This window comes from Carex rostrata, chromosome 14, assembly GCF_964058835.1.
Source record: "Carex rostrata chromosome 14, lpCarRost1.2, whole genome shotgun sequence".
Classification (NCBI taxonomy): Eukaryota; Viridiplantae; Streptophyta; class Magnoliopsida; order Poales; family Cyperaceae; genus Carex; species Carex rostrata.
Window position 1 is genome coordinate 1352412 of NC_135931.1, and position 136949 is coordinate 1489360.

The window sequence follows — 136949 nt, forward strand, 5'->3', positions numbered from 1 at the left end:
TCAGACTGGGATAAGTTCAATTTTGCTTGATTCGTTTGCAGCCCAATGCCTAATGGAAAAAAAAAATTAGTTTAAGCCGGATCAAAAGAAATTTGTTGCCTATGTTTTGAGATTTGTGTCAAGAGTCAAATAACACTCTGAATATAATAATTCTATCTTCAGGTAATTTGAAAGAGTTCAAATGCATTGCAGTACCATACCGTGTAAAACTAAAACGAGATTTACATTGTCCGTTAAAACCTGACACAAATCTCAAAGCGGACTCTATAATTCAAGAGGTTGGCTACTCTACTTCCATAAGCATATGAGGACATGCTTATAAGTTATTTTTGCGTTTTTAATGTCCAAATAACCGGTCTGAAGCACTCAACATATTCTCCATACTATAATGTGTTTTGAGACCGAATTTTATATTTTTTGAAACTTTTTTACTATTTTTTCAGAATTTTTCAAAAAAGGTTTTTTCATATTATATATATATATATATATATATATATATAGAGATGGGCTATGGTGCATTGCAATGCATAGGCCATGGTGTGCATTGGACCATAAATCACCGATTCAAAGTCCAAATGACCGATCCAAACCGTTCATCTTGTTCTCCATATTAATATGTGCTTGGAAACCAAATTTTATATTTTTTGGAATTTTTTTACTATTTATTAAGCCACTTTGAAAATCTCTGATCCAACGGTGGCTTCTGATTTTACTGTTCCAAACATTCACCGTTGGATCAGCGATTTTCAAAGTGGCTTAATAAATAGTAAAAAAATTCCAAAAAATATAAAATTTGGTCTCCAAGCACATATTAATATGCAGAACAAGATGAACGGTTTGGATCGGTCATTTGGACTTTGAATCGGTGATTTATGGTCCAATGCACACCATGGCCTATGCATTGCAATGCACCATAGCCCATCTCTCTCTATATATATATATATATATTATGACTGTTTTAATAATTCAGAAAAATAGTAAAAAAGTTTCAAAAAATATAAAATTCGGTCTCCACGCACATTTTAGTATGGAGAATATGTTGAGTGTTTCATATCGACCATTTTGACATTAAAAATGTAAAAACGACTTATAAGTATATAGTCTCATATACTTATGAAAGTAGAGTAGCCAACTTCTATAATTCAAATAGGCACCGAAAAAATGAGATGACAACAAAACCGAATCTCCTGCACCCCTGGGAACAGGAAATTCCTGCCCCTAAAGTCACCGTCGATGGATCCGAGATGGACTCCATATTAAATATTTAAATTTTAAAAATAATTTCGATTTCATCTGACAGTGACTCTGAGAACAATAATTTTTTTGCTCCCGGAGTGCAGGTGATCTCGTTCCAATGACAAGTGCCTTGTGACTAAGCTTTTTTTTTACTTTTTGATTGACGCTTTATTGTGTTGTACGTTAGCTTTATGTCAAAGAGATAGATTCTCATTTCTACCGACTTTTTTGCCTTTTCAGTTTCATGTGCTAGATTCGCCCGTGATGGAAATCTCATGATTGTACTAAAAAATCTCAACATTTTCTCCTTGAACTCAATCATGAGTAAAACTAAGGTGTTATTAAGTTCACCAATTTTTTTGGAAAATTCAAATTTAAAATTTATCGAATCGGCTTCAAATGATGAATTTGAATGTTTAAAATTTTTACACGTAGACGCATCACTTATAAGCTAGACGGGTTTTAACAGTTCGAATTCGTTATTTGAAACCAATTTAATAGATTTTTAGACTTGAATTCACTAAAGAGTTTGGTGAATTTATCGAATTTATCTAATCGGCTTCAAATGACAAATTTGAATGTTTAAAATTTTCACATGTAGACACATCACTTATAAGCTAGACGGGTCTTAACAATACGAATTCGTCATTTAAAACCGATTCGATGGATTTTTAGACTTGAGTTTTACTCCTCAATCATAAAGTTATGTCATTGTGTGGTTTCATTACATAATTCCCAAATACCAAATATTTGTGGTTGAAAGAAGGTAAGGCTCAGGCACCCATGCCCGGTTTCATATCAATCCTTAAATTTATTTGGGATGTTAAAATCTTAAATCTTCTCTAGTTTATATATGTAGCAAGTCAACAAGTCATTGTGTTGATTGATTGATTGAGTGATTGATGTAGAAATGAGGTTAAAAATGGAATTCTGTGCATGTCTGGCAAATGATTGATGTAGAAATGAAATGAGGTTAAAATTTAAAAATGCAATGCAAACTTTGTCACTTGTGTGTGTCCCTTGTTGTTGACATTTGGGGTTTTAGACTTTTTAGTTAGTCAATTATTTGAGAAATCAATCATGCCTAGATTTTTCAATTTCAAACGACTTTACTACTTTAATCATGTTGTAGGGGATGTTTGGCAATGAGGCTTAGAGCCTTGCAGCTTAAGAATTTAAACTGTGCTAAGGAGGAGTTATTCGGCTGATTTTGGCTTAAAGCAATGAAGTTTAAGGGTATAAAGGTGCTAAGGAGGAGCTCTAAGGAAGCACTGTGCCTTAAGCCTGAGTTTTTGTCAGCTTAAAAATTTGCTCTAAAGAAACTTAAAAAAGATGCTCTAAGCCGATCTAAGACACATTTGTTCGGTCATCTTAAATAGCTAAGGAGGCTAAAGCCTGTCTAAGGAGACTAAAACCTTGCAACCGAACACTCAATAACCTTACAACCGAACACTCAATGCACACGGATTGCACACGGATTGAATTTGAGGAACTTTTTCTTTAGTTGTTAAGACACAATTTTGTTTGGTATTTTTTTCGTGGGTAGTGGTAGTAGAGATTAGCGATAGTGGTACTGGTAGAGACTCTTACAACTTAACCAGAGCTTATCATCTCGGCAAATTAAGCAACAGGTGGGGTGAATATATATATATAGAGAGAGAGAGAGAGAAGTGAAAGTGATTCTTTGGCTTGAAACTTGAAAGAGAGGTAAAGGGGCGTCCAGACACACACTGCACAGCCACGTGCTCTCTCTCTCTTTCATAATTGCAAAATTGCATTAGCTGTTTGTTTGTTCAGGTTTGTGAGCACAGATTGTGAATGTTATCTTGATTGACATCACATCACATCACATGTGTTAAAGTACATGTATAGATCATGATGGATTTATTTATATATATGATGGGCTCTATTTCTAATTAAGTGACAACGATAACAAATAAACAACAATACATACATAGTCATTAAGCGCCACCTGCATTGATCTTAGTAAATAAACAATAATTAATACTCTAAGAGGAGACTTTATCACAATAGTCGTTAACATGACAAAAAAAAATCATATTTATGTGTAATATACCAGAATTTTTATTTATACCGTAACCAAAAAAATAAATAAACCAAAACATCCCAATTTTTGAGAAATTCGACAAATATCCAGGCTGCTAAACAGTTTACTGGCCCCAGAGACCGGAGGCTGCCCAATGCCGATGCGGTCCTAGTTTAGGGGCCGCCCAATGCCTCTGCGGCCCCTCTCTGGGGGGCCCCCAGTCTTTGAGGCCACTAAACTGTTTGGCGGCCTGAGTATTTATCGAATTTCTTAGAAATTGGGGTATTTTGGTTTTTTTTTTATTGGGTTATGGTAAAAATAAAAATTTCGGTATAATATACGTTTAGATTTTGGTTACATCGATGCATTTAATACTTCTAAATTAAATATATAGTTTAAATTAAAACTTCAAAGTATATAAGTGTTTTTTAAATAGTTTATATATCAAATTAATTTGATTCATTTAAAATAAGTTTAATTAACTCTTTATCATATAATTTTAGTCTTTAACGGTTTAGATTTGAATATTTTCTAATAGATATCTAAATTTTAAATTTAATATATACATTTTATATTAAAATTAATATCCATCTCTAATATTTTTCTAATTTAAATAATATTTTTAATACACACATTGAAGAGTTACCCTTACAAAAATTTCTTACCTACAAAATTAAGATTGTGCTCCAAAAATTTCATGAGAGAGAAAGAGAGGGAGGAGAGGGGAGAAAAGCAGCGTAAAGAGTTTATCTTCTCTATACTCTGATTTGAGAATTATAAATTTTAGTTTTTGGAGCAAGCAAACATCACATAACCAACTTACCAACACCATGATGTAATGGTTTTAGACATTTTTTTTTGAAGAAATATGTCGACCCTTGGAGGAAGGCATAAGGTTGCATAAAGACATTTGTGATTGAAAATTGTTCGATGTAAACAACAATTTAAAAATTATTCTTATACTTAATTACTACAACCACAACACTAATTTTTTTGGGGGAAATTTCACGTATACCCTAAAAAACTTCAAAATTACGTATTTTCTCATTTAAAGTTTGAAATTATGTATTTCCCCTCTAAACTTCAAAAACTTACAAATTTACCCATTTTATTGTCTTTTATATTAAAACTCATTCTAAAATTTTAAAATATTCATTTTACCCTTTATTAAAACCATATAAAGTCCATCAAATTCAAATTTAAATCTAAAAGGTTCCTCTACCGTTCAATCTGTGTGCATTGCATTAAGCTATGTGCGTAGCGCTTCAATATCAATGTTGATCTAGTGCTGACGAATCTTAAAGCAATACCAATCCGCACATATCGCAATAAGATATGTGCACGTCGCTTCAATATGCATGCGTGTTCGCATCAAGATTTGTGCTGATCTTGCGTGCGCATATCTAAAAGCAGTTTGGACGGTGGAGGAACTGTTCAGATTCAAATTTGGGTTCAATGGGATTTATATGCTTTTAATAAATGATAAAATTAGTATTTTATAAATTTAGAATGAGTTTTAATATAAAAGATAATAAAATAGGTAAATTTGTGAGTATTTGAAGTTTAGAGGGGAAAATATGTAATTTCAAACTTTAGAGGAGAAAATACGTAATTTTGAAGATTTAAAGGGGTATATGTGAAATTCTCCCTTATTTTTTAATAGACAATTAATTTAGTGTCATCGGCAACCTTAAGACTGCAAATGTGGGTATTATTTAGGGTAAATTTCGTTGTAGGTAACTAAACTTTGTTATTTGTCACGAATTGGTCACTCAAGTTTGATTTGTCCCTTTTGAGTCACTTAACTTTGTTATTTGTCCCAATCAAGTCCCTCTATACTTTTCCATCCAAAATTTTAACGGAATATTCCTATTCCGTCCAAAAAATTAACGGAATATACTCATTCCATCCAAAATATTAACGGAATGAGCATATTCCATTCAAAATACTAACGGAATTAACATATTCTGTTAAAATTTTGGATGAAAAAATATAGAGGGACTTGATTGGGACAAATAACAAAGTTGAGTGACTCAAAAGGGACAAATCAAACTTGAGTGACCAATTCGTGACAAATAACAAAGTTTAGTGACCTACAGCGAAATTTACCCTATATTATGAGACACATGTATGAAGCAAATCATGACCTATCTTAATGGCTTTCCTCATGTATACATTTTCTTCATTCTAATTAAGTTTAACAATAAATAATTAACTCACGAACTAACTACTAACTTTTAATACATGCATGCAAAATATTATGCAAGACTTGTCATATAATCAAAGATTTAAATAGTATTTATCGCATTATAGAGAAATGACTATAAAAAAAAGCCATATCCATATTGTGCAATTATAGTACGCTGTAGTGCACTATAATGCCGATGGCACTATAGCTCTATAGCACGCTATTTGAACCTTACCTATAATTTAGAGTAAAGATCTAATTCAAATAAGATGTTTATTTGTTAAATTTATGTGGGATGGCATCGAAAAACAAGGATGTAAATAATTAATGTGTTGCACATAAACAGGGGCGAAGCCAGACTTTCAAATTACAGAGTCAAACACACAATGGGAGTCAATTATACAAAATTTTCCTATGAAGAATGGGATCAATTTTACAATATCATGACATTTTACTCAAAATTATATTGAAAATCATATGTAAATATAAAAATAAATAAATAAATAAGGATGAATTGACCCCATTCCTTTGACCTAGGTCCGCCTCTGCACATAAACAATCAATGTTAATTAAATTGTGTACGTTGTTTAATTCAATAATCTCTCTTTAATGTTATTTTTGTATTTGTTCATTAATATTTATGTATGTTTGTGTTGGTTGTTGGTGTATGATCATTAATTAATATTTATGGCTAATAAATAGTGTGAAGAAAAAAAAAAAAAATTTATGTAAGAGTTCTCACTCAAAATTGTTAGAGCAATATATATGCATATTAAAACAAAACAACATTCTCTTATAATGATTCATTATACTGAACCAAAAGAATGTCACAACACAATTTGAACGGTTCCTCTTATAATTGTTCATTATAGGAAACTGCTAGAAGAGAACATACATCATTTATCAGAAGAAAAAAACAAAAGAAAAACACACTTGTTGGACCATTTGAACAGTAAAAGGGTGTTGTCATATAATAATTGTGTACGTAAAAAAGTCATGATGTGACTGGATAAGTCACAGCACAATACGGTATTTGTTTTTGTTGTGACTATTTGAATGATGTGACAATTTTTTATAAAAAGTGGTACAATACAGAACTGGTATGGTCAAGGAATGACACGAGACGTAGTCACACGTGATCAGAACTATTAGATCTTGGTCGAATAGTAAAAATCTTGAATAAACTAATTTTAATTATGAAAAATAGTTAATGTGACTAAACGTAGCTAATAATATTTTGACACGATACGTGGGATCACGTGTTGTGACCGTCCATCTAAATTTGATCACGGAATAGGACGACATGTAAAAATCTAACTTGATCACGGCGTGATTAACATGTCATAATTGTCCATCTAAATTTGATCACAACACGATATAACATGTAATAAAAAGTCTAACTCAATCACAATATATTACAACACGTGACTCAAATCACGGTATTACACAAATTTATTTTCCCTACCGTTTTCTGAAGCAAAGAGTTAGGACTAAACACAAGTCCAGATTACATGACATGATTGATTTTCTTTTTTTACAACATTGTTTACATAGGTGCGATTTTCTTTTATTTATGGTATAAATTATAATTATTTGCTTCAAGCACAAACTATCTTATTATTTTTTATATAATTTTTACTTTAAATAGGTGTAAAATTTAAATATATATATTTTAAAAATAAATTTAAATTTTTTTCACAACTAATCTTACACTACAACCAACCGAACACTCATTTCAATACATTTTCATAAAAAAATTCATATGTATCGGTACTTTTATGTTCACATTTTTTTTTCAAAAAGAAATTATCATTCCTATCAAATTCCAATCTCGTACAATCCCAATCCCATAACAGAGGAATACACAATTACACTCTGTACATGTGTCAAACAGTCAAACTCTGCTCCGTTGGACCTGGAATTCACATCCTCTCAGGTTACCAAACTGAGTACAATTGAATCAGACAACCCAAATTTGTATGAAAGCACAAATAATACTGTTCCCTATGTCATCCCGAACAAGCACTGACTGAGATTAAATCTGGACCGTCCGTTTCATTTGTGTTGAGTCAGGTACCTGGTCCTTGTACCTGTCCGGCTGTCCGCTCCAGCTGCTACCTCTGAGTCTGACAGAACCGAAAATGTGTTTTTGGCAAATACGTACGTATCTGGTACATATGAATACAGGTCTTTTTTGCGTGTTCCCTGTTCACTTTTCTTTGCTTTTTAATTATCTCCAACAAAAAAGAACGGAAATTCGAGACGCATTTCTCAACTGCGTGCTTGCTTTTGAAACGAGGTAAGTATTTCTCAATTGCAAATTTGACAGACATGTTGTAATTAAGGTTTTTTAAGATACTTTTGTTAATTACATAATATTCTAAACACACACATACTTATAACTTATATATGTTTATTTCGCCTACCCAGTATTTTGTGGAATATATAATTATTTCGCGCGTCATGGAATTAATAATATTTCTACATTATTCGAATTTACCTTATACTTTTTATACTATCAACTATCGAGACATGCTGAGTGGAGGAACACTATTTTTATACTATTCCATAATCTTACGGGCATCTACTACCAAAAAAGAAATTAAAAAAATAAAAATAATAATAGATGTAATCGCGGGGCCTTAGCATTGGAGTATCCAGTTATCGTTGAACCGGAGAGGATGGACTCAATTAGCTAACCTCTTTCTCTTAGGAGAACACACTAACAACCGCTGTCACACTGGTACTCACCTTAAAACAAGCGACTTGATTGAAATAGACATAGACTGATAGACAGAGAGAGAGAGAGAGAGAATAATTGCATAATAAAGTTACAAATACCAGCGAGCATTACTAGCCAGGCTCTTAATCTTCGGATAAGCAAAACTACAAAGTGATCAAATTTTACTCCAATTCCTCATTACAGGGCTTTGATCGATGCATTTCATGTTGTTCTCCGCCTCTTTCTGATCTAAATCTTTCACGCCAGATCGGATCCGAACAGCATTAGACGGATCCAGCAATGGAGAAACGTCGTACTTCTATTAAGCCTAGTATAGAGGTGGAAGAGTTCATAAATCTGCTCCACGGGTCCGATCCAGTTAGAGTCGAGCTAACCCGACTTGAGAATGAGGTCAGAGGTATGCAATGTGCCTCGATCTGAGTCAATTTTGGGTATTTTTAAGTTTTTTTTTTTGCAAAATACGATTGAAGGTTGTATTGCTTCCATTTGCGCTATGTTTTAGATAAGGAGAGGGAATTAACGGAGGCACAAGCAGAGATACGTGCACTCAAGCTGTCAGATCGAGTAAGAGAGAAGGCTTGTGAAGAAGTAAGATTACTATAATTTTAATCATTGTTAAAATTATTTATTTACCATCATCATTATTATAGACTGCATTGGAAAAAGTGATTAGTATTATTAGAATATTTTACTTAAGGGACTTAAAGACTATATACTTAGGTTGTGTATGTTTGGTTGCAAAATAATAATAGCTAGAATAGCCAAATCAAGAATAAGTGGTTTGTCTTATTGGAATAGCCAAATCTCAAATCCATAGGAATAACCTATTCTAATAAGACAAAAAGTTTGGATTCCCTATTCCTAGCTATTCTAACCCAACCAAACAAAGAATAGGCTATTCCGAATAGCCTAACTGGAGCAGATCTTTTGGAAAAACTTAATCTGTCCATACTCCATACTTTATGTATGGGCTTGCCTTACTTTATTTTTATTTTTTAAATTAAGCTTACTGAAGAGTTGGCCAAAGTGGATGAGAAGCTCAAGCTGACTGAATCTCTTCTGGATACCAGGGTAATGATGCTGCTTCTCTTCTCTTGAGATAATTTTTTTACTTCTAAATTCACCTGAAGCACACAATCTCTTGTAAAAAAAGAGATAGATGCCTGGCTATTTTATAACTTTCTAGTATTCTGCGTTGTCCTTGACAAGTTATTGCAATAGAAAGGTTTAAACTATGAAACGAGACAACTGTCCTTGACAACCAAATTTTCTTGACTTGTACATTTCTCTCTTTCTCTCTCTGCTTAAACTGCATTTAGTTTATTAAATTTAAATCATAGAATTTCTACCTCAAATTGGGTGCTATGCGCACTTTAACCAGTCCTGAGACCTAGGCTGGCAAGGTCACACTTTAGCCCAGTAAACATGACCAGTCTCTGTATTAGTCATTATAGGCATATAGCTATAAATCTATGCTAGATATAAGTACAAAAAATTGTGTACATTAGTTTAGATGGCAATTTGTATTTAGTGAACTGTTAAACGTTATTAGACTTTCACTCTATTTTTTCCAAATCATAAGAAGTGGTATTTTGCTTTGTTTCCTGTAAACATATTTGGGAATGGGCATACTCATTGCCAATGGCCCTCAGTTACACCTGAGCCAACAAAACTTCTCAAACGAGGCCTAAATTTACCCCCAATCCGATCAGACTAGACCCATTGACACCTATTTATGGTTTAGGGTTGATATTTTGCATGATACCAGCCTTACTTTAGAGTCATGATAAGTAAAGTACTCAGCGATTAACAATACATCCTTTCATAAGTTTGGTGCTCTATTGCATCTGATACTTCAACCCACCATTTTCCTAATACTTTGTACAACATAGCAAAAGTGAAATTCTGCCTCTTGTCTTTTTTTATTCATGATACACTGCTCAGTCAATGATTCGATATATATGCAGAATTTAGAGATAAAGAAAATAAATGAAGAGAAAAAAGAAGCACTGTCAGCCCAGTTTGCTGCCGAGGCGACACTTCGAAGAGTTCATGCAGCACAGAAGGATGATGACATGCCCCCAATCGAGGCCATTCTCGCACCTTTAGAGGCGGAGCTAAAGCTGGCTCGCTCTGAGGTACTCATCTTCTTCTCTGTCTATCTATTGTTTAGGTAGAATCTTGGAAGATTAATATAAAAAAAAGAACTCTTTTTATCATGTTGCACTAGATTTTTTTTTAATTTGCTTTTGATTACCAGAATAGCCCGTTTCTTTTCACATTTTGCACAAAAAAGGTTCCTATAGTAAGGACTATTCATATAATAGAGCAAACACAGTCAAACTTGACCTCGGCATATTTCAGGAAAGACAGTTTCGTATTCATGTTTTTGAAGGAAAACAGAAAGAAAATTGGGGACGTTTGAAATGGTGGAAAATGAGGGAAAGGAAGAGTATCTCCAGATTCTTTCTTTCCTTGGGTTGTTTGATGTCCAAATTTTCCAAGAAATGTTAATCCTCTAGGGCCATGGTCCCCTTCTGCTGCATCTTTTCATTTTCTCTTATTTTTAACTGGAAAACAAGAGAATCAGAGGAAGATGGAAAGGTGGGACCCATAGATAAAAAAGTTAGGCCTAATTTTAATGTTATATGGACTTGATTGCACATTACACATGTAACGAATCTCATAACCTATGTTATTTCTGACCCATTATCCGGAATAATACACAATCATAAATGAGAATATCATATGCTTTATTTGTTGAACATTGTCAACCAATTCTCTCTATGCTTTCCTTTTTACTTTTCTAACACATCAAAGACCCCAACAAGGATACAAAATATGAGAAACATTAATGAAAGAATGAAGTTCGAGTATGGCTAAATTGCTACCGGTAGCACTTCGACCTAAGTGCTTACGGGGTCATATCTTAGTATTTGATGTTCAAACAACAAATCCAAACCGTTAGATGTTCAATCTATATTAAAATGTGCTTGGAGACCAAATTTTACATTTTTTGGAATTTTACTATTTATTAAGATGGTTTGAAAATCACTGTTTTTATTAAAATTCTGCACCATTAAAAAACAGCAATTTCAAACCATCTTAATAAACAGTAAAGAAATTCCAAAAAATGTAAAATTTGGTCTCCAAGCTTTAATATAGATTGAACATCTAACGGTTTGGATTTGTTGTTTGAACATCAAATACGAAGATATGACTCCGTAAGCACTTAGGTTGAAGTGCTGCCAGTAGCAATTTAGCCATACTCATGAAGTTCTTAAATTTTTTCTTCAAAACCCCATATATTATTTCATAACAAACAGCCCTATATAGAATCAATAATGGAAGGTCTCAGTTGATAGATCTCTCTTTCAAATAGGACTTCTCTCTGAAAATAATGAAAAAAAAAAAAATTTTTTTTGGGGGGGGGGGGGGGGGGGGGTTGTTGTTGTTGTTGTCTGCAATCACTTGATAATCTAAGATTTTGCAAATGTCCTTTATATTTTACCGGAAGTTTGGGCATGTACAGTTGGTGGTATGGCATGATCCATTATGAGTTCATTTTGATTTTATATGAGAGCAGATAATTGTGTTATTTAAAATTGACCAGGTAACATTCACATCAGTTTTCAAACTTTTTTTTGTTCTATTTTCTGCTTGTGGGGGCATATGGGCTAATTCAGGGTTAACTATGTAATAATAATTTAATTTCCTTTCTTAAAAGAGGACTTAAGAGCAACTGTGTTCCTTTGCAGATTGCAAAGTTACAAGATGACAACAGAGCACTTGATCGCCTTACTAAGTCCAAAGAAGCGGCTCTGCTTGAAGCAGAAAGGACTATAGAGATTGCATTAGCAAAGGCCTCTTTAGTTGATGATTTACAAAATAAAAACCAGGAGCTCATAAAACAGATTGAGATCTGTCAGGTAATTGCAATAAACAGTTTTTACCTTGGGTTTAAGTTCTGCTTCAGTCAGGTCCAGTTATGGTGTCACATTTATGATTCAGGGAAACTGAGGATAACCTGGTTCAGGACAATTTAAGCTTAACTGACACTTAATTTCACAATTGAATTCTAAAGATAATGTGTGGCTAAATATGTTAAAACTGACGCTTAGTTGCACACTTGAGAATAGATTTGCTCAAGTAAGAGTATTGATTTTTACAAATTTGTGGGCTTAGTTGGGTTAACTAGAGCTTAGCTGCTCAAATATCTACTCAGTATTGAACAGATCTGATCTGGTACAGTTGCATGATATTGGTCCAGCTAAATTTGAAACTACTGCCTTTGCTTGTACCTTATTTTATAAATTTCTATTGTCATACTTTAGGAGGAGAATAAGATATTGGATAAGATGCATCGACAAAAGGTAGCCGAGGTAGAAAAGCTGACTCAGACCGTGAGAGAACTGGAAGAGGCAGTTCTTGCTGGTGGAGCTGCTGCAAATGCAGTTCGTGATTACCAGAGAAAAGTTCAAGAGATGAATGTAAATGCACATTTCTTTTTTCTATTTTATTTACTTTCAGACAATTGTTTTTTTTTTTTCTTATTACCTTTTAATTTAATTCCCAATCACAAGCATCATGGCCTACTGACAGTTTGTTCTGGTAATGGCCTGTGTCGATCAATACGTTATCTGGAATGGTTGTGACAATTATTAGCTCCACTTTTTTTTTTTTTTGTGCCTTTCTTTGTAAAGGACTGATAAGTATGCATTAATTTATCCAGTAAAGGCTCCTGTAGATCCTGTTTCGTATTATTGACTGATTAATGCAGTATGTGCAGTTCTAGCAGGTTATGAACTAGGTTGAATTGTAAAAGGAAATATCTTTTGCTTCTTAAAAGGAGAAGAATGAGCAACTCAACATATAACAGATTTACTACTGCAATACTGTGATCATGTTTTGGTGGCATATTTACTAGTTTGTACTTTGTTTAGGAAGAGATGAAAACCCTTGACAGAGAGCTAGCTCGTGCAAAGGTTACAGCAAATAGAGTTGCAGTTGTTGTGGCAAATGAATGGAAGGATGCCAATGACAAAGTAATGCCAGTTCGGCAATGGCTCGAGGAACGAAGATTCATGCAGGTATGCAATTTTTGTCTGGAGCTATATAGATTTTCAGATTTTACAATTTTACAAGACTATCATTCCCATATGAATAATCTGGATAAGTTAGACTATCAAAAGAGCTTTAATATAACATGGAACATCCTTACTAGAGAGTAGAGAGAACCTATTCTGGGAGTGCAGCACAGTATAAACTAATAAAGATTGAAAATATCTGCAATATCTTGTAATTCATTTTCCTTGACAATAAATCCCTGAAGTACTTTCGTTTCTTGTTCATAGAGAGAGGAGAGTAGTAGTTCACATTTGGGGCGTTTTTAATCAATTGGGAGGGTAACAACAGGTGTAGTGAATTACTCTTGTTTGTTAGGTTTATATTTCTATGCTACATAATAAGACGATCATATTTATTATTTTGGGATATATGGATATTCTGCGATTTTGGAAAGGGAAATAGGAAATTTTCCTTTTTCTTTTCCAACTTATGCTCTTCTTTATCAATTGATACATACTGCATTTGTTACTCTTTTATTTATTTGGTATAGGGTGAAATGCAACAACTTCGAGATAAGCTTGCTATTTCAGAAAGGACAGCAAGGTCAGAGGCTCAACTCAAGGTAAGTGATGGACTTTGACTAAATCAACTTTGAATTCATGAATTTCACCAAATTTATTTCAGAGACGTGCCCTTACTAACTACCAACATTAAAAATGACAGGAAAAGTTCCACCTGCGCCTAAAAGTACTAGAGGAAGGATTGAGAATGTCTGCTAGTGCGGCCCGTACCAGTGTATCATCTCGCCGTCAGTCAATTGGTGGTGCAGATAGTGGGTCCAAGGCAAATGGGTTTCTAGCCAGGAGACCCTCCTTCCAAATGAGATCCTCTAGCACTGCCACTACAATAGTGAGTCATGCTAAAGGAGCATCAAAGTCTTTTGATGGGCGCCTCGTTAATGGTTCAGGTCACTCGCTTAATGGGTCCACTGATGGTTCAGAGAACAATTCGGATGAGAAGACCAACGGAGAGTTGCCAAGTGGCGAATCGGAGGATACTGTTTCTGGCTTGTTGTATGACATGTTACAGAAGGAGGTGGTTTCTCTAAGGAAGGCTTGTCATGAGAAAGATCAGAGCCTCAAAGATAAAGATGATGCAATTGAGGTAATTTTTACACTTATTTTGGTATGTACTAGTAATTTGACGAGTGTTGTGCTAAAGCAGTGGCATCTGAACTGTTCAATGTACACCAATGCAGACATTTTGTTGGTAGATTTCACCTCATCACACCCAGAGCAAAAAAAAAAATGAACTAAAAAAGAGGTGCATGCGGGGTGGGGTGCGGGGATAGTGTTTTGGACAAGAGAGTGCACAATGATATAGTAATAGAGGCAACTGAAACCAGTACTTCTTTTCCAAATACCAACAGCAGCTTTACTAATGGATTGCTTATATGCACAATAGATGCTGGCAAAGAAGGTCGAAACACTGACAAAGGCAATGGAGGTCGAGGGGAAGAAAATGAGGAGGGAAATGTCAGCAATGGAGAAGGAGGTTGCTGCAATTCGAATGGAGAAGGACCAAGATGTAAAGGCTAAACGCCTCTCTATAAACACTAAGCTTCCTGCACAAAACACTGCTCAGCTACCACCTGCTAGGTATAACCAACTTCTCTTAACCAGCATTTGTACTGTACTGATAAGATTGGCACACAGGGAGAGAAATTTATTTTAACTTCTTATGGCTCTGATTTGTCAGAAACACGCCAAGAGCTGGGCTGATGCGCAATGCTCAAGAATAGATTCTCCCAAGTTTAGGAGCTAGAGTAGATCGGTCTACTCAGTTTTAGCTTTTACATATTGCTACATATATCTATTAAAATTAGGTAGCATTATCACCCTTCTAGGCCTTTATGAACAATGCTAAAGAGGGTTAATGCGGGTTGTTTTGGTCTTACTAGCTTAACCATTTTAGTGAGCTAGTGGACTCTTTCCTTTGGAGCTGAGTATGTGACTAGTTTTATTATTGCTTTTTTTTAATGTATCGTACTGTTGTATAGTTTGGTCGTATGCCTTCTGTTTCTTATTCTTTTTTTGTTTTGGTTGAATGATGTGCTCTTTATAATTTTTTTTACACTTATTTTGTGTGAATAATAGAGTGGTGTTAGTGCATTGTCAGGTGATTTATATTAAACGTAGCTCTGTCATCTATATTACCCACCAGCAGTAATATTTAGTAGTGTTATGAAATAATTAATTGATCTTATAAGTTATGTGATGATACTTGATTTTTATAAGGAGAAAGATTGATAATGGAGCAACAGTGAAGTTATAGATTGACTTATGACATGGTAAATGTGTTTTGACAAGTTGAAAATCTAACCATATTACCCACTTAATTCATCATACTAATGAACAAAAATGTAATTAACAATATTTCAGTGATGTAAAACAGAAAAGCAAAAAAATATTACCAAGCATTTTAACTAGTTAGTGGAGAGCAAAGTTGGTGCAGATTCCTCGTGAACATTGACCTCATTTACTTGGTAATTTGTCTGCATCTGCCAAAAAACAAACACCAGTACAGTACAAATAAGCTGAATTAATAAAAAAAATGCAATCTGTTAGGACAACAAAATCTGTATCATTGGTGAAAAGCACACTAGAAAAAGCCGATATGAGAGAAACACGAAACAACAAGTCTTTACCGCCCCGACTGTTCCATGCGAGGAGCTTGTTCAAGAAAGGTACTCACTAGTCACTACCATCGTGCCGAACAAATTAAAGGCCCAGAATTGGGAGATCAATAGCGGCATATGCCTCGTCAGGTGATAGTACCCACAGGTTTTATCTGACATGGCAAGCAAAACCTTCTTTTTTAGATATGTACTATATATGTTGCCAGCATATACTGGCGACATATCCTAACACTAACAGTGACTACATATGCCGACGAATTCCCTCAAAACTAAGAGCAAACAACTCTGGTTGACCAAGATCGATGTCAACTAAAATATTGCAATCGACAACAAGAATGCCGGATTTAGTACGCATAGTCTCAACCTATAAAATAAATTGCACATATTACATCCATCTTACTATTATTTCATTACATCTTTGAAGAACTTTCAATGCTAGATCTTGACATTATATTTTCTTATTAAATTTCTCATATGTTATCCATTTATAGTAGGAAGTGTGCATTTCATGTTGTATGTAGGGTGTGCATGTACGGTTCTTGTGTAGGAATACATTCAGGGCTTGTTCGGCAGTCAGGCGGGAATTTGAATGGGCTTGGGTTCGGGTTCAATTTGAATGGCCGAAAACACTATGCGCATGGGGAAAAAAAAATTCACCTGGCATGTTCATTTGCCACGGGATTGTGCTGGATGAGATTTGATGGGATGAGAACCCACTATTTAATTTGCGGGAACCCATACTCATAGACACACACGGGATTGATTATGAGATTATGTTTAAATGAGTGTTCGGTTGTACCGTGGAATTCGTTATGGGAAATTTTATTTTTCATTCTTACATATTTAATCTTATACAATTATTATCATAAATAAAAGGGTAAATTTCATGGGAGGTCACTGAAGTTTAGTCTTTGTTATTAATTGGTCACTCAAGTTTGTTTTGTATCTTGGTAGCCATTCAACTTTTAATTTGTTTCAATCAAATCACTGTGTAACTATTTTTGTTTAAAATAATAATAAAATATGACATGGCAGTCTATTCAGCATATTTAATTAATTATGCAACTTATTTTGGGACATGAAGTATTTCTCAAAACCTTAACGATGATTGTGAAGGTTCTCAAAAATAGTTATACAGTGATTTAATTGAAACAAATTGAAAGTTGAATGACTACAAAGATACAAAACAAACTTTAGTGACCAATTAGTAACAAAGACTAAAGTTCGGTGATAAATAAATTGAATAAACAACACATGACAATATTAATTAATTATTATTATACAAAATACAAATATTTATTATTTTATAATTATGTAAGATGTATTTAATGAGATTGGTCGTTCCAATCATATTGTAATATTCTTGAATTAGAACATTATATTTGAAACTACACAACTATATTAATAAAATCATGCACATGGTGTCAGAGGGGACACAAAATCACTTTCAAACCATCTTGAACATGTGTTTCGTTGTTGCATATTGTTGCCTCTTGATAATGCTATTCACTTTGTAAATTTCAATTTCTAGTTAGAATGTAATTTAATTTTCATTATGGAGTTCTATAAGATTTTTATTTTATACAATTAGTAAGTGAGAATTTTTCTCACTAACCTTAAAAAAAAAATACATGAATAAAATTATATTATATAAATAGATTGAAATACTAAATAATATTTTCATTATGTAATTTAGCGCAGCTCTCTTATCTTTATAAAGTGATTGAAGCTACCGAATTTAAAAAATAAAAATAAAGTGATTAAAGTTCAAGTCAACTTTGATCTTGTTCACATAGATAGAAAAAAATCATACTCATCTCTATGCTGGAATACATTATTTTTATGAGAAACGTGAATACTGTTCAACAAAGACTTATTATGCATGTGTTGTATAACAAATAATCCATTAATTGTTATGTAACACGTGACGTGACTGCTTGATAAGATAATAATTGACATATTAAGAAAGTTACTTCAGAATAAGAAAAATTTAGATCGACCTGATTCACCTAAAGATGAGATCTTGGGTAAACTTAATTTTCTACCATGAATCATATGAAAAATAATAATGTTCAACTTCCATCATACCATCACTATTTCAACTAACGTTCTTCTGATTTTCTTTCCTCGTTTACACAGATCCGTGCCCTCCCAGGTACCTGACTCAGCACAATTGAAATGGACGGCCCAGATTTAGTTTCAGCCGGTGGGTACTCGGGATGGCGTTAGGGGGCAGTATTATTTGTGCTTTGAGATTCGTGCCAAGTTAAAAATTTCAATTTCAGACCGTCCGATTCAATTTTACTCGGGTAACCTGAGGGGATGTGAATTCCGTTTACATACCAGTACCAGCTTTTTTTCTCTCTTTGGTTACCAAAAAATATTCATTTAACCTTTAGTATATTGCAAAATACAAATGAACAGAAAAATACAAGACATCAACAAAAGAGAGATACTACATTTCAGATTTTCAAGCTTCAATTAATTATTGTCCATGAACTTGAGCTTCAAACCTAAACAACTTACGCATAAAGCATTAGTTGGGAGTTGGGAATAATCCAACTAAAGAAGGACTCCAGTCATCTCTTCAAATGATATCTTTTATCTTATTCTGGCATTCACTGTGCAATGGAGGAAATGCAAAACTCAGATAGGAACAAATGTCATGAGAACAGTATCCAACTTCGTCAAATTAAAATGGAGCAGGTAGGGTTTGGGGAGTTCGGATCTTCTAAAGTAACCTAATTTTTTAGTTCAGATCTGAACGGTCAGATTAGAATCCGACCATAAAATCAAAGGAGCCCGTGCGCTCCACCTCGGATCAACTTAGTCCGGATTCGAATCGGACGGTCCGGATCTACTCACAAATTGAGTTACCTTAGAGGATCCGGACCAGGGTGTTGGTCGCACGTTCGAGGCGGGACGGGGACCCCGCAAAACTTAAAAAAAAAGACCATATCCGTATCCTCTCCATTATCTCAAAATGAAATCTTTTGAGTTAATGAATGTCAACCGTTCGTTATCTTTCAAGATTCATGCGGATTAGATCCGCACTAATATTAAAGGACTTCTATATTATAGTCAGGAGCCGTTTAAAATCAGACGGTTAGGATTCATTAACTCAAAAGATTCCCTTTTGAGTTAATGCAGAGGATACGCATTCTTTTCCCGCTATGTGACAATGTCGCTATCCCTCTCCCCTCCTCTCTATATATCTCTCTCTCTTCGTTTTGCTGATTCACGGATTCGGGTTTGAGGTTTCCACCATCAAGGCGGCTCGAAAAGAACCTTTTCGCCTCTCTTCGATTCTTCCATGGCCACCGCCGCCACTTCCTCTTCTTTCGCCGCCTCCACGTCACCCATCTCCACCCGTCCTTTGCGGAGGCAGCGTCACCTAAGCCTCCGTGCCTCTCTCACCGCTTCCAGTTCTGTTTCTGTCTCCACCACTCTTCCTTCTTCTTCTTCTTCTCCTTTAAGCCTTAAGAAGACTGCACCTGATTCGTTACAGTATGTAAGCGGACGCCTCGAGGGCATAACTGAGAATACAAAAAAGTTACTGGAAGGGGATTCCTCGGCGCTTGGCCCAATGGAGTATCTAACTAGCATATTGTCTTCTAAGGTTTATGACGTGGCAGCTGAGACCCCGCTCGAGCTTGCTCCCAAACTGTCAGCCAGATTAGGAGTCAATTTCTTCATCAAGCGTGAAGACCTCCAGCAGGTATTTATTTATTGCGACCATAGTGACAAATGAATTGTTCGGTTTCGGTTCGGCGAGGTCAAAAATTCGTGATTTGGGCTCGGGAATGATTTGGAATTATCCAGAACAGAGATCCTGCAAGAGAGAAAAAAAAAATGTTCTGGGAAGTGGGAAAAATTCATGAATAATTCGTAAAATTCGTTAAAAGTTCGCGAAATTCAGGTTTAATTTGATTAAATTTTAGTCAACCGAATAATTCGGCGTTTGGTTCGGCATCACCAAAAAAACGAATTATTCGCGAATCTTGTGACTATGATTGCGACCCCTATATCTATCTCTATCCTTTGGGTCTAATAGTAAAGGAGATTTATCTGATTGTTATCAGTAAATGCTTTGGATAGGTATTTTCATTCAAGCTGAGAGGAGCTTACAACATGATGGCAAAGTTACCAAAGGAGCAGTTAGAAAAGGGAGTTATCTGCTCATCTGCAGGAAACCATGCTCAAGGAGTCGCATTGTCGGCAAGGGAGCTGAATTGTGATGCTGTCATTGTCATGCCCGTGACCACTCCTGAAATTAAGGTATTAATTATATTCTCATACTTTACTTATTTCAAAGGGTTATAGATACAGGTTTTTCTTTTGTGCAAGCTACACCAATTATTTGCAAAAAAATGCAAATTACACCTTAAAATTTGCATCTCATCAGTTACTTTTCCGGTAGTTTGCTAATAGCACCCAAGTGGCAAATATAGAATGACTAATTTTGCCCTGACTTTTTTCATATCAAGTTAACCAAATTTCCTGCTAGTTAACTCATCTAAGTTTGTTGCTCACATCTAACCCACTTGGTTTTATTTGTGTGCAAACTGTTTCAGAAAAAATAAAATAAAAAGATACTACGAAGAGTCGGCTAAATTTTCTCGTTGATTTACCTTTTCCATCACAGCAACCAGGGTTTCAGTGTTATGTTCAAATATCACAAAAGTTTTGGGTCTTGTGTGCAAAATATGATTAGTGCTATTTTTTAAAGAAAAAAAAAACAAAATGATGTGACCTAAGTGGTACACTGACCTAATAACTATTTCAGCACAACTCATAGCTCAAAATGTTTTAAGTATGTCTTAGTAGGGTTCACTTAAAATTCAAAATTGGACTGAATATTTGGGCCTGAAATTGTATGCAATACATGATCAACTTCATCCTTTTCTGCCAGAGAATGAAATTTATCTGTTCCTTTTTGAGAGAATATGAATGTAATTCCTGCAGTTTTTTGGGTGTGTGTGTGCGTGTGAGAGAGAGAGAGAGAGAGAGAGATCTTTAGAATGCACCATGTAAATGCACTCAAGGAGATATTCTCATGTGTGCTTATTCTATCATCTAATGATTATAATTTATATGCAGTGGCAATCAGTTGAGAGATTAGGTGCCACTGTTGTACTAAAGGGAGACTCGTATGATGAAGCGCAAGCATACGCGAAACTAAGAGGGGAGCAGGAGGAACGCACATTCATTCCTCCATTTGACCACCCAGATGTCATAGCAGGGCAGGGTACAGTTGGCATGGAGATTATCAGACAGGTGAACAGCGACCCGATCCATGCAATATTTGTCCCAGTTGGAGGTGGCGGTTTGATAGCGGGTATAGCGGCTTATGTTAAAAGGGTCCGACCAGAGGTATGTGCCATTTTGTTTCTTAATACTGGAATACTGATGTCAGCTCCCAAATTCTATTTACCATTCAAAACAGGCTTATCTGCTTCATCGTATGTAAACGGATATAATTTAATTGCTGAAATGAAATCATTTAAGTTAAGGACCAGGGGACTGATACCTAGAAGTGAACCTGATGCTAATAAATCTAGTGAACCTGAAAGTGATTTAGAGTTGCTTTTAATTTGGGAGGAGGGTTGCAATGCCCCAAGTATTTGGTGCCGGAAAATTTTACAAACTCACCTTTTCTTTTATATTTCAAAATTTGAACCCATATATAAATTCCAAACTGTTGATCTTGTTCATTTTCACGAGAGATTCATTCACATAAAATTTTATGGTTATTAGAGTTCATTTTGTACTAGATTAAGTGGTAAAAAAAATGATTCTAGTTTAAATATGATTGATTTTTTTTAATGCATTCATTTTTGACATTTTGATCTAGTATAAAATGAACACCAAAAATTATAAATTTTACGCAAACGCATCTCTCATGAAAACAAACAAGATCAATGGTTTGGATTGACATTTTGGTTTAAAATTTGAAATATAAATGAAAATGTGAGTTTGTGGCATTTGCATTGGAACCCTCCTCTTGATTTGAAGTGTTTTGTAGTTCTAGGCATATTTTTGTAAAAGCAGGAGTTGTTTGACTTGGTTACAAGTATTTATGGAGCCTTCTTAATTAAAGATTTCCAATTGATTGTTTATCCTTATGCAGATAAAGATAATTGGTGTTGAGCCTAGTGATGCGAATGCAATGGCATTGTCACTTTATCACGGCCAGAGAGTGATGCTAGAGCATGTGGGTGGCTTTGCAGATGGTGTAGCTGTGAAAGTGGTCGGTGAGGAGACATTTCGTCTGTGTAGAGAACTCATAGATGGTGTTGTCCTTGTCAGCCGTGATGCCATTTGTGCTTCCATAAAGGTGCGTCAGAAGTCCCCTTTTTTTAAATTATAAGAAAGTGAATAAAAGCCCCTTCATTAGCAGAAATTGTAAATTTGATTTTCTACTTTCTAGAACATTTAAAAGATATCCCCATTATTCAATTTACCTGTATAGGTGATTGAAAGCCGCTATATTCTTTTTGAAATTTTTTGCATGTTGTTTTACAACAGTATAATTATATGCAGTGGCGATCATCTAAGGAGATTTTTCTTATGTTGGTTTACAAATTTATTCCATGAAATTTGAAATTTTATCCAAACTTTCATGTCGGAGCTGAATTGAGCTGTAAGCTCCCTACTGAGCCGCTCAAATTTATCAAACCAAGCTAATTAGCCCTACTAATGCTCCTAGCAATTTCACCTATACTCAGGATATGTTTGAGGAGAAAAGGAGCATACTAGAACCAGCCGGTGCTTTGTCACTCGCAGGTGCTGAGGCGTACTGCAAGTACTATGGAATAAAAGGTGAAACTGTGGTTGCAATTGCAAGTGGTGCAAACATGAACTTTGACCGGCTGAGGCTTGTAACTGAACTTGCTGACGTCGGTAGGAAGAGAGAAGCTGTTTTGGCTACCATTTTGCCAGAGGAGTGTGGCAGCTTTAAAAAATTCGCAGAGTTGGTACGAGTCTTGAAAAGTATTCAATTTTGTTTTGAACTTTTTTTTTGTTTGGCCAGCAATAATATTCATTTGAAAACTGCAATAAACCAATGTGGCCTTCTTTTACCTAATCACGGTGCGATTATTCAGGTTGGCCCCATGAACATTACTGAGTTCAAGTATAGATATGATTCTCGCAAGAAGGATGCTCTTGTTCTTTATAGGCAAGTGCTATTTATAACTGCAGTGTTTTAGCTAAAAAAATTGCTTTGTTCTTCTTTTATATAAAAAAAAGGTATTTTCTTGTGCAGTGTTGGGGTATATACAGATGGCGGACTTACAGAAATGATAGATCGATTAAAATCTGCTCAACTCGAAACATTTAATCTCACTGATGATGACTTGGCAAAAGGACATCTTCGTTACTTTGTATGTTGTTGTTTGTACTTGATCTAGATATATTGTTCCACTTTGATTTGATTGACACAACTTTGATATTTTATCTTAACCCATGAAATTTTCTTTCTCTAGATGGGAGGCCGTTCTAGTGTCAAAGATGAGCTCCTATGCCATTTCATATTCCCAGAGAGGCCTGGTGCTCTTTCGAAATTCTTGGATGCCTTCAGCCCCCGCTGGAATATCAGTCTTTTCCACTATCGTGCTCAGGTTCTGTCCTTTTTCTCTGCTTTTATACTGTGCTGTTGTCATGTATCCAGATAATTGAAAGCTACTGCCGAATTTTGAATTTAATTTGAGGAGTTTCATTGTTTCATACTGTTAATTGTTAGACAATCTCTTATTGCAATGTTGAAACAAGGAAATATTGGAGAAAACTACAATGTGGTTTCTTAAATAATTATTACTCGACTGAAAAGGGATCACTGATCATGCCTTTGGAATAGCAGCCTTTTGGTTCCATATGATGATTTCAGTAAATGATTTACTGGAGTTCTCTCTTTAATCCAGGATTGTTCCAATAATATCTTCTATAAGCAAAGAATCCATGTGCTTTACAATATCTTATGAAGACTTCTATATATAAATAAATAAAAAGGGAAGAGGCCCTGAATAAATAAATACATTATGGACTCTGGAATTGCTTTTTATCTGAACAGAAAATCTAATAATGTGTTATTTTGTTGCAGGGTGAGGCAGGAGCAGATGTACTGGTTGGTATACAAGTCCCCAAGGAAGAAATGCATGAATTCGAGAGCCGGGCTAACAGTCTTGGGTACGAGTACACATCCGAGATGAAAAACAAGACGTACCGGCTTCTGTTACAGTGAGGATAATAGAGTAGTTCCGTTGGTTTCTCCTCCACTAGCTTTTCATGAACGAATAAATAAATAAATCTAAATTACCTTGTTGTAGGCTAATTTAATTTTAAGGAAGTAGAGATTCGCTCAAGGTGAATAAATTAGGCGTGCATTTGCATTTAACTTTTTCCAAGATATCCTATTAATATTATTGTTTAAACTTTGTTTTGGTTGCTTGTTTTTTGCCTTTATTTTTCAAAGATATCCTATTATTTTTTAAAGAGTAAGGCTTGGGTGCTATCAGTTATGGATAGCATAAGGACATCCGTGCTACGGCTTCAAAAACATATTATATAAACTTCAAAGTTAAATTTAAGTAGCTCAATAAATTGGTTGTATAATAAGCTTGTAGAATATTAATTTTATTATTATTTTTTATGATTTATGAAAGATAGCCTAAAAATAAAAGAAAATTGTCAATATTTTAAATTTATTTTTTGTCATCTTTCATAAATCATAAAAAATAATAAAAAAAAATTCAAAAATAATAAAAATCAGTATTCTACAAACTTATTATATAATCAATTTATTGAGCTACTTAAAATTAAAATTTGAAGTTTATATTATATGTTTTTGAGACCATAGCACGAATGTCCTTATGCTATCCACAGCACCTAAGCCTTACTCTTTTTTAAAACCCACACATTGCTTCCTCTCTAACTTTTGAATTCATGATAAGGTCTAGTCAGATCTGGACCATGGAATGATCCATAGCTGCCGAAATTTGTTCAAGATCCGTGGGTAGGATCTAATCCAGCGAATTCCCTGTAATTCTGTATACAATAATTTATTCCAAGTAGAAAAAATACGGCCATAAAAGTCTCCGCGGTGATTCATTCAAATTTTCATAGCGGGGAACACGGTGAAACATGGTAGGCGCTTCCTGATTTGGCTGGGATGATGCTCAAAAAATATTCTATTGTTCAAGTTTTTGCTGATGTGAACCGGGTCCTTGCATATCACGAAGAGTTGCTGTTTGAACAGGACAGCTGCCCTAACGGATTTGAATCCTCTCAGGTAGAGTTGCTGTTTGAACAGGACAGCTATCCTAACAGATTCGTATCCTCTCGTATCCTCTCAGGTAGAGGATTATCATCACTTTCCGGTTTGAGATTAAATCTCAGTCATTTTGAGATTCGGACTAGCGGACTAGTGCAGGGAGCAGTATTATTGGGCTTTGAGATTCGTGCCAAATTAAAATGAACGGTCCAGATGTACTAATTGTACCATATTCCCTTATCAGGTAATGGAGAGGTGGTGAATTCGGTCCTAAGAGCATCGAATTCACATCCTCTAAGATATCTCAAATTTTGCGTGACATTTTGCATCGGTTGTCTTTTTTTTATTGCTAAATTCTACATGTACTTTCTAATTTAATTTCTGAGTTGTATGGCTATTATTTATTTAGCAATTGTTGAGAAGAATTATTTAATAAGAAATTCTTTTTCAAAAATAAGTTGGTCAAATGTTTAATTCTTATTGGTCAATGTTTGTCTGATTGTACCAATGTAAGGATAGATTGTTTAATTTCTAATTTTTTTTTGTGTCAGCAGTTAAAAAAATCAGTTTTAATTTTTGAGATGCAGATGCTCTAACCCCTTACAAATTGGTTACAACTTACAAGTCAAGCCAAGTATATGACAAACATTTTTTTTTGTCCCCTGACTTCTTAACTTCTCAATACTCAATTAATAAAATATGTATTGTTTTTGTGGGTTGAATAGAATGAAATATTTTTATAGATTTAATTAGTATTTCTTTTAGACGTTATATTAATTATAGGTTGTAAAAACATAAAAAGGTGTAGATATTTAAATCAGTCAATTCGTTTAATATTTTCGTTGATACCATCAATTAATGAAATAATTATTGGCTGTAAAAGCATGAAATTTAAATAGTTTGTATGAAATTTTAAATTGGTGATACCTTCAATTAACATTTAAACGGTTAAACAATAATTGTATATAAAATATAGAAACTTTAATTAAGGATGTATTGGATTTTAAATGAAATTAGTACTTTTTCCAGAGGTCACGTTTATGTATTTTGTTTTTGCAGACGAGGACTCTCGTTTTTTCTTGATTTAACAAGCATTTTTTTAAAATAAAATATATATATATTGAAGAAAATAATATTTTTAAATAAGATAATTTTTATAATAATCTTACAAAAAAATATTTCTGGACACAAAGCAAATTTTCTTTCTGAAAAATAATGCTAAAGTTATGTGCAGTGAATTTTTTTTTCTCAGAAGATCTTGCATCTAACAAGTGATAAAAGACATGTGCAATTAGGGGTGGCAAAAGAACTTGTAGCTCGTGGCTTGATTGTGACTCGCACCTGACTCACTCGCTAACAGCTCGTTCGTTATTGGACGGAGTTGTTAACGAACCAACTTGCCACTAGCTCGGTTCAAAATTAACGAGTTAAAATTGGAGTCTAGCTTACTCGTCAGCTCGCAAGCTAGCTCGGCTAGGTATTATTTTGTGAATTTGTATGAAATTGTCTGCATTTTTATACTGTTCAGCTCAGTCTATCTCGGTTCAACTTGACCCAAAAAATTTGTAGAATTTATTTTTTCTTAAAACAATATTTATCCAGACCCAACGAGCCAGCTCGTGACGATTTCAAGTTAAGATTTCAGTTTAGACCCCTAAAGTTAATTTACTCGTGACTCATACGAACCAGCTCGTAACGAATTCATACTGGAGTGAGACTCATACTGCAATGAAAAATAATATGGAATTTTTTCTTGAGTGAGGTGAAAATAGAAATCACGATGAAGAACATAATAAGACAATTTGAGAAATAGAAAGTTCTTTCTTGCCAATTTTGTCTGCTAACCCAACTGGTGGTGTATTATGCGCAGTAGAGTAATAAACGAATTCTTGAAAAAATTTCAGTTCCAGGTTTTTTCTTATTGTTTTTTTTTGTCTTATATTACTAAATAAAAATATCATAAAATACAAGTGACAAAAAAAAAAAAAAAAAACCAATGGATGATAGGAGGACCCTGCAATTTATAAAGAAAAGCAGCATATCCCATCAATAATACACTGTTTGGCCGCATTACTGTTTCCGTGAGAAAAAACGAATTGATTTTTTTTTCCAGTGTGAACAGTAAAAAACAGTTCAAACTTTTACTTTTTCTATGCTCACATCCATTCCCATCGGCGTGCCGAACAAGGCCTTAAAGATCCTATACAACGCCTTACCGTGCATGTTAATTATTCTTTACGCAAATCATATACTGTTTAACTTCTCTCTCACTGCCTCCTCAGGAATACACTCCCTTTGGGTTGATTTTCATTAGGATTAGCTTAGCTCTCTATAAAGAAATCATGAATGTAATGGAATATGATGTAATGCCTACGGGCTTGTTTGCAAAAAAAATCGATAATAAATAATGAATTCGATACATTTTGAAACATGACAAAACCATTATGATTGATGCTATAAATCATAACGTTCAGATTAGCAAAACAAATTAAACCACTAATTAACAAAACAACAACAAAAAAGGCAGTAACGTGCTGTCTATAATGCCTAGACTCAAACTTGAGAAATTATATCATTTGATAGTTAGAACTTGAATTTTTCTTTTGCAATGGTCTGGACGTTATGGACATCAACGTCCTATGTTTTTTTTTTTTTTTTTTTTTTTTTTTTTTTGTTGTTGTTGTTTTGTTAACTAGGAGTTTAATGGAGTCCGCTAATCTGGACGTTATGATTTATAACATTTAGCCAGATGTTATAAACCATCATTTTTATATCTCAAAATCTAGCAAATTCTTTCACTATTCTCGATTTTTTTTCCCTATTAATAAAAAGGGAAAATTTACAGTCTACCCAAGGAAACTTTTAAAATAGCTAATTTGCTCATCAAAACATTTAAATATCCAATATCTCTGTAAAAATTTCATATTATTTCTTTTATCTCCTTCTATTCATTAAATTTATTTTTTAGACAAATATACTTTTTTTCTTTCAAATGAAGATGTCTCTTTAAATTAACAATATGATTGAATTGAATAAGAAATGAACCAATTTACAGAAACAATAAGTTGTCCAAAAAGTTTTAATCATGTTTCAAAATCGAGAGAGGAGTGATCCATTAACATTTGAAGCAGAGAAAATCAGGATTTTTTTTTTTTTTCTGAGTTTCGAATTGATTTGAAATTTTTAGAGAGTGAGGATTCTCCTCTCTCTCTCTCATCTTATTTTTCTTATCTGTCGATTTGAAAAGGGGCGGACCCAAAGTAGATCGGGGAGCAGCCGTTCTTTTTGGATTTCGAGTTTTAGTGGTGATATATCGGAACTTTGTCCTTCCCTGGAAATTTTTTTACCCCCTTTGAAGATTTGATTTGTAATTCAGGTTAAATTTAGTATTAAAATCAAAATAATTTTTTTGAATTATAATTGATAATTAGAACTATAAGTTAAAGCATCAGAAATTATAAATCAGAGCATTGAAAAATTAAGTCAAAGCATTGTTTCTTTTTATCGAGTACCCAATTAGTTAATGAGTTTAAATTCGATAAGTTATTTAAACCCTGTTCGCGTGAAAGCGCAACGCAAGTTTCGGTACGCTTGGGAGCGTACCTTTTAAAACCGCGGTTACACCTTCCGATTAGGGTTGCAAGTGCACAACCCTATCGAGGAGTATAATCGGGTATCGATCCACAGGGACGGTTCCTTTATCTAGATATTTACTTATCTCGACTAAAGACTAGAAGTGAGAAAGATGGAGTTTTGGTACTTAATTTTCCTAAAGAATCAACTCAAGCAATCAAACAATGTAATAGAATAGTAACTGTGCAAGGAAAGGTATAAACTGTGTTTTGATTTAGGATAAAAGATGTTTCAAGGGTTTCAGACTTCATCTCTGATTTGCCTCTAGTGGTACGGGTCTTACCAAGTTGGTACGGCTAGGCCGCACCAACCTGGTCCGACCAAGCCGAGTGGGGCTTGGTACGGGTAGGCCGCACCACTCTTGTAAGACCCGTACTGATGTACCAGTACAGAGCTTACAAGTTCGAGTTGATGCATTTCTTGCTGGTACCTCGTATTAAACTCTTCAGAAAAGTTTAATTGACCATACCTAAGGTTCCTAAACCTCAACTCTCGTTTGTTGGTTCAAGATCTAGGTTTTGGAGTCAATTCTTCACCTTCTAGGGTTTCTAAACCTCAACTCTCGTGTTTTGGTCCAGATCCTCTAGTTGATTGATTGGAGATCTAAGGTATCCTCTAATCTGTCAATTAGGGGAGAATTCAACCTTTCAGCTTCAATTCGAACAAGTCTACCTAAAGGGATTGGTTTGGTTGAGAGAAGGCAATGGTCACATGACCTTGTTAGGGTTGATCTACCACTATAGGCACACCATATGCAATCACAGAAAGACAAATCAATCAAGACAAGCAAATACACAATCAATACAATCAAAATAGTTCGTACAAGATCCAAATCAAGAAAAGCAACACAAATCAAGAAAATCCATCTACAAACCCTAGAAACAATGATCTACTACTCACAAGTCATAGATCTGTCCAGAAATACAAGTAAAGAGATAAAGAGAGGCATGATAGAACTAGATCGAAGATCGGGAGTGGAGGAGGGGTTGATCTGTCGATTTTCGCCTCTTCCTCTTCCTTCTTCTTCTCTCCTTGCTCCTTTGCTCTCTTTCTCTCTTTCTCTGAGCTCTCAATCTGGAATGAAATGTTTATCTCGAAAATGGAGAGATCCCTCGCTTTAAATAGCCTCTGCCAAGATTTGAATTTTGCCAGACGGCATCTATGTACGGCCCGTACCAAAGTGGTACGGCTAGGCCGTACAAGATGGGAGGGAGGCTGGATCGGCTAAGTCTGGTAAGGGCCGTACCAAGCCTGGCAAGGGCCGTACCAGAGAGTCCAAAAACGTCGTTTCTTCGTTTATTTTGCTCCAATCCTGCAGAAAACAAACAAACTCTCAGCAGTACCAAATTCTAAAGATATATCAATGAAATGCACATGATTTTGACAATTTAGAACGTGAATTTGGTACGAAATCAAGTCAAATATAGGCTAAATATGCGAGGTATCAAACCCTATGCCCTAGATGAAAGTAATGAGTCCGCCCCTGAATTTGAATGCATCACCAAACCCAATATATTTGATACCAAGTGACCAGCTAGTTCGTGGTATGTACAGGCAGCTGCCTATCCTTCAGGAGAGCGTATCCTCTGCGGAGGTTTTACCTGCGGTGCTGTGCGGTGGTTTTGATTTGGTCCATTCGTTTCGGATCGGATGGACCAGATCAGATCTTGCCCGAATTTTATAAAAACTCAAAATTTGGTGAACCCTTAATCCAGCCCATCCGATCCGAAACGAACAGACCAGATCAAAACCACCGCACAGCACCGCAGGTAAAACCTCCGTAGAGGATAGTGTTTCTATCCTTCGGACTCCCATAGTTGACAAGACAGGAAATACCTTTTCCATGGCATTCCCTTCCTATATCCAGGTTTTGATGAACTAGGAATTTGCTTTCAGATTGATGAATAATCATTGGAATTTCTATTCATTTTTTACTCTGCTTCGGTGATTTAGTGGCAATGATCTGAGAATTAGCCTTTGACATGACTTCAACTCCTTAGCTTAACACTCTGGAGTCCTCCTTGGATTGAAAAAAAATGCTTATTGGCCAAGGCTGAAAAAGAATGGGAAAGAATTTTTGATGGAGTGTGAGGTTGGTAAAATAAAACAAAGGTGAACTCCAGCTATTCATGCACGAAAGATGGGAGCCTTTTATTGCTCCCAATAAGGCACATGAAAAAGAAAGAAATATGATATATTAAAAATTCAAACAAATTAAAGACAATTTATAGCTGGGAATTAAGACGTCATTTTCATTTCAAAATAGCATGAATGCAATCTCTCAGCTTTTTGGCTCACGACATTCCTCCTTGAGCTTGTTGACAATTTGACATGTTCAACTATTCATGATGCCTACTCCTATCCTTGCACCTCACCTGCTATGTTGTTAATTTAAAAGAGATAATAAAAGGAGCATATTTGTTTAAAAAATAAATTTGAAGGATAGAAGGAGATAAGAGAAATATTAAATTTATATAGAGATATTGAATATTAAGTTGTTTTAATGGGAGAAATAGGCTATTTTAAAAGTTTTCATGGGTACGGTAGAAATTTTTCCAAATAAAGAAACCTCGCCCGGCTCACATTAAATGCTGTACACCGTAATCCCGCCAACTTAAATCTCTGTCATGCACGATCCCATCGCGTTTCGGCGATCCCGCTTCATTTTTTTTTACACCCACCCAACATCTCCTTTTGCTCCGTTCTCTCTCCTTAGATCTCTCTCGATCTCTTTGCTTCTCTCCTAAATAATGGCGACGATGGAGAGCCTGATCGGCCTAGTGAACCGGATTCAGCGAGCTTGCACTGTGCTCGGCGACCATGGCGGGGATGCCTCCTCTCTCTGGGAAGCACTTCCTTCAGTTGCAGTCGTCGGTGGCCAGGTAAGCGGATGTGATGCCCATTACTCCCGAATGATTTAATTATTCAGTTGTACCTTTCTTCGATCTGGATCTGGATCTGAATGTCAATTATCTAAGGCTATTGCTCTCAATTCGATTTTAACTTGAACTGGAAAACTTAAACTTTGGGAAATTGATCTGTACAGAGTTCGGGAAAATCGTCTGTGTTGGAGAGCATTGTCGGAAGGGACTTCTTACCGCGTGGATCTGGTAATGCGGATCTTATATTTTCTTTTCTCTTCTTTTAGCTTAAGTCTAGCTTGTTTTTGGTCAAATATGCAAAATTCTAATAATGTATGGGTAAACAGGCATTGTTACAAGGAGGCCGCTTGTGCTACAGTTGCACAAGACCGAGGGTGGTCAAGAGTATGCTGAGTTTCTCCATGCACCAAGAAAGAGATATACCGATTTTGGTAAAATCCACATCAAGCTTTACTCACTCAAGCACCTTTTTCTTGTTGCATTTCAAAGAAAATAATGTCCCTATTTATTGCAGCAACAGGTTGCCATAGAGTTTCCATAACCAGTAATCAGCACACTCAGTGTGATACACTGATAGAATACTTGATGCATCGTTGTCTAGGACATCGTAACATAACTGTCCAATTTCCACGCTTAACCAAATAACTTTAATTTCATATTGGAACGTTTTAGTTTTCCTATGTTTAATTTGGGTTTTCTGTATAAAATGAGAGCTAATGGGTTTTAAGCTATGATACCAGGCAATCAGAGTTAAAGACCAAGCCTTGTTGCATATCTGAGGTCTAGTACCAGTACAAGCATGTTATTGCGATGAACTAAATCTTTCAGTACTTCTGCTTTGTTTTGCTATTTGAGTTTTGACTCTGGAATTTAAACATATTAATTTCAGCTGCTGTCAGGAGAGAGATTGAAGTGGAAACTGACCGCATAACTGGAAAAACAAAGGCTATATCGAACATGCCCATCCACTTGAGTGTTTATTCTCCAAATGGCATCTCTCTCTCTCTCCCTCTCTCTAAATTTTGACTCAAGGATTTGTATCTGTCCATGTAGAATGGTTACTATGTAGCACCTTGATTGGATGATTAATTCGTTATGGTAGAGCAACCGAACACTCAAGCTTCAAGCACCAACATATTTGCAGTTACCTTTTATAGATAATTTTAATGGATAAAAATATGTTCCGTCATACGTGTTATTTGTGCTCATTCTATATAAATAAGTGAAGGTTTTAATTTTTTTAATGAATTATTTTTAACTTTATTTAATTTATCTTCTTTGCAGTTGTTAACTTAACATTGATTGATCTTCCTGGGTTAACCAAAGTTGCTGTAGGTATGTGCATGATGACTACATAATTCTTTTTCATGAAGGTCCTATAATATTATATGTAAAGTTCTGTACTAAGTTACTGTTTTCTTAATTTATGCAGAGGGACAAGCCGAGTCAATTGTCCAAGATATCGAAAACATGGTCCGATCATATGTCGAAAAGGTAGGACTTGGTAGTTTAGATGTGAGCTTTAAACATGGAAAAGAGTTGGATTTTTTAAAATGTTGTGCAATTTGTGTTCAAGCTCTTGGAATGCGGATGTTATAAAAAATGATAAGGCATGTTATTCCCTTTTTTCTTCATGCAAAGCAAGAGCAACACAATACCATGCATAGACTTTGCATTTGTATTCAATTTGCTAGTTACATAACTGCCTTAGTGTCAGTATCTGTCACCCAATAAATGAAATTAATAATGCAGTCTTTTGGTATCGATGAATCTTTAAGCATGTTTCTCTAATCCTTCTTGTTTCCTCTCAATGGCACTTTGTTGTTAACATATAGCCAAACAGTATCATTCTGGCTATTTCTCCTGCAAATCAAGATATTGCCACTTCAGATGCCATCAAGCTTGCAAGGGAGGTTGATCCTACCGGTACGGAGCTCATCCTTTTTATAAACTTACCAGCTCTTCATTTGGATTTCTATCTCATTCTCACTTATATTTTGTAAATGTTAATAGGTGAGAGAACATTTGGAGTTGTAACTAAGCTTGATTTGATGGACCAGGGTACCAATGCACTCGATGTAAGTCATCTTACTTTTGATGAGAACTTCTATTGTAACTTCAATTCTTAAAATGTGACATAGTCTTTGGTATAACAGAGAGTATCAAATATATTACCGGAAATGAGACAAAATGACCTCCATATCCCTTGATTCATCTTTTGGCCTTACCCAGCTACCATCGTTTCTCCTTTATGTGGAAAGAAACAATTTTGAAAGAAAGCACTTTACCCCTTCTTTTTTCAAAGAAAATTAACTGAGAGGGGTAGCAGGATTTAGGTGTATTAACATTAATTTGGGGACACACAGGATATTTTTGAGGCTTGGACGGGTGTGCTTGGAATTTTGATGTTTGACTTTCTACTAATTATTTGTTTATCGACACCCTCAGCTGTATCATCTGTTGATATTTCCTTGTGTTGCTAGGTACTTGAAGGAAGATCATACCGTTTGCAACACCAATGGGTGGGAGTTGTTAATCGTTCACAAGCTGAAATTAACAAAAATGTAGACATGATGGCTGCAAGGCAAAAGGAACAGGAATATTTTCAAAATAGCCCTGATTACAGTCATTTGGCTCATAAAATGGGTGCAGAGTACCTGGCTAAGCTTTTATCTAAGGTACTTTATGTCTCCTTATTTTATTTGGATGGGTCTGAACTCTGAATAATAGGAGACGGTATCAATTTGTACATAATCTATCAAAACAAATTATGTTTTCTGGAACTAAATATCCTGTAAAATGAGTTCAAAGGAAGGGATCTTAAAGCAGAAGTGCAGCCATGAATACAAACTCACAGGAATCATAGGACAAGTTTAGCAATACAAAAGAAATAATGAACTGGTAGTACTGCTTTGCCCTGTTAGCAGGAGCTGGCAGCTTCAAATGTTCTCAGGTGTCTGCATGTCCACATAGCTGCTATTACATTTTTCATCTTTATTTTTTTTTTTTCAAGATTAGTTGGTGCACAGTGCATTGTTAATTTTGTAGTCCAGAACCAGGATCAATTAGAAATCTCAATTTTTTTTTGGTAAATTCTCTTCACAGCATTTAGAGTCAGTGATTAGAGCAAGGATACCGAGCATAATATCCATGATTAACAAAACTATCGATGAACTTGAAGCTGAGCTGGATCGGATGGGTCGGCCCATTGGAGGTGACCAAGGGGTAAGCAAACACAAAGCAACTGGCATGATTATATTTTTTTTCCAGGTTAGACTATATAGACTAACTCAATGGTGCTTGATCTTATTTTATACAGGCACAACTCTACACAATATTAGACATGTGCCGTGCTTTTGACCGTATCTTCAAAGAGCATCTAGAAGGCGGGTTAGTCAAAAACTCTCTTCCTTTCCTTTTATCTGCTTTTTAGTGTGGTAGAAGGCTAGCAGTCTTCACTGGTAGGTAGTGAGCACTGGATGCCTCACCTCCTAATGCACCCTAATACATGCTGGCAACATTGATGAAAAATGAGAATTAAAAATGCATGCATACATGAAAGAACACAAAAAATCCAACTAGCAATTCAAAAATACACTCAATGAAAGAATACATCAAACCTTGAAACTCGGTGCCTCTCTTTATTATTCATTTTAAGTACCAAGTGATGTGATTATATGAATATGATGTCTCTGGGATTTTGTTTTCTAGGCGGCCTGGAGGAGACAAGATATATGGCGTATTTGATCACCAACTGCCAGGAGCTCTGAAGAAGCTTCCTTTTGACAGGCATCTTTCTTTGAATAATGTAAAACGAGTTATTTCAGAGGCAGATGGTTACCAGCCACATTTAATAGCTCCAGAGCAAGGATACCGGCGCCTTATAGATAGTTCTCTTCACTACTTCAAGGGTCCTGCTGAAGCTTCTGTTGATGCTGTAAGTGTTGTTTTTCTCTTACCTTTTCCTTTAATTTTAAAAGATGCAATCAATTACTACATCATCTCAAATAATAATCTACTATGTTTGCAGGTGCATTTTGTATTGAAAGAGCTTGTGAGGAGGTCCATTGGAGAAACAGAGGTTGGTTTCTTTCTTGGAAACCTTCTCATTTGTAATTCGAATAATTCAATTATTATTGATTTATGGAAGAAATTGAATAATTGAAATCTTAACTTTCTATTAGTATATTTGGATTTGAATGATACATATTCAGGAATATTATATAGAAGAGTAGATTTCCTAATAAAGATAAACAAAGAGGCATCTCAGTATCATCAGTAGGATTGTTGGTCATAGCTGGCTCAATAGTAAAATGTAACTAATAGTTTCCTTGCAAAGGAAATTATATATTTTTTGGCTCTTCAAAACCTCAAAGCATCCATCATATAGATAAAAAATATATATATATACATATAATAACCTTGCTCATTCCTTTTCCAAATACCTGAACTACCGTCCTTTTGTGGTGTTTGAAATTTTGAGTACTCCATGGCTGATTTTGATAAACTGAAATATACTAGGAACTGAAAAGATTCCCTACCCTCCAATCTGACATATCAGCTGCTGCAAATGAAGCCCTTGAGAGATTCAGGGAAGACAGCCGTAAAACAGTTGCTCGATTGGTAGACATGGAGGCCAGTTACCTCACTGTAGAATTCTTCAGGAAGCTTCCCACTGACCCAGAGAAAGGTCCCAAGGATGACAAAAATGCTCCTCAGAATATAGACCGATATGGGGATGGTCATCTCAGAAGGATCGGTGAGTGAAATGTTATGTGAGGGTTTCTCATGTTTACTTCACCATAGTGAAACAACAGAAACTCCCTGCAAAACATAGAAGAACAATATATTCATACAAAAAGGGGAAATATTCCTTAACCACCTATATTTGCAATTTACTTTAACTAGATGTCTACTCCAGTTCACAATGTTGCTCTCTTTGTGAACAAGGAGCAAAACAGGGCTATTCAAATTCTAAAGAAATCAGGAGATGGGTATATATATATATATGAGGAATCCAATTACACCATTTTATGGTGACACATCTTGACACCATATTTTTACAAGTCATTTTTCCAATTTCAAAATCCAAACAGTTGATCCAAACCGTTCAACATGATCTCCATATTAAAATGTGCTTGGAGACCAAATTTTATATTTTTTGGAATTTTTGTACTATTTATTTAGAATTTTTTAAAATCGCTGTTTTTCAATGGTCCAGAATTGTCTGAAAAAACAATTTTGTACACATTTAATAAATACTAAAAAGTTTCCAAAAAATGTAAAATTTGATCTCCAAGCACATTTTAATATGGAGATCATGTTGAACGGTTCGGATCGACTGCTGAGACATTGAAATCGCAAAAATGACTTGTAAAAATATGGTGTCAAGATGTGTCACCATAAAATGGTGCAATTGGATCCCTCCTCTCTCTCTCTCTCTATATATATATATTTTTTTTTTGCACCGGTGTATATGTGATATCTTGATGTCTTCTAGAGGTCTAAGTTTGTGTTAAATGCCACTTTAGGAGCTAATGTTGCTGCATACATTGGGATGGTGTGTGACACACTAAGGAATACAATACCAAAGGCTGTTGTTTTTTGCCAAGTCAGAGAGGCAAAAAGAAATTTGCTAAACCGTTTCTATGCCCATGTTGGCAGTAAAGAGGTATGAAACTCTTTTAATTTGCTCTCATCACTTATCATTCAGTATTGCTCTTTGTTAGGAAGTGTTGATCAACCAACGGCAAGTATCTGATCTTTAAGCATTGTGGGTGCTGTTGGATTCATGACAGGAACATAGCCCTAATATTATTGTTCTGAAAACAAACATGATAGGGAGGCTCTGCAGTACCTGGAGAAAGCTATTAAGTTTTCTTTTAATGGTTTGTTTCTTTTTGTTCAAGGGAGGAGGGGGTTCTCAAGGAGGGGTTGGATTTGAAGGAGTCGATAACCTTAAAGAAGGGAACCCAGTTTACTGGATTGTTTCTTTCTCAATAATTTATCAACCAGTGATTGTTTCTTTTTAAACTTCTTAAGCATGACCTAATGGGAAGTGTGTTGTGGTACAGCTATTTTGGTGTAGCTGTGTACAGGATAATTGTTAGGACAGTATTTCAAGGGTGCCAATAGAAAAGGGCAATATAATAGAAATTTTTTAAGAATATAGAGAGTTCACTAATTTCTTCATGTTAATTATTAATTTTAAAATTTTCTTCTGAACAGAAACAGCAACTTAGTGCTATGTTAGACGAGGACCCTTCTCTGATGGAGAAGAGAGACCAGATAGTGAAGAGACTCGAGCTTTACAAATCTGCTCGAAATGAGATTGACTCAGTTGCATGGAAATGATTTTTGTTTTTGGCAACTCAGAAGCAGTGATACACCATAGAAGATATATGAGCATTTTATCAACACAGTTGATCATTTTTCTTATTTTTTTTCAATTAAATTGGAATAGCAAAATGAGATACTGAGACCAGCGAGTTAGCTCTTCACTATGCTGTGCAAAGATTGGATAATTTTTCTTTCTTAAAGGAAAACGTACAAATGATTGGGTTTTTTATTTATTAATTTTTTTTTTCTTTTAAGGAGTGGGAGAGCGTTTTCACATCTTTTGTAGTTGTACTACTGTATGTTTTTCATTTAACAATATTGGTCAGTAACTCAGTATTCTTACACTGGTGGTTTTGTTCCTACATTTATCTGTATAATGAACGATTCATTATCAATATAGGAAAAGCAAAGCTGGCGATGAATTGTTGATTCCTGTCCTATACCAATAACCACTTAAAAAACGGCTAATCGGCTGATTATATTTTATTATATCAGATTATTTCTGATTAACAGCTTGGCTGTACCTGTCCGAGTCCGACTAACGCATAACAATGCAGCGAAAACTGAATATTGAGCTGACAATTTAAACGAAGCAATAGTTAAGTCTGTGCATTGCTGACAGGTGGTATGCAGACCTAGTCTGCGCATTCTTTATGTGGTGCTCATATCTTGTTTGCGTGCCATTATTGCTGTTCTTAGCGGTGTGCAGACTAAGGCCTGTTCGGCTGTTTACCGTGTATGTAGAAAAAAAAAATTTACTCAGATTTTGTGACAATCAGCCCACGCACATAATATTTCGGTCATTCAAAAATTTTCATTCTCGTTCTCTTTAGTCGGCCGAACAGGCCTTAAGTATGCATTCCTATACCAAGTATCGTGAATTTTCAAATATCATGCTAACTTTGAATTTTTCTATTTTTTTTAAAAATGCTAACTAAAAAGAAATCGGTTCATAGCAGTACCTTTTCTGTTTTCCAAATACATATTTGCAAGTAAAAACAGAACTGAGCAAGCTGCTGTGGTGTCTATAATTAATTTATATATATGTTGATCCTTGTTAGTTATTGCAGTCGCGTCTTGAAGGCATCCCATGTTAATCCCTTCTCCAGATACTCGATGTTGGTTGGATCAAACGGACCTTTGATCACATCTATTGATTGTATTACCGCCCTTGCCGGTAGCACGCTTTTTGATGGATCCGTCACGGTTGTTGCCGTCAAACATGATGAGAAACCCTGGTATATATATATATATGCATCAAGAGACAAGCCAAAAATAATTTTATAACTAATGTACACTCCCTAAGTCCTAAGCAATTTTTAATGTCTCTGTTAAGAGTATGTTTGGTTGCAAAACAATAATAGTTAGAATGGTCAAATCGAGAATAGATATTGTTTGTCTTATTAGAATAGTCAAATCCCGAAACTCTTAGAAATAGTCTATTATAATAAGATAAAAAGGTTTGGATTCACTATTCTAACTATTATAAACCAACCAAACACCAAATAAGCTATTCCGAATAGTCTAGTCCCAAAAATAACATATTTTGAATCCAACCAAACATCCAAAAATTTTAATAATAGGAAAATAAATAAATAAATATCGACAATGGGGAAGAGATTGACGAAAATTCGACATATAGGAAAAACGTGATAGTTCATAACGTCCCGTGGACGTTATAGAGAATCACAGCCTGCTTAGTGAAAAAGATTAACCCCTAACTAAACAACGAAAAAAAAAGTAACTTTATTGTCTATTACAGTCAGAAAAAAAAGATTGGACTTCATTGTCTATCACGGGCCAGGAAAAAAATAAAAACACACACTTAGTCCCCATAACCATGCGCCTCATCCCTTTCTTTCTCCGGCCTCTTCATTCCGATTTTTTTTCCCTGGCCGTGATAGACAATGAAGTCTCGTTTTTCTTTTTCGCTATTTAGTTAGGAGTTAATCTTTTTCGCTAAGCAAGACGTGATGGTCTATAACGTCCCATGTAGGGCTGTAAACGAGCTGGCTCGGGCCGAGCTGGGCCTTGGCTCAGCTTGTTAATTCTGGCCATAGCCTGGACCGAGCGAGCTGGACCTAGGGGTCCCGAGCCAAAAGTCTTGACTCAGCTTGTGACAAGCCAGCCCGAGCTAGCTCGCGAGCTGACGAGCTGGCTCGCTGGGCTTTATTGTGCTGCTATTATACAAATTCAAAAATAAAAAATAAGGAAGCCCATTCAAAAAATTTACGAAATCATCCAGCAGGCACATCTTCAAGCAACTAAAGCCCATATCATTTTTTCCCAAACCGAAAATATATCAATTTTGCATAATTGCGCCTTTGAAAATGGGACTGGACTTAAAATTATACGGGACTAAACCCTAAATCCACTGTAGCTTAACGAGCTGAGCTGGCCCGGTCCGAGCTGACCCCTGGCTCAGCTCGTTTATTTTACGGTTTAGGGTTGGCTCGTTAACAGCTCGGTCCACTACCGAGCGAGCCGCGAGCGAGTCACGAGCCGCGAGCTTTTTTGACAGCCGAACATTATAAACTATTACGTTTTTTCTTATATGTCGAATTTCCTCAAATGTCTTCTCCCTTGTCAATATTTATTTATTTATTTTTCTATTAATTAATAAAAATTTCGGACCAAACATGCCCTAAATGAATTGTCTTGTGCCAACACTATATATTAGGAATTGGAATCTTTTCAAAATAACAATGCTCGATGCATATGCATGGTTTTTGAATTAGTGCATGCATGCATACCTTGAATATGAGAACATGTTCCTCTTCGCCATCTACTGTTGCTTTAATCAACAGTGCTTCCTTTCTTTCCTTTTCGCTGTAAGTCTCGAGCATTGCAATCTCCAAATTATTTCCATACTCTTCCTCGCTTTCTTCATCTTCTTCCATATATCTTACTCGTCGTCTCGCTCTACAACTCATATTAACCCTAACCCTTCCATTATTGCTAGCTTTGACATGAACTAATTGCCTCTCAAATTGATACAACTTTCTTGTTGAAAATAGATATTTTGCTGCATTTGAGCAAGTATGCGGTCTTGAAATATGAAGCGCCATTGGAACAGATAATAGAATAAATTGGAGCTGGATAAAGCCAGACTACAGCCTTTTATGAGGATAAGAGGGGAAATGGTAGTATAATTCTTCTGTGGCAGTACCTCTGCAGCTATTCATACGATGTGATTGTGACATGCTCTGTTGAGCTTAATTAATTATAGTAACAATATACCGCGAATAATTCGCGTTTGATTGGTTTTTTTTATGTTTTCGAACTGAACATCAAATAAAACGCAAAAAAAAAATGTATAATATGTTTTATTCGTGAATAAAATGCGGGTAACGAATTATTTGCGAGAAAAAAAAAACAAAAAAAGCCAAAAAACTATTTTACTTTTTAAAAAAAAAATAAAAACCTTTTTGGGGGTTTCTTTTCATTTTTTTTTTCTTCTTTATTATACTGAATTATTTTCAAATTATACCTGAACCACGAACTTTTAACCCCACCCCCACCAACCGAATTCAAACTATTTGTTTATCAGTATACTTGAGCAGCCTTCATTTGTTATGTTAGCCTAGAGTTAAATCGCAAGACATTCTCTTTCAATCCGACCCAACTGATCTAAAATAAACACACCGGATTAATTTGCTAATATAATTAAAAAAATCATTTCCAGATTATGTTATCAAGTCAATTTCATATATTTGCTTTACATTAGAGTTAGACTGTCGAAACCGAAATAACAAAGTCTTGCACTTCAAATCTAATAACAATAAATGCAAACTCAGATGTGAATATAATATCCTACGGGTTGCAATTTTTCTGTTTCATACTAGACATGTAAATTTCTATTGCTCGACTGCTGCCATATAAAGAATTAAAGAATAAAGATATTATCATATGAGTGAGTCTATGGTACTATGCCTATCACGAGTTGTTACCGTGCTACGGCTCTATATTCGAGTTTTCAAATCTTAACGGTCGATCCGAACAGTTCATCTTGTTCTCCATATTAATATGTGTTTGGAGACAAAATTTTACATTTTTTGAAATTTTTTTACTATTTTTTTAGATTTATTGAAAATCACTGTTTTTAGATGGTCCAGAATTTTCAGATCAAGTGATTTTCTAAATATCTAAAAAAATAGTAAAATAATTTCAAAAAATGTAAAATTTGGTCTCCAAACACATATTAATATGGAGAACAAGATGAACGGTTCGGATCGACCGTTAGGATTAGAAAACTCGAATATAGAGCCGTAGCACGGTAACAACTCGTGATATGCATAGTACCATAGACTCACTCTTATCATATTAGGCAATACAATGGACATGTCCATTTTACCATACCGCCGGAGAAGAAAGCAACACAAGAAATTAGGAAGAAAGCCGCATCACATAGTGGGTAGTGACAAATCAATAATTGGGATTAGATTCCACGGAGTCAAAAAAAAATTGATTTGGGCATAATTTGAGACTGATTCGTTACAATAAAGAAGAAAAAAAACTCAAGAAAAACAAAAAATAAATAAAAAATAAAAAACGTATTTTTTTCGCGAAATAATTCACGACTCACGTTTTATCCGCGAATAAAACTTATTATACGTTTTTTTGTTTTACTCGGAATTTGGTTCGAAAATGTAAAAAAAAATGAATAATTCGCGAATTAAACACAAATTGTGACTAGCTAACCAAGCTATTATAACTTTCATAAAAAAAAAACCAAGCTATTAGAAATAGAGTTAGAATTAGAGCTAGTATAACCACATATAAATAGTGCACAGTTAGAAACAATTCATTCTCTGTATACAGCAGTAATCTTGTATACTGTAAAATCAACTAATACGAAATACAATGAAAGAATTCTAGTATTCAAAATTTCTTCCGAATTTTATGGTATCAGATCAGAGCTTACCATGACAAGCGTCAAAATTAATTTTCCAATTACTAAGATCCAATCTCAATCAATTCTCCAAAATCAAATTGATAGTGTCATCTCTATCAATCAACCAATTTCCATCAAATTAATCCAAACAAACTTCCTCACCTGGAAGCCGTAGATTCTTCCAATCATCAATGGATACAATTACAAGCCGTAGATTTTCACCTGGAAGCCGTAGATTCTCACCACCAAATCAAGACAGTCCCAAGCTACCGAGTAGTTTGATGTCGCCAGGATATATCAACAATCATCAATGGGTGTTGCCATGATCAACTACCCGGATGCATATTCTCGTCACTGAGACATAGATGCGATTCACAAAAATAGTGACAGACGATCTGAGCCAAACATATATATATAGTGAGGCACCATAAATTATATTTCTGAAAGGAAACGATCGAGAAGCATGTAATTCTTCACTAGCTAACAACATTACGTGAACACCTTCAAAGAAGTACGTAGCGGTTAGCAAATAGTAGTAGCATGCGTCGTACCCAATAATTAATGTATTAATTAACACGCGCATGTTAATTTATTGTTGAATTGATAGCATTTTGCACAGGTTGATCGATGTGAATTTTTTAAGAGGTGTGTATATATACATATATATGTGGTACCCGAGTCGCTTAAAAAGTCCACCTCTTCCATTTATTTTCAAGGTGAATGCAGATGGTTGGATTGACAAACTGGTAGTCCGAAGGGATATCCCTATAATTAATAAGATAGTAATATATATGTCGTGAATTATATTTAAGAGTAATTCCACTAAATTTAATTAGCTACGTACGGGTCCAAGAAATAACGTGCTGGTGCTATTAGTATCAGCGAATGAAAAGTAAGATATTGGGAGAACATGTTAATTAGCATACATTCATTTGTGAAGTCAAGGAAAGTGCACTACCGAATCCAACCAGCCTAGCTAGTTAATTGTACCGTTAAACTCATTGCTGGAAGATGTAATACACCAAATGCAATATTAATTGGATACTTGTACCGACTTAGTGGTACCAAATTCCATCTCTTGTTATAAATGGAGGAGCATATTCAATTTTTTTTTTTTTTTTTAGAATAATAGTGGAGTATACCATCGATTTCATATTGAAATCATACATACCAAAACTAAATACTAAGTTCATACAGCTGTTCATACATCCAAAAATACATGCAACAATAAAATAACCTACACAAAAATCCTAGATCAAACACAAGTAACAACTAAAAACAACTTAACAAGCAAACATATGACTACAATTATGCAGGGTACGTCATCCTAATTAACAAGGTCTTCTTTATCCAACTCTTCTCCAGACATTAGATATGGGAGATTGTCATCTCCAGAAATATGTGTTGCTTCACTCGACTTCTCTCTGGCAATGGACAATAGAAGGTCCACTGCCTGAGTTGTATCCGGACTGCTTTCCTCTTCCTCCAGAATTAGAAATATATGGGAGATCCTTAACATCAGAGGGAAGCATTAGATTTAATTTAAAAAAAAGAGTTATCACTTGATAATACCACCATAAGCAAAATGAAGGAGGATATTCACCTGAAAAATGAATCCTGAATAACAATGGTAATAGAGAGATGAGAAATGAGAAAGGAGGAAAAGGAAGTAAATATATAGGAGGAAGGAAAAAAATTGAGACACAAAAATATTTTGTTAATGATTTTTGAAAAATTATATTTTGTTTGATGGTTTTTAAAATAATATTTGGTAAAATTTTCCATCAGTTAACTTATGGAGTTTAGTTGAACTGAATTTTATAATTTTAGATAATTATTCAAATTAAAAGAATTGAATATTTTTTAAAGGTTATGATCAGATTTATTTTTTCCAATAAAATCCACTTCTATACGTATCAAACACAAGTACACAACAATCATTAATTATTTTGTTATTTTGATAATAATTATTTGTGTTGGGAGCAATTCTAACACATTTTTTAAGCTACTAGTATTGTGCCCGTGCGTTGCAATGGAAACATAATATAAGATTGAATAGAATATAAAGAGACTTTTTTATTTGACATTCACACAAAATTAAGAGAAATATATTTAAATGAAAATAAAAGACACAAAAGAAAAAAAATCCAAATAATAAATAACAATAAAAGAACAACTACAAATGAAAAAAACATATCAAATATAACATGAAAAATATTTCTGAAGTATCATTGCGATTTAATATCTAATTTTCTCTACAATCAAAACAAGTCATTAAATGATTTAGAGGAGAAATGATCTGTAAAGAAACAAAATTAGAAAAAAAATATGATTAAATGATTCAAATAAAGATTTTATATATATATATATATATATATATTCTTGATGGAAATTATTTAAACAATGAAAATTTTAGATATTATTCATTTTCTCTTCAGGAAATGTATTGTTGTTTCCATCAACATAAGATCTGTTATTCATCTATTCACAAAGATACAGTAGCCCTAAACAATATTCGAAAAGATATAATTGTTTCCATTTTTATCGTCAAAACTATAAAGGAAGAGAAGAAATGAAATAGATGAAACAGAGAAATAAAAAAATAATTTAATTGCAGGAATTGAATATTGTTGTAAGGAGAAATAAGGAAATGGATCGCTAGAGATTCATTCAATTTTAATTATGACAAACTAAGTAACAGTCCGTGTGATGAGTATGTTTTAACTAAATTTAGACTTCTACATAGAAAATAAATATATTTAATCAAAAGAAGATATATTATGTGATTGGAGGACTGATATAAGAATTAAGAATAGAGATACTTAACACGGCATCTAGAAAATTCAGTCATATGGTAACAAACCAGAGACCGATATATCAAATCGAATTTACATCTCCTGAGATATCTCAAAGTTTGAATTGACCCGTAGGAAATCTGAACTGTTCAAATCTTTTCTATACAAATCTCAAAGTCCTTCATTTTGAACAGACTAAAAAAAAATGACCCGGTTTTAGATAAATTTTTTTTGAGATATCTCCAGAGAAAAAGGACTATCAAATCGGACGGCCCAGAGGTATCCATCTCAAGCAGGGTCCCGCCGTGCCCCAAGAAATCGTCGGGTTCGAGTTTCACGGTCTCACCGACTCGAATCGGGGTTTTGATGAGAATTGGATCCCGCAAATGGGAATCTGTTTTGTGTTCTGAGGGGGTCATTGGAAGAAATCCGAATCTCCCAGGTACCTGACTCAAGCAAATTGAAACAGACGGTCACGCCCAAGGGCTTTTCCTCAAAAAAAAAACAAGAAGAAAAAAACAGACGTCCAAATTAACTCAAAAACAGTGGCTGCCAGTATTGCTTATGCTTTGAGATTCGTGCCAAGTTAAAATAATGATTCTTCACCGTCCGTTTGAATTTGCTTGAGTCAGGTACCTGAGGTGATCCGAATTCCATTGGAGCAAGCAAATTGAGATCCAACGATCCATCCATCGATCATTCCTTTTCCTTGTTTGGCGAGTCAAACTCCGCCCCAATTTACTTGCTAGTACGGACAATCACTCTGCTCATTTCTCCGACGCTCCGACACCGCCACCCTCTCTCACGGGCGCGCGCCGACGAAACCTGTAAGACAAACTTTTTCACTACTTTCTCTCTCTCTCTCTCTGTCGCTCGCTACTTGTGCTCTCGTTGTCCCTCACTCTTTTTGTATTGTACAATAGATGGAGAAGGGAGCACATAGGTCCTTACACCGATATGAATTGAACTCTCGCCAAATCCAACACAAAAAAATTACTTAATTTTCAAGTTGGCTAAAACCTCTCCTCAAATTCACATTGTAATTCATATCTTGATTTTGTCTTTTGCTTCCAGTAAGGGAATTTGTTGGAATGAGGCTAAAACCTCTCCTCAAATTCACATTGTAATTCATATCTTGCTTTTGTCTTTTGCTTCCAGTAAGGGAATTTGTTGGAATAAGATTTTAATTTCAGGTCTTCTAAGAAGATAAGTACTTTCATCAAAGTGTTAAGCTTTCATTGGACTGTATGGTTCCACGGAGTATATCGGTGCTTCATTATTCATATTGTTGATGACAATTAAAGCAACACGTGCCGCCTTGAATATGTGGACCAATGTATTCAGAATTGTAAGATATCTTCCATATTGATTAATATATTTTCTTACTGCTGCTTTCACTCTGTCTCAGGTACTACTTTATCTGTATCAAGTGAAAATCTGAAAACCAAAAGATGTTGTGTTTGTTTTAGATTAAGCTTTGGTTGTTTCTACGTGTTATCAAATTTATGAACTCTTTTAAGTTGCTGTGCTGAATTTCTAGGGAGAACTCCAAGCTATTTCATGGTTTCAATTTCTACCTATAGAACCTGATCCCAATACCATTGCTGAGAAAAGGTGTGTGCAGATCTCTCTCTCTCTCTCCCTCTCTTGGAAATCTTGGCAGAGGCTGCCAAGTTGCTCTCTCTCTCTCTCTTTTTGAAAAACTTGGCAGAGGTGCCAAGGGTCTCTCTCTCTCTCTATCATATTCTCGTTGTTAACTGATTTGCTGTTTTATCCCATATAGCTCAAAAGCTGAACAGAAAGATGCAACTAATTATGCAGTACTCTCAGCACACCTTCAGTTACAAAATGAAGGGTTTCTCAGTACATGGACTAATTCGTTTGTTGGTCCATGGGACCCATCACAAGGCGTTCATAACCCGGGTACAGCATTTTCTTTATTGAGTATAGAATCGCACAAATTTTTGATGCATAATTGCACTATATAAAATAGCACTATTAATTTTCTAATGCATAATATGCAGATGAGAAAATTAAACTTTGGTTGTTTATTCCTGGCCGACAATCTTCAGTCATCGAAACCGCCCAGTCTGCAGTATCAAAATTGCGAGGTTTTTTAATCTTTTCTTATCTAGCTTATGTTCCTTTTAGATCTCATAATGGAAGCATACTGGTGCTTTTCCAGTACAGGTCAGCTCTGTTACTCGCACCTGCACAGTCCAGTAAGATAGTTATTTACTTTTTCCATATGGAACTCATATTTACTTTGCCCCCCCCCCCCCCCCCCCCCCCCCCCCCCCCCCCCCTCTTTTAAACTCTTAGTTATTGGGATGGGGCTATGGTTAGCGCCTGGTGACTCAGAAGAAGTTTCGGTTGCATTATCTCAGGCTCTAAGAAACACATTAGAGAGGTTTTATGTTCTTTCTTCTAATATATTTTTCTTGTTTCCTATCATGAAAATAAATCTAATTTTTTTTTTCAACCCTTGAATTTTCCTGGTTGCAGATCAATGAGGGGTTTATCTTATGTTAGATTTGGAGATGTCTTTACAAGATCCTATCCTTTGGGACAAAGTGAAAGAAGTTTAAGGTTGGAGGTGATTCTGTATTGGGATTATTTATTGTTACAGTAGGATAATGGATTTACCAAGTTGCCCAAAAATGTCACTTATAGGCCAGTTTGGTGTGGTATATGCATATATCTGAGCTTTTCTGTCTATAAATTCTTTATTTTTTATGCAATTTTTACTTATTATGCTTATAATTAAGTTTTTCAATTTATCAGATTCCTTACTTGAGCTCTTCTAGTTTATTTATTTCCTTTTTGTTTGTTTGTTTGATTGATTTTTGGACCATGTTTTTCTTTAGGAGAGCTCAACCTACAGTTGAATTCATATTTTCGGCCACTGAAGAAGCTGTGTATGTGCACGTCATTGTATCTGCCAAGTAAGTAATTCTGGAAATGCTATGTTACAGTTGGATTAATCACTTGGAACATATTTTAATTGTTGTCTCTGCCTTTTCTCAAGGTACATACGGACTCTTTGTGGAGATGATATAGAAAAAATCCTTATACACTCCTCCCATTCTGCTATTGATGGACTTCCCGGTACTCTTAACCCCCCCCCCCCCCCCCCCCCATCTCTCTCTCCCTCCCTCCCTCCCTCCTTGAAAAACTTGACAGCGGCAGTCAATTGCTGCATTGATTAAAAGTAGTTTTACAACAGTTCAAATCAACCAACAGTATCGTAAATAAATAAATAATACATCAGAAACTGCAAGGATTGAATGTAAATTATGGCAAACAAACCATCTCAGAAACTAACACCTATGTTATGAATATTTTGACCACAACACTGCATCTTGGACCGCCCGTTGTGCTATCACTTCTGGTCTCAATCTCTCTCTCTCTCTCCCTCTCTCCCTCTCTGTCTTCAATTTTCTGTCTTCTGAAAAAACATGAAGTTTCTGACTCACAGCAATAAACATTAAGAGATCGGATCACTTAACAATGGAATAACTTAACAATTTTGAATGTATTTTCTCAGGACAAAAATGCTTCAAAATCAGAACAAGTTGATATAGGAATATAGCTAGACACCGATGCTTTGCCTATCAAATTTAATTTAGTCTATCATTGGATAATGCATTAGAGGTGGTTGAATTCAAACTGTTGAAAATTGCAAAGCATGACTGATTCTCACCATTTTTATATGCATGGTAAATGCCTTATATCTTACAGACAAATTGTTAGATTTCAAATTGAGAATCAAATTTAAGTACATTTGTCAAGATTGTCAAGTCCATTTTCAATGCACTTAACCGGAAAATAAGACATTCACTAAGAGTTTCTAAATGAAATGAGTTTTGGGTCAGTGCCATTTCCCATAATAAAATTAAAGTCTTATTTGTTATCAAGAAAAACAAGTTGGGCATGAATTAAAAAAAAAATGACAATTTGAGTTCTTGGGGTCAGGTTAGGTGCAGGATATCCATTTTATTGATTTGTTTTGTTTATTTTCTGTTGATGTTGTGCCTGCAGTTATAGTTGCTCCAAATGGGATGCTTGGTAGGCTTACCGGCTGCTGTCCTAGTGAGCTTGTTAAGCAAGTTTATGTCAGGTAGTATATAATTTCTGTTTATAACTAATGGGGTAATTTTTATTTCATGTAATTTTGCGTCAAACCTCGTGTACCAATTTTAAATGTTAGCAACCCTTAAGTTTAGCCTTTTCTAAAGAATTAATGCATACATTTATGTATACAACAGCAAGCTAAAGTCTCCAAATGGGTGGACAACCGGTGCACCTTACGTGACTCAATCGCCTGGCTGTCAGATGAGAGGTCAGAGTTTCTATGTGGAAGTAGCCCTTGGTTGCTCGTCTTCTCCTTGCAAAGACGGCAAAACTGAGTTGATTGATCAGGCTCCAGTTATGGAAAGGACCTTTATTTACCCTCCTGAGGCGGTGTTGGTACCCATGATGCACCGCGCTTTCTCTCACTTCTCTAGTAAGAGGTACCTACTGCTTTCACTTATCAACTGTCTGGTATCCAATAAAAGTTTACTATTCTTTTTTCCTTTTTTGAGGGTTTATGGGTATTTACTATTTTATTATGGATGCTCTGACCTTAAATTTAATCAAAATATGAACACCTGTAGTTCTGCTGTTTGCAATTCCGGTTATAGTTATTATGTTTATGTAGGCTTAAATTTTTGTTTTTAACTTTTCACAGATTTTGGCTACAAAATGGTGTAGTTGCATCCTTGGCTGAGAGTTGGCCATTTTGGAACTTCTCTGGCCCATCATTTGTGGAACACTGGTCAGCAATCAGTATTAAAAGCTTATTAGCTTACAATTTGTAATTAACATTTGCGATTCATAATTTATTTTGTTTTGATCTCACTTGGTTTACTGGTGCAGTCTGGCACTAGGAAGCACTTGCCATGTGGAATCATCCTGCAACTCAAGTTGCTTGAGACTCAGGCGGCAACGCCACAAAACCACCAGCAGCAACCTAACTAGTAGTAACAGCAGCGTGAGCAGTACTTCCAGTGAAAGCGGTCCTGCAACAGCTGATGATGGTGGTGACTTTGATGGTGATGCTGATTCGCTTGCAACCAAGCAAACTGGTAGCAACCATGTAATGTCTTTCTTTAAGCATCATATTGCAATCAGGCAGAATTATTCCATTTCATGTACTGGCAAGCTCTTGATCTCCTGTGGAAGGGTGAAGAAGAGGTTAGAGGAGGGCAGGGTAGGGGACAAGTTAGGGGGTTGCTTGCTCCAGAACTTTATTGGAAAAAGAGGGAAGGGAAAGATTCCACCTCCTTTAACCTCAAATATGCATTTTCTGTCCCCCTTCAGATTATGGTGTAGAGGGGAATGAACCTCCCTCATTCCCTAATCTTCGGTGGGGTAGCCTTAGGTGCTTGCTGATATGTGAGCATACTGCCAAATTTATGTGGGAGAATACCATATACCAGTCATCGTTACATTGATCACAGGTCTTTGAAATTTGTTGGTTACAGCCCTATTAATGACTTCAGTTTGCTTCTCCTTTTCTTTCTTTTTTTCTTTAAAAAACTGCAGCAGGGTAATATGTTAGAAATGAATCCTCAAGCTGGAAAAGGTACCGATATGGTGCAAGCAAACCATATAGCAGATCCAAGTGACACCAACCGTGGGATCCTTTGGGCTGGTTTGGATGATGACGGGGCCGGGTTGGACATTAACATTCTCCTTTCCGAATTTGGGGAGTGGGGGGGGTTTTTCGAAAATGATGAAATGGAGTTTGGTGAGGTAAGTGAGATTTTCCTTCTTTTCATGTCCTTTCCAAAGTTTTTACAGGGAGCTACATCTGCAATTGCAGTTTATAGTTCACTGCCAAATTAAATTTTGGCCAATAACTACTGATCAAGCTATGTTTTCATTGCTATTTATTACTATTCAACAAAACAATGAAGCATGTGGTATCTTCGCACTTTTCAATTGAAAGCGCATTTTTTTATGTTATATTTGGATAACAATCCCTGCCCCCCACCTTCTGACAGCCACCAGGTATGGAGGCCCAAGCTGTCCTTTTTAGCGGTGCAAATGGTGGTGACATGACCAGTGTCAACCCTAGCAGCCAACCAATTGAGATACCAGATCAGCGCCTCTCTCCTGTCACTGCTCCATCTTTTGAGGGGGCTACACATCTCCAACCTGTATCCCTAATAGATGACACGCGCCCCAAAATTTTGCCTGAATCCATCAAGGAAACAAGTCAAATAATCTCTCCCATTACCTCCAACAAATATATGGTCCCTTTTAGCAAACAACATAACCATCTCACAAAGGCTGAGGCCATGCTTGCATTTGCTCCAGAGTATGCTGCAATTGAATTTCCAACTGCTAGTGAAAACCTGGCTTCTCCATTTTTAAATCCGTACCAACCTACCTCTAGAAAGGCTGATAGCTCAGGCAGCTCCACAACAAATAGTTATGTATACAATGCAACACCACCTCCACCTCACTCTGATGTGTCTGAAGAAAAGGGAGAGGCTTCTTCTGAGCTATACACCCTTGTACTAAGTGGTAAAAAAGAATCTGATAAATTATCAAATAATAGCAAAAATACTGATGTGAATTCAAGGAAAAGTGACCTGCCACCACCAGAACTGTCAGGTGGGACTTCTTTAAGTACCTCAACCTCTCTAACAAAGAAAAAAGAGAGTACAATTAACTCAGGTCAGTTTCTATTACCGACCAAGCTGGCACTGGCCACTGATGTGGATTGCATCATGTACCAGGCAGCTATGTGCCGGGTAAGACATACACTCATCTCTTTAAAATCCAAAACCCCAGGGATGGCCTCCTCAAAGTTCGAAATAAAAAAGGAGAATATAAATGTATCAGGCAGGATAGGAAGTGATATGGAGAGTGACTTAATACCACATGATGGGTCACTGACAAGTCAGGTAGGGGTCTGGCGGTCAGTTGGGGGCCCAAAGCCATTAAAATCATGTGGATCATCACTCTCTGATGAGAGCTTAGCTGCAAATGCGTATCAGAGGCAGCCCTTGATGGATTTTCTTGCTGCACTTGGGCTTTTGGTGCAACAGTCTGCCTCGTTTGTGGATGTGGCTCTTGATACAAGCAATGGAGAGGGGCCATATGGCTGGCTTGCCTTGCAAGAGCAGTGTAGACGTGGTTTCCCATGTGAGCCTGATGCAGCACATGCTGGTTGTGGTGGGCTCCTTTCCATGTGTCACTCTGTTGATTTAGCTGGTGTTTACTTGGTTGACCCACTTGCTGCTGATGTAAGATTATCACTACATTTTTTCTGATTTCATATGCTGTTGGTCCATGATATTGGTAAAATATCTGTTTTATGTGCTCTTGTTTCTTGTTTCATGCCGTACTTATATGGTCAAATTATGTCTCAATTAGCATGTTGATTATGTTTCTGATAAGCGAGGTCTTAATATGCCCAAATTTGAGGGTTTTAATTCAACTTTTCTCGACCAAATTTTCCGACCAAAGATCAAATGTAGACAAGAAAAAGATTAACAGGACATGCCTCCCTTAATGATAACTAAAATCATTAATTGGTTGGCATTGCTATTTGTTGCAGGTTACAGCACCATCTGTGATTAGCCTGCTACAGTCGGACATAAAACAAGCAGTAAAATTGGCATTTGGTAATTCTGATGGTCCTTTGCCACTAATTGACTGGTGCAAGGGTCGAGCCCATTTGAGTGACTCTGGGTCTGTGGGAGATGCATATACATTTCCCTATGGCGGTAATGATGCCCATGACTCTTCAAGCAGTGTTACCCTTGGTGGGGATTCTACAAGCCCACCCCAGTCTACTGGCACTTCCTCAACACATAGAGGTTTGTGATCGCCATTTCTATTGTTAGTGTTGGGGTCAGTTATACACTACATCTGATGAGCTAGCCATCTATGGTTTTTTCTGGGTTCAATTCTGGTATGTTATATGCTTCTTTACCATTGTGCGGATATACAGTTCACACGTCTCTGCATGAACAAGCTCCTAATAACGGTGGCATAGTGTTGTATCAGATTTTGTGTTTCCAACATTAAATCAATAAAATACTGTGTGGTTGACCGCATTCGGATGATAAAACAAATTTAATGCTGATATAGCACCTATATAGCGTGATTTGTTGTCCATTAAATTTGAAATGAGAGGACTTTAGTAATCAAATCGTGCTTACTGTCTAAGCATACTAGAGACTATTCTATAAATGATAAAAATATGTTATTGAAAATTCTGGTGTTTTAAAACTTTATAAATTGGTTATAGATACGAGGGTTCTAATGCCTCTACTTTTGGTGCTTCCATTGTACCTCTATTTTTAAAACTTCAATAATTAAAAATTGTTACACACACACATATACCGGATCGGAATGATGGTGCTAAAGGTGGATCGTTTAGGGGCATATATGCAGAATATTACTCCAGTGCAATTACATTATGTGGTTCTTTTATGTTCAATTTGGACTTATAATGGGTTACACTTCTGTTATTGTCAGAGGGAACAAGAATGGATGGGTTGTCTCACAGGAGATCTAGTCAGGACATGAGCAACTCTGAGCAGGAGCAAGAGAAGGGATCTTGCCGTTTAAAACCGACACTATCTGCACTACCAACACCTTCTTTACTTGTTGGGTATTGTCTCTTATTAGAATATTTTTATTCTGCCTGGAGCAAATATTTCTTCTTTTTATGAAAAAAGTGGCACACCAATGGAACCACCCTGCAGCCCTAACTGTTTGAGTTAGGTCTTGTACACATCCTGTTTTTCATGGTAGTCCTGGCAGAAAATGAGCAATTGGGAAATCGCTGCAGTCTCAATTCAAATTTTGGGACTTCAGGAGTATGTGATAATTTGTGTGTAAATGCAGGTACCAGGATGATTGGTTGAAGGCATCTGTCAATTGCATCCAGTTGTGGGAAAAAGCTCCTCTTGAACCTTATGCTTCACCAAAGCCCGTAAGCTTATGATTTACAATTTGCTCAGAAGGTGCAATTGACAACTTGGCTATTGCTAACCAACAATGTAAACATTCATTTGGTCTTTTGGTTTCTTTCAGGTTACATATTGTGCGATTTGCCCAGATATAGAACTACTAACTACTGCCTCTGTCGACTTCTTCCAGCAGTTAGGAACTGGCAAGTTCTTTTTTTTTTCTCTCCGGATTTGTTATTTTAATTGCTATTTTTTATTAGTTTGCTTCTGCTGATAATTTTTCTTTTCATTTTAATTCTTCCCTCTTTATAGTGTATGAAATATGCAAACTAGGAACCCATTTACCACAAATGGGTGGGGGGCAAATGGAGATCTCCAGTGTCAAGTCTTCACCATCTGGTCTGTTTTTAGCTGAAGCCCCCCAGCAAGTGAAAAATGTTCGAAGCCATTTAACTTCAGTCAGCTCAATAAATGATCTTTTTCTGTCTCTTTCCAAGGGTTGGAGCGTGAAAAGTTTTATCAGTTCTGTAACTAAAGTCATCAAGGATCTTAAGCTCCCTCCAAATTCTTCATTGAATCAGAAAGAGAGCAATGGATCACCTTGTACAGTATGGGTCTTTCCCCTCATCTCTGTCAAATATTGTCATAATTGTTTTCTTTTTTCTGAGATATTTGATTAAAATCTTAAGAAACTAAAGGCAATCGGTTATGACAGGTAGTATATGTGGTGTGCCCATTCCCAGAGCCGTCAGCTGTCCTTGAGACACTAGTTGAGTGCTCAGTCGCTTTGGGGACAGCTGTTCTCACGCCACCAGAGCGAGAACGGAAATCCTTGCTCCATTCTCATGTGCTGCGGGCATTAAACCCTGGCACTGGTATTGACGAGTCATCATCCAATTCCAATGTGATTATGCTATCTGGATTCAACCTCCCAAAAGTCGTCCTTCAAATAATAACTGTTGAGTCAGTTCTCAGGCTCAACATCCCTGCATTTAATGAGCTCTCACTTTTGAAGGATATCGCCTTTACCGTGTACAATAAAGCACGCCGGGTTCCGCGTGCTGTAGTCTCTGGGCCAGCCCATGACCCAGTTCAGTCTGCTTCATCCTTCCCAGGGAGACCCCAAATGATGCACCACATGTCTCCATCTCCTATGCCTAGCCTATGGAAAGACTGTCTGGTACCACGCATGCCAGGTTCAGCTGCATTGAACTCCAGAGAACCTGATTTCGATCCATCCATGAGACCTGTTAGTTGGGGCGACAACTCGTGGCAGTCGATGCAAAGGTCGGTGTCGGATCAGTCTAGCCTTGATGATAAGAAGTACCTTTTTGAGCCGCTATTTATCCTGGGTGAACCTGGCTCCGCAGACCATGCTACTGCATTTTTCGAGGCAAACTCAGCTTCCAAGTCTGGGATCGATGAGGGTGGGGACTCAGTGATGTCACATCCAGATGGTTTGTCAGACCATTCAAAGACAGGTTCCGCGAGTCTGCACTGCTGCTATGGATGGACTGAGGATTGGAGGTGGTTTGTGTGCATTTGGACCGACTCGAGAGGAGAGTTGTTGGATAGTTTTGTTTTCCCATTTGGTGGGGTCAGTGGGAGACAGGATACCAAGGTCTTGCAGGGGCTATTTGTTCAGGTGCTTCAGCAGGGCTGTCAGATTATAGCAGGGACTGTTTCTTCTGACAATGCGGGTCCTGCTAGGCCCAAGGATGTGGTTATTACACGTCTCGGGGGCTTCTTCGAGCTTGAATGTCAAGGTTAGTGATTTTTAATTAATTTCTATAGTGGAATTTACCCTAACTACCCTTATATAACTGGAAACTTGTGAAAGAAAATTCCAATTTGAACAAGAATTTTCTATTTGTGCGCCTTTTTCTTTGCTCCAAATTCCTTCAAAAAAAAAGGAAAACAGGAGTGCTCTAAGTTGAACCTGATAAGTTAATAAACCACATGCTTGCAAGGACTTATTAATATAATGCTTAAGTAAACTAAATATAAATTTCTTTTTTTTCTGATTCCTGTTTTCTGAACACAAAAATCACTGGGCATTTTCTATAAAAACAGAATGGCAAAAGGCTATATATTCAATTGGAGGGAACGAGGTGAAGAAGTGGCCAATACAACTGAGGCGGTCTTCCCCAGATAGCAGCCAAGACACAGCCTTCATTCAAGAGAGGAATCTACCATCATCTCCGAGCCCCTCTTCTCTGTACGGGAGCAGTATGTCATCAAAATCTGGCTTCATGAAAGGTGGCAGCACCAAAAAACAACTAATGAGCACCGCACAGGCCACCCCGGTGGATTCCTCGAGAGGTTCTTCAGCTTTGCACTTGGTTCAAAGCATCAGTCTTGTTGGGGTGTCTCTTGACCACTCTTTGCATCTCATCCTTCAGTCGGAGTTGTCTCAAACTCAACCAGGAGGGTCTGCGAGCTACTTGGAAGGATTCAGCCCTGTCAAATCTCTTGGTTCGGTGCCTGCTTCAGCCTCGTACCTCCTAATCCCTTCTCCTGGCTTACGGTACCTGTCACCGACACCTTTACAACTACCCACATGCCTCACATCCGATTCACCCCCACTGGCCCACCTTTTGCACAGCAAAGGCATGGCTATCCCTTTAGCCACTGGTTATGTTGTGTCAAAACCTGTGCATCCTGTCAGAAAAGACCTTTCTGAAAGTGTCAGGGAAGACTGGCCATCAGTTCTCGCTGTAACCCTAGTTGACCATTATGGAGGTGGCCGGAGGGGCAAGCAAGGGAGGGGGTTCCTTGGTACTGACGTGGTGAGCCGGGATAATGATGCAGAAGCGCATGCTGTTTTGGAAACGGTGTCTGCTGAGCTGCATTCACTTTCCTGGCTTACTGTGAGCCCAGTGTATGGAGATAGGCGCAGTGCTTTACCTTTCCACTGTGATATGATTCTGAGGCTTAGGAGGTTGTTACATTATGCTGACAGAGAGCTGTCTCGGCCAACAGTCAAGGCTGACTAGGTTTAGATAAATCAGAATTCAATCCATGTCTAATGGAATTGTTTTAAATTTAGTGATATATGTTATAGTATATGTAATATAGCAACTTGTGTAATGTCAATTTTGCTTCCTTTTCATTCATAGAGGCTCCAGGTTAGAGACTAATTCATTCGGGTTCAATCGTTTAGAGATGTAATTAAACATAACTTTGTTAGCTCATCTATTAGATAGTCATTTTGTATTTCGATTTTCGAGGGGGGCCTTCTAATTTGTTGTAGTTGCTAATCGTTAGCATTAACATTTGTATCTCGATTGTATTTTTTTTGTATTATATGTTCCTCTCTTTTTTCTTCTTTTCTTTGTAATCTTCCTTGTAAGCTGCTGTCTTATTTTATAATAAATTCAATAGTAGAATTTTCGCCTAATTAGAAAAACAAAACTTGTTATCTTGGACGTATGTAGTTGGAATATTTGCGAGTTTCTTTAGTCTTTGGATTATTAGTTAAAAATTTCGGTAAATAAAAAAAGGAAATTTTTTCTAGTGTGTCCATATAAACTTTCAAAATAGTCAATATTCTCATTAAAAACATAATAATATCGAACTAGTAATGTGTCTGCAACGCACAGGGAGATGCTGTAAGAGACAAAAAATCTTGTATGATATGTTTTCCTAAAAAAAAAAGACCAATGAAAAAAATAATTATTCAACAATAAAAAAATAGTTCTCTATATTCTCGTACAAATATAAAACATTCTTTTATGACATGCCTATGAGTTTTTTTTTTGGGACGTGCTATATTCAGGGCACAAATTGAATTTTTGAGTGCTGAACTCTTTAAATTACTGTCTTACCCCTACTTACTCTCTCTTCGGACTTAATTAGAAAACGGAGAATAAAGAGCTAATAAAAAGAGCGGGCCTTATCTCTAACCAAATCTTTTAGGATCATGATAAATTCAATAGTCAGATTAATTGAGGTACTTGATTTGTTGAATTCAGCTCTTAAATATTTCTTTAATCTCTAATCTCTAAAATTCATAAAATAAGATGATTGGACTGTATGAACTATCAATAGCTAACAATAGTTGAATGCCCTTAAGGTGTTCGATGAATTGCTTGAACAAAAGATAAGCACTATTTCATTTATTTTCTGGTATCGATCTTGGTTTGAAGAACAAGTCCTACCCAAATTATCATTTGTCATCTGTGTTTCCCTCTCTTTATATTTCTATCTCTGTTACAACCAAACACTGGTATAGAAACATATAGTGTATTAAAGTTTATGTATTTCTACATCTCTGTTCCATGTCTATTATATGTAATTTCTTCCCAACTCCGTATAGTTTTTTCTCAAGGGAATCAAGCAGTGTATTTTCTACCTTGGTGTCTAAATTTTGAATATCGAAGGGAAGTTCATTCATAAAAAGAAAAATTAACAGAAAAATGCTTTTATAAATTGCAAGGCAAGTTCTTTTTTTTTTTCTTATTAAACTGCAATATAGTGTGTAATGTAGCCTAGTATAATTTTTTGTTATTTTGTACGCAAATCATTATTATGTGTTAAGTAATATCGCCCTGGTAATCCCATCTCATCCTTCTCTGCTTGATCATTATCTTCATTTATGACCACCTCCGTGCTCTGTATTATTAACAATATGTTCATGTGTCATGGGAAGGTCACGGTTGTAGAGGGCCAGGTTGACTAAGACTTGGCAAAGTTGATCGACTGTGACAGTTGTATTGGATAGGATGCTCGATCGAAAAGAAACCTCAACATTCTCATTTCCACAAACATATAATGAACTCAGCTATTCTACAGTTTATTTTTTATGCTGACATTTGAAGATCATCCCCCACTCGATCTCATCACAAACATGAATTAAGCAAAGTGATCAGCAACACCACCTGCTGTATAGATATTGTTTGAAATTTGGATTGTTGGGTTAATTTATCACACAAAAATATATATCATGAAGCTCTTGCAAGCTCTCGTCTCCTTAATTTGTATGTCGAGTGCTCCCACTTGCACGCTTTCTCTTCGACTTTAATCTTCTCTACCAAGTCTGCTGTCTTTCGTTCTAATTGATTGCGTTTCATGTACCTTAATCTATGTTTGGTCCAAACCTAGGTAAGGTGCAGTTTGAGGATTTTGTGCCTTTTGTTTTAACTTCAAGATGTTGTAGAAGTTGACTTGAATTCATGTATTAGGTTGGTTCCCAAAAAGAGATAGAGAGAGAGAGAAACCAAGCAATTGTTTCCAAAATTACGATTTTTCTTGTTTTGTGGAGTAACATTTTTTGTTATTTTTTTCATTATTAACTATTGTATTGATTATGACAAATAAGGAAGAGAGAGCAAAAGGGCAAAACTGATATTTAAAGAGAAAATTTTCTCTCAGCTCTCAAAATCATAAATAATGCCCTCGGTATAGCAATTTTTTTTTTTTTTTTTTGTTATGTTGCTTAACTGAGAAACAGAGGAATTAGAACTGTTTTGATATCAGCTACTATGAAAGACCGGAGCTTACCTGCTCTAGTTTTAGATTTCAACTTGTTGATTGTAGGGGCTCGATCAGCCTGACACTACTACTACACTATCTTCATTCACTACCTTGCTTAACGGAGAAACGTACTACGGTTGAAGCGAACTCTTCTTACGATTCAAGACTCATTCTCCAGGGAATCGACCTATTCGAATAAGACCCGTATCCATGATACGCATTTCCAATTCCTCTACCCTCGTTTGTTATTGTTTTATTATGACACATTTTATTATTATATTATGACTCTTGTTATTATTATAAGGGTTATCCTCCTCTCCTTATAATTTATGTACATATTTGTATCTAAAATAGATAATATAATCATATTTACTTAAATGAGATTGACAAATAACATTTCTTATATAATACAAAAAACATGAAAACAAATGAAGATATAATCAATCATTAATCAATTATCAATCAATCTAAAAATTAATTAAATGATGTTTAAAAAGTAGAAAAAAAATCATGAGCAAAATAAAGCAGACTAAATAAATTTGTGGCGAGTACGTATCTATATAAATTTAAAGTTCTACACGTAAAATCACATTAAAAAAATGCATAGAATCAAAAGAAGACAATATTTAATCGGAAAGCTCATATTCAATCCAAAATTTTATCTTTTAGTCACAACCGTTGACTGATCATAACATCTATATACTTAATATAAGAAAAGAGATATTTGCACAAAAATATAACTTTTTTTTCTTCTATCCCTTTTATTTATTTAACCTTTCATTTAGTTATTTTAAAATTGTTTAAAATTTAAATTGACAGTTATAATAAAATAGTGGTGTCCCATTTATTGGTCAACAATATATTATTTTAATAAAAGCAGTCACCTGTAATTTTAAGTTTCAATAATGTGTATACAGTAGCAAGCGACGAGTACTTTTGTGCGTATGGGGACAGAAAAAACCAAGTTTTTTTGTGTGGAAAGTGATCTTCATATCTCTCTTTTTACTCTGATATGATTTAGCTGAAGAACCCAAACGTTCTTTCTTAGATTGGAGTTGAATTATCACTTGTGAGTCAAACAAAAGAGATGAAGCAATTCTCACTTTCTCCTTGTCAGATTCAGAGCAGAGATAGACTTTCAAGTTATGGAATCAAACCTCGAAAATTTCGTACAAGGGTCAATCAGATAATTTTTTTACAAAAATATGAAGGTCAATTTTATTATATTCATAGTATTTACTCTAATTATATAACAAAATAGTGTCAAAGTACGGAAATTTTGAAAATAAATGATAGTCAATTGACATTCATTCATTGTAAGTAGCTTCGCCATTGTAATTGACTTCCATTCATTGTAAGTAGCTCCGCCTCTGCTCCTAATGGTAGAGATACGTTCCCTTTTTCTACTCGCTGGGGCGGACTTTCTTTCTACTGAATTGAATGTTGAGTGATCTTAAACCATAGGCGGTCTGTTTTGATAAAAAATACGTTTAGACAAATTTAAGGTTGTACTTTCTTTTTAATATGTTTAGTTACGCGATTTCTTTTTAAAGATTAGTGATTTTTATACCTACTGACAATTCGATTTTGGAGAAAGGGGAGGTAGCATAATTGGTTAGGAATAAGTCCTAGAATTGTTATACCCAAAGGTCAAGATTTCAATTCCCCCTCACGACTTCACAACTTCTACGAAGATTTTCAAAAAAAAAGACAATTCGATTTTGATAACAAATATATATTTATAATGTACGCAGTTTCAAAAGGAGATTTTATTGTTATTACTTTTTTTATGAAAAAACTCGTTTTATTATATATTTATAAAAGGAGAAGGAATCCACTTACATTCTTTTTTAGTGACACCGTATTACGCTCGATATTTTCAAAGTTTTCAAAGTTCAAATAATCGATTCAAACTGTTTAACATGATGAATATATTAAAATGTGCTTGCAGATCAAATTTTACATTTTTTTTTATTTTCTTACTATTTATTAAGTATTTTACAAAATCGTTATTTTCAAACCATTGAATTTTTGTACCCACCTTAATAAATAGTAAAAATGTTCAAAAAAAATGTAAAATTTGATCTGCAAGCACATTTTAATATATCCATCATGTTAAACGGTTTGAATCGACTGTTTGAATTTTGAAAATGTAGAGTGTAATCCGATGTCACCAAAAAATAGTGTAAGTAGATCCCTCCTTACTTATATAAGAGAACAATAATAATAAACTATTCCATATTTATTTGTAAAAAAAAAAAAACTATTCCATATTTGGTGTTTCTGCCACAGTGAAATATTGGATTCGCAAGGAAGATACTGTGGAGATAGGGAAAGAAGTCGACGTGTTAATAATTGAGCAACTTATTTTCAATCAGGCATGGTGGAAGAATAAATTTGTCAAATCAATTTTTAAAATAACTATATAAATAAAAAATAAAAAATAGAAGAAGAAAAAAAGTCAATTTTTTTTTAGGATATTAGATCTTATGATATTTTAATGAGAAAATTGATTATTTTAAAAGCTTATATGAATAGTAATGATAGCACAAATAATAAAACTAAATTAAACAAAATCGGATCGGAATATCTCATTACAGGAGAAATAACAGTTTGAATTTAGTCCTAGCCGAATTAAAAGAATCTGTTGCCTATTATAATTATAGATTCGTTTTGAGATTTGTGCTAGAGTAAAAGAACGGTCTGAATTTATTAGTTGTTTCTCAGATATCTGAAGTGACGCGGATTCATAATTTATGGAGTCCGTCTAATTTAAATCTACACAAATATTAATTACTGATAATCAGCGTATTATCAAAATCTAAATAATTATTGTTTTACAACAAAAAATTATAAATAATTTAATATAATGTACTACATGTGGAGGGCGGATAAGAGGTGAGGAGGAAAGAGAGAGAAGGTTTATATATGGGATTAAAATTGAAATGCAGGGTTGAACTTCATAGTCTATGGTGTTCAGACTTTTCAATCTTGAACTCTATAGATTGTGAAACGCTATCCTCTGCGGAGTTTTTCCGTGCGGTGTTGTGCGGCGCTTTTAATCTGATCTGTTCGTTTCGAATCGGACGGATTGGATTAAGGGTTCACCAAATTTTGAGTTTTTTTTAAATTCGGGCAAGATCTGATCTGGTCCGTCCGATTCGAAACGAATGGACCAGATTAAAAGCGCCGCACGAAAAAACTCCGCAGAGGATACTTTTCCATAGATTGTGGCATTCGGAATGAACTCCACGATTTATAACATCTGGTTCTGAATCTATACATTGTAGTTTCAACAATTATTTATTTTTATACTGGACATATTCAAACTTATGATGTTTGCATGGGAAGTAAGATATTCACAAAACAATCAGGAGCGGGTCCAAAATAGAACTAGGGGGGCAGTTGCCCCCTTCCTCTGGATTTTGAGTTTTAGTAAAGATCTATTGGTATCGATTGACTTTATATCTTCTTGAAAAAAATTTATGCTCTCTTTCTGAATATTTGATTTGTATTTCAGATTAAATTTAGTGTTAAAATCAGAAAATAATTTTTTTGAATTATGATGGATAATTAGAATTATAAGTTAAGATATCAGAAATTATAAGTCAGGACATTGAAAAATATAAGTCAAAATATTGATTTGTAATCGAGTACCTAATTAATTAATAGTTTTAAATTTGATAAACTATTTAAAATCGATTCGATACTTTTTTGCCCCGTGACGAAAATTCTGAATCCACCTCTGATGATGATCTGATTTTTCAAATTTATTATTTTTATTTCGCATTAATAAAAAATTCGGCGGTTCTGCTTACTTTTGGTGGGTGTGATAATTCTTCGATTTGATCTTAAATACTAGGGATTAAATTATAAATTTTTTTTGTACAGAATAGTGCTAGCATCTGAGGCAACTGCTGTAATGTGATGTCCGCTGACCGCTGGTCGTCAGCTACCTATAGTTTTGATTCTTCAATAGCTATTAGCTGGCTATTCTTTCATTGAGATTCGCATCGGCACGGATCTCGACATGGATCAAACAGCTTTGGTACCTTACGCTTACGTCAGCTGTCTGAAACCTGATGGGATTCTAAAAGTCAATTGGTTTACCTTCTCCTTGCATTAAATCCTTGTACGGAGAGTTCGGCGGTCCATCTAATCAGTACTTGGAACGTGTCTAGCCGTTGTTCCATCGAGATTCCTTCACAGAAGCAGGAGTTGTTCTTCAGGATTGTTGTAAAGTTGGCTGCGTTCGGTCCTCTGTGGCGATGGAAACGGCGACTCAATACTCAACATGTCAGTGAATCGTTTCACAGTTTCTAACACAATACTCGATACAAATAATCTTAATTAGGTATGACTCTTGGGTGTTTGAACAGTTGCCAGTCGCTGGTCCTCAATCAAATCACGAATCATTGTCGCACAATAAACCTACAGGCTGCAGCCGATTCAATGCGTTTACTTTGGTTAAAATCAAATCAATTGGGTTTGGTTCACGGGAAAAATTAAAAACCGGTAACTTCGTTTGGAGTTAAAAAATCAGATCTTATGTTTGTGAAACTCTGCGGCTACCTGTGCGGTCCTCATAGGTCCAACCAACATATGGACCTTGTATTATATTGACAACTATAATCTACAGGCCCGGCCCTGGGGCTGTGTAGCCAGGGCGACCGCCCCGGGCCCCAAAATTCTAGGGGCCTAAAAAAAAATTAATTTGTATATATATAAAAAAAAAATGTATATATTAAAAATAAATAAACTATTAGAGTTCAAATTTTGTATATATAAATGGTTCAAATTTTTCTATAAATAAATATGATTTATTGGCATATCAATAAAAAATATGACCGGCTAATTGCTTCTAGGGGTGTTTATTGGGTCCGGTTTAGTCGGTTTTGAACCAAATCAAATTAGTTTGGACTAAACAGTTTGATTTATTTAGTTTAATGGATTGGTTCAGTTTGCTTTTTAAAACCGAATTATAACTTCGGTTCGGTTCGGTTTGGAAATTTTCAAAATCGAAAAAACCGAACAGGTCGAATTTTTATATATTATGAATTTGGTCCGGACTACCCCCAGTTTATTTCTTAATACCTCGTTTATTTCTTAATCAATTGCTTTAAATACTTTGGTTTATTTCTTAATACCCTGGTTTATTTCTTAATATACTTCGGTTTATTATAAATCAATTGTTTTAAATAAAAAATTAATATCTTTCGATTTGAACCGAAGAAACTGAAGAAACCGAAATAAAACTTTAGTTCGGTTCGGTTCAGTTTGATTCTATTTTAAAAACCAAATTATAACTTTGGTTTGCCTAGTTGGGTTCAATTGAAACCGAACCGAACCGATGAACACCCCTAATTGCTTCCATAAGTACTTCAGCACCATATGTTTATAAGTAGTTTTTGCGTTTTAAAAGTCCAAATAGTCTATCCAAACCATTCAACCTAATATCCATATTAAAACGTACTTGGAGACCTAATTTTACTCTTTTTTTTGAATTTTTTATTATTTTTTAATGTAAGTAGAATTTTTTTTATGGTTCAGAATCTTCTAAATTAATGGATTTTCTACCTATCTTAAAAAAAAGTAAAATTTGGTCTCCAAGCACGTTTTAATATGGATATCATATTGAACGGTTCGGATCGACTATTTGAATTTTAAAAATATAAAAATGACTTAAAGCATATAGTGTTGAAGTACTTATCGAAGTGTATTGGCTGGTCTCATAAAATTTTTGTATATATAAAGGATTCCAAATTTTCTTCCGCCCTGGGCCCCAAAATCTTCGGGACCGGCCCTGATAATCTACATCCGTGCATCAAAATCCATGTCAATAAATCATTACCAAGTCCCTACAAATAATCAAAAAAAGTCTAACAATAAGCAGTGAAGGTCGAATTTATAATATATTAGTGACTCGGCATATGATAAGAGTATTTAACTGAGCCACAGAATTTCTGACTCAACGGAGGGATCGATCCTTTTTGGAGCAAAAGAATTTACCTAAACCGCGTCCAAATTCCTCTCGTTGAGTCATTGTTACGCAAATTGAGAACCATTTTTCACGAGTATTTTCACACGCTGATCTGGAAAAAAAACGCATCCCATTAAATCATACGCACACCCAAACCTGCATTTGCCTAACAAGTAAAACACTTATTTTTTTGAGAAATGTTCTGTACCTCAAGTAGTTTAACAGAAAAAACTTTCAATGTTATCTAACTTTTATTTCCAACGCTAATATCAAAATATTTTACAATGTTATTTGTAAGCATGTAAACCTCTGTCTGAAAGCATTAAAATTCTAAATATGTATAGTTTTAACTCGTAACTACTTTTGTTTTCAAGCCAAAAAAAGAAATATTCATTTCACCCACTATTTATTTTTTTCTCTGATCATTATAATTTATTTTTTCGATGATCCGTGATGAATTTTACGAATCTAAAAATATGAACGTTTTCTATTCGATTTTATCTTTCAAATAAGATACATGAAGAAATATTTTGAGTAATTTTAAAATCATTTGTTTTTTTTAAAGTAAAACTCATGAGCACTTTAAATTTTCAAGTTTTTAAATCTCAGTCTACAACCATTAAAATTTTCAAGGCTTTGTACATGAGATTTATATGCTTTGTAAATGCACTGTTATTGTTGAGGTTTATATGCTTTGAAAAGTTATTGTTGAGGTTTTAATTCTTTGTACATGAGGTTTATATGCTTTGTAAATGCAGTGTTACTGTTGAAGTTTATATACTTTGAAATGTTATTGTTGAGGTTTTAATTATTTGTACATGAGATTTATATGTTTTAATCTAGAGATTTAAAGTGTTATTAATGAGGTTTATATGCTTGTGAATAGAGGTTTAAATTATTTTGAAGCAAAATTAAAAAAAAAACTGAAAGTCACAAAGATTTAAAGTGTTAAAAAAAATTACGACACAAATATAACTCGAATGTTATTCTTCATTGATCTCATTTGAAAGAGAAAATCGGATAAAAAACGTTCATATTTTTAGATTCGTAAAATTCATCACGGATTGTCAAAAAAATGGATGAAAATGATCAGAGAAAAAATAAAAATAAAAAGTGGGTGAAAGGAATCTTTCTGTTTTTGGCTTGAAAATAAAAGTAGTTAGAAATTAAAATTATATAGATTTAGAATTTTAATGCTTGCAGACAGAGGTTTAAATGCTTGCGAGTAGCATTATAAAATATTATAAACAAAGCTTTAAATGTTTGGATATTAGCGCTGGAAATGAAAGTTAGATAACATTGGAAGTTTTTTTATGTTAAACTACTTGGGGGACACGCTCGGAAATTTTGTTTGAGGTACAATTATCAGGCTCCTTTTTAAAAAAAAAATAAGTAATGGGGTCAGGTAATCCAAAATTCTTTATTTCAATCTTTATTTTAAAATATTTTTTTCATCTGAGTTTTAAATTAGGGGTGCAAACCGATCGGATACAGATCAGATAGTGGTAAAATCATATCTCTATCCGTTTTTATTTTCCGGATACGGATACGGATATCTGTTATTTATAATAGTGAGTAATATAATTTTTTTATGTACTTACTATTTGAATACATATAATTAAAATTTAAAATTATAATTGTATGATTGCATCTGTATCTGTGTGAATATTCAAATATCAGATATCCGTATATAATTTTCAGATACAGATTCAAATAAGGTCGGATATCCAACCTGTTTGCATCTCTATTTGACTTCTCACAAAAAAAATGCATTTTCTAGATTGATTCTTAACAAAAAAAAAATTTAGATATGCAATTATCATTTCCATTACTATTAATTGGACGTTTGAATTTCCGTACCGAATTAAATTAAATTATTGTTTCTGACTACTTAACTTAATCCATCTGGAGTAAACTTCTATTACTTGTCTTGCGTACTTATTTAGGTGTTGGAGGTCTCACGTCAATTAAGTGTCGCCGACTTTAGTAGCGTCATTTTCATCAATTAATTGCATGAACGTTGAGCACTTCAATTTAACAAATAAACCTAATGATGCTGATGATGCTGATACTAAGGCTTTTTTATAAAAAAAAAAAATTAAGGTAGAGGTCTGATCTATCAGCTTTTTTTTAAATCCATTTGTATATTAAAGAGGATTTTCTCATTTTATGAGTTTCAAATCCATAACTTCTTACGTGAGAGTTATGTATCTTTGTCACTAGACTAAATGTTGGCTCTTCTAATACTAAAGTTTTGTAAGTAGACTAAAATCTTGAGTCAAATAAGTACGTTTAATTTAAATTCGTGACCTTATTGTTGAAATCTTATAGTAATTATTATTCGATATCTCGGTATACCAATTAACTCGTCATTCAAGTCAGTCGAGATAGCACTAAGTTCTAAGTTTCAATATAGTTATTTTTCACATAATAATACTTAGATACTTAAAAAAAAAAATTATAGTACACTTTTATAATTGAGAAAATTTCTAGTGTAACTATTAAAACTTTTAAAATAGCCATTTTTCTCATCAATGCATCTTGATATCCAATATGCCTCAGTGAGTGTTGGTTTTTTGTTTTTGTTTTTGGAGTGTAGAGGTATCCGATCAGTGGCGGATCCAAGAAGGATCAGGGGTAGGCACTTGTTTACCCCTGGATTTGAATTTTTTTTAGACTCAGTGCTATTTTATACTTGTGCCTACACTTGGATTTAGTTTACGGTCCAGTAGAAGAAAATTAGTTCAGACTGATTCGTGTAAAAAAAGAAAAAAAAAGGTATGCTGCTAAGGATATAAATATGTACAGTGTCGTGATTAGTCGCATCATAATTTAGATCACATGTCTTAATGTGTTGTGATTAAATTTGGAAGAATGATCATAGCAAGTGAATGGTCACAACATGTTAATCACTCCATGGCCATGGCACGCGTGACAAGACGTGTCCAAACGTAACTGGTCACGTTTGTCATGTTTAACTATCTTTTTTCATAATTTAGGTTAGTTTATTTAATATTTACCATTCGATCAAGATCTAATGGTCTTAATTATACGTGACAATGTGTTGTGCCATGATCAAATCTTTTGCGTGACGTGTCTTGTCGTATTGAATTTTTGAAAAATTGTCACATCACGTGGATGGTCACGGTACATAACCGGCACACCCGTTGTGACGGAACCGTATCATACCATGACATATTTGGTTGTACCGTGACTTTTTTAGATCTCTATCCACTACTACATTTCAATTCATCAGGAAAAAAAAACGTACTCTTGTTAATCTTTTGTTTCTATTTCTGATCAAAATTCTGAATCCGCCCTTGTATCCGATTCGGTTCTAGATCGGATAATCGGATAAAAGTAGCACCTCTAGAGTATTATTAATCTATTATGTGATGTAAGAATTTTGTAACTCCAAGTATTATGTGATAATGGAATCCTACGGGTATGAAACTTTGCAAAGACAAAAAAAAAAAAATCATGGGTAAACTAAAATATTTCCCTTTATTAAACGATCTTGAGCGTTTTTCTTAGTGAAATTACAATATTTTAAATTTACATCTAACTGCAGAAAAAAAAATAGGGTCTCATGGGCTCTATTGCCAAATCAAGAGTGCTTAGTCACCCTCATAATTTTTAAAAATTAATCATGTATATTGAAATTTAATTGAATTTATAATTTATTGTATAATTTAAATTTTTATAAAATATTACATATGTGTTTGAAACTTCGTGTTAGAATTTTGTTTTGTGGTTACGGAGACTTAATTGGGTTTAAATTCCAGCCACCACCATACTGTATTTTGTGCTTCCGTCCTTCAATCTACATTTTCTAATTCCGCTCATGTACAAAGTGGATGGAATCTTAATTAAAATAAAGGAAACCTTTTAAATTGTTAGAACATAAAAGGATTTGATGATAAAATTATGAAGAGCACTCTTTTGTGATGTAATTTGTGTTCAAAATATACACAGTCAACGTCGTGTTCGATTTAATTTACAGTGGTTTAATTGTTTCATAATTTCAGGACTCATGCCATTTTTTTTTTGTGCAATATTTTACCAGTCATCGGTACAGTTAAAATTTACACCACTATACTTTCAAAAGATATAATTTAAATGTGGAATGATCATATACACGAGTTAGGCTGGGGTGCTATGGATAGCATAGTGGCCTCTATGCTACGGCTCAATATTCGAGTTTTCAAAATTCAAACAGTCAATCCGAACCGTTCATCTTATTCTCCATATTAATATCTGCTCGGAGACCAAATTTTACATTTTTCTGAATTTTTTTACTATTTATTAAGTATTTTACAAAATTGTTGATCCAACGGTGGCTGCACAAAACAGTAAAACCGTTGGATTAAGGATTTTCAAAGTGGCTTAATAAATAGTAAAAAAATTCAGAAAATTATAAAATTTGGTCTCCAAGCAGATATTAATATGGAGAATAAGATGAACGGTTCGGATCGACCGTTTGGATTTTGAAAACTCGAATATTGAGCCGTAGCATAGAGGCCACTATGCTATCCATAGCACCCCAGCCTAACTCCATATACACACATTTTATAATTAAAATATAATTATATTGTTAATTCCAACGATGAGACGTACAATCAGAACATAATACTATAAGTTAAAGTTAGCGTGTGTTATACTTATTAAAAGAATTTGATGAGAATAATTTTAAAATTTATCAGATTGCATTTAAAATAAATTTTCGTCGAGGGGGGGATATTGAAACGGGTTGAAATCCATTAACTAATCGGGTACTCAATAAAAGCAATGCTTTAACTTATACTTTATAATGCTTTGACTTGTAATTTATAATTCTAATTACCAATAAAAATTCAACACATTTATATTAATTTTAACCCTAGATTTAACCCGAATTATAAATCAAACATTCAAAGAGGGGCAAAAAAAATTCAGATGGGGACTATGTGGGTCCAAGGAGCTATGTGGGTCCTAGTATATCATGCATTTTTATTTTTTTCTATCCATAAATGTGAATTATATTATGAATTTAAATTATATAGAATTTGTATAATTTGTAAGATATTTATATAATATTTGTATTCAATTTTAATTATCGTGCTGGGTCCAGATTTAAAGTAATCTAATTTTTGAGTTTTGGATCAAGATCGTATGATTCAAATTTGTCGCTTGAGATCATTTCAGAATTCGGATTCGCTACTTCAGATGTGTGTATTTCACTTTGGATGAATTATCACAAATTAGAATCGGATTACATCACGAATTCACATCCTCTCCAATACCTGATAAGGGAATCTTTTACAATTACTAGATCCGAACCGTACTTTTTAACTTGGCACGAATCTCAAAGCCAAAAAATACAGCCCCCTAGAGTGACCCAAATCCCAAGTCGGTTGAGATTTAATCTCAAACCGTAAAATAAGTGATCCTCTGTAATATCTGTGCAATACCTGAGGATACGGATTCATTACATCACTGGATCTCAACTCAAGAGAGACGAGGTGACGACAAAAGATGAAAAGAAACATTTTTCCAGCAAGAAAATCTGGTACAGGAGCAATTGGTATCGGTGTTTCTCACTTTCTCCTACATAGTCATAGTCATAGTCGCAAGCAAGTGGGGCCGGAATCCTACATGGACAGCTGGTGTCCAGTTAGAGTAGTACAGCTGGGATAACCTTGCTTGCTTTAGTTCATTAATTATTGGTCCTAGCTAGCTAGCTAGCTGCCTATCCATCATTCCATCTTCTGTCTTGTTTCTTGTGTTTTGATACCTCATTCCAAATCTCATCATTTTGGCATCTCCCATAACAACACTTGGGAATGGGGGGCGCTTGTGTGCTCCCACCCTTATAATCATAATTACCACTTACACTTCACCAAGAAGATCTACACGCAAATTTTTTATTCGAACTAATTATAAAATTTAGGTGTACAGAAATAGAAAAAATATTTCGTTTTTATCAAATAAAGTAAGATTGAATTTATTGAATCTGATCCATTGACTTTTTTTTTTTGAACTGTGGCATGGAAAAAGAAAAATTTATGGATCAGATTTCATGATTCTGATCCATAAATGGTTGATTTTTTGCAACACAAAACTCTCTGTAACTATTATTTTCTATGGATACAGAGGGTTTTGTGCCGTAAAAAATATATCAAAATCACTGTTTATGATTTGTAAATTTTCTAATTAATTTTTTGCTACACCGAATTCTCAATATCTGTAGATACAAAGGGTTTCGTGTCACATAAAATCAATTCTTTTATGAATCGGATTCATTGAGTCTGATCCCCATATATATATATATAGAGAGAGAGAGAGAGAGAGAGAATGGCTAAGTTCAAATCGTTTGTTCCTGAGTCCAGGAACAAACGACTCGATCCTCCGATTTTCAAAGTTCAAACGGCCGATCCAAACCGTTAGATGTTTAATCTATATTAAAATGTGCTTGGGGACAAAATTTTAGATTTTTGGGAATTTTTTTACTATTTATTAAGATAATTTGAAAGTCACTGTTTTTTTATGGTGCAGAATTTTAATAAAAACATCGATTTTCAAACCATCTTAATAAATAGTAAAAAAATTCCAAAAAATATAAAATTTTGTCTCCTAGCACATTTTAATATAGATTAAATATTTAATGGTTTAGATCGGCCTTTTGAACTTCAAAAATCAGAGAACCGAGTCGTTTGTTCCTGAGTCTAGGACCAAACGATTTGAGCTTAGCCATTCTCTCTCTCTCTCTCTCTCTATATATATGTATTTTGCAAATTTTTCTGTGCAATTTAAAAAAAAAATCAATTGATAGTACTCAATGAGTTTGATTTTACTATATTTAATAGAAACGAGACACTATTTCTATTTTTGTACGTCTGAATTTTATAATTTCTATGGATAAAAATTTTCCGATCTACACCACGTCTAGCCATAACTTCATTAATTCCCAACTTAATTCCCAAAATGGCCATGCTCATCTATCTTCTATATTAATTGGGTACATTATACATCCAGGTCCACGTGCTTTCGGGAAAAAAAATAGAAATTTGGAAACTATTTTTTTTTTTTTTTAATCATTGAAGCTAAGTTACCTATCCGCATTTTTATGACGAAAATTAAATTCTAATAAGAATTTGATGATATCATGTTTAAACTAAACTATTCATTTAGCATGGGTTCGACTCGGAAAAAAGAAAAAAAAGAAAAAAAAAAGGTGTTTGATGTATTTTTAAATTAAACTAGAATGCAAGCATTCATGATTCATGATTCATCGTTGACATAAATATTAGATGGATTCTGATAAGGAACCATTTGTTTTAATTCCTCCAATAATAAATTATTTTCTTTCTCAATTATGGAATTGATTTTGGTGGTTGTGAAAAAAATGCATGTGTTATAGTCCTGTGTTCGTAATAGATTTAAGTTAGAAGAATTTTAACTTTAAACCGTATTGAAATAAATATGAGTTTTATATTATTTTTTTATGAAAGATATAAGAAATCTGTAAGATTCTCTTTTTCTCATTCAATTCTTCTTTCTTTATCTAAAAGCATCAGCTTTGAATCTACAATTAAACAAATAATTTTAGTTCTTCTATTTGCTGCGATGAAAAACACTTTTATTAAACGACACGTATATGAAATAAGGTATTCTTCTTTTTGACAATAATAGAGAGATTTTAATTTGTATTTTTTTTTCTAATTTAATATGAAAAAATAAACCTTAAGAATGTGCAGGTGATGATTACTAAATTTGATATAAAAGTATAAAAAATCATTGAGCTGCACATTTAGCTCTCAAAATAGTAGTGTGATGAGAAAAATAAAAAATAAAAAAGTAATAAACCCAACATTTTTTTTCATTCTTTCAGAAGCATTTAATAGTCTAACTTTTACATATTTGATACAAGTTTTTTATTAAGTTTTTACCATAATTAGTATAAAATAAAAATTTATAGAAGAATAAATTGAATATGAAGTAAGAATTTTTTTTTCTCTGTGTTCAATAATTTAACAGTTACTTTCAAAATAGCATTGCCCTGCTTTTATAATTGTTTTGCTCGTTACTTCGTTATTCTTCTAGACATTTTAAGAAGTAATGCAAAATTAATTAGTCCTAAGTACGAATGGAGCAAAATCGTTCATGATGGACCGAAATTTTGATATAAAATTGTACAAGATTGCAAGTAGGGGTGCAAACGGATCAGATAATATCTGGCTGTATTCGGATCCGTATTCGAAATTAAATACGGATGTTTGAATATCCGTGCGAATACGGATATGGATATAGTTTTGAATTTTAATTGTCTGTATCTAGATAGTAAATATATACCATATGGTTTAATCTACATTATGAAAATATTTATGTATATATCTACGGATATTTAGTATTCGATCTGTATCCATACGTATTCATCTAATATATGATGTATCCGTATCCAAAAAATAAAAGCAGATACAGATATAGTTTTACCATTATCCGATCCGTTTGCATCCCTAATTGCAGGCCATACACAAATTAAAGTAAATAAAAAAATCAATCAAAATATTGCATTGCTTTGTTTTTTTTAATCAATATATTTCTACACAACAATGATCGCCCAACCAACTTTATCTTGTTTAATATATTTTGTACACTTTTTTCTGAGAATAAATTGCATAGGATTTGTACCAATGGTACACTTTTTTATTAGCACACAAGTTTAAAACAATCTTGTTTCAGATAATTATTGTAACAAAATTATGTATCGTGTGATTTTTATAACTTGGAAAGAAAGTCTTGCTCTGTATACTATTAAATTTGAAAATTTTATGGTCTATTTCTACAGTCATGTTATAAATGCTACCAAATATTAGAAAGAATTTGAATTCTGAACAATTACAGCAAATTCAAACCAAAATAACAAGCAATTTTTACATAAGATTTTTCTTATTTTGTAGACTTCCTTATAAACTATATATTATCTTCCATATTGTCAAAATATTTTAATTCGTACAAAACTTAATACATGTGTAAAAGATCATAGATTCGAAACAACTAGAAGACTTCTTTTATCGTTGCTTTCCATGTAAAAGGTCGAAGAACAATGTTATCTTCAAATATTACTAAAAAAAATCCAAAACTACTTAAAAAAATAACAAATTTACCGTGGTTCAAAATAATTTAACTGTTACATTCAAAATAACATTGTCCTCCAACCTTTACTTAAAAAAAAAAAAATCCCTACAAAATCCCAACCAAAAAAAAAAAACACTTTTATTAATCAGAAGACCAGGTCCAGGCAAGAAAAGCTATCTGGAGCCACACTAAAAATTAATGACGCAGCCATCTCCAGTCTTAACTCAAGTCTGAGGCTCCCAGCAAGGCCGCCCCAAAATACGACTATTTTATTACCATAGTCGATTAGTCGTCTCTCCTCTCCTCTCTCTCTCTCAATCCCTTTTCCCTCGTCGGAGACCGATACACTCGCACACAGAGAGATCCACCACGGATTCGTTGCGGATCCGGACTCTGTACCCCTCCCTCTGCTCGCTTACACCCCTGGCCAGATCGGACTGGGTGGGGTCATTTGATTGAGGTGGAATTTGTGTGGCGTTCTTCTCTGGTATGAGGGGAGATGGACAGGACTGACACGGAAGAAGAGGTACAGTTCCCTGCGGGGCTGCGTGTGCTTGTCGTAGATGATGATGTCACCTGTCTTCGTGTTCTTAAAGCGATGCTTCTCAAGTGCCGATATGAGGGTGAGCAATTGTTGAAAAATTATAGTTTTTTTTATTTGGTAGGTTCATTCCGTTTTGGGGAATTAGCTGGTCTGGCTGTTATTAGCTGTTTTTAGTGTTACTTCTCAAGTTATGATTGTGGGAATTGTTCAATTATCTAAGCCTTTTGCCAAAAAAAACTGGTTTAGCTGTTCAAATATGCACTTCTTGTTTAACATTCACTTGTGGTAAATTCCTTTTGGGAAGCTACTATTTATAGGAATTGGGACCAATTGCAGGAATTGTTGAAAAATTCATCACTCATGGCCTTACTTGGTTAATGATTGAGTTATTTGTTGTGTGTTACTTTTTGGAAATATTTGCATTTTCTCCTTGTCTGTAAGCATTTTTTGCTCCTTGTGATAATACTATTTATGGTCCCTTCATAATGTACTTCTACCCTTTTTTTATCATCCTTAAAATTATGAACAAACACCTTTTCTATTCCAGTATTTAATAATTGTCAAAATTTTCTTCTTCTGCATGCTAGGGTAATGTCTGTTTGTAGGTAAATTATGAACTTCCAATTAAATATCTAACATTATTTTTACTTAAATCTAAGTAAGATCTGGTGTTTTCTTATCCTTCCAAGTTTACTTGAAAGTTCATCAGACTGTTGTCATGCCATTTATTAGGAGTGGTCTCCTTTATTCTGGAAAAGTGACATGCTGTCACTGTTTTTTATCAAGACATACTGAAAGCCTACTGCAGTATACCAAAAGAAAAAGAAAATTGAAAGCCACAATGTCTACATCTCATTTTTTACTTTCACAGGATACTTGAAAATTCAGTTATGAATCAAGGAACTCAGCAATTTTGGGTTTTAACTGGTATGTACCATTTGTTGCAGTTACAACATGTTCCCAGGCGACAGCGGCACTGGCTCTCCTCAGGGAGAGCAGAGATAGTTTTCACTTGGTCATAAGTGATGTTCACATGCCAGATATGGATGGATTCAAACTTCTTGAGCATGTCGGGCTTGAGATGGACCTCCCTGTCATTAGTAAGTTTCTTATGTATAGAACCTCTAGTAAGTAGAACACATGTATTGTGGGAAAAGAATTACAATTTTGTTTCAATTGTTTATAACTTTTAGGTCGAAAACACAAGCTCCCGGACTGACCAAGATATGCGACTTTTGTGATTTGATTATTAGCTAACATTCCAACTGATGTTTCATGCGTTAAGTTCTAATATTTCATTTGGCAGTGATGTCGGCTGATGCGAGGACCAACATAGTAATGAAAGGAATAAAACATGGGGCCTGTGACTATTTAATTAAGCCAGTCAGAATGGAAGAGCTGAAGAATATCTGGCAACATGTTCTCAGAAAAAAATGGACCGACAATAACCGCGATGTTGAGCACTCTGGAAGCTTTGAGGAGGGTGACCGCACTATCAACAATAACAACACAAACATCAACAATAGTAACTCCAATAAGAGGGTGGCTGAGGATGCAGAGTATGCTTCATCAGCCAATGATGGTGGGGCCCCGGATGGAAGTGGGGGATGGAAGTCGTCTCAGAAAAAGAAGAGGTGTACAGTGAAAGAGGAGGAGGAGGGAGAGACTGAGAGCGCAGACCCAAATTCCTCGAAGAAGCCCAGGGTGGTGTGGTCAGTCGAACTGCATCAGCAGTTTGTCAATGCTGTTAACCAGCTTGGAATTGAAAGTATATTTTCTTTACCATTTTTTTGTTAAGAATGTATGAAAACATTAGAGATTGGATTTCCTGCTTAACCTACTTGTGATTTCTCTCTCTGGCAGAGGCAGTACCCAAAAGAATTCTCGAGTTGATGAATGTTCCAGGCTTAACGAGAGAAAATGTTGCCAGCCATTTGCAGGTTTGTAAAACTTTTTTTAAAGACATGTCACAACCCCACTGTTTGATATCCAATTGCTATTCCACACTTTTATTAACAAATGTGACATGCGCAGAAATTCAGGCTGTACCTCAAAAGACTTAGCGGGGTGACGCAACACCATCCTGGTCTACCCAATCCATTCTGTGGACCAGTCTCTACAAACATAAAAGGAGGCCCACTTGGTAGACTCGATTTTGAGACACTAGTTGCATCTGGTCACATCCCTCCACAAGCCCTAGCTGCGTTTGAAGAAGAACTTTTAACTCAAAATGGATCCAAACAGCCCGTTAGAGAAATTGCCTTTGGACAACCGCTGGTAACATGTGGGCCTCCGACAACCCTCACCAGACAATTTCCTCAATCCAATTTAAGTAACATCACCATAAATCCAAGTTTAGACATGCCTTCCTCTTTCCCCAATTGGCCATCCAATAATGATCTTGCACAAATAATCCACCAGCAGCAACAGGTTGTGGGCTCTGGGGTGTCAGTCCCACAACCAAGTGCATCGTTAAATGTGCAGCCATCCTGCCTTGTAATACCCTCCTCTCAACATATGAACACTTACCAATCAAGTGAAAATACAATTCTGGCAAGTCAAAGTCAAAGTCAAGGATCTGGCTTTCAAACGGGTAGGGGATCGCTTGTGCAAAGCCCCATGATGCTCCCTTCTCAGTCTCTGTCAAGCTTGCAAAGGGTGGGTCCTTCCAGCCAGAGTTACCAAGTGAATCAAGGGCCTTCAGTAATAACATCACAGCCATCCATCAGTGGCAACTCAGGTTATACCAGTGCAGGGTCTGTTGTAGACTACAATAGCAACCTTATTTCAACTGAACCAAAAAATTTGAGATTTGGTGTCGGTCAGATTGTGGATGAAGAGCTTAATACCATGACAGCTGTCTCAAATAACAATAGCTTTGCAATGCCGGGAATGATGTCTGGAATGGTGAACTCTGGTTTTGGGTTTAATGGGGCACGCATGTCGGATAATAATAGGCAAGGGAGGAGGAACAGTCTAGGGTTTGTTGGAAAAGGAACATGTCTACCAAGTCGGTTTGCGGTAGATGAGATTGAGTCTCCAACTAACCTCCCAAACTTCGGCCAGATTGGTGCTGGGGACTTGGTGAATCCAGAGAATTTCGGATTGGACGGTCAGATCTGAGTGTATTACTAAATTAGTTCTCCTTTGTAAAGTAGGTATGTACCAAACACTATCTTATACTTTCAATGTTTGCACTTGAGAGTTGTATGTGTGCACAAGTAATATGCTCACATCTTGATTAAGTAACACACTAATCTTGATTTTTTTAAACTCTTTTAGATACCTGCATTTGTTTTTGTTGTTTAAGTTGTTCACTGGGATATCATTCATAGTGTAGCTTCATTTTATATTTTTTATATTTTTTTCCTTGGACACACTTGTTAATTCAATTTGTGGTTCCATTGCAGGGTTGAGTGGGAAGCATGTTTATTTGATCACAGTGCAGCCTTTTTCACTTATATTAATTTGGTTTCCTTAGGTGAGCTGTCATGCATTTTTAGTAGATGTATCTGTTGCTTGACTGTATTTATCTATAAAATATATAAACAATTAAGAGCTTGTTAGTTGGAAGAAACTGTTGCATTTAAGATGTTCATAGGCTTTGGGGAACATTAACTATTTATTACAAAGTGGTTTGGATTCGTTTTCTTTTCCTAGAAAAGATTGCACATCTCTTTGTTTATTGATGTGCCATTGAAAGGCGCTGTAGTAACAGTTGGTGGAGGGATTAAATCCTGACCCATTTTTTGGGGCCAAGAGCCTTTACATTCTAATAAATGAGGAGGGATCAAGTTACAACACTTGAAAGTCACAACAAAGTTACAACATCATTTTTTTTCATTTTCAAAGTCCAAATCGTCGATCCAAATCGTTAGATATTCAATCTATATTAAAATGTGCTTGCAGACCAAATTTTACATTTTTTGAAATTTTTTTGCTATTTATTAAGATGGGTACAAAATCGCTGTTTTTATTAAAATTCTGCACCATTAAAAAACAGCAATTTTGTACCCATCTTAATAAATAGCAAAAAAAATTTCAAAAAATGTAAAATTTGGTCTGTAAGCACATTTTAATATAGATTGAATATCTAACGGTTTGGATCGACGATTTAGACTTTGAAAATGAAAAAAAATAATGTTGTAACTTTGTTGTAACTCTCAAGTGTTGTAACTTGATCCCTCCTAATAAATATATGCTTTCGCCAAAGAACAGTAGTTTATGAAATGCACCTGTTGCCAACAGATTTTACCAGGCTTACGAGGAGCTTTGGAACAAGTTACGCGGGAGATTTTTTCGGAAGATGTAAATTCTTCCCACATTTTTAATAATACCCCATTAGCAAAATATTTTAATAATAATAATCATGGTTTAGGAAGATTTTTAAAAATACCCAAACCGTGAAAAACTTGGAAGTTTAATTCCAAACCGTGAAAAAATTTCACGGTTCCAATTTTTTTTTTAAAACATAAATTTTTTATTTTTTGTATTGAAATATTAGAAATGTTGAATATATTTATTTGAAAATAGATGATTTATTAGAAAGACTGCAACAAATAATCCAGATCAATATTTTTCAGGTCGGATTTTTCACGGTTGTAAGAAAAATTAATATATTTCATTATTTGTTATTTAAAAAAAAAATGCTTGAATTCTGAGTTATTGATCCTGATTCAAAAATCACTTCTAGGTAATACAGAAATTCTAGGCAATACAGAAAATACTGTGATCCTTCTAGTAAATTTAATTTTAAAAAAATATCTATTTTGAGAATTCTTTTTGAATAACAATCTTATTAATTGTATTAGTGTTGTATTAGTATTTTATTTATATTTATGTTGTTGTAAAAAGACCATCTAGACCGATTAATCGATTGATTAGTTGTTGGCGGTGATAAAACCGTCACAGATTTTTCATACTAATCAGTCGATTATTTTTTTATATTTCCGATTAATTGCTTAATGACACCTTGTTCGTCCTATGAACACATACCATTATTTACAACACCGATATGAAGAATAATACTTAATTTAATGAAATTAAGAGAGACCTTAGCAGTTGCTGTCAATATTTTCAAGAGAGAGAGAGAGAGTACGTAGGATTGATAATTTTTTTTTTTAACTTATATTTGTTTTTATAATAAATTAAAGCAAAATAAAACATTAGCACGGACCGATATGTTGATGGAACTGAGAAGCCTAAGAATTGATAATTGATTTTGAATGGTTGTAAACTTGGAATGAACTTAAATTAGTACAAATCAAAATCAGCGTAGTTAAATTCTTGGTCAAATTGTGCCAAATCGATTATTAAATTTTACGCAAAACATGGTTAAACCGTCTGTCAATAAAAAAAAATAAAAAAATATATATATATATATTTGACTGGTCAAAGTAGTAACAGTAACAGCATTGCAGACTTCCAGTAATGGCATTGATATGTCAGCCCAAATTACAAAATTACCTGGCCCAAGAAATTTCAAAGTTACCCGGCCCAAAGGATAGGAACCCTGTCAGGGGTATTCTATGCGCATGATATATCTCATTTTGCTTTGTTATATGAGATGTTATACTGTGAGATTTTTCAATCTTACACAAGATTTACCTTTTGCCCATGACTTCTTGTTTAATAATTGTTACTGAAGTTACGCCTCTTAAATGTCTTTGACACATTTTGCACGGCCTTTTTTGGCAACATATTTCTAAAGTGCTGACTGATCTTTGTGCCACTTTTGACATCTGTGGAGCAGAATAATATTTCAAGCAAACCAGCACCACTTCCTTCATGGCTTGATTCTATTTCCAACGTGAGCTTTGGTACCTTGTTGTCCGAGGCATCGCCATATCTAGAGGGAGGAAATCCTTCTTCACAAAACAAGAACTTGCAAGTGCTCCAGGCTTCCATCACCTGTGACTCATTCGATGCTGCCATTGGTGCCCTGATTGCACACCAGCAGCCATTAGATAATCAGGCGGGTGCACCAAAGGCTACAAATCACCCTTCCATATGGGATGGCAAAGAAACATGCCATGCATTTGTACTAGCAACAAATTGGTAAATGTTTTCCTAATTTTCTTAAATCTCTTTCGGTACAGATTAAATTGGAGAAGTTACAATTTTGTCAGTGAACTCACAGTCTTTCATGAACTACAATGCATAAGCCATTGAGCAACTTCCAGTATACTATCAGGTCCCATTACGGCACATTCTTCTGGTAAATTCAACTTTTCCATGTTTATTATGGTAGTTCGTTATTCATATCAATGAATATTGCTAAAAGAGTGCTATTCAAAAGGGTAAATTGTTCTCCCATTTTTACTGACAATAGATTGTCATTCCCACTTGCAATGGCACTCTTTAGGTAGTCAATTGTTGCCCTATTTTGACGACCACTTTCACTCTTTACGTACTTAATTGTTGTTCCATTTTTATTGACAATAAATTCACATTCCCATTCTCTTGTATAGGGACATCACATGAACAACAACATCTTCGCTCCTTGAAGACGAAACATATATAGTAAATCATGTGAAATGTATACCCACATCACAAATTTTACCGATAGATTGTATATATTCAATATTCATGACAGTTTCATTACATACTGGTAATTTGTATCTGATTCCAATTTCAATGGCAACATGTACTACAGTAAGTAAACAAAAGAAGGCAAACAAAATGTCATTATTTGAGTAGCCAGATAATCAAACTTGACCACCACCTAAATTGAGACCACAAAGATTGAGAGCTAAAAAGTTGATTGACATATATAATTGACCTTTTCGGTCTTAAGTTATAGAATTTTCAGCTTAAGGTTTAGCAACGATAGACAACTCTAAAATTGGAAACCTAATTGAGAAAGCATTCATCGCCCACCTATATTTATAACACAAAGATTGAGAGATCGACAATTCAATCTCTTCCTCCATGTTAACCTAATTAATACACTTAAATCGAGCCTACTCGATAAAGTGCCAATGAGGAGGTTAATTGTCGTCTCTTTTAATTGTGAGATTTTAGTGCCCACATGGAAGCTAAAGATGTATATATAATATTACTGTAATAAATTCTATTAAAATTTCTCCAAATTTAAAATCTAATTGGGGAAATTTTACTTCAAAAAAGAAAATATGTTGGAAATTAACTTATTATTGTGAAAGGAAAATAGTATTCATTATCACATTTACATGTGTTACGCGCGGTCTTAAATTAGATAATTGGAAATGTACTATAGTTCACTTACCTTTGAATAACTTTGGCTACATGTTAATGATATTTAAACGATACAAAATTCAATTGAATTACATGCGCTTAAATAATAAAATATTATATGGTAGATAAGTAGATTGTATGTTTCTATCTCTTTATGCAGATGCTCAATTTTATTACATATAACAATAGTTCGATATTTTTAGCCACAACACTTTTTTTTTGATAAAAAAAAAAAAAAAAAATCATTAGATGCAATCTATGTCGGTCTTTGTACATGCACATATAAAATTGAACATTTGAATATTACTTAAATGCGATGTAGTTTGACATGCTTTTGACGTCAATAAAAACAATGTAAATATATCCTATCTCACAGTTTTATTTTTAATTTTTTACATATAAATTTTAAATTTTGAGACATTAAAGTTTAAAAAATAAAAATATTTGTCAAAACATTATGGAGACTAAAATGTGGTATTTAAACACATCCACTTTTAACTGCATATATATATCCTATCTTTGGTTGTGTGGGTTCAGCTCCTCTGAGGTACCGTAGAACTTCGTAGTGTTTGAGATTTAATTTCAGTCAGTTTGGAATTCGGACTAGCGCACAGGCAGTATTATTGGACTTTGAGATTCGTGACAAGTTAAAAAAAAAGGGTCCGGATTCACCAATGGTAAAAGATTCCATTTTCAAGTAATTGAGAGGATGTGATTCGCTGGTTGTGTTGAGATCTTGCGATTGATGCACGTGGGAGAACTTTAATTCCGAATCTTAAGGTTAATTTGTTGGTCGCACCAGGATGCGAGGGACTAAATTGAACCCATTCTCTATTTCCAATTCTCAAGCTCGATAGATTTTAGAGAGTTCTAGAAAAAGCCACGGCCTTCGCCGTTTTATATCAACCTTTCCACCCCTCACCTCTCTCTCATCAATCATAACCTAATCGCGACGCCTCTTCCTCCAGAGAGTTCGGGAACAAGCGAGCGAGCGCTTCCTCTCTTCAACAAGGTTTGAATCCCAAATCTACTGCTTTCTCTCTTCTTTACCATTTTCTTTTCTAATTTAAGTTGCTTGTTATTCTGCTCTCAGTAGATAGATCTCGCAGCGTCCAGCGCTAGGTATACTTTATGCATGTCTTTCTTGTCACTATTTATTTTTGATTCAATCCTTACAAGCAATGGTTCTACTTAGGTGGTTAGGTTAGATCTCCCCGTATTACTACTGCAATCCCTTATTACTGGATAAATCTCAGGTGTTAACTGTTTGAATGAAGTATTTTAATGCAACTTTCTTGTAAGCTTCGTTTAATTCAATTTCCAATTTAATTTCAGATCTCTCTCTTTCAACATCTATAACATGAGTGTGGTGGGTTTTGATCTGGGTAATGAAAGCTGCATTGTGGCTGTGGCTCGTCAGCGTGGTATCGATGTGGTATTAAATGATGAATCCAAACGTGAAACTCCAGCTCTGGTTTTCTTTGGTGACAAGCAAAGGTCCATTGGCACAGCAGCAACTTCATCCATCACCAGCAATCCTAAAAACGTGGTGTCCCAAATAAAGCGCCTCATTGGGCGCAAGTTTACTGATCCAGATGTTCAATTGGACCTCCAGACCCTGCCATTTAAGGTAACAGAGGGACCTGATGGTTTACCGTTGATTCATGTGCGGTACCTTGGTGAAGAGAAGGTCTTCACACCAATCCAAATCCTTGCCATGGTTCTCTCCAATCTGAAGACTATCGCTGAGAAGAACCTAAATGCTGCCGTGGTAGATTGTTGCATTGGTATCCCCATTTATTTCACTGATTCGCAGAGACGTGCAGTTCTCCATGCCGCTTCCATTGCAGGTCTGCACCCGTTAAGGCTGTTCCATGAGACGACTGCAACAGCCTTGGCTTATGGTATTTACAAAACTGACTTACCGGAGAATGACCCATTGAATGTGGCCTTTGTGGATGTGGGCCATGCCAGCATGCAAGTTTGTATTGCAGGTTTCAGAAAGGGGCAGCTTAAAATCTTGTCCCACTCTTATGATGGCTCTCTTGGCGGGAGAGATTTTGATGAGGTTTTGTTCAAGTATTTTTCTGACAAGTTCAAGGAGGAGTACAAAATTAATGTGTACCAGAATGCACGTGCATGCGTCAGGCTTCGCACAGCATGTGAAAAGCTCAAGAAGATGCTCAGCGCAAACGCTGAGGCTCCATTGAACATTGAGTGCTTGATGGATGAGAAGGATGTCAGGGGTTTCATTAAGAGGGAAGAGTTCGAGAAATTGTCTGCACCGATTTTGGAGCGGGTCAAGGGACCTTTGGATAAGGCTCTTGCAGAGGCAGGGTTGACAGTAGATAATGTGCACTTTGTGGAGGTGGTTGGTTCAGGGTCGCGGGTGCCCGCAATTATCAAGATTTTGACGGAGTTTTTTGGAAAAGAGCCAAGGAGAACAATGAACGCTAGTGAGTGTGTGGCGCGTGGCTGTGCTTTGCAGTGTGCTATGCTTAGCCCTACATTCAAAGTTCGCGAATTTCAGGTATGAATTTGCTTACCGAGTTAAGTAGTTTTATTTACTGTGGTGTGACCCTGTGGGTATGTAACTGATACTGGTGATTGGTTTTTACTCTTTAATCAAGACCTTTATATTGTGACATGTAATTGAGCCTATCTTCTGGCAGACTTGGGTGCTAGCAGTTTTTAGTTTCAATACTCGGAAATTTGATGATTCTTAATTTACTAAATATCTTATGCACAGGTCAATGAGAGCTTTCCTTTCTCAATTGCCTTGTCATGGAAGGGCGAAAATGGAGCAGAGAGTAACACTGTTGTTTTCCCTAAGGGGAACCCGTTACCTAGTTTGAAGGTGTTGACATTCTACAGGGCTAGCACCTTCTCAGTTGATGCTATCTATATTGACCATCCAACGAAGATAAGCACATACACGGTCAGTACTCATCACAATAAATTCTGTTTCTCAGGGATTTTAAAGGAAATCTCAAATTGGAATACAAAATGTCAAACATGCACTATCTGCTTTCTGTGGGCTTTGACCCATATAAATTGAGAACTTAATTCAGTTTAGCTGTCTAGCCCTGGTCCAACTAAACATCCAATTAATTTGCAAGGGACCTGATGCATTACTTTTTAAGATGGTTGTGTTTCCAGAGCATAGCTATTATCTTTCTGTAAATGTTAAAATTTCTGTTTAATTTCCAAGTGGGAATTTTTGCACTACATGGCAGTTGTTGGGTTGCACATCTCTGGCAGGCAACTAGGCTATGATTGTGCTGTTAAAGTTCTCTAACTAATATCTAAAAAGGGATTCTAGTCCAGATTGTTGTCAACTCTACATTAGAAACTCCTCCAAACTCCAGCCATTTATACAGAGAATTAACAGAAAATTTCTTGTTGGGAGCCCATCTCCTTTGTCAAAAATCTACTAATGCTTGTTGGGTGCCATTGTTTGTAGATTGGTCCATTCCAATCCAGCAACGGGGAGAAGGCCAAACTAAAAGTTAAGGTTCGCCTGAACATCCACGGGATTGTCTCTGTTGACTCAGCAACTGTAAGTATTCGAGACAGTACTAATTAAATTTTATAAAATGTTTTCATCCGCCAAGTCCTTTTTGGTTAATCGTCAAGAACTCTTAGCCGTCTAGGCTATTTGTTCCAGCTTGTTGTTGAACATGTTTCTTCCTTTATTGGGGACTTTGCTCATCCAAAACTTCCGGGTATAATTTGTAGACCAGCAAGCACCTCTGCTCCAGGTTGATTTTCTTTGGTTCATAAAATAATGTCACATGCAACTTTAATATGTTTATTGTCACTCAATTGTTGCAGATGATAGAAGAGGAGGAAACTGAAGTTCCTGTTTCCACCACAAACTTGAATGAATTACCGAAAGAGGCTACAAAGATGGAAACTGATGAGTCTCAGAATGATGCCGCCACAGCTGGAGCAGATGTCAACATGCAGGATTCGAAACCTGAAGCAGATGCTGGTGCTGCTGCTCCTGGGAGTGAAAATGGCGCCCCAGAATCTGATGAGAAGCATGTGCAGATGGAAACTGAGACCAAGGTAATGTTGTCTTTGCTCAAAGTTATCATATTCATTTTTGGTTATATTGTGCGTTTATTGAAGCAACATAACTTGATTTCTCAAAAGACAGATGGAAATCTAACAAGCAGCAAAGTCTGCAATTTCATAGTCTTACTGAGCTAATTTCTATGTTGGAATTGATCTTGAGACCTAACTGTTTATTCTAGACAGCAATTTGTTGTCACTGATCCTCAACTTTGTGCTGCTTTATGCTGTACAAATATTTATGTCTCGGTATCCTGAGATATCCTTTTACAATGGAAGACTCATGCACACTGTCAATGAAAAATTAAGCATATTCTGCTGTAATAATTTGGCTGCCTGACGTGAGACAATGTTTTTCTCATTAGGTGGAGACTAAGAAGAAAGTAAAGAAGACCAATGTGCCAGTGCAAGAAATAGTATATGGTGCATTGTCAACTGAGGAGCTGCAGAAGGCATGCGAAAAAGAGTTTGAGATGGCTCTTCAGGACAGAGTTATGGAAGAAACCAAAGACAAGAAGAATGCCCTTGAGGCCTATGTTTATGAAATGCGTAATAAGGTAACTTTCGTCACAATATTTACATACAGGATCTGTAGTGATAATATAGATGGAGATTCTTGAGCGGTTTTCTGAATGGAAAAAATAAAATAAGGGTTCAGTAATTATGTCAAATTAAGCATTGAATTACATAAAATGATAAAAACTAGGGTTTTGGAAATAATAAAAATATAAGATTAACTATACATATACATATTTAAAAAAAGTGTCACAATAAAAACAGTAAATGGATAAAATAAAATTAGGGTTGAGTAATACAAAATAAAACTGGGAGAGATTTTAAATTTTTTGTTAAATTAGTGAAAAGTCTGCTATTCGCTTAGAATGCCTGCTTTTTGTCTGCCATTTTCAGTGAAAGTACCCACTATTGTCCGCTATGGTGCTAAATAGGGCACTATTGGTAAAAACGCTAAATTATGCAATTTAAGTTAGTAACAGAGCATCTATAAAATACCCCTGCTAAAGTGGCTGCTATTTAAATAGCTTTATGATCTGATCTAATACATGTTTATTGTTTCTTATCACTTGTAGCTTTGTGACAAGTACAGTGAGTTTGTGGTGGACGCAGAAAAAGAAACCTTATTAGCAAGATTACAGGATACCGAGGACTGGATCTATGATGAGGGTGAAGACGAGACCAAGGGAGTCTATGTAGCAAAACTGGATGAGCTCAAAACTGTAAGTCAATTATTCTAAGACTTGAGTGGTTATCATTGCATTAGTATTCTTCCAAGGTGATGCATGAAGTGCTCTTGCATAGTCAATAATGCCTTGAAGTGTGACTATTTTTCTTGTAGTGAAGCTACCTTCTCTCCTTTTCTTGTAGTGGTAAGCTGACACTCTTTCTCTGTGTTTTTGTGTTGCAGCAAGGCGACCCGATTGAACTGCGTTACAAGGAATGGACAGAAAGGCAACCAGCTGTTGATACCCTACTGTATTGCATCAATAGCTTTAGAGAGGCAGCTTTGTCCAAGGATCCCAAGTATGATCACATTGAAGTCGAAGAGAAGCAGAAGGTACCCATTTTGTTAGTTGAATGCCCACTAAAGAAATACTAAACAAACAGCGATAGGGATTGGTTGGCAGTTATTTTCTGGGAAGCTCAATGTGCAGAAATATTGTTTCTCGAGCTTTAATTGCGATATAGTTATGGAGAATGTAATGGAGCATTCTATTATTGCTTGTATAATATTTTGTTAATGTCTTTGCTGTTACTTATTTAGGTTCTAAATGAGTGCTCCGAAGCAGAAGCATGGTTGGCAGATAAGCTACAGCAGCAAAATGCCTTGCCCAAGCATGCCCCTCCTGTCGTTCTCTTGGCAGACTTAAAGAGGAAGGCTGAAGCTCTGGACAGGTAGTTTATTCAGAATTTGAAAATTCTAATGACTGTTTATAAAGTTTATTTTATTTTATTTAAACATCTATAATTCTATTTCTACCCAAGAGAGAGTCAAAATAAAGTACATAGGTTGACCTGTAAGGGAGGGAGGGTCTTGTAAATTCTTTATGAGGTTCTCAAGTCAATTAGCCAGGGTAACTTAAATTCTCTACTATTTTGACAGGTTGTGCAAGCCAATAATGACCAAGCCAAAGCCACCTCCAGCCAAGCCTCAAACTCCAACTCCACCTTCAACTCCGCAACAGGAAACCCAAACTCCACCCTCATCAGATCAAGAACAACAAAACCACCATGAAGAGGGGGCCCACCCATCAGAAGAAGTGGAGTCTGCTGAGCCAATGGACACTGACAAAACTGATGGGAACTCTCCTCCCAGTGCCTAAGTTGCAATGTCTATGCATTATTGTGTTACGAGATACGTTGTTTATTCGATAGATCTAAAGTTTAGGGATGTTACCTTCTTTATGGTTTTAGTTATTGTGTGTTTAGGGGAATTTGACTCCGCCTTGTATGTGGCTCTGTTGTTTTATCCTTGTTAGCTATACCAGTCTGGAAGGATCTTTTTTTTTCTATCTGCTTGGTCTTATCGTGTTTTGAATGGAGGAGCCAATTGTGGATTCTTTATAAGGTCAAATTTTTGGTCATCTTGTTGGGGTGCAGTTTCCAAAGATGAGACTCGATGTTTGAATTTTACTGTTAATCGAAATGGATATATCATTCTATTCTAGTCTAACAAGATTGTTGTTTGTTTATCTCGTTTTGCATGTTTTTGTTCACGTTTTTTTTTTTATGACCTTGGTTAGAAGGGGATTGCACAGTACAGATTCTCTCCGTAAGAGCTGGTGCGGCAGGGCTGGAACACTACTTAATCTGGTAATAGGTGATGGTGCTGACTGTAAATTTCCTTTTGTTCTGTTCGGGTTTCTAGCTTGCCGGGAAGTTTTCTTTTGCCTTGAGTTCTCTCTTTTCCCTTGTTGCGAGTTGCTGCTATGTGGTTTTGCGATTAAGTTGGTACCTAATTGGGTGATCGAACAGCTCTTTGCTGCCCAGCACTCCTCAAATTGGTCTGTACCAATATGCTCCTGACGGTGTCTGCTCTTGATGGTAGAAGTGTAAATGGGTCAGGATTTTGTTTAGATAATCAACCCAATCAATTAAGGTAGGGTTATGACTAATCTCTGTAACCAATTAACTCAAAATGAAAATGATCCAATCCAATTTTTATGTTAGAAGGTCAGATTCTACGATTTACTGTAAGAATAAATAAATAAATAACGACTAATATAACGAAAGTACAAATAGAAAATTGTAACGTATTCGAATGAACAATATAAAGGCTAAATTGATTTTCTCTACTTATTTTTTTTTCCAAATAATCTGTCTATCGGACTTCAATTGTCGGATTGATTAAAATTTAATACATTTAATCAGTGAATTTTAAGTCTGCAGTCAGTAAATAAATTTAGTTAGATTTACAACCAATTTGGATGATAGGTGCTGTTGCTCTAGCCTAAACGATTCAAAATAAATTTTAAGTCTGCATGCTGCAGCCTTTTATATTGTATTATTTGTCTTTTATCTATTATTGATTGTATTTCATTTTCTTCTAGTTGTGTTTTAGAAGAATTGTCTAATATCGTGCATTAGTTCTCTTTCATGTTTTAATGCTAGTCTTTCATCTTTTTCTCATCGTCTTTTATTTTATACTAGTTTTTCATCTCGCACTGTTGTTTTTAATCTTCTATCAGTTGTTTTTCCTACTAGTTTTTTTTTTAATCTTTTTCTAATAATTTTGTATTGATTGTTTTTATTGTTTTGCTAGTTGTCTTTCATCTTCTATTATTGTATTTTATTAACTACTGGTATTTCATCTTCTTCTAGTTGTCTTTTGAGTTCTTTCATAATTTTCATGATATTGATCTCATATGATCTTCCGTAATCTTGATGATATATCTTTTTGATATCCGACATTCCAAATGACTCGTGTGAATCTTCCATCATATCATATCTATCAAATCATTTCTTGTAGCTTGAGAAGATCATGCAACATATTATCTTGTGCATCTTGTCACTTTCCGACTTGTCACTATGTGCACGTTGACTTGCTTTGTTTGCTTCGACATTCGGACCCGACTTGTTACACCAACTTGCCATAATATGAATCGTTGACTTTCTTTGACCTTTGATCGTAACTACTAAATCTCCATACAACTTAAACAGATAAACTGTAAAATTCAATGATTATATGTTTTGTAAATTAGTCAAATATCACAAAAGATTGCTTACAACAATAAGCATTATTGGGTATTGAAAAAAAAATAAAAATTTAAGTTGTTTAATGATTGTTATTTAAAAAGAATTATCAAAATAGATACAACTTTTTAGAAATTAAATGTACTAGAAGAATCACAATATTTTCTGTATTACCTAGAAGTGACTTTTGAATCGGAATCAATAACTCAGAATCCAAGCATTTTTATTTTTTTACAATAACACATAATGAAATATATTAATTTTTCTTACAACCGCGAAAAATCCAGCCTGAAAAATATTGATCCAGGTTATTTGTTACAGTCTTTCTAATAAATCAAATTATATTGTATTCCATCTATTTTCAAAGAAATATATTCAACATTTCAATACAAAAAAATATATATTTTTTTAATTTCTGTTTTAAAAAAAAATGTTTGGAACCGTGAAATTTTTTCACGGTGTATTTTTAAAAATCTTCCTAAACCATGGTTATTATTATTAAAATATTTTGCTAATTGGGTATTATTAAAAATTTCGGTAAATTCTTTCACGTTTCACTAAAAATTTGGCATTTGTCTTCTTATCTTTCTATATTTTAATCAGTTAATTTGACAAACTATCCTAAAAATAAATAAATTCAAACCTATTATTGATGAGGTTTAAAATTAAATGGATAGGTTTCTGAGTTATGCTTATCATCAAACTATTGGTGAGTTTAAGAACACTATCTCTTTTAATCACATTTCTCTAATAAAGAGTAGAACTAGGGTGCTCTTAAGCTCACCAAAATTTTGGTGAGCTTAACTCTAAAACTCATCAAATCGATTTCAAATGACGAATCCGAACCGTTGAAACCCGCCTACCTTACGTGTGATGCATCTACATGTGAAATTTTTAAACATTCGGATTAATTTAGTATTAAGTCAAGCGGTCAAAATTAGAAGGTTAATAAATTAATTTTAGTGCATTCATTTTTGAACGTTTTTTGACCGCTTGACTTTATACTAAATTAATTCGAATGTTTAAAAATTTCACATGTAGATGCATCACACGTAAGGTAGGTGGATTTCAACGGTTCGGATTCGTCATTTGAAATCGATTTGATGAGTTTTAGAGTTAAGCTCACCAAAACTTTGGTGAGCTTAAGAGCACCCTAGTTCTACTCCTCTAATAAATATCTTATTCCGATACTACTGCTGCTGCTATTAGTGCCATTATTATTAATTTAATAATAATATTAATATAATAGAACTGGTGTTAATTTGTAGTAAAGTAACAATTTTTATTATCATTAGTTGTAATAAACATGTAGAAATAGAATAATAATGATAATAATAATTATAATAGAATAGGGATGTAAATACGTTGACATGCCGTGACTATAGTCACGCATGATATGGGTCACGTACTATATATGTTGTGACCAAGTTAGATTTTTTACGTATTGTGTTGTGGTTAAATTTGAAGGAATGATCATGGTACGTTAGTCACGTTGTGATCACACGTGTCGTGTTCAAATGTGATTGGTCATGTTTGTCACGTTTAACCATTTTTTTTTAAAATTTAAGTTAGTTTTAAAATTCATCATTCAATCAATATCTAACGATTCTGATTACACGTGACTCACGTGACAACATGCTGTGTCGTGATCAGACTAGTTCGCATGCCATGCCGTGCTAACTTTTCAAAGAATGATCACATCACTCAAATATTCACAACACGGGGACATGCAAGTCACAACGTGACATCTTTAATTACATAGTAGAAGTAGGGTGTTCTTAAGCTTGCCAAATTCTTAGGGTGCTTTAACTCCAAAATTATCAAATTGGCTTCAAACGATAAATTCAAACTATTGAAACCGATCTACTTCACTAGTATTGTGTTTAGATACAAAATTTATGTATTTTCGAAATAACTAATAAAGTAAAAAAATGATGTAAAATAAACACATTAAAATCAACTTATAAAACTTTATTTTTGACCACCTAACTTTATACTAAATTAATTTAAAATTTTACACATTTTGCATGTAAATACATCACTCGTGAAGTAAATCAATTTCAAATATTTGAATTCGTTATTTATAACTAATTCTATATACTCTAAACTAAACTCACCAAGGCAACACCCTAGTTCTTACTCTTATAATTATTTGTATTAATTACTCGTACTATTATTATAATATTATTGTCATTCTATTAATCATCATCATGTACCGGAAGTTCATATAAACTCTGTGAAGCGATCATTAGCTTCTTCAAGGTACCAGACAATATTAGAACATTTGTAAACATTTTTTTTATTATTATCGATATATTTACTGGCATTCCGCCAACTATAAAAAAAAAATAGAATAGAATGGAAAGAGAGCGTAAAAAATCTCTCTTCTTTTACTTTATAAGTTTTGTACTATTACTTTTACATGTAAAGATTGAAAGTTAAATCATCCAACTATTTAATATTACATGAGATTCTTTCATATGAATTTTGAACATACGACCTTCTACACAAAGAACATTGCCTTTGTCACAAAACTAAAGAATGATTCTTTTGTGCTATTGCTTTGTTTAACATTTTTTGCTTTCTGGAGCAAAGAAAACAAAGAGCAGCTCAACCAGATTATGATGTATAATTTATGAACTAACTGGTACAATATGTTCACCTGGCATTCCAGGATGTTTGCTGGTTTTTGAATTTTCTGAAGTTACTTGGCATTGTAAGGGCTACGGCATGTACAACAATTAACAATTATACGCATTTTTTCTTCTGTCTGTATGTTGCATCTATCTGCTTATTTTGCTCCCATGTTATGTGAGAAATGTATACAGATACGGATTGACATACATCACATGGGTGTCAATTGACCCTCATTTATTTTTAAAAACTAATTATTATATATAGTTTTAGTATATTGTTTATAGGTAAATATTATTAGTACCTTAAAAATGATTTCCATAAATTTGTAAATTTTTTATATGATTGACCACATTCATTTTCAAGAGAAAAATAGATTATTGTACAATGTGTATAACTTAGGAACTTGTAGTATTTTATATTTTATTTTTTCAAAGGCTGAGAAGCTCACCACTCTTCACATGTCTCTCAGACTCTCTCTCTCTCTCATCCAACATTCAACTCCCACGCAAATCTTGCCTCCAAGCTCACCACTTAAAAAAAAAAATTGTATGTTTTTTACTACCTTTACTCAAAATTTTGTCTTCGTCTCTGAATGTATATGTCTAGTTTGTTTTAATTGTTAGGAAAACTTTACTATTTATATACAAACCAGTGCCACCTATACTAAAAATGTTCTACCATTAGGTTAGACTTCATCTGCAGCCTAATAAATATTGATACACCTGCTATTAATTCAACCCAACGACCCTAAACATAACAGAAAGAAGATGGTAAATACATCTATTGTCAATTAATTAGCAGTGTAGCACACTTTTGAGCTATGCTCTTATAAATTTTGTGATCATAACAAACCGGAATGAGTCTCGCCTTCTATTCAGCAAAGAATTCTATTAATTTGGACTGTACTAGGCCTCATACTTATTTGTGAAGCCCAAAATGCATTTTCTCGATAAAAACGAAAATAAAGATGAGATCCCTTTCCTCTTCAATAGTTATGGTGTTAAAGTCAGATTTTTTTTTATTATACTCTGAAAAAAAAGAAAAATTAACAGATATGCCCTCAGTTTTCAAAAAATTCCAAAACATACCCTTACTGCCCCTCAGTGGGGCCGTCGACTTCCAGACCCAGCCGCTCCTTGGTTTTTAAAAACACCAGACATTTCCAAATTTAGAATGACTAGATATGCCCCTAGACCTAGACGGGGATGATCATGAGGTACAACAGAGATAAAAGAGAGTTCACGGGCTCCTAATGCGGAGGTTCATGTGTCCGCCAGCAAGCGCTGGGACTTTCAGTCATCTTTTATGGACCCACCATATTGGGCACCATGTTTCATTGACATCTATTGAGGTATGTCAATATTTTTGCGTAATTTAAATATTATTATTTAATATGTTATATATAAACAATCTGACACATTGACATCATTGTTAAACGCATGACATATCTATTAATTTTTGTTTTTAAGGATACTAATAAAAAAATACGTGTTAAATTGGTGTTAATAAAATTAAATATTAAATTATTTTTTTAGAACTTTTAAAACAAAATCATTAAATATATATATGGTGTATAGTGTATAATTGCATAAACCGCCGTCTAATTTAACGGATAAATTTCAGCAATTTAAACCGTTATCTTAATGCCCATCAAAATAAAATAAAATTTTCATAATTTTTTATATTTATGCAATTAAAATGATTTAAAAATATAATTTGCATTTTATTAGTATCAGCTAGGGCTGGACAAAAAAAATCGAACTCGTAACTCACTCATTTACAGGTCGTTTAACTCGGCTCATTTACAACTCAGCTCATTTACAACTCGAGTTGGCCAACTCGTTTAATAAATGAGCTGAGTTCGAGTTGGCCCCAACTCGCTTATTTATAACTCGAGTTACATAAAGTTACACAGTATTAGTCACAATAAATCCCAAAATAATCAAATCCGAATCTCTAGACTGTTATTTGTGCTTTGAGATTCGTGTAAAATATGTTTGAACTTATATAGTAATACTATCACTAGTTAAACGAGTTGTGAGCCAACTCAAGTTGATAACGAGCTGAGTTTGAACTTGTGTTGTAATACTATCACTGGTTAAACGAGTTCTAAACGAGTTGTGAGCCAACTCGAGTTAATAACGAGCTGAGTTTGAACTTGTGTTGTAATACTATCACTGGTTAAACGAGTTATAAACGAGTTGTGAGCCAACTCGAGTTAATAACAAGCTGAGTTCGAGTTGGCTCTACAACTCATTATTATCATCTCAACTCGAATTGACTTGCTCGTTTATTAAACGAGCCGAGTTCGCGTTGGGGGTAACTCGCTCAAACTCAGTTCATTTACAACCTAGTATCAGCACTGTGTATTAATCTAAGCCAAGTTTTAAAGGACTACGTCGGCTCACGAAGACCACGTCTTTCGAATAATTCAATCGCCAGTCCTCGCCGAGCAATAGCTCAGCCTCCTCGAACACAAACCCAAGACACAGCAAGAGAGAGAGAGAGAGAGAGAGAGAGAGAGAGAGACAACAAACCCAAACCATTTCATCTTAGATCACAAAGCCATACGATAATGGCGTTCTTCACCCGATCCGTCCAACGCGGCTCGAAGCCCCTCTCACCACATCTCTCCGCTCTCACTCGCCGAATCACCTACACGCCCGCCGTCTCCAAACCCGAATCCGCAGCGATGGCGCCCGATCCAGACGCGTACAGCCCGAATCGCAAACCCGTCGCTGGGGCCCGCGTGCAGCTTCCGGAGAAACCAGAAGATGCGATGGAGGTGTTCGTCGATGGATATCCAGTGACGATACCGAAGGGTTTCACTGTTTTACAAGCGTGCGAGGTGGCTGGAGTCGATATACCTCGGTTTTGTTACCACTCGAGGTTGTCAATAGCTGGAAATTGTAGGATGTGCCTTGTTGAGGTCGAGAAATCGCCAAAACCTGTCGCCTCTTGCGCTATGCCTGCCTTGCCAGGTATCTTTAAGGATACTAGCTTCTTCTTTTTTTTATTGTAATTTGAAATTTGGTTTGTCCTTTACTTCATTCTCCTATCTATTCAGATCTGTAATCAGCTTTCTTCATAGTAACTTTCTCACTAGCAGCTGCAGATGTTATGCAGTCTAAATCAGTTTTATTTCTGTATATTTTTTTGAGGGGGAACACAATGCAAAGACTTTGTTCAAGTTTCTAGAAATACTTAAAAGGAAAAGAGAAAAAAAAAGCTTTAGGGGTACTACAACAGGATAAAAGCTAGAGATAAGCAGAGAAAAGGAACATCACTTATTCTTACTAACCAATAGCATAGGCCATTTTTTATTATCGTCAAGATTGTCAAGTTGAGATATTGTCAATGGATCCTGACATATAACTAGATTACTCTTAGAGAACTGTCAATTCCTTTTTTCTCACATGTTGGAATTGGTGTGGGCAGGGATGAAGATAAAAACGGACACACCAGTGGCGAAGAAGGCAAGGGAGGGAGTGATGGAGTTCTTGCTGATGAATCACCCACTCGACTGCCCCATCTGCGATCAGGGAGGGGAGTGTGACTTGCAGGACCAGTCTATGGCCTTCGGGGCTGACCGAGGCCGCTTCACTGAAATGAAGAGATCTGTTGTGGACAAGAACCTTGGCCCACTAGTCAAGACCGTCATGACCCGGTGCATCCAATGTACAAGGTTAGCTTTTTTGCTTCCTTTTTTTTATTTTTATAATAGATGGTGTGTTGAAGTCTTGTTTCATTAGGATTTGGATTAGCTATACTAGCTAGAATCTTTAATATTTTCTGCTAAACGAGGTCATTATTACTAAAGTAGCCCTAACTTCTTTGTCGTATTCTTTTTTTTACTTCTCTGTTTTTCATGGTTTTTGTTTGTTACTATTCATTGATTATCTGCATTAGTTAGAAGACATTTTGAGCTGCTACTAGAAAATAAACTGTTCAATATCAATAACACTTTCAAGACGTGAGATAATTGTGTATTAACATTAGTATTTTAATCTATGCTTATAAAAGATGATAGTAGATAATTTATTTTCTTCTACAATGAGACAGGTGTGTTCGGTTTGCCTCTGAGGTGGCCGGTGTAGAGGACCTAGGCATGTTAGGCCGTGGCAGTGGAGAGGAAATCGGCACCTATGTGGAGAAACTCATGACAAGTGAACTATCAGGAAATGTGATTGACATCTGCCCAGTTGGTGCACTCACTTCAAAACCATTTGCTTTTAAGGCCAGAAATTGGGAGCTTAAGGGGACTGAGACTATCGATGTCACTGATGCAGTTGGTTCAAATATTAGGATTGATAGCCGTGGGCCTGAGGTCATGCGGATCATTCCTCGCTTAAATGAGGTCCGAGGTCTTACTGGACTACTCACTATCTTTTAGGGATTGTACTGTCTGCTTTCTTGTTGATTTGTTTCTAGTGTTAAGTTTTCAAGTTTTTCACCCAAGGATATTGTAATACCTTGCTTTGAAATCTTGAACACCTAGAAACATATTTTGTGTTTCTTTGTTAGAATTTTAGGCTTTAAAAATATATTTCAATACAGTTCAAAGAAAAGGAAATGAAAAATCTTTTATCAAACTGACATAGTGGACTCTTATAGGTTTATATATTTTTTAAATGCAATAAGGGCTCCCTCTATACTTAAAAGCATATAAATATACATGCAGGATATAAATGAGGAGTGGATATCTGACAAGACTCGGTTCTGCTATGATGGCCTGAAGAGACAAAGATTGAATGATCCAATGATCCGAGGGCCTGATGGTAGGTTCAAGGCTGTGACTTGGCGTGATGCCCTCGAGGTTGTTGCTGAGGTCTTGAATAAGGTCAATCCTCAAGAGATTGTTGGAGTTGCTGGTCGCCTCTCTGACGCAGAGTCCATGATTGCTCTGAAGGATTTCTTGAACAAATTAGGTTCAGATAATGTGCTCTGTGAGGGCAATGGGTCTGCTCCGAAGGCAGATTTGAGGTCGAATTATTTGCTTAATACGACTATATCTGGGCTCGAGAAGGCTGATGCTTTCCTTTTGATTGGTACTCAGGTATTGTTGTTATGGATAAATAGGTATTTCAGAGCTGATACGTATACTCTCATCTGTTATTTCTTATAAGCAATGATCAGGTCCTGAGATAGTTATACAGAAATTAGTATGCCTCTTTAAACATCAGATAAATCTTTCTCTTTTGTACCTGATATTGGGTTGAGTTTCTTTTTGAGATAAATATGGGGGGTCAAACCTTCCAACTTTAAATATCCACAAGAATTGACCTCCCAACCGGGTTTTGAACCTGCGACCTCTCATATGGAGGCATTGCCTTGACCACTTAGACCGAAGACTGGTTCTCCTGATTTTCACTGAGTTCAAACCCTTTTTTACTTTAAGTAGGGGAACTAGAGTAGCAGTCGACAATTTAAACTGGAAGTTCTCATGCATTACTGTAAACATTCAAATTGTCACGGCTTCCCTGCAAAGAAAAAAATGACATACGATTTGCACCTATATAAAAACCACCAAAAATAACACAGATAGCCTGTAATCTGGTAATGCATCGTCAATACCCTTACCATTACTAATACTTTGGAGCTCCTCAAATTAATTGCTAACAAGTATACTTTACCTTGATTTACAAGGAATTTTATATTGCATTTACATCAATGATGTTTAATGTCACATTGATAAATGAGTGTGAATTGGGTCATCAATGACATTTTAGTAAGTTTCACCGGGTAGTACATGACATTGCCTCTTTTGAAAATTCTCAAAATGATTTGTAGTAGTAGCCCAATAAGTTGCTTTTTAGTCTGGTGACATGTCTAAAACTAGCATCATTTAATGATACTTTAGTAGCCTTCTTCATCTTAAATACAAAAGTGATTTATGATATTTATTTAGTTAAATTCTCATGCTAGCTCAATTTTTAACTTATGCAGCCAAGAGTAGAGGCCCCTATGGTTAATGCTAGAATTCGCAAGAGTGTGCGCGCCAATAAGGCCAAGGTGGCGTACATTGGGCCCCAGTCAGAATTCAACTATGACATAGAGCACCTGGGCACTGGGCCCCAGACCCTTATTGAACTAGCCAATGAAAGCCACCCATTCTACACCACCCTCCGAGATTCTAAAAATCCTGTTATAATTGTTGGCGCTGGCCTATTTGAACGAGAAGATCAAGACGCCCTCTTCTCTACCATAGAGACCATTGCCAAAAAGGCCAATGTGGTCAAGCCGGGCTGGAATGGATTGAATGTGCTCTTACTCCATGCAGCTCAGGCTGCAGCTCTTGATTTAGGGCTGGTTGCAAGCCCCGAAACCATTGCATCTAGCAAGTTCCTATATCTAATGGGGGCTGATGATATCAGCCTTGAGAAGGTTCCAGAGGATGCCTTTGTTGTGTACCAAGGCCACCATGGTGACAGGAGTGTGTACCGTGCAAACATAATTCTACCCTCATCTGCATTTAGTGAGAAAGAAGGTACATATGAGAATACCGAGGGGTGCTCACAGTGGACCGTACCAGCTGTACCAACTGTAGGGGATTCAAGGGATGATTGGAAGATCATCCGTGCATTGTCCGAGGTATCAGGGGTCTGTTTATCTTATGATAATTTGGCAGGTGCCCGTGCTAGGATCGAGATGGTTGCGCCAAATCTAGTGCGTGTAGATGAGAGAGAGGGGTCAACAGTTCCATTTGAAGTTAAACCAAAAGTCACACAACAGTTGAGTACCACACCATTTAAGAATTCTGTGGAGAATTTCTACATGACAGATGCTATCACCAGAGCCTCTAAGATCATGGCTCAGTGCAGTGCACAGTTGAGGAAGTGAGGTGTGCCCCTTTGTTTTCATTCTTTAGCTCTTTTTTTGTTTTCCTTTTTTTTTATTCCCAAGCTGTTAAGAGGAGGTTAATTTTCTCTTTTGAATTTGGGAATGGAGTATAATTTAGACTGTATCCATGTTGGGTGCAGTGAGACTCGCTATTACAACCTACTGCGATGTAGCAATAAACTAGATGACCCCTCTGTTTTTCTGGAGTTAAAAATTCGAAGCAATGATTTTTTACTCTTTTTGCTGTTTGTTTGTACATCAAAATTCGGCACATGGAATTTTTTCCTTTTTACCCCTGGATTGTATTTCTATAAAAAATAATTAAAAGAACTTTGTTCTAGTTGTCGTCGCAAATTAAAACAGTCTCATTTCAGTAGTTAGACAAAAGGATCTTGCCTCCATTTTTTTTTAAATCGTCTCCCTTACGAGAGAGAGGAAGTAGGTGCTGACGCGGCTTAAATAGTTCCATTTGAGTGAGAGCAGTTTCACTTACACGGAAGTCGATGTTCCAACTCCAAGGACTGTTCGGCAATAGATAGAATAGTGAAGTTATAGAGAATTGTGGAATTGAGAATTGGCCACTCTTCCAGTATTCCATTTACGTTCGGCAAGCATGACAATTGGAATTGTGGAAATATAAAGTTATAAAATATGAATTGATAGAGAAATTACTATTATAGCCTTATTGACTTTTTGTATATATTTATACTGCTTACCTAGAAAATTGTCAATGAAATGTAAACAAATAAAAAATTCCAAGAAATATAAAACCATGATTAAATCTTAGAGCAAACATCAATAAAAATTAATTAAAATCCATAACAAAGTTGGCACCAATAAATTAATGAAAACTAATAAAAAAACAAAATTAATCATCACATGATATTTCGTTTCTTTTCAATTTTTGTTTAGCTAACGGAACAAGAAAAAAAATAAAAAATTCGAAAAATAAATGAGATTAAACATGAAATGGAGTTATCCATTGTTACATAAACGGAGAGTCACACCTTTCTTCACCAACAGCATTAACATTCCCAATGTAGATTTCTATACACCTGTCTAAGCGTAATTTCAGTTCTCTCCGATAACTAAGGCTAATTTGTAACTTGTAATTAATAGCTGATTAGATTTCTATAAAAGTATCGCATTGTACACATATTAGAGAAGATGAAATATTAAAAGAAAAAACTTTTATTCAAATCATCTTCTTATAAAACCTTTCAAATCATTTGCTTAGTTAGAACCATTGTTGCTCAAAGATATCAAAAGAAAGCATCAACATTACCAAAATAATTTGAACAAGAAAGAATCATACGCAAGAGAAAAAATGGAAAAAATAAGATGGATCTCATTTGAAAGAGCAATTTGTGTCCATCAATCTTGTAGTCTTAGTTTCACAAATCTCTCACCAGATTGTTAGAAATACTGATCGGGAGTAAATAGATAGAAATGGTATTTCTCCTCTGGAAGCGTGTTGAAGAATAAAGGATGGGAGAATATTAAATGGGGGTGAAATTGCCATGTCAGCAGAATAAAGGATAGAAATGGTCATTTTTCGTTACTTTTCCAGCCTAATTCCTAATTCCATCTCCCCCTGGAATTGAGAAAAGAGGAAGAATGCTCTATTCCAACCATTACATTCCAACTCATTTTGTTTCTGTTCGGTAGAGCACCAATTCCTTCTAATTCCTCTGTTCTAACAGGCCCGCAATATGGGCTAAAGGTGCTAAAGGACAATGCATCACTAAGATTATTCTTACAAACGTTTTAAATTAGACGTCCCCATTTTTAACCCAGCTCTGTAGAATTCATATCCTCTGCATTGACGCACTATTTAAGTTTAGATCCTTCATTCGTTTCATACTGGCTTGTGGAAATTCATGATCAAATTCAATTGAGTCGGTGCTTTAATTTGAAGGCGGTCTGTGTGGCTTACGAATCGTACTAAAATATTTCGTAAAAAAAATAATCATACCGTAAGAATAAGAAATGGTTTTCAGGATAAATAACGTGGAACGGTTATAATGTTAATATGTTTTGTCAAGCACAAGAAAAGTCATTGGAAAATAACTCTGATTCCATTGTCGACTATTCGTCAATGTCAGTGGGTGTGCTTTAGTTGCTTTATATCAAATATGCACTTATATTCTCCATCTTACAAGACTTTTTAGCAAAAGCACTTTTTTTCCTCCTTAGCAAAAGTCTCGACAAGTGACATAAAAAAAATATGGCAGGGTTGCTCTCTTTCCTCCAGTGGTCAGATGCGACCATCCATGGCTTGTTGAGTTATTGCTTCAATTGCTTTCTACTTTCCTCTCCAAAAGAAGAGCAAGATCAGGATGGGAACTGTGAATGGGATGCAGATGGCAAAGCTATCATGGATAATTGCACAGCCCAAAACCACTTCAGGTCGTGCCTCAGAGTTCCTTGAGGAGCCATGAACTAATTATCTATGTTAATTCCAAGTTGATTGCTAGTATCTCAGTCCTTTTTTTTTTTATGGCTTGTTTGGAATCCGCTCCAATTAATGAATAAATTAAGCCGATCGATGAAAAGTGTTGTATCTTGTTACCTAACATTACTTCCTTGTTGACTTCAATAGCTATATTTCGTATGCTTAAATTTGGATTATTTATTGCGTTGAATAGGTTGGTTTTCCTTTTTTTTCCTTGACTGATCAAGGCTTAAAGTTACAATTCCTCATCCTTAGGCTTCAGCCAACACCTTGGAGCACCAAATAACTTTCACTTGCACATTTTTTTTTAATTATTATTATTATTATTTTACAGTTATCTAAAGTTCAAGCACTCCAATAAAAACTGATCTTTATTAAGCTGCCTAACCCAGGTGGATAGATACATATCAGTAACTAAAGAACAATTACTAAATGTAAGAAAGATTACAACAGCTCCATATAAAAACGATTTACTAGAAAAAATTTAAGTATAAAACCGAAATATCAAGTATAGATCTATCTGTATGCTGTACTATACTACTATTTTTCTGATGCAGTTAAGCTTGTTTGAACCCTTCTTTTTTTACACAGTTAAGATTGTCTGAACTATTTCTGTATTAGCTTGTTTGAATTTTTTATCTATACTTGAGTGAAGTGGCGAGACTACTCCAATCCAGCATGCTTGATTAGCCACTCCAGACTCTGTTATATAGTAGAAGAGTAAATGCACAATAGGATAGAAATATTACTCACAATATGTCATATTTCTTAGGTGTTCCTCTCTGTGTCTGTGTGTTTCTGTGTGTATGAGCGAGAGAGTGAGAGAGAGAGAGAGAGAGAGAGAGAAAGGACCTTGAGGCATTCAGGCAGATCATCATTTCTGGTTCTGACATGAGTCTGCACATTTTCCAAGAATTAATTTCATTGCATAAATTATTTATTAAATAACTCTTCTGTAACATTAAAAAAAAGGTCCAATGTCAAACTACAAGAATTATGCAGTGAGATGAGAATCAAGTACAATTCATAGATGGCTTAATTGGTGCTCCCCAGTCCAATTGTCTTATACTTAGATCTAACAAAATCTAAGCAAGCACATATGGGGATGTATTGATTCACCACACAATTCAAATTCTGTAAATTTTCTTATTCGATAGCTAAATGAAATCGATCCTTATTGCTTTTGCACTTCTTTTACAGATTGTTTCCAAGCACTTCCTTTTTTTATTCCCTTTTTTTTCTGGTAAGAGAAAAAGAGGTTATACTTATACCTCTATGACAACATGAGAAGATTCTTCGTGGTCAGCAGCAAGGCAGGCAAGGATGACCAAGCTTGCTGCCAGTGTGGATGCTTTAAAGGAGAGCCTCTCATGATCCAACAGAACTACCACTGCCAGATACCGGGCCAGCTCATCCACAACTTCATCCGCCTTAGCGGCTTTCAGATAAAACCTGTTCAATTTCCCATTATTTGATTCATCATTCTCTTAACAACTGGGATTTAGTACTGGCTCCTATTGAATTAGATGGTCTCTGAAATCAACTGCATTAGACACTCAAAGCATGTTGGTTGGACAAAAATAGATGGAAGAAATTTGTTACCACATGAAGTTGTGGACGTTAGGCACAAAGCACTTGAAGTCCAGGATCTCTTGCACAAGCCATTCCATAGCAACCACCTCGTTCCGGCTGTAGATATTCTTCTCTACACTATATTTTGTTTGCAATATGCTGTGCATTCACCATTTTTAAATTAGTAATTCCTCGAAGAAACAAATTTGATTAATACAGAGCACACAGCTTTTTGACATGAGAAAGAAAGAAATGGTTCAAATTTCATACCAGTTATAGGGTTGGTTCTCTTCAATTCTGGTTGCCAGAGTAATGGAAGCAATGCCCAATAGCTGGAGACATCTGACACTCTTGAAGTAACCTCTTGACAGAAACCTGTCAATTATACTAACCGCCAAAAAGAGCGTCTCTAGTTGCATCTCTGTTGCCTTGAAACGCTGCCATTCAGCGTCACCGACGTGATCAAAATTGTTAGGTTAGGTAGGGATTCAGTAATCCATACCAAATAATACATATCATGGTTGGTACAGGTCTTCTGGTACAAAAAGAAAAGAAGAAATGAAATAACACTTGACTTGGTTTTTTCTCTGTTGAACTTTGGAATTTTCTTTAATTACAATGTATGACCCCGGTCATGTAGCAAAAGTAATAGATTTGGTTCAAAGGACAAGCCAGCAATATGTCAAGCACTCGGAACTTAGAAACATGTTACTGCAAGCCAAACATGAAAAGCAAAGGCAAGGGGAGAATAAGATAAAACCTCAATTTAATTCATCTAATACTTTGCATTTGTTCAAAATACCATGGCTGATTGAATGATAACTATTGCTATATCTGGTCATCAATAAAAATTCTGTATAAAAACACAGTTCATGGTACAGGATAGTTTTGATGGACTCTGACTCTACAGTAATGGAATAATTTATTTTATATATATCCTAACTAGAACCCAAACTTTTTGTGAAGGTTAGTGGCTTTAAATGCCTACTAAACTAGAACCGAAACTTGCTAAGGCTGTCATTTAAAGAGACCTCAGAAGCATACCTCAATCATCCAATTAACCATGAGGTGCCGTTGATCTAAGAGCAGATGTCTATGCTCATGCGAGCCCTTTGTATAATCAAAGACCGACTCAATTTGCATCTCTCTTTTCTCTCTGCTACGCAACCTTGTGTAGCTCTCCTCATCCCCTTCTTCCTCAAACGATCTTGCCTGAACAAGAGACAGAACAATTATTGAAAAGTGCCAAGGAAGAGCATTTCTGCAAACACTTTAGGACCATAAGTTTGCTTCAAATTTGGAGAGGGTCCGAGCTCAAAATTAGAAAATTGCATACTAAAGTGAACAGCACATCTAAATTGATTCAATACCTCCTCAGAGAGTTCGTATTTTATTCAAACCTAAATTATTCGAACACTTCAGTAATTTGGCTTAGCATAAGAGTAAATAAGTTCAGGAAAAGGTTTTTTTTTTTGCGTTATTTTTTCTCGTCGTATTTTGGCTCAAAACAGGCGAGGTGCTCTTTGATCATTACTGTTTCGATGAATCCGAGGTCTCACGTGGGCAGCTCATGGGACAATGCTACAGAGTCGGCTGTAAAGATTCATGAGACTGCCACTAAAGGTCCATAATCGGATCAAATCCAGGTTGGATTCTTCATAGGCAAAAATAAGTAAAACAAATGTTGATATAGTGAAACAGACGAGACAGGTTGATTGCTTGCTTAGATTTCGATATTTTTAAGTTTAGAAATACGAGCAATTATTAAAGTACTGTAAAAGTAAAATGAGTAGAATTCATATAAATTACCGATCTATTATTCTCGCACATGTACAACTTATAGTACATGTCGGTATATTTTCGCACGATCAAGTCAGATCATCTGTATCCTTCTATGTTGATTTGACTAGTCTCCAAATCCTAACTAACTACACTTAAATTAATAAATGTGAAGTAAAACAGTCAAACTTTTCTCTTAGTTATCGTTGAATAGTTAAAGTTAAAACTTAAAACTTACTCTGAGCTCTTCACTCTTACTATCCTGCGATCCAACTGCAGGCGCTTTGGACTTCGTGCGACCGTTATCGAACGGAATGAACTGCCTCGTGAATTGAAGAAAGAACGCATACATCTCCGAAGGCACCGCATCCTCTTGTGACGAGTCAGTGATGTCATCCTCTGACAAGAACCACCAGTCCGATGAATCACTCAGCTCCTCGTCGCAGTCTTCATCCGAATCAGCGATCTGTACGGGCGCGTTTGTCTCGGATACTGATTCGAGGCAGGATCCTGTCTCAGACACCACCTCCCTTCTGAGCCTCTTGGCATCAGGTGCATGATCGACTGCTGATCCGAGTTCAGGTTGCTTTCTAGTGAGAGATCTGAACGAAGAGAGGTGGTTATTGGAGTAGTCAAGTGAAGTGATCTGGCTTTGGAGACAAGAGGTGGATGAAGATGACTGGACGGGGGCTGGTGCCGGCAATACCACCACCTCCGTGTGATCAGCAACAGGAGTGGCGGAGATGGAGAAGTGAGGGATCCGTTTCCGACGAGGGATGTCAGAACGGAGCTTTGTAGGTAGGTTTCTCCATGGATACTCATCGATTGGAGACGCATCTTCTCTCGCAGACATTGTAGAGAGAATTAAGAGAGAGAGAGAGATCAGATAGTGAAGTCTGAAGCAGTGTTTGTGTCGGATGGGGGACTCGGCTACCGCTCCCGGTATTTATAAGAAAGAGACGGTCGTGCCTTGTTTGCATGATTCGTTGGAAATTTGAATTAGCAATCGGAAAATATTGATTAAACTTGGATTATAATTGTACGGAAATACCATGATGTCGATCGGGTCCCATGTTAGTAATTACTAACTAGTGGTTTAATGGTTTTGCACTTCCGTCCTTGTTTCAAGTGCAACCAGGAAGAAGTTCCTTTCAATTTGACGAAAAGGCGTTGCCACGCATAAGGTTTGTGAACTGGAAATCCTTACTTCTGTAACTATATATTATCAACGAATTATTGTGGCCATTGCGCTTATTTTTGCTGGAACTCACCGAAAAGCTCATTAGTCACGATTCTCTGGAAAGGAGGAATTGGAGATAGCAGGCTCAAAATTAACACGGAAATAAATCTTCTGTTATTTCTTGATAATAACATGAACCTGTTATTCCGAGTTTAAACGTTCAAACTTTTTCATAGGCGAATCTTAACGAAGATCAACGGTTAGGATCGGAATAGCAGGTTCATGTTATTCTCCAGGAAGAACAGCAGATTTATCTCCAAAAACACTATATGCAGTCATGCAGAAGGAATTCTTTAGAGGAAATAGGGGTGTCAACGGGTACAATACGGGATCGGGTGGAGATATTTTCATATCCGTATTCGTTATGATAACGAAATTTTCTTTTTTACCCTTATTTGTCTTTTCGAATACGGTACGGGTCGGATAAACGGATAAAAAAATGTCATTAACATTTCGATTTGTGGTTTCGATAAAATATTTTTCAAAATAAAAAAAATAATGAATACAACTAATTTGTATTATGAAAATTTAATAAAATAACAAACTTTATTGTATCATGTATCATCTTCATACAAATATATATCTATACTAGTATTATACCCGTGCGTTACAACGGAGACATATTATAAGAAACAAATATATCAATGAAAATAATAATTATCTAAAAATTAAAACACATGTTAATAGAAAATTTATATGATTATGTATTTTTAATTAACTTTAATCGTGATCTCTTATAACAATTTGATGATGTGATGATTCTTTATTTTTAAGTACCAATGATATCAAATAATAGCTCGATTCGAATCTAATATCAAATATCATACAACAATTCAATATCAACATATAATATGATATCAAAAAACATAAATAAAAAATGTTATCGTGTGTATGTATAGGATATATATATATATACACACACATATTATAAGAAAAATATATATTCACACACACGTTCCAATTTATATTATTCTTTGTTTCTAATTTAGAATACACACACACACATTGATATATTCTATATTGGAAATATATTCTAAATTGCTCACACCAATATGTATAGAAACAAAGAAAGAGAAATAAGGAAATTAAAAAAAAATGATTTCCATTGTGATCCATATAGAAATGAAGAAATAAGGAAACAATAAATAAGAAAATGGAATGTGGAGTCTTCTCAATTGAAGAGGAGAAATATGGAAATAAAGCAATAAGGAAACAGATAAATATATCGCTAAATTTCAAAATTTATTCAATTTTAATTGTAACGTATAATGTGGTAGCACATGTGGTGGGTATATTTTTAACTAAATTTAGACTTATATACATAAAAGAGATGCATTTAATCAAAAGAAGACAAATTATGTAATTGGAGAGCTGAGATCAAATCCGAAGTTTCATCTCTCAATCATAGCTGTTGGCGGATCGGACACCCAACGTGCTTAATAATAGAATGGAGATATATAATTTTTTTTTTTAAATTATCTTATACGAAAACGGATAAGATAATGAAAAAAAATCATTATCCTTACCCGTACCCGTACCCGTACCCGTAACCGATTAGCTAATGATAAAAAATATCTTGCCCTTACCCATGTTTCGGATATGATACGGGTCGGATAAACGGGTAAAAGGGTGACATTGTTACCCCTAAGAGGAAACATGTTACATTTAAATGCTTAATAACCGACATGATGTCCAATAATATATAATAAATTCATCCACCGAACAATTTGAATATTCAACGGTTCAGTTCAATTAGATTTTGTTTAGTGATAGAAATCACAGAGTAAAGTCGATTGTCATGGTTGTTAAGGAAAAAATTAGTTATAAAATGTATTTCTTTCCTTTTTGAAGGCTGTCATTTATGGCAATGATAGTAAATCATGAGAAATATTGTGGGGAGACGCCTTTGTGTGCTTGCGTTATTGGTAAGCCCAAAGTCCCCACCGCATGAGGTTTGAAGTATGTTACAACTAACAATGATGTCCTCTTTCTTTCTTTCTTTCTTTTTTTTTTTTTTTACAAATAAGTGAATAACTGATCATCAGAATTTCAGTAAACTCTAAGAAATTTACTTACTGGAGAGCAACAATCAGCATTTACAACTATTTACTTTGCAGTCCATATCTGCTCTGCAGTTTATCATTGCACCTTCAAAAGAACTAATTAAATGTGGCACATTAATAAAAAAATATAAAAAAAAAGAATCATAACAAACAAAATGTACTATTAGATCAGATCCAAACATCATTTAGAATATCTGAACCCTTTGTTCATCATCTGACTCAACTGCAACAGTCGCTGGCTCCCATGAAGTTGGCAATTCATCGAAGTGCATTTGTGCATATTCACTCACCATTCCATTTCTTTCCTTCCAAATATTGTCTTTCCTCTCTTCTTCTACTTTCTCCACCTTTTCTTTAGTCAAGGAGGTGACGTCACCAGCTGCTTTTGCCACCATACCAAGTGCACTCGTGAACCATGATGCACCGGTAGAGACATACCTGTTGTTCATTAAAGCAGAACCGGCACTAGTTGCCTTCTGCTCGGCCACCGCAATTGCTGACCGGGTCAACTCAGACACCTGGTCGAACCAATAGGGATGTCATTATAATATAACCCTGAGTGACAGAACCAAAATGCAATGCTAGAATTTGACATGCTTTTAGTCAAATCATTAGGGCTTCTGACCAGAATGCTAAACTATTATACTGATAGAGGCAAAGTATTTATCCCGGTGGGGTCAATTGATACGGCTTTTGAGACATTGTATTCCAATTCAACAATCTTATAACATAAGGTTCCTTTTGGGGTAAATTTTGCCGAAGGTAACCAAACTTTGTCCTTTGTCACGAATTGGTCACTCAAGTTTAGTTTGTCCTTGTGTAGCAATTGAACTTTTTATTTGTTCCAATGAAGTCATTCCTTTACTTTTTACGTCCAAAATACTTACGGAATATGCTCATCCATCTCCACAGTACTTTATATTTTGTTAGTATTTTTGACGAAAAAAATAACTTAGTGACTTGATTGGGAAAAATGAAAAGTTCAATGGCTACATAGGAACAAATTAAACTTGAGTGCAATTCATGACAAAAGTACAAAGTTAAGTGACCTCCGGTGAAATTTACCCTTCCTTTTGTGGAAATCCAGTGAATGCCAATTAACTTCACTGTGGCTAATTTTGCTCCCATTACTGCTAAGTGAAAACTGATACCTGGTAACGCTCATCGACCTCACGCATTTTTCCACTGACAAGTGCAGTTCCAGCAGATATCTTATCACTGAGGCCGATCTGGCGGTCCAGAGAGGCCACTGTAGCTGAGGCATTCAAAAGAAGCCGATGCCTCTCATCAAATGACTTTGCTACATTAAGAGCGTCTTTGCTTAGAACATAACCCTTTGCCAGCATGCCACTAACCACATCTTCGGCCTTGAGTACAGCTGATGGTTCTGTTGCTGAGGCCTTCTGTTTACTCTTTAGCCACATTGATTAAATTAGATAGAAATTCATTACAACAGAATTCTAATATCTCATACCAATAAGAACTAAGCAAAATCAGTACTGATCGGAGAATTCAGAAAACAGTCAAGTGACATGAAAAGTTGTAATAAATTACATTTTACTGCATTAGTCAGGTTCATGACAAATAAATTGAACTTGTCACTAATAAGTATGGACTCCAATATGATTTATGATCCTCCACCTTTGTGAACAATGGAGTTCAGATGCAAGATATATTATAACCACCATGTTTTTTTCTTCTTTTTAATTAATTAAACACAGGAAAATTTGTGATGACCTGCACAAGTAGCTGTGATAAATAGGTTAAAAAGAAAGTAAAACGTACAAAAGACTAAAGAGGGTCAGAATATTACCATTAGTTGTCTGTAGGCTTCAGGAGGCAGTTGGTAGTTCTCAACAGGTGTTATGGTGACTGAAAGATCAATTATAGTGGCTCCCTAAATTACCAAGAAATGCAAAAGACTTGAGTACAAATATATTGATGATTTAGAAAAAAATAGTTAAAAAAAGTGCAAGGAGCTGGGACACTCAAAAACTTATTTTTGCAACTAATCATTTACAGATTGCTAAAATCTGTTGGTATATGTTTTAATGAACTAAATTCTGTCATCTTGAATTTCAGTGGTTCGAGTGACTGCCCTTTTTTTTCTTGGGTTGCTCAACTTTCACTAATGGATACGTCGATAACTGCTCAATCGAGGTACAAATTGATTTAGCTCCAACCAAAAGAACCTGATGTTGGGAACACACTGCTATGTGATGGTTACTATAAGCAGTTGGATCAGGTACCAGATAGTATGTGATAATACCAGATCGTACTGCAATTCATTGTATGCAACATAGAGAGACAGAAATAAAAGAACTACGATAAATGGACTTACTGTGAGTAGAGCTGCTGTATCTGCACCCTGTGAGTCCTTAAATGTGACATAAGCAACCTGAGATCTTTCAGATTCACTGCCAATTTCAAAAGGTATAGTCAAATATATAAAAAAAGAAGCATAGTCTATCATGAAAAATTATATACATAGAGATTAAGGCGACAGACCCTCGCATTTCCACGTATTCAATGGACCCAGAGAAAGAAAAGAACTCTTTTATATCTCTTTCTGATGCTTGCAAGGAAATATTGCTGACTTTCACTGTCCTGACCTGACAATAGAAAAAGAAAATGGCCTCAACACAGGGTACAAGATCTTGAAAAACATTTTCACTGATTATTTGTCCTGAAGAAAATGTAAAACAGTAATTGATGTTTAGTATGGCTACAGATTCAAGGCTAGCTTTGAGATTTGCAGATCAATTATCACTATCAGGCTGCTATGATTGCAGATTGCCTTAAATGTAAGTTTCAGCTGTCATATATTGGTAATGCCCTAGTGTGTAACTATATTACAGAAGGAAATGTAGGGGTTTCTCACATCAGAAACATCGATTGTCCAACTTGAAGTGACAGGCACCTGAGGATCTGCTGCCATACTGAGATGGTTTTGTTCAAGTGGAACCTACGATACAAGGAAAGCTGTAAATACAATACAATAATTCATAAATAAACTAAAGCTGACACTTCGGGAATCAAATTGCATTTGCTTTTCAGTGTTGTAAATAATTTTTGTTACTGGAACAACTAGCATTAAGTACAGAAGATTGACTTGTGTACCAATCAAGATGCCTTTGATCCAGATAATAAATTTACTATCATGGAAGCAGTTTGGGCTTGATGCCCATGGGACCAAATTTGCATCATGTAGTCATTCTAGTTGTCTGATTTGCAGGTTCAATTAGCATAAGTGGTTTTCAACTTTTCATAGGAGAAAAGTCGTTAATCAAGCTTTCGATTCATAAATTGGATGGCTGGGAGTCAGATAGGCATCAGACCCCAAGCTGCTCCATAGTATCATTTTGGAAATGTGGGCCATAGTAAAGAAATAAAAGAATTTTACAATGAACAGCTACCTTCTGCTTTTAAACTGAAAACAAGTTAATTATCATTAATATCTCTTGATACATGTAATATGTCAGAGATGAAACCACAGTTCAAGACTTCAAGGGAAGATAAGTAATGACAAATGGCTGTTTACAAAAGAAGAAGACGGAACAAGACCATCAATTATATGTACTAGAGAGGGAGGAAATTCCTAGTGAAAAGGTCAGAAACGGTATTCTCTACAGCAATCTTACAAAGGGGTATTAAGAAAAACTAACTAATTGAAACTCCCATTACATTATTTGGTTGCTACCTGGAAATTGTTAGATGCAATGTCCCTTTATCAATTGAGAAAATTATCCAATTTTGAGCACATCGTGAAATAAGATTTCACTAATTAAGCCTAGAAACATTCAAAAATTTGGAGGGGTATTGAAAGAGTTATCCAACTCAGACCAGTTGAAACGAACAAAAAGGTTTTGAAATATCAGATCTAGGAATCAAGAAATCAGTGACTAAATATGAAACCGACAGTTAATCCAATTAGCTGGATCTACTGAGTAGCAAGCATTATACACATTTGCAACAAAGGTAAAAACAATGCAATAACCAATTAAACAGTAGATAATTAGCTTACCGCCATTTGGAATAGATACGATGAAAAGGTAAAATGAAGATGCAGTGGGTGCGCAAGGCCAGTAGCTAGCTAGATTTGCTGTCGCTGTATCCCAAGTATTGCGGATCAGGTGAGAGATAGAGAAAGGGGGAATGAACGAACGAATGAATATTGTAACTAGGCGCGTCGGTCGAGAAGCAAGGAGCAAAGGCGAAAGGTATAAAGTATAAACCAAGTAAAAATTAATTAATGGCCAGCGGGAAATTCGAGTATTGTTTGAGGGTTCAAATGTTATTATCACTTATCAGTCAAGTCGTCGGTACAATTTTGTTACGAGTACCCACACATGCTCCACAGATGCAACACCTGCGTCTGAGTTTGCTTACATGATAAGATATTTATCTTTTAGTCAAGGGTCAATATTAGGCCGTGTTCGATACCTTATATTTATTAATTAATCTAAGCAACATAACAGGGGAATAAATCTGCTGTCGTTTCAATGGAATAAGAATAACAGGGGGTCCTGTTATTCCGATCTCAACCGTTAAAAAGTTTTCATGTACAAATCTCAATGAAGAAACTTTTTTATACACAAATCTCAACGAAGTTGAATAGTTGAGATCAGAATAACATGACTCTGTTATTACAATATGCACGTGAGGTGTGCATATTGTATAATAGTTATTAGGTTTTATTACGCTTGATAGGGATGCAAATAGTATGAATAACATCTATATGTATTCAAAAAATTAGATGTGGATATTCGATATTTGAATATCCGTGTAAATAAGAATACTAATACGGTTTTACATATAAAACTATCTGTATTCAAATAGTAGATATATACCGTATATTTTAATATATATTATGAAAGAATTATGTTATTCACCCTTATAATTAGATAAATATTATGAACTTTAATTTTTTTTAATTATTTTAATAAATTTTCGATTCGATCTGTATTCATATTCGTATCTGTATCCGTCTGATATATGTTCTGTATTTGTATTTGAAAAATAAAAAAGAAATTTGGATATAGTTTTACCACTATCTGCTCCGTATCCACTCCGTTTTCACCCTACACTTGATGATTTTTGCTATTACTTTTCCAGTCCTCTTACAAATTAAAACTAATGTCTAAATCTAATAATACATTTTCTCTTCTGAAAAAATCAAATGCTATCTACTCAATTTTAAATAATTCTTTAGAGAGTTGTAAACAAATTTATCAAATGTTCTGGATAAAAATATTAGCAAAACATTAATTAATATATAACAGGGAAGTGGGTCCAATATTCCAACCTACATCGTTTGATTTCATAGATAAGATAAAATTGTAACTAACAAGTGAGACAAGTACCCGCCAACAGAAAGGAAGATAGCTATCATGCTAGGATTTCTTCTTTTATTCCGTTTAGAAATTTTATAGTGAATTTGAAAAATATTTTGGAGGAAAAAGATGATAAGTATTGTCACGAGATCCGCTCCAACACATCTGACTCGCGAGTATAGTAACAATATACGCGATAATTTACGAATAATTCACATTTTATTCGTTTTTTTTACTTTTCTGAATCAAACTTCGAATAAAACGAAAATAATAATAATAATACGTTTTATTCGCGAATAAAACGCGAACACGAATTATTCACGAAAAAAATGTAATTTTTTTTTTGCTTCCTTGTTGTACTGAATTAGTCCTAAATTACGAATTTTTAACCCGTCAAACCGAATCCAAACTATTTATTTATCACTATGCTAGAGAGCAATGATCTTCCTAATTTTAAATTTTGACAATCATACATTTGAACTTTTTTATTTTATTTTACAACTGTTACTTTTCTATCTCTGAAGTTTACTTGAGGTTATTTTATTGTTTCTTGAATTTGAAATGACTATAGTGACTTTTGAGCTCCCAACAATTATTTGCCTAGATTTCATTTATGAAACTTGTCACCGCTTATTTCTCAGTATTATATATTTACTTATTTCATACTATTTTCTATTTTAAATTTTAAACTAAAAGCTAATCTTATCGATTTTGGTTTTCATATAATAAAATATTTTCTATTTAAAACAAATAAAATATACAAATGGAAATTAATCAAACTATTAAATAAACAAAAATCAATCATTTAACTTTTTGAATATTTATTAAAAGTACTTTTTTACAAAATAAAAAACAACACCATAAATATTTAAGGGCATTTTTATCATTTTTCGTCAAAATTTATTAATTATGAGTGGGATTAACATTTGGAGAAGCAATTATGTTGAATTCAAAAATTCAAAGAGAGGGATTGTTGAGTTTCAAATTTTTGGAAGCTATCTGTAAAACAACCAATATTTGGAGGGAGAAATTGTGATAATTTTACTCCAAAGCTAATTATTTGAGAATATAAAGAGAAAAAACAAGTATGGTGTTTTTTTTTAATAAGATAGATAGATATCTATCTTATTAGCATTCTGAAATTTTCATTATTTGGGAGATACTTCAAGTATCTATCTTGTTAGCAATCTTGAAATATTCCACAATAATATAACTATTTGACAACAAAAATATAATTAAATATTAATCTCATTAAGGAGTTAATGTTCGATTATCTTAATACATTAATTGAGATTAAGAATGCTTAACTAAGAAGGAGAGTTGCTTTAAGGCTCAAACATGAATTAAGATTTCAGACAAAAAAAAAAAGACTAGAGAAGGTGACTTTAATCCTTGCTGACGAATTGATATTCAGAAAGAATAAGCAACTAAAGAAGCTAAAGAAGATTAAAAAATTAATCACACACAAGATTAAAAGCTAATACAAAATGAATTCATATCACCTAAGTCTAAGGTAACAAAATATTTCTGTTTAGATCCTAACCATACAATCATTAAAGGTGCCCCATGCATTCCACCACCGGCTGAATTGATTTGAATTCAGTTCGAATATAAAAAATAAAATAAAATTGTTACCTCAGATGATATATGAACTATCACAAAACTGTGAGATAGGTATTTTATGTGAAAAATTTACCAAACTTTAAAAAAATAATCATAATTGTCGCTAAAATGAAGCGGGATAAAATACCTCATGTTTTTGGTGCTTCATCGTGACATATATTATTTATCTCTGATTTGAAGTCCAACAGTTCTACTAAACATGATCTCCATATTAAAATATATTTAGAGACCAATTTTTTTTAAATGATACAAAATCATTATTTTTAGATCATTCAAAACCAATAATTTTATATCTATCTAAAATATTTTAGATAGTAAAAAGTTTTCAAAAAATATAAAATTTAAAATTCAAATACATTTTAATATAAAAATCATATTTAACAGTTCAGATTAACAGTTTAATCTTTAAAACTAGAAAATAAAAAAAATACAAAACACAAAAAATTAGGAGAGAGAACATGAAATATTTATGTAGTACATACACTTCACTAGAGGAAAAAAAAAAGAGCATTCTTGTCACGTAATAAATCTTCATCGCGTATCAAATATCTCTGTCATGACTTTTGACTATTTTATAAGTATCTTATCTGTCAAAGTTGTAACTTGTAAATATCATTTTTATTTATAATAAAAAAACATGAATATGTTGTTATTCTTTTCAAACAACAGAAAATCTATTTTTCCGATTTCAATTATTGATCTTCGTTGATATTTGTGCATGAAAAACTTATTTCGTTGAAATTTACATATAAAAAAGTTTGACGGTCGGAATCGGAATCGGAATAATATATTCCAGTTGTTTCTAAATAATAATAACATATTTATTTCCTAGAATCAACGCCATCTAGTAAATCAGATTTTCTACCTTATGACACATCTAAGAGTAGACTTAAAATCTTCTAGATTAATTAATTGTTCAATCTTTATTTTATTTTTCATTTAATGTTTCATGCTTCTCGTTCAGAGTATATATTCTTAGACTTCATTTCAGAATTAAATTAAAATATCAAATAAAATATTGACGCCCGGAACTTTTTTTTTTCTTGATAAATTAATAATCCAACATAAAATATTTCTTTCTTTTATAATCTTCTAATAGTAGTGTATTGAAAAAATCCGGGGGTCCAGACCCGAATTGGCTGAACTGTGGATCGGATCCGAACTGATCTGATTCTTGCTAGACCTCCGGCTGGACTGGACTAACCAAGGGACGGGTCTAGCAAGGGTTTAGTCCGGATTTTTTCACTAGATCCGTCCAAACTCGTCCCGCACTAACCCGAGACCCACCTAGATCCGGATCGGACTAACCCGAGATCAGTCTAGATCCGGACCAGATCACCCGGACCGGACTAAACATAAACAGTCCAATGTTTAAAAAAAAAACAGATTCGGACTGGACCCGATCCGTATAATTTGGACCGTGAGTCTAGCACGAATTTGAAACAGCTCTTCCAAATTAGATCCTCCGGATCCGATCCATGCGACTCCCGGACCGTGAAAACCGTGGACCGGACCGACCCGTTTTCAATTCACTGTCTAATAGTAATGAGACTAATCATACAATATTTAAATAACAAATATATAAAAGGAGTCTCTCTCCTCTAGCAATCTTCTATTTCAATAATATTATTATCACGACAAAGGTTGTTGTCAAAAACGTGTCATTTGAAAGTGTATTACAAAGTTACTTTTTCAACGATTCAAAATTAATACTTTTTAATACATGCCTGACTTTTAATGAAAGTCGGTGGAAAATCTCCATTTTTATTTAAAAATTATTTTTAATACATGATTAAATAAAAACTTAAATTTTATAAAATTTGATTATTAGACATTTTAACTTTTATAAATGAGGAGGCTTCAAACGCCTTCATTTTTTGTGTCTTCATCGTGTATTCAATTTTACAAACTTTAATAACTTAAAACTCAAAACTTACAAGTTAAAATAAAATCATTGGATATGATCTACATTATTTTATCTATGCACGCGTAAAAAATTATGGCATTTCAATATTTTTTTTGGTTGTCATCAAAAGCTTATAAAAAATGTACTAATGTGGATAATTTCTAGACGTTAATTTTTCAACTTATTGATTCACATAAAAACAAAATTAAAATGTGATAATTTTTTACGAGCACATAGATAAAATAATATAGATCATATCTAACGGTTTTATTTTGACTTCTAAGTTTTAAATTTTGAGTTATTAAAGTTTTTAAAAATAGAGACATGATGGAGGCACAAAAAATGGAGGCATTTGAACCCTCCTCTTGATAAATTAACAATTCTAATAATATTTTTATAAGTTAACTTCTGACTTTTTAATTTTGTTTAAATTTTTAAAAGAAATATTATTAAAAAGAATAATTTCTAATGTACCCATATAAACTTTGAAAAATAGCTAATTTCTCTATGAAAACATAATAATTATCCAATATTTTCAAAAAAAAAATTAACATTTTTTCTTATGTTCACCTTTTTTTAGTTAATTTAAAATTTTAATCCACAAATATACTCTAATCATAAGTTACTTGTTGGAAAGTAGGTTGCATATTAACACGTCAGCTTCTTCAGCTTGGATGTGTTTGGACGGAGCAAGAATAGCATTAATCCACTATTCTTTACTGTCTCTTATATGGGTTAGCTCGCTATTCTACTAATCCAATAAAAAATCGGATTAGCTACTATTCTCAAACTTGAAATTAGCTCTATTCTAGCTTTATTCCTTATTTCATCCAAACCTACTTTAAAGGGCCTTTCTTTCGTATTTAATATGTAGCAATTTTTTTTTTAGAAATCTATATTTATACGAATTAAAAGTAGTAAAGATATATTTCGATAGCTATTGCAATAGATCAATAGCTATATACGAACCAAACATGATGATAACACATTTTATAAATACTAAAGTGATAGTTATATACGAATCAAATATGATACTGACATATTTTCTAAAATAATATTCACCGAAATTACATTCTCTGAAATTCTTTTATTTTTCAAAATGACTTATATTGCGAATCAAACATCCCTTTAGGCAAATAGATAGCAATTCCGGATACCAAAATTGACTCAAATTTTGAGTTTGGATTCGGGTTATTTGAAACCGCATAACTAAAGGTAACTTATGAAAAGAAAAAAATAAGAAGAAAATTAAATTAAATTTGTGTGAGGATATTAGCTATTATGTGTTTTCATAGAAAAGTTAGTGAGTGAGTCTATGGTACTATGCATATCACGGGTTGTTGCCATGCTACGGCTCTATATTCGAGTTTTCAAATACTAACGGTCGATCCGAACCGTTCATCTTGTTCTCCATATTAATATCTGTTTGGAGACCAAATTTTACATTTTTTAAAATTTTTTTACTATTTTTTTAGATATTTAGAAAATCACTTGATCTGAAAATTCTGGACCATCCAAAAACAGTGATTTTCAATAAATCTAAAAAAATAGTAAAAAAATTCAAAAAATGTAAAATTTAGTCTCCAAACACATATTAATATGGAGAACAAGATGAACGGTTCGGATCGACCGTTAGGATTTGAAAACTTGAATATAAAGCCGTAGCACAGTGCCAAATCGTAATATGCATAGTACCATAGACTCACTCAAAGTTAGTTATTTTAAAATTTTATATGGACATCCCTTATTAAAATTATCAAAATAATAAATAATCTCTCTTCTTTACATCAAATGGTCATGTTTTGTCTCTGTATTTTGATAATTTGAATAAAACGGAGAACAAGAAGGTTAAATATTAATCCGTGTTAAGAAGTTTATATTCGATTGCCTTAATTCGTAGATATATATTAAAGAAACTATATTTCAAAAGGTAAAGAATTTTTAAAATTTTGAAGATGAGAAGTGAAGCAAGTTATAATGAATGAGAGTCAATTGAGCCTCTTTATTTTTTCTTCAATTTTTTTGTACTACTTATATACAATTTTTCTATATAGTTTAGAAAAAAAATTATACAAGTGCTGTAAAATTAATCTCCATACTCATAAAGTCTGACTCTGCTTCTACTAAAGATGGATTAATTAAGATTTTGAATTTAAAAAAAAAAGTAAAGGAGGAGTTTTTAATCTAATTTTTTTATTTAGGAAAAAATAATATATAGAAATAGGGATACATTTTCATGAATTGTTAATATATAAGAAGAACTAAAGTGTCTGTTCGTTACACTATAATCGTGATTTTAATTCTTACAAAAATAAGTTAGAAGATGTTAAATATTGTAAGAATTAATATCTCATATTTTGCGTGACCGATTTGTTCGGTGTCTATTCGGGCATAGTGCAGGGTAGGAGTGACAACGAGCTGCTAAAGAACGAGTTAGGTCTCACTCGTAATCAGCTTGTTTATGGATCAAGCTGAGCGAGCGAGTTTGAATTTTAGGTTCCGAACTGAAATTGTTGCTCAAGACTGACTCGTGGCTTGTCCGAGCAAGTCGAGCTGGCCTGTTACCAGCTTGGTAGATTTATAAATTTGTATATTTTCTTTCGTGTTATATCTTAAATTTTCATAACATATCTTATCAATTATGGCTAAAACAAAATAATATTTTTATTATTGAGAAATACTCTTAATTCAACTGAAATTAAGCAGATCATCTACTATAAATTAAATTTACAGCTAAATTCATACATACAAAAACATCAAAATCCTAAATACATACAAACATATTTACATAATAAATTCATGCATACCAAATCAAACAAATTCATACAAATTAACTTAGTTGCTTATAATTAATTCACACATATTGCATACAAAATTACCAATCAACTTAAGCACAGTCCAAAGTGCAATTACCATAACACTGGCTATAACATCCATAGACCATAATATCTCCAGTCTGAAGTGAACGGATCCGATTAAAGTATTAAACTACATATATTAAATAATTCGTGTCGAGCCAGGCCAAACTCAAACTCATTAATTCTGGCTCGAGTTTATGACAAGTGAGCTAATTTTAACTCGGTCCACTAACAAACGAGTTATTACCGATCGAGTCACGGGCGGATACCAAGCGGGCCACGAGCTTTTTTGCCAGCCCTACTGCATGGGCAGTATTATTTGAGCTTCGAGATTTGTGCATAACGTATTTGAACGGTTGTGACTTGTGATTTTCCCTAAAGTCACGCAAAATATGGAAAATAAATCTGCTGTAATTCTTTGGGAATTACAGGACCCTGTAATTCCAATCCGAACCGTTGGTCTTTCTTGAGATTTGTGCATGAAAACTTACTTTTTTTCGAGATCTGTGCAGAAAATATTTGAACGGTTGATATTGGAATTTCAGAGGCAGATTCGGACTCCAAAATATGAGATATCTCAGAGGATACGAATTCTACTGAAACAGCCACCGTAATCTTATGGAACGGCGCAAACGCTTCAATCTTTTTCTTTGATTTCGGGATAATCGAGTCTCTGAAGTCTGTACAAATTCGGATCACCCCAGGTACCTGACTCAAACAAATTAGAAATGGACGGCTCAGGATCATTTTTTGAACTTAGCACAAATAATGCTATAAATGCGCCATCCCCGAATAGGTACCGTTTTGAGTTAATCTGGACCGTCCGTTTCAATTTGCGTGAGTCAGGTACCTGGGAGGATTCGGATTCGTGCGAGCGCACTGCGCAGAGAGAGAAGAGAGAGATGCTTCGCGTGTCGGAGACGGAGGGAAGATCGACAAGGAGGGAGAGCCACGTGGCGAGCTACCGTCAGATGGGCCACACGCTTCTCGAGCTTCAGCGCGCCGCGGATCAAGTGTTTGATGCCATCTCCCTGAAAGTACCTGTTTTTTCTATTGCACATATACGCTTGAATGTTGAATGCTGAATCTGTATCTAGTTTTCTAGGCTAGATCATAAAAAACCCCCTAAATTTGACATTTTTCACATATGCTCTTTTGAAATTGAAATGGTTAGTTGCTCCAGAGGCTTCTAGATTTCATGATCCTAATTAAAATCAGGATAGTCAATCAATGGCAAAAGGTGAACTACTTTGTAGAATTGAGGAGCATGCCAACAGCAGAGCTTTAGATCCTTATATTTGTGCCTTATATATTCTTCTTCTGTAACTATCTAATTGTATGTCTTTCTCAGATTGCAGAGGAGCGCAGTAAATTATCTGATATATCTAGTAGAATGCAAGTAGCCAAGGTTTGTGTTTTCAGCTCAAACTAAATTTAATTTGCACCTTTTTTTAGCTCTTTTAAGGACCTTTGTATTAAATCATCATCATAATTTCCCTTTCTATTTGTTATAGGCTAAGATCAGTAAAATATCACATTCAGAAAGTGCAGTGAAGATTGTTTCACCTGCACAGCATCCATTGGCCAATACGACAGTAGACGATTTCAAACCCTTATTTCAATGCAAGGAAGAAGGAGAGAATTTAGGGTTTCCAGTTGCAAACTTGTTAATAAATGGAGGTTTAACCAGAGTAAGCAATTACCACCTTGTTTCTTGCTTATTTTTACTTGTGTTCTATGCCCTTGACTTTATAATTTTTTCATAATTAAATTATGCCAGGAATGTGGTACAGATGGCACGCTTGAACTCCTTCGATTTTTTTCAGAGGAGAATTGTGTGTATCAATTGAAAGAAAATGATATTAAGGTACATATAGATCATGTCCAAATCTTTTGTTTAATTAAACTTTAACTTGTACTTTTCTTGACTTGGCAAGTTGGCATTGAGAAATTCCCTTGTGACTTTGTGCTTTTCAATAACAAGTGTATATATTTAAAACATTACTTGTAGCAAATTTTGAGGAAACTATTCTTATATTGTGATTTTATTTAAAACATATGCACGACTGCACAAGTATGAACTTTGCTTTTAGCATCTCTTTTTTTGTGGGGTTTTCAGGAAAAAGGAAACCATTCCCAAATGAAAGATGATACATCTCTGGAGAAACTCTTCGAGAAGTCGAGGTATTCTGTATCATCTGCTTTTACTTTTTTTGTACTTTTAGTATTTCAATAAGAATCCTTTGCCTACGTACACTTGTTGGTGGCCAATCTAAAACCCTATCAGATTTTAGCTCAATTGTTTCTGAACCAGGCTTATTACAGTTATTTGGCAATGAGTAATTTTACCCGGGGTTCAACATCTGATCTAAAAGGAGACCAGTTGCCGCCACCTCCACCAAGTCTTTCTCCTTCAAATTTCAAGGTACGAATATTTTCCTGTTTATTGGTTTCTTCCTGTTTTATATAATTAAAATATTTTTTTCTCGCAGTCACACAGATCAGGAGATTGAAGTTAACTTCAAATTGATTATACTCTAATATGCTGCAAAGGGTAGGCAAAATCATCCATGCATTTGAATTATTGTTAGTGTAGAGTATATTTCACTTGTTTTGAGCTTGTCAAGCTAATTTATTGCTGTTCAATGTTTATTTGAAATTTTAAGATATAGATTTGATAGCTTATAAATGCCGAGAGGCATTTATTTTCCTATCATAACTTACAAGTGCTAATACCTATAGGATCATACCAGTACAGAGTTTTGACTGGTATTGGTACGTATATGCTTGTTACCAAGCCGGCCAGTTTGGTACTGATATTTGTGATGGTAGTATATGTGACAAGGAACCTCAAAACAGGGTGGACTCGGGAGTACCCCATGGGCTTGTATACACTGGTACCAGCCGCAAACCTAGGGGCATATTTGCGCTGTCAGCTACCACCTGTAACTATTCGTAACTATTCAGAGCGCATAATCCACTCAACTGATAATTTGTTCTTATTCCCAACTCTTTTTGTAGTATATTTTCTATAATCCCTACTGCGGTCCGGCTAATGTCATAACTTTATAATTTCTGTCTAAATTATAACGAGTCAGTTTTTGCAATTTCAATGTCCGAACAATCGATTTGAACCGCTCAACATGTTGTTCTTCATATTAAAATATGTTTGGATACCATTTTAAGCAGCACTATAACTTTTTAACATTAGCCGTACTATATATATAGAGAGTATCTGTTTAATTTTTTTTTTATCGCTTATGTTTCTATTTTCTAGTTTATGTGTGAAGCCTTCAACAATTTTTTTGTATGGCTGGTACTATATCGTGGAAAAAAAAACAAACAAATCATCAGGCTTGTACGACATTTTCTTATGGATTTCGTTTGTGCCACCCGCTTATAACTCCACAGGTGACAGGTCCCACGGTCAGCTTTGCAGAATTATACAGAGTTTTGGCTTGAATCAAACTCGCACTGTACCACATCAGCCTTTTTTTTTTTCCTCTCTCGCGACACGTGACAGCTTTGATTTTATTTTTAAAAGTGACTCACATTTTTCAAGCTTTCAATTCATTTTCATAGCTGTTGTTAACAATTTTCACATGTATTGCTTGGTTTCAATAAAATTAAAAAAAATATACCTTAACATGTATTGCTTGGTTTCAATAAAAAAAAATATATACCTTAACATGTATTGCTTGGTTTCAATAATATAGAAAACCATACCTTAACATGTATTGCTTGGTTGCAATACAATTCAAAAATATACCTTAACATGTATTGCTTGGTTACAATACAATTCAAAAATATACCTTAATAAAAAATACACCTTAGCATGCAATCCTTGGTTTCAATAAAAACTCAAATATATACCTTAACATGCATTGCTTGGTTTCAATAAAATTCAGAAATATACCTTAAACATGTATTGCTTTGTTTCAATAAAAATAAAAATAAACTTTAAAGAGTGAAAATACTCAAAATATGCTTAGAGCTTAATAATAATAATAATAATATTATTATTATTAAAGTACATACTTTGATATGTGAGAACGGATAAGAAGATGATGTGATTTCTTTCATCGGTTAAGGAATAAGGAGCCATCTATCTCCCCTCATTTAGTGGATGAATTTATTGGTTGGTGCAATATCCTTTTCTTTGAGCCACTTAGTTTTTGTTTTGGGTCCTTCGAAGGGTACACTCTCTCTTCTATCTCCTTACAGCTTCTTTTAGCTCTATTTTATCTACTTTAAGAAAATTTCTTAGTTGCTTAATTCTTCTGAATACCGAATTCTTAGTAAGAATTAAGAATTCTTCCTCCTTTAACCTTTTTTGTCCAAAATATTAATTCATATCAGGACCTTAAAAGGAATCTCTACTCTTCAATGAAGACTTTTTTTTTTCTTCTAAAAAACCATCACCCAAAAAATGAAAAATATCAAACCATCTTTACCAAAATGAAATTTGGTATGAAATTTTGTAATTCAAAATTGAATCTTGGACTCTCGGTATAAACTTTGAACCCAGTTTAGATGATTCTCGCATTGGCTGCCACAGAACTCAACTTGGGTTTGCCAAAAAAAACAAAAAAAATCAACTTCGGTTTGCCCAAAAAAAGAAAAGAAAAAAGAAAACCTAACTTCAAGTAACAAAGTTCTTTATTCTTTTTTTTAGAAATTTTTAATATATATATATATATATTTTTTTTTCTTTTTTTTGACTTCTTTATTGTATCAAATCATTTCCGAATTATACATAAATTGTACCTGAATTACCAATTTTTGATCAACCCTAGAAATGCACAGTCAGTCACTAATAATACTTGCAGCGGGATTCATGTAGTTCATTGTTTCAACCCGCTACGCAACTGTGATATACAATGTTCCCAATTTTTTCTGCTTAATAATTAATACACTCGTTTAAACCGTTGGATATGGATCAAACGTGAATCTGATATGATCGGGCGGTTTAGCAGAAAAGGGCGACGTAGCCCATGTCCTTTCCTGATTTCATATCACCTAAGGTAATAGAATATTTCTGTCTGGATCTGGACCGTCAAATGAGAATTCGCACAACTATTAAAGTATCCCCGTGTGTTCCTCCTCGGCTGGATTGTTCGGATTCCGATTGAACGGTCGTGATCCAAACAGAAATATTCTGTTACCTCAGAGGTTAAGGATTCCTTTCCCCCGGTGCAAATCTACACAGTTTCATCAGTTACAACTCCGATTTGTTGGAACTTGGAAGTGAAGGCCAAACGCAAGAAGGTAAAGCGATCAACTCAGCCGTCACATCTCTCATCTCTCTTCTCTGTTCGAAACTCTCTCTCTCTCACACACACACACGCACCCTTCTCTCGCGCCACCTCTGTGGTAAAAATCACGATGCTATCAGACAATTATTACAATAGTTGTTTCAGTTTATGCTATTAGACTATTATTCATCACCTTCTCTATACTTCATTTTCGGGGAGTAATTATTACTGGGTTTTAATGTGAAGCATGTTAATTTGTGAATTCAGGTGCCATCCCAATTGCTTTGTACCAGCAACTGCTGAGCTGTTTGTGAAATACAGTAGACCGAGGTAAAGTTTTTAATGAATGAAATAAGGATAACAGTTTAGAATTTGATGCAGTACTGCTTAGTTACCAGCACTGTTAGAAATACTGGCCCTACTGGTATAAGCTAGTCATGATACTGGCCCTTATTTATTCTGGTCAATATGACCTTACCAGTGCCTCAAAACTGAGTGAGTATCAACGGAATCACTGTTTATTTGTATAGCCAATCCTATTAAATAACTTTTCTTTTTCAGATTGGATCTGTTGCGTGATAAGCACACAGAATATCGACATCTCACTTGATACCCAAATGAATGTGCAATTCAGGTACTTTCTTTTCTAGATTGAAATGCTTAATGTGGTTGGCATGAAAAAGAAGTAGGCCAAACCTGAACTAAAATAACCATAACAATGGATTTAATTTTTGTGGTCATCAAAGAATAGTTCAGCCAATCAAACTGCCACTCTAACCAAATCATCAAATCAACCAAATTGCTACTTCTAGAGTATCTTCGTTGTGTGGGTCTGATCTGTTTTAACTACATTCTATTAGGAAATTCTTTGGAATTTAGTTGATTAGATATGATATCTTAAAAGAATGTGGCTTTTCAGATCAAGAGTTTTTAGGATGTGCCCTATGTGTGGAAAGCACATGAAATAGTAAAAGGTCATTTTATTTGTAGATTATAAATTGCAAATTAACTGAATTGTTTGATATGCCTTGTTCAAACTTGTTTTTCCGAATAAAGGCACCATGTAATTTTTATTTTACAAAAAAATATGTTCTTACAAGTAATTGATATGCCTTGATAGTGGAACTTTTGAATTTTTTTTTTAAGGGAAATTAGATATATTATACGTTGATGCTTTTGTGAAGGGATTAGGGGAATCAGCAAATCGCATCTCCTACTGTTATTGAGGTATGTTTCCATTTTCTTTCTAGTATTAGGGTATTAGACAGACCGTAGTGAGTTCTGAGTTGTGTGAAGAGGAGTCCAATGCTACATGATTGTACAGTAAAAACAATAAAATGTTAGAAACTAAAACCTTCTTCTGAGTTGTGAGCTGCAAAATGTATAAAATGTCAGAATCTGAAGTGTATGATCTTTTTTGAGTCCTGAGTGAGTCCTTCTCAGCTTCGGCTGATTTGAGTTCTGAATTCATTACTGATGGTTTTGTTTGACTATCTCAAAATTTAGCTGGTAGACACTTGCCACTAGCAGAATTTATGCATTGTCATTACAATTTTACTCTCTGTCGATTTTGGATGATACTTGGTCACTTTGCTAGTACAGGCACATATTCAGCATGGTTTATGTGCTTGTCATTATAATTTTACTCTCTGGCACCCATCAGTCATCTCTCTCTCTCTCTCTCAAACTTGGCAGTGGGTGCCAGGTGCATTATTGCAATCACAACAGAAGTTCAATACAAGACCTACTGAGGCTTTATCAATCAATAAAAGATCTCTCTATCGCTCTCTTCCTTTCCCCATGTTAACCCCCCTTCTCTTTTGTTAACTTCAATACCCTTTTCCTTCTTTTTTTTCCAGGTTTTTCTCTTTGAATTACAATACCCTCACACCAGAACGAAACAATCTGATCATTGGATTAAATTGAATCTCACCTCAGCTCCGTTCATCTATGTTCCTGTTTCCATTCCACCCAAATTCAATCAAAAGTAGAAGCTAGGAAAAAATGAAGTTCAATAACAGGTTATTGGGTCACAAGAGCATTTGCGCCGACCCATACCAGCTCCGGCGCCAACTAATACTGTACCTACTCCTTCCTCTCCTATCTCTTTATTTCTTGTATACCTTAAACCTCATTCTCTCCAATGCCAACTATTCGCCTCCTGAACCTTGCCCAAGCACCACCACCACCACCAGCAATCACCTCTCCTTTATCAACGACTCGAAAATTGCCAAAACAAAATACAATGAGACAGGGCTACAACACATAGTCTTTGGCATTGCCGCTTCGGCCCGTCTCTGGGACAAGCGGAAAGAGTACATCAAGGTCTGGTGGCGGCCGAATCAGATGCGGGGCTTTGTTTGGCTAGACAAACCAGTTAGTGAGTTAAACTCCCCCGTCTCGCCTCACCAGCATGGCCTCCCCATTCTCAGGCTCTCCTCTGACACATCAAAATTCCCATACACTCACAAGCAGGGTCGCCGGTCAGCGATTCGCCTCTCCCGAATCGTCTCTGAGACGTACCGACTCTCCCTCCCCAACGTGCGGTGGTATGTCATGGGCGACGAGGACACCGTCTTCCTCCCCGACAACCTCGTCAGAACCCTAGCCAAGTTCGACCACCGTCAGATGTACTATATTGGGTCAAATTCCGAGAGCCATTTGCAAAACATCTATTTCTCATACAACATGGCTTTTGGTGGCGGTGGCTTTGCAATCAGCCGACCGCTGGCTCAGGCACTTGCTGCAATGCAAGATGGGTGCCTTAATAGATACCCCACACTGTATGGAAGCGATGATCGGATTCAGGCATGCATGGCTGAGCTGGGAGTGCCGCTAACCAGGCATCAGGGATTCCACCAATACGACGTGTATGGCGACTTATTGGGACTTCTTTTGGCACACCCAGTGGCCCCCTTGATTTCCCTCCACCACCTTGATGTTGTGCAGCCAATCTTCCCAAACTATTCCACTGGGGCCCTTGCTCTGAGGAAACTATTTTCAGGGCCTGTGAGGCTGGACTCTGCTGGGGTGATGCAACAGTCGATATGCTATGATAAGTTTCACCAGTGGACAGTGTCGGTTTCATGGGGTCTTGCAGTGCAAGTGCTTAGAGGGATCATGTCTCCGAGGGAAATGGAGATGCCGGCACGGACTTTTTTGAACTGGAAACGACGGGCTGATTATACTGCATATGCCTTCAACACACGGCCATTGTCACGAAACCCATGCCAGAAGCCTTATGTGTATTATATGTCTGAGGCAAGGTTCGATGCAGCCAAGCGTACCACTGTGACACGGTATGATCTTAATCATACGGACCGGCTGGCTTGCCAGTGGAAGATGGCTGACCCAGCTGAAATACTGGATCACATTGTTGTGTACAAGAAACCAGACCCTGGGTTATGGGACCGGGTAAATAATTCCTCTTTTAACCCTCTGTTTGAGTTGGACCACATTTGGTCTTTTAATTTACAAATTTGGTCTCTCTGAAATTGTCTGTTTCTCTTGTCTTGGTTATATAGGGCTATCTAATTCAAGCACAACAAAAAAGATTGCTGTTTTAATGCTATTTACTTGAATTTGCAGTCTCCTAGAAGGAATTGCTGTAAGGTGTTGACCACACCGGACGGTGATCGAAGCACGATGAGCATTGATGTAGGTGTATGTATGGAAGGCGAGTTCAGTCAGATTTAGGTCTGTACTAGCACTCTTTATTTTGCCTTTATTTTAGATAAATTCTAGCCTTTTAGAAATTGTTTTGGTGGGGATTGCTGGAAATGTGCATTAGCAGAAAAGAAAAACAGGGTTCTATTTTCAAAAGATTTTCTAAGCACAAAGTCTAGTAGTGTGGATCTGTGTCTAAACCGAGGTTTAGAAGTGACAAAAAAGAAGGTTGATGATAAAGGTCTGGTGGGGGATTTAGTTTCTGTAAGGCATGTGATTACTTTGAAAAAATGGTTTGGTCTAGTCCTGAGAGAAAGGACGTAAGATGTGTATTTTGATGTGTGACACAGGTCATGCACCGAAATGGGCCACAGTATTTTTGGTTTTTGTTTTTAGCATATAAGACGTGACTACCCTGGCGCATTCTACCATGGATATGTACATTTATGGCCTGCTAGAGAGATTGGAGCTTGTAATATTTTGTCAAAACAGAAATCAGAACAGCATAACTGATTTTGCTTCAGTCCAAAGACAGAAAGTATAGAATAGCGCGGGGTTTCAAGTAATGAAAAAATAGAAAAAGGGTTGCAATAGTGTGTCGGCCAGAGTGGAATGGGCAGGGCAAGGCTGAGAGGACTCACTGCTCTATTCGCAATCAACTAATTTGTAATATTCTGTTCTGAAAAGTTTTCTTTTTTGTTACTTTTTTTTTTCAATTTTATTAGAATATCAGGACAGAGCTTTGATACCCAGCTGATGTAGCTGCATATCACTCCCAAGTGGATATCCAAATTGAAAAGGAATCATAGTATTTACTGTCATATGAGTCAGATTGCTTTTATTTTGATTTTCTAGTTTTGTGGTTGCCCACCTACTTGTTACTGAAAAAATGGTGGTACTAAAATTCACATGTTTATTTTTATATATTTACAACAAATTGGGAAACACATATTTACAATAAATACACATATTTACAACATATTTACAATAAATACAGTGTTTACAAAATCACAAGTGATCAAAGTTTTAACTATTTCAAGGCATGTGTTGGCAGGGGCCACCTGGTTGGCCAGTGTGGGTGCAACCCGAAGATGATGAAGGTGGTACTGGTTCTTTGAGATATCTTCTTTGGGTACCTCTTCTCTCAAATCCTCTAAATGTAGATCTTGTTTGCATACCTCTTCTCTCAAATCCTCTGATTGTTTCTGCATTCAGACAATTACAAGGTCCTGAGAGCAATAACAATACTAGCAGTGCATTAACTATCACTTTCATGTTAGCTTCCATGACTATTTGTTGTGCACGACTCGAATTAGAATCTTCGAATGTCGAGAGTATTGAATGAACTGTATGTTTTTAAGTTTGAATCGGTGAGAATTCAAATACCCCTCTCTTTTGTTTTACTGAAACCTCAATATTGAGGATTGATTAATGGTTGGTTATATAGAGTTGGTGAGGTGAAATTCCAAAGACCTTCATTGAAGGCAAGGGGAACTTCCATGGAAATTAGCTCCATGTTCGGCAACCCATCTCATGGGTATTCTAGGGAAAAATTACAATTTTTAGTAACTTCTCCCATGAATTGTTCGGCAGACTCTTTTTATTTCCCATTTCAATACCAAGGAAATTGTATTTCTATTCTCCATCATGTTTTTTCTAGGGAAAAAACAATCTAATGAGACCTCCGTTTTTTTTTTTTTCCCAAGATATGAAGGACGATCATACATAATCTATCAAGTTTTGACAATAAATACAATTAGACCTGTTTCACCCCCCCCCCCCCACACACACACACACAAACAGTTAATTAAAAATAAAAAGTAAAATACCTTCACAATTTGAATTGGGCCATGACACTTGCACAGTAGACAGTAGATAGGCAACATCCTAAGGATCATGCCTATATCAAAATTTTCATTTTTAGGATTTTTAAACTATTTTTAATTATTTTCTGAATTTCATCAAATGAAAAGTCAAATACCGCTAAAATACTGCTTGTTGTTCTCTGAAATACTACTTCACAGATGTTTTTATTATAATCTGACATGAATTTACATATAAAGAACAAGAACTTTGGTTTTGTAGATTGCTCACAATTAATTTTAGTACATATAATGTTATATATTACATAAGACTAATATTCATTAACTTCCTAACAAAATTTCTATGTAGCCCAAATAATAATAATAAGAAGAAGAAAATGATATTATGCTATCACCAGCGAAATCACTCAAAAAGATGTGAATCTACTGATACTGTTACATATATAAGGATATATATATACACCCCGGTTCTTTTTGGGTTCATCAGGCATGAAATTTCCTAGAACTATTGTCCGCCATGACATGGCATTTTTCGTAGATACTTTAGATTTTAGTGTTGTTGTTGACTAGCTCAGGCTGATATTATTCTCGGGTCCGTTGGGCAAAAATGGAATAGAGGAATAGAGTGGAAACAATATTATATTCCTGTCGAACAAGAGAATTGAGTGGAATTAGGGATTGAGAATAGTGGAATTGAGTTTGAACTTTTGCAATCAAATTTCTGTTTTTTGTATTTTGGTCCCTCTTCTATTTCTTTATGAGACAATTCTCTATTTCATGGAAAAGATGGAATAGAGGATTAGCTTTTTTCAAGAGATAGATTTAGCTCGTTTAACATTGGTTTTCTACTCTTCCACTATTTCACTCTTCTATCATTAACCAAACACGACCGGAATAGTGAAAAATTGAAGCTTATTTCAAATTTCATTTTTTCTCACTGCTCTTCTATTCCAATGGTTTGCCGAACAGACCCAAATCTTATCATGGCCATAGTAACAAGAGCCTCGTCATCTAACTTGTACAAATATTGTAAATATTAACGTGCCACTTGTAATTTTGGGGACTTTCTAGTGTACCAATATAATTTTTTGAAATTGCCAATTTCTCCATAAAAAAATTAAAATTGAAGATGATTCTTCATCCATTATGATAAAGGGTTTACTAAAGTTGAACCAATTTAAAATTTGATTTGTTATTTGTCAAAAGAAGTCATAACAATGCAACATTTAAATGTTTTAATTATTAGGTTTTAACTGAACGGTATTTATTTATTTATTTATTTATTTATTTATTTATTTATTGTGGTTACGACAATTCAGTTTAAAGGAATAGGGTATTTGATTTTTGAATGTTGCTTACAGTTTTGATAATTGGTATTTAAGAAAAATATGGACAGAATACCTTGGGAAAATAATCCAAAAAAGCCTTATCAACGCAGGCCCAGCAAAGGCCTACAAAATGTGTTCAAAGAGTGTAGTGACCATCCGATTGCATCAAGATATGTGCGTTTCGTATTAAAATATGTGTGCATCTGTATTAATTTCCATGCCGACAGATCTTAATGCTAATCGTAGAACTAATTAAATTTAAAAGTAGGTCCAATGCCCATCGGACCTACTACTATCTCCTACAAAATTGTACCTTCTCTTGCCTCTTGGTTGCTAAAATACATTTATCCATTAATTAATAATATCTCCAATAATATCTCCAGTGTTCGCCATGCATGCATGTTCTTCAACTGATTCATGTACTTTCAAGTTTCAACAAATACTTTTCTTTTCCTCTTACTTTTTGTCTCTTTTTTTTTCTTCTTAGTTTTGAAGAAAGTCAAAGGATGCTACTTTGGTGTGAACATTTAAAATGAAACCCATCTTTATTAGTGTTTGATTCTCTGTTTTTTTTAAAAAAAAAAATCCTAGATCTAATTATATCTTTATGTATTGATAAACAAATTGATCCACCTTTTTAAAATCCTTGGAATTTTAGGTCCTGTTCGGCTGCTGCAGCGAAGTTACTGTTCACATGGGGAAAAAAAAATTCACTCAGACTGAATTTTTTTTTTCCCACATGAACAGTATAATTTAGTTCAAAAGTTACCCATTCCCTTTCCCTTTCTCTTTCCTCTCTTACCGCGGAACAGGGCCTTAGCATTCCAGCTTAGAAACTTGTCGGTCTGAATTAGTGGATTGAATTCGGGTAGGGTACGGGTACCTCGGGTACGGGTAGGGCGGGTAGTCGGGTAGGGCGGGTACGGGTAGGGCGGGTAGTCGGGTAGGCGGGTACGGGTAGGTCGGGTAGGGTTTTAAAAAAGTGTACCCTACCCGTTTCAAACCCGTGCCCGTCCCGGGTAACGGGTACGGGTAGTCGGGTAGGGCGGGTAGGGTACGGGTATTTTTTTTTTATTTTTTTTATTTTTTTTTTATACTGTTTTTTAGTTTTTTTTTCTGTTTTTAATATTATTTTTTTCGGCGGCAAAATAATTTTGAATTTTGAATTTAAAAAAAACGGGTAAACGGGTAAAGGGTAATGGGTAAACGGGTAAAAGTACACGGGTAAAAGGGTAAAGTAGGTCGGGTAAACGGGTGCGGGTACGGGTAAAACGGGTGCGGGTAGACGGGTAAAACGGGTACGGGTTGGGCGGGTTTTTTCCCGAATCATTGAGTCCGGTCCGTCTCAAACCCGTACCCGTGTACCCGTTTACCCGCCTATACCCGGGCACGGGTACGGGTACCTCGGGTAACGGGTACGGGTCGGGTAAAACGGGTCATACCCGTTCGGGTAAAAGCAAACCACTAGTCTGAATGAGACAAATAATTAAACACTTGACAAATTTGTAGATTTGAATGATAATTAAGGCGCCAAAAATAAAAGAATACAGAAAAATGTTATTGATGAACATTTGTCAGTAGAAAGAAAGGTTTTATTGGCCGACATGGAACTCTTACAAGATTTTTGGCAATAGAAAAACCAGATTTCGCACGAGTTGTCAACTTTATATTAGCATTAAAAAAATATTATTTTATTTTTGTGTCCCTAGAATGATCACATGAATTCTTATCTGATGTACGCAGTCATGGAGAGCACTAATCAATGAGCATTTATAGGAGTACATCCATTTTTTAAGTTTAAAGATGCTCACATCTACTATGTCTGCTTTAAATTAAATTTTGCTAGTACAATATAATTTATTAATAACTAGGCAGAATTTTATTTTCTATCGGTATCAGTTTGTTGCCACCATAGTTACACAATTTGTGTTTAATTCGCAAAATATTTGCGTTTTATTCGTTTTTTTTATGTTTCCGAACTAAACTTCAAATAAAACGCAAAAAAATGTATAATACGTTTTAGAGTGAGTATATGGTACTATGCATATCACGGGTTGGTCCGTGCTACAGCTTAATATTCGAGTTTTCAAAATTCTAATGGTCGATCCGAACCGTTCATCTTGTTCTCCATATTAATATGTGTTTGGAGGCCAAATTATACATTTTTTGAAATTTTTTTACTATTTTTTTAGATATTTAGAAAATCACTTGATCTGAAAATTCTGGACCATCCAAAAACAGTGATTTTCAATAAATCTAAAAAAATAGTAAACAAATTTCAAAAATTGTAAAATTTGGTCTCCAAACACATATTAATATGGAGAACAAGATGAACAATTCGGATCGACTGTTAGGATTTTGAAAAGTCAAATATTGAGCCGTATTACAGACCAAATCGTAATATGCATAGTACCATAGACTCACTCATACATTTTATTTGCGAATAAAATGCGAGTTACGAATCATTCGCGAGAAAAATGCGAAAAAAAATTTGGATTTTTTTTTTGCTTCTTTATTGTACCGAATCATTCCCGAATTATATCCGAATCACGGATTTTTAGATCTTATAGTTGGCACCATAGAACTTGTAGTACCTTTTTTTTCAATGAAATAGGTGAGATATCCACTAGCTACTTCAAAAGAAAATATTATAAAAATTATATATATTTTAGATCTTATATGAAAAGTTTTTATTTGCAAGTAATTTTCTATATATTATAGTCTTTAGATCATGTGTATTTCAACCTGATATATAGCCACTATCAGGATTTCAAAAAAAAAAAAAATCATGTGTATTTCAAAGATTGGTTCACTCAGGAGCGATGAAGATAACATCTTAAAAAGAAATACACCTAAAGAAATAATATGTAATTGTATGTGATAATAAGTTTCATAAATCCTGTATTGTAATTTTATTTGTTATCAATTGATCCTTCCAACACTGTTGAAGGCGTACTATGTACAAACTGATCATCTCCTCGGATGTTGTCTGATCAATTTCCACCATTAAATATAATTTACGATATTTAATTTCCGACCAACTCGTCAGTTAGACTGTTTTTATTTCTATATCTCTTGTGCAAGATTTAGTTATTTAATTTTACATGTATAGCTTCTGCTTTTGAGGAAGGTGATAAGAGAAACTATCTTTTGCTATATGTTTTTACTTATTTCATAAATTAA

General features: G+C 34.9%; 12 protein-coding genes and 1 long non-coding RNA gene across 26 annotated transcripts; 10 read left to right on the forward strand and 3 right to left on the reverse strand.

Moving 5' to 3' along the window:
- Window positions 1-8181: 8181 nt before the first annotated feature.
- Window positions 8182-15474, forward strand: LOC144564947 (microtubule-associated protein 70-1-like). Of its 2 annotated transcripts, none has more exons than XM_078314537.1 (11): window positions 8182-8611; window positions 8717-8802; window positions 9220-9285; window positions 10182-10352; window positions 11973-12143; window positions 12549-12704; window positions 13158-13304; window positions 13832-13903; window positions 14005-14445; window positions 14746-14939; window positions 15040-15474. In XM_078314537.1, the coding sequence occupies exons 1-11, from the start codon at window positions 8494-8496 to the stop codon at window positions 15080-15082; spliced, it is 1665 nt and encodes a 554-aa protein (XP_078170663.1). In that variant the 5' UTR covers window positions 8182-8493; the 3' UTR covers window positions 15083-15474. The 2 variants fall into 2 exon arrangements, with proteins under 2 accessions (XP_078170663.1, XP_078170662.1); XM_078314536.1 differs by having other exon boundaries at window positions 8272-8611; window positions 8717-8814; window positions 9226-9285.
- Window positions 15475-19129: 3655 nt separating this feature from the next.
- OMR1 (L-O-methylthreonine resistant 1) lies at window positions 19130-24374 on the forward strand. The gene is made up of 9 exons (XM_078314538.1): window positions 19130-19697; window positions 20078-20257; window positions 21080-21352; window positions 22110-22316; window positions 22708-22956; window positions 23086-23159; window positions 23247-23364; window positions 23467-23601; window positions 24081-24374. The coding sequence occupies exons 1-9, from the start codon at window positions 19293-19295 to the stop codon at window positions 24219-24221; spliced, it is 1782 nt and encodes a 593-aa protein (XP_078170664.1). The 5' UTR covers window positions 19130-19292; the 3' UTR covers window positions 24222-24374.
- A 7073-nt stretch (window positions 24375-31447) lies between these two features.
- Window positions 31448-38417, forward strand: LOC144564949 (phragmoplastin DRP1C-like). Its single transcript, XM_078314539.1, has 16 exons — window positions 31448-31765; window positions 31930-31993; window positions 32092-32196; window positions 32655-32756; window positions 33050-33100; window positions 33198-33259; window positions 33601-33691; window positions 33779-33843; window positions 34249-34443; window positions 34871-34990; window positions 35085-35155; window positions 35477-35702; window positions 35796-35846; window positions 36287-36524; window positions 37297-37436; window positions 37994-38417. Exons 1-16 carry the CDS (start codon window positions 31634-31636, stop codon window positions 38117-38119), a joined length of 1839 nt encoding a protein of 612 aa, XP_078170665.1. The 5' UTR covers window positions 31448-31633; the 3' UTR covers window positions 38120-38417.
- A 588-nt stretch (window positions 38418-39005) lies between these two features.
- On the reverse strand, window positions 39006-41203 carry LOC144564950 (uncharacterized). Its single transcript, XM_078314540.1, has 2 exons — window positions 40858-41203; window positions 39006-39339 (listed from the first exon to the last, which is right to left on the reverse strand). Exons 1-2 carry the CDS (start codon window positions 41170-41172, stop codon window positions 39166-39168), a joined length of 489 nt encoding a protein of 162 aa, XP_078170666.1. The 5' UTR covers window positions 41173-41203; the 3' UTR covers window positions 39006-39165.
- Window positions 41204-46500: 5297 nt separating this feature from the next.
- On the forward strand, window positions 46501-58061 carry GCT (RNA polymerase II transcription mediator). Of its 3 annotated transcripts, none has more exons than XM_078314541.1 (22): window positions 46501-46620; window positions 46987-47141; window positions 47334-47407; window positions 47577-47716; window positions 47818-47904; window positions 48116-48203; window positions 48299-48382; window positions 48661-48738; window positions 48822-48901; window positions 49835-49913; window positions 50062-50307; window positions 50526-50612; window positions 50714-50933; window positions 51383-51592; window positions 51844-53094; window positions 53409-53670; window positions 54335-54470; window positions 54707-54794; window positions 54896-54974; window positions 55084-55379; window positions 55487-56537; window positions 56845-58061. In XM_078314541.1, exons 2-22 carry the CDS (start codon window positions 47085-47087, stop codon window positions 57765-57767), a joined length of 5616 nt encoding a protein of 1871 aa, XP_078170667.1. In that variant the 5' UTR covers window positions 46501-46620; window positions 46987-47084; the 3' UTR covers window positions 57768-58061. The 3 variants fall into 3 exon arrangements, with proteins under 3 accessions (XP_078170667.1, XP_078170670.1, XP_078170668.1); XM_078314544.1 differs by having other exon boundaries at window positions 51386-51592; XM_078314542.1 differs by lacking the exon at window positions 46501-46620 and having other exon boundaries at window positions 46983-47141.
- Window positions 58062-75564: 17503 nt separating this feature from the next.
- On the forward strand, window positions 75565-79531 carry LOC144564952 (two-component response regulator ORR21-like). The gene is made up of 6 exons (XM_078314545.1): window positions 75565-75966; window positions 76835-76987; window positions 77194-77655; window positions 77751-77827; window positions 77922-79045; window positions 79298-79531. The coding sequence occupies exons 1-5, from the start codon at window positions 75843-75845 to the stop codon at window positions 79008-79010; spliced, it is 1905 nt and encodes a 634-aa protein (XP_078170671.1). The 5' UTR covers window positions 75565-75842; the 3' UTR covers window positions 79011-79045; window positions 79298-79531.
- Window positions 79532-83911: 4380 nt separating this feature from the next.
- On the forward strand, window positions 83912-89862 carry HSP91 (heat shock protein 91). Its single transcript, XM_078314546.1, has 10 exons — window positions 83912-84114; window positions 84438-85632; window positions 85852-86040; window positions 86566-86661; window positions 86937-87173; window positions 87545-87736; window positions 88268-88414; window positions 88603-88752; window positions 88960-89090; window positions 89299-89862. The coding sequence occupies exons 2-10, from the start codon at window positions 84463-84465 to the stop codon at window positions 89516-89518; spliced, it is 2532 nt and encodes an 843-aa protein (XP_078170672.1). The 5' UTR covers window positions 83912-84114; window positions 84438-84462; the 3' UTR covers window positions 89519-89862.
- Window positions 89863-96431: 6569 nt separating this feature from the next.
- On the forward strand, window positions 96432-101102 carry EMB1467 (NADH-ubiquinone dehydrogenase). Its single transcript, XM_078314547.1, has 5 exons — window positions 96432-97006; window positions 97464-97710; window positions 98088-98382; window positions 98707-99081; window positions 99972-101102. The coding sequence occupies exons 1-5, from the start codon at window positions 96601-96603 to the stop codon at window positions 100863-100865; spliced, it is 2217 nt and encodes a 738-aa protein (XP_078170673.1). The 5' UTR covers window positions 96432-96600; the 3' UTR covers window positions 100866-101102.
- A 2653-nt stretch (window positions 101103-103755) lies between these two features.
- Window positions 103756-107576, reverse strand: LOC144565814 (cyclin-SDS-like). Of its 2 annotated transcripts, XM_078315656.1 has the most exons (7): window positions 106910-107576; window positions 105937-106104; window positions 105163-105329; window positions 104923-105051; window positions 104592-104772; window positions 104173-104217; window positions 103756-104022 (listed from the first exon to the last, which is right to left on the reverse strand). In XM_078315656.1, the coding sequence occupies exons 1-7, from the start codon at window positions 107522-107524 to the stop codon at window positions 103984-103986; spliced, it is 1344 nt and encodes a 447-aa protein (XP_078171782.1). In that variant the 5' UTR covers window positions 107525-107576; the 3' UTR covers window positions 103756-103983. The 2 variants fall into 2 exon arrangements, with proteins under 2 accessions (XP_078171782.1, XP_078171781.1); XM_078315655.1 differs by having other exon boundaries at window positions 103756-104217.
- Window positions 105233-107075, forward strand: LOC144565815 (uncharacterized). Its single transcript, XR_013514976.1, has 3 exons — window positions 105233-105367; window positions 106404-106602; window positions 106951-107075. It is a non-coding gene; the product is annotated as an uncharacterized LOC144565815 (long non-coding RNA).
- Window positions 107577-109940: 2364 nt separating the features above from the next.
- Window positions 109941-114244, reverse strand: LOC144565591 (binding partner of ACD11 1-like). Of its 3 annotated transcripts, none has more exons than XM_078315384.1 (7): window positions 113999-114244; window positions 112856-112939; window positions 112483-112586; window positions 112316-112391; window positions 111788-111871; window positions 111126-111386; window positions 109941-110492 (listed from the first exon to the last, which is right to left on the reverse strand). In XM_078315384.1, exons 1-7 carry the CDS (start codon window positions 114002-114004, stop codon window positions 110160-110162), a joined length of 948 nt encoding a protein of 315 aa, XP_078171510.1. In that variant the 5' UTR covers window positions 114005-114244; the 3' UTR covers window positions 109941-110159. The 3 variants fall into 3 exon arrangements, with proteins under 3 accessions (XP_078171510.1, XP_078171511.1, XP_078171512.1); XM_078315385.1 differs by having other exon boundaries at window positions 112856-112956; window positions 113999-114186; XM_078315386.1 differs by lacking the exon at window positions 113999-114244 and having other exon boundaries at window positions 112831-112914.
- Window positions 114245-122532: 8288 nt separating this feature from the next.
- Window positions 122533-124407, forward strand: LOC144565231 (uncharacterized). Its single transcript, XM_078314929.1, has 7 exons — window positions 122533-122731; window positions 123046-123102; window positions 123209-123385; window positions 123475-123561; window positions 123814-123878; window positions 124020-124119; window positions 124187-124407. Exons 1-7 carry the CDS (start codon window positions 122597-122599, stop codon window positions 124205-124207), a joined length of 642 nt encoding a protein of 213 aa, XP_078171055.1. The 5' UTR covers window positions 122533-122596; the 3' UTR covers window positions 124208-124407.
- Window positions 124408-126904: 2497 nt separating this feature from the next.
- LOC144564955 (uncharacterized) lies at window positions 126905-132258 on the forward strand. 8 transcript variants are annotated; one of them, XM_078314549.1, is made up of 7 exons: window positions 126905-127007; window positions 127217-127279; window positions 127511-127583; window positions 128096-128176; window positions 128809-130363; window positions 130538-130645; window positions 130966-131439. In XM_078314549.1, the coding sequence occupies exons 5-6, from the start codon at window positions 128954-128956 to the stop codon at window positions 130643-130645; spliced, it is 1518 nt and encodes a 505-aa protein (XP_078170675.1). In that variant the 5' UTR covers window positions 126905-127007; window positions 127217-127279; window positions 127511-127583; window positions 128096-128176; window positions 128809-128953; the 3' UTR covers window positions 130966-131439. The 8 variants fall into 8 exon arrangements, 5 of the variants coding, with proteins under 5 accessions (XP_078170675.1, XP_078170674.1, XP_078170677.1 ...); XM_078314548.1 differs by having other exon boundaries at window positions 126988-127067; XR_013514786.1 differs by lacking the exon at window positions 126905-127007 and adding an exon at window positions 131656-132258 and having other exon boundaries at window positions 127018-127279; window positions 130966-131281.
- The last annotated feature ends 4691 nt before the right edge of the window (window positions 132259-136949 follow it).

Excerpts from the sequence above, each read along its gene's own strand:
- LOC144564949 (XM_078314539.1), top strand. The coding sequence starts at position 31,634 with ATGGCGACGATGGAGAGCCTGATCGGCCTAGTGAACCGGATTCAGCGA. Across the intron at positions 32,197-32,654 it reads AAAGAGATATACCGATTTTG|CTGCTGTCAGGAGAGAGATT; the intron begins GTAAAATCCACA and ends TATTAATTTCAG. Across the intron at positions 37,437-37,993 it reads CCCATGTTGGCAGTAAAGAG|AAACAGCAACTTAGTGCTAT; the intron begins GTATGAAACTCT and ends TCTTCTGAACAG.
- LOC144565814 (XM_078315655.1), bottom strand. The coding sequence starts at position 107,524 with ATGTCTGCGAGAGAAGATGCGTCTCCAATCGATGAGTATCCATGGAGA. Across the intron at positions 105,052-105,162 it reads GAGAACCAACCCTATAACTG|CATATTGCAAACAAAATATA; the intron begins GTATGAAATTTG and ends GTGAATGCACAG. Across the intron at positions 104,773-104,922 it reads AACGTCCACAACTTCATGTG|GTTTTATCTGAAAGCCGCTA; the intron begins GTAACAAATTTC and ends GAAATTGAACAG.
- HSP91 (XM_078314546.1), top strand. The coding sequence starts at position 84,463 with ATGAGTGTGGTGGGTTTTGATCTGGGTAATGAAAGCTGCATTGTGGCT. Across the intron at positions 87,737-88,267 it reads TTTATGAAATGCGTAATAAG|CTTTGTGACAAGTACAGTGA; the intron begins GTAACTTTCGTC and ends TATCACTTGTAG. Across the intron at positions 88,753-88,959 it reads AAGTCGAAGAGAAGCAGAAG|GTTCTAAATGAGTGCTCCGA; the intron begins GTACCCATTTTG and ends TTACTTATTTAG.
- LOC144564947 (XM_078314536.1), top strand. The coding sequence starts at position 8,494 with ATGGAGAAACGTCGTACTTCTATTAAGCCTAGTATAGAGGTGGAAGAG. Across the intron at positions 10,353-11,972 it reads TAAAGCTGGCTCGCTCTGAG|ATTGCAAAGTTACAAGATGA; the intron begins GTACTCATCTTC and ends GTTCCTTTGCAG. Across the intron at positions 14,446-14,745 it reads ATAAAGATGATGCAATTGAG|ATGCTGGCAAAGAAGGTCGA; the intron begins GTAATTTTTACA and ends TATGCACAATAG.
- LOC144565591 (XM_078315384.1), bottom strand. Across the intron at positions 111,872-112,315 it reads ATACAGCAGCTCTACTCACA|GGAGCCACTATAATTGATCT; the intron begins GTAAGTCCATTT and ends TTGGTAATTTAG. Across the intron at positions 111,387-111,787 it reads AAGCCTACAGACAACTAATG|AGTAAACAGAAGGCCTCAGC; the intron begins GTAATATTCTGA and ends ATGTGGCTAAAG.
- LOC144565231 (XM_078314929.1), top strand. The coding sequence starts at position 122,597 with ATGCTTCGCGTGTCGGAGACGGAGGGAAGATCGACAAGGAGGGAGAGC. Across the intron at positions 122,732-123,045 it reads TTGATGCCATCTCCCTGAAA|ATTGCAGAGGAGCGCAGTAA; the intron begins GTACCTGTTTTT and ends TGTCTTTCTCAG. Across the intron at positions 123,879-124,019 it reads AAACTCTTCGAGAAGTCGAG|TTATTTGGCAATGAGTAATT; the intron begins GTATTCTGTATC and ends GGCTTATTACAG.
- LOC144564950 (XM_078314540.1), bottom strand. The coding sequence starts at position 41,172 with ATGGCGCTTCATATTTCAAGACCGCATACTTGCTCAAATGCAGCAAAA. Across the intron at positions 39,340-40,857 it reads AACATGTTCTCATATTCAAG|GGTTTCTCATCATGTTTGAC; the intron begins GTATGCATGCAT and ends TATATATACCAG.
- GCT (XM_078314541.1), top strand. The coding sequence starts at position 47,085 with ATGACAATTAAAGCAACACGTGCCGCCTTGAATATGTGGACCAATGTA. Across the intron at positions 47,408-47,576 it reads AATACCATTGCTGAGAAAAG|CTCAAAAGCTGAACAGAAAG; the intron begins GTGTGTGCAGAT and ends TATCCCATATAG. Across the intron at positions 50,308-50,525 it reads TCTCACTTCTCTAGTAAGAG|ATTTTGGCTACAAAATGGTG; the intron begins GTACCTACTGCT and ends AACTTTTCACAG.
- LOC144564955 (XM_078314549.1), top strand. The coding sequence starts at position 128,954 with ATGAAGTTCAATAACAGGTTATTGGGTCACAAGAGCATTTGCGCCGAC. Across the intron at positions 130,364-130,537 it reads ACCCTGGGTTATGGGACCGG|TCTCCTAGAAGGAATTGCTG; the intron begins GTAAATAATTCC and ends TTGAATTTGCAG.
- OMR1 (XM_078314538.1), top strand. The coding sequence starts at position 19,293 with ATGGCCACCGCCGCCACTTCCTCTTCTTTCGCCGCCTCCACGTCACCC. Across the intron at positions 20,258-21,079 it reads TGACCACTCCTGAAATTAAG|TGGCAATCAGTTGAGAGATT; the intron begins GTATTAATTATA and ends ATTTATATGCAG. Across the intron at positions 23,602-24,080 it reads TTTTCCACTATCGTGCTCAG|GGTGAGGCAGGAGCAGATGT; the intron begins GTTCTGTCCTTT and ends ATTTTGTTGCAG.
- EMB1467 (XM_078314547.1), top strand. The coding sequence starts at position 96,601 with ATGGCGTTCTTCACCCGATCCGTCCAACGCGGCTCGAAGCCCCTCTCA. Across the intron at positions 97,711-98,087 it reads CGGTGCATCCAATGTACAAG|GTGTGTTCGGTTTGCCTCTG; the intron begins GTTAGCTTTTTT and ends ACAATGAGACAG. Across the intron at positions 99,082-99,971 it reads TCCTTTTGATTGGTACTCAG|CCAAGAGTAGAGGCCCCTAT; the intron begins GTATTGTTGTTA and ends TAACTTATGCAG.
- LOC144564952 (XM_078314545.1), top strand. The coding sequence starts at position 75,843 with ATGGACAGGACTGACACGGAAGAAGAGGTACAGTTCCCTGCGGGGCTG. Across the intron at positions 76,988-77,193 it reads GATGGACCTCCCTGTCATTA|TGATGTCGGCTGATGCGAGG; the intron begins GTAAGTTTCTTA and ends TTCATTTGGCAG. Across the intron at positions 77,656-77,750 it reads TAACCAGCTTGGAATTGAAA|AGGCAGTACCCAAAAGAATT; the intron begins GTATATTTTCTT and ends TCTCTCTGGCAG.